Source organism: Paroedura picta, chromosome 5 (assembly GCF_049243985.1).
Source record: "Paroedura picta isolate Pp20150507F chromosome 5, Ppicta_v3.0, whole genome shotgun sequence".
In the NCBI taxonomy this organism is placed as follows: Eukaryota; Metazoa; Chordata; class Lepidosauria; order Squamata; family Gekkonidae; genus Paroedura; species Paroedura picta.
In genome coordinates this window covers 120,953,926-121,096,739 of record NC_135373.1, presented here as the reverse complement: position 1 = coordinate 121,096,739, position 142,814 = coordinate 120,953,926, and the positions used below count along the sequence as shown (strand labels likewise).

At 49.2% G+C, this 142,814-nt stretch overlaps 3 protein-coding genes across 4 annotated transcripts in view; 2 read left to right on the top strand and 1 right to left on the bottom strand.

Annotated features, from left to right (window-relative positions):
• The window catches only part of USP6NL (USP6 N-terminal like), a 116,176-nt gene extending 106,492 nt beyond the window's left edge, over positions 1-9,684 (bottom strand). Inside the window, 1 exon segment of the mRNA XM_077340799.1 lies at positions 8,970-9,684. Within this exon segment, the coding sequence (XP_077196914.1) occupies positions 8,970-9,042 (73 nt within the window). The 5' untranslated portion in view covers positions 9,043-9,684.
• A 35,559-nt stretch (positions 9,685-45,243) lies between these two features.
• Positions 45,244-51,870, top strand: ECHDC3 (enoyl-CoA hydratase domain containing 3). Its single transcript, XM_077340254.1, has 5 exons — positions 45,244-45,433; positions 48,052-48,173; positions 48,477-48,574; positions 49,406-49,606; positions 50,879-51,870. The coding sequence occupies exons 1-5, from the start codon at positions 45,285-45,287 to the stop codon at positions 51,215-51,217; spliced, it is 909 nt and encodes a 302-aa protein (XP_077196369.1). The 5' UTR covers positions 45,244-45,284; the 3' UTR covers positions 51,218-51,870.
• A 14,232-nt stretch (positions 51,871-66,102) lies between these two features.
• On the top strand, positions 66,103-119,142 carry PROSER2 (proline and serine rich 2). 2 transcript variants are annotated; one of them, XM_077340253.1, is made up of 4 exons: positions 66,103-66,324; positions 104,538-104,770; positions 111,662-111,902; positions 113,827-119,142. In XM_077340253.1, the coding sequence occupies exons 2-4, from the start codon at positions 104,633-104,635 to the stop codon at positions 114,843-114,845; spliced, it is 1,398 nt and encodes a 465-aa protein (XP_077196368.1). In that variant the 5' UTR covers positions 66,103-66,324; positions 104,538-104,632; the 3' UTR covers positions 114,846-119,142. The 2 variants fall into 2 exon arrangements, with proteins under 2 accessions (XP_077196368.1, XP_077196367.1); XM_077340252.1 differs by lacking the exon at positions 66,103-66,324 and adding an exon at positions 77,680-77,749.
• Positions 119,143-142,814: the final 23,672 nt, after the last annotated feature.

Sequence of the window (142,814 nt, the reverse complement as noted above, 5' to 3'; positions counted from 1 at the left end):
AATTCCCATGAGCCCCTGCCAGCATTTGCTGGCAGGGGCTCATGGGAATTGTAGTCCATGGACCTCTGGAGGACCACAGGTTGACTACCCCTGTTCTAGATCACGGCAGCCATATTTATGGATGGACTATATATGCAGTGCGTATATATGCACCGGAGCCCACCATCCAGCTTGTGCCCATGTGGCTGTTTTGCCTATTGAATTCCAGCTCAAGTTCAAGGTTTTGGTTCTGACCTTTAAGGCCACTTGCGGCCTGCGACCAGTGTATCTATGTGACTCTCTTACTCCCCATGGCCCTCTCAGGACACTCCGCTCTGCACAGACTAACAGATTGGCGATCCCCAGCCCATGTGAGGTTTTACCTGGCCTTGACCGGAAGCAGGGCCTTTTCGGCCCTGGCCCCAGTCTGGTGGAAAGAGCTCCCAGAAGAGCTATGGGCCCTCCTGGAGCTAATGCAGTTCCGCAGGGCCTGCAAGACGAGGTCTTCGGGCAGTTGTTTGGTTGAGGCCAGACTAACGGGACCTCTTGGGAACACTCCAGTGTTCGCCACCTGGGTTGCATCTTCTTCTACTGGTTTGTGGACAGCCAGGGGGACAGCATGGCTGAGGATGGGAGGATTTTTATGTAGTTTTAACGTTTTATGCCTTTGGTACTAGTTTTAATAATGTATTTTGGATTTGGTGTTAACCGCTGCGAATTGGCTGACCAGGAGCAGCAGCCTACAAACACGATGAAATAAATAAATTATATTCCACCTCCCGGAGTGATGCTCGGAGGGGCCAATAATGGGGTGCAGCACCAGCTGCTTAAAGAATAAATAGCTTCATTGAGACCTGAAACAACTTTGTAAAGGAAGAGATGAGAGAGAGAGAGAGAGAGAGAGAGAGAGAGAGAGAGAGAGAGAGATTATTATTATATCTGTTATTATTCATAACAGATCTTACATATTCCAACACCAATCTGCCTAGCCCCTTGATTTGTGCCACAACACAAACTCTTCTTGACCCTTTTTTAATCTTGCGTTAAGTCGATGGGTTCATTTATTTATTTGTACGGTCACAAGCCAGGATGTAAAACTTAGGCATAGCAAAACATTAAGATTTTAAGACATGTCGAAAGGTGTAGAGCAGGGGTAGTCAACCTGTGGTCCTCCAGATGTTCATGGACTACAATTCCCATGTGCCCCTGCCAGCAAACGCTGGCAGGGGCTCATGGGAATTGCAGTCCATGAACACCTGGAGGACCACAGGTTGACTACCCCTGGTGTAGAGAACAAAATTGGTCCTCATTAAGAAGTTCGAGGTGTAGTCAATGGGTTCTTGTCATCCCCACCACAAGTCCAAAAAGACGACCACGCAAACTAGCAGCTGAGGACAGCCACAGCAATAATTCTTCCTTAAAAGGATGTTGGAGGAGCTAGTTAGAGGAGCTATTACTCGGGCATCCAAAATGGATCCCACGAGCTCAGAAAACCAGGTGAACTCCGTTTGTCCGCTTCCAAAAAGCTTAAAGATAACTTTACTGCCTTCGCAAAGGCACAGAACACAAAATGCTTATCGGCAAACCGCCCTCGTTGTGCCGATATGTGTCAAGGAAAGGGGAATGAAGAGGTCAATAAAGCAGCTGAAGCCTAATTGGATTCGGACGTTCACCCTTGCCGACGGAAACCCATTCACGGGGATTGCTTAGCCTTGGAGAGAACGCGGAACATTCCCAGTCATCCAACCAGGAGAAGACAAATATCAAGATACCGTCTTGTGCGCAAACGTTATGTATTTTAAGCGAATACACCAGAGCTACAGGACACGGGTGACCCATTATCCCTGGCTGAAAGCAATACGATATCATTCGAGCAGGTTTAATGGTAGCACGCTGAGTGATGCCGAAGCAATTCAGGAAAACGCTGCAGTGTTCCTACCCATGTGCTTCTTTGGAGAAATGGGGAAGAGTCCCGCAAAAGTTCTCCAAAGGGCTAGGGCACCGGGATCAAATCAGATGCAGTATGACAGGGGTAGTCAACCTGTGGTCCTCCAGATGTCCATGGACTACAATTCCCATGAGCCCCTGCCAGCAAACGTTGGCAGGGGCTCGTGGGAATTGTAGTCCATGGACATCTGGAGGACCACAGGTTGACTACCCCTGCAGCGGGAGATATGTGGGTGGGGTCAGATTCATAGCGGCCAGGGATGCTGGAGGCCCCAGTTCGATTACTGCCTTCACAGCAGAAACCAAACTTACAGAACCAAGCAGACTGTGAATGTAGAAAAAACAGGGCCTGGAAGTTGTGTGGAGCCACGCTGAAGACCAGAGAGAACAAAACGTGCATGCCTCAGCCGGTTTACCTGCAATTTACCTGGAAAATTTTACCATACAGAAGACAAAAGTAATGTCAGGGGGTCAACACCAATCAGCACAACTAGGACAATCGCTTGAAGATAAAATCAAGAAATAGTATTAAATTGTTTTCTGGGAACAGCTACTGCTCCGGAGGTTGTTGTTGTTAGGTGCGAAGTCGTGTCCGACCCATCGCGACCCCATGGGCAGTGATCCTCCAGGCCTTCCTGTCCTCTACCATTCCCCGGAGTCCATTTAAAGTTTGCACCCATTGCTTCAGTGACTCCATCCAGCCACCTCGTTCTCTGTCATCCTCTTCTTCTTTTGCCCTCGATCGCTTCCAGCATTAGGCTCCAGAGGTACGCCCCGGCAAAAAAGGACTTCCGTTATACCCCTCCAGACATTTTGGAAAGAAAGATCTCACATGCAAACTGACAAACGTAGGAGCGCAGACAACATGAAGCTGCTGTACTTATTTTATCAGTGCAGTGACGAGGCCAAGGTAGCTGCATGTGGAGGAGCTGGCTGCATGTGGAGGAGGAGCGGGGAATCAAACCCACCTTAGAAGTCCATGCTCCTAACCACTACACCAAACTGGCTGGCCATGACCGTGTCTGGAGTCCTGTGACCAGCTTGGGGAAACATAGAAACCTGACTCCTTCCCAACCTTCTGTGAACGTTCACACTCCCTCCCTCCTGTTCCGGGGCGGAGTCGGACTCCAGAAGTGACAAGACGTCAATGGCTCAATACCTCCGTATTAGCTCCGTATTAGCTAGCCACAGTGTCCCACCTGACGAGCCCAGAGTCCAGGACAAGATCTGCACTTTGCAGGTAGGGAAACACATCTTGAGTATCAGAGACCTGCCTGAGGCCGCCTGATTTGTCCACGTTCCCAACAGAGTTCTAAACTCAGCTCTCCTTAGCCAGAATGTCACTTATCGTTTGGCTCATGACAGTGGCTCCCAGGCGTTATCCTGACTTGGCCTCCCAACAGAACCACGCTGTCAAAACGGATGCAGTGACTTAGCCAGCACGTAAACGCAAGGGTATGAATAAATGAAATCAAAGCCATCAATTCCCAATAATCAGCAAGGTCACATTCCTCCAGCAGAAGATGCCAGTGACAGATCCTTCCACATGCAAACCATGCGCCCTGCCATAGACTTATGGCCCCTTCTCACTTAGGAGCCGAGGGCATGAAACACAGTATATCTTTTCAAAGATTCACACACACACACACACACACACAACTTGGAACTCTAATAAGCAGCAATAAAAAGGAAGCTTCCAAGTAGTCCACTTCTTTTAAAAATGGGATAATTTATTAACTGGCTTGGGAACACCAGATAATTTATCGCCCTTTCAAAAAAAAAAAAATAGACCACTTAGCAAGATGGCAGTTTAAGTTCCTTGCAAGAGAATCTTTATTGGCAGTCAAAAGTTCCTTAAACTTGCCCCTGGTTAACATTTGGAACACAAATGGATTCTCCAGCTTTGGAAATTTTTAAACAGAGGCTGGATCACCATCTGATGGAGAGGCGGATTCTGTCAAGGCTCAAGGGGATTGCAGGTAACCTGATGAGCGATAGGGTTGTGAGTGTCCTGCATAGTGCGGGGGGTTGGACTGGATGACCCAGGAGGTCCCTTCCAACTCCATGATTCTATGATTCTAATTAAGAGACAGCTACCTACAATGCACTAAGGCAATTCATGGGAGAACCACAGAATCTCAAACAATGATTGTTCAGTGAGTCAGAATCAAGCCCTGCTGCACCCTTACAATAAACCAAGAGGGGTACATCTACGCCACCAACCAAGTCCATTCAGGAGACCAAAGTCTATTTGCTTTTGCAATTGAGGAAGAAAATGAGCTCGGGCAAAATAAACATGTTGCAATGGCCCGGGATGTCATTCTAATTAAGTTAGCATTGCTAAGGAAACAGGACATAGGAGAAATCTCATGTCCAGATCTCTGCACTTGCACAGTGCATAACACTCAGCACATCATTTCAGAGGGAAGGACAAGCCCCGTTCACAGATCCACAGGTAGGGCTTCAACGCATAAGAAAATATTCAAATGCTGACATTTTCGTACTGTCTTTCTGTCAAAAAGGTATCCATCAGGAGGCTCGCAAATAAAAAGAGGACAATGAAATCGTCATAAAATAATCACAGCAGGTAAACAGAGATAAGAAAACCAAGAAGCAAGCAGAGCATTCCAAGGCTCGACGGAAAAAAAGGTCTTAACCTGTTGCTGAAAACTTTGGGAAGACAACATTTGAACCCCCCCCCCCCACAAAGCCTTTAGAGCAGGGGTAGTCAAACTGCGGCCCTCCAGATGTCCATGGACTACAATTCCCAGGAGCCCCCTGCCAGCATTCGCTGGCAGGGGGCTCCTGGGAATTGTAGTCCATGGACATCTGGAGGGCCGCAGTTTGACTACCCCTGCTTTAGAGAAAAGCTTTGCCTTTTTCTAAGGACTTGCTGCACCTAAGAGAGTAATAAAGACAGCAAAGGGCTTCCAAAGGTAACTCAGACCAGGACAGCGGTCGATGTGAAGCCTTGGCGTCAGACTTTATGTAGCCCTACAGTGGCCAATATCCAAGAATGGCTCATGGGACATCAGCAAGGAGGTTTCGAAGGCGCTCAAGATGTTGCATCACACACCCCTTCTTCCAGCCTGCAAGGTAGGCTGCAGGTAACATGCCCCACATCACCAAAAAAGCTTCCACGACCGAGTGGAGATTCAAACGTGGGTCTGCAAGCTCGTAGTCTCACTCCAACATCTACTCTACGCTGGCTCCCACTATTCCTCACAAACCACTTTAGGAACTTATTAATCCCGGAAAACGTTGGGGAGGGGCCGTGGCGGAGAATTCACTGGTCATGTGGGCAGTCCAGGGTCCAATCCCCGATTAAAAGAAGAAGAGGAGCTGGCTTTTTGTACGCCGCTTTTTACTACCCCGGTCTCAAAGTGGCTTTCCGTCACCTTCCCTTCCTCGCCCCATCATAGACTCCCTGTGAGGTAGGTAACGCTGAGAGAGCTCTGAGAGAACTGTGACTGGCCCCAGGTCACCCAGCAGGCTGCATGTGGAAGAGTGGGGAATCAAACCGACCGAACTCAAAAGCCTCTACGTAAGACTCTGCTGATGAGAGTAGAAAATACTGACATTTAAGGACCAATTATCTGACGGAGGATATGGAAGCTTCATGACATTTGCCGTGGGGTAGGAGGCTGCCTGCCACCTGAGAAATCTCTTCTCCCCCCCCCCCACAAAAAAAGCTCAACCGTACCACACAGAAAACCCATATATTTCTTTGGATTCCAAACCCCTTATTGAAAGCATGTCATCACCAGCCATCCACTGGGTATTTAGGGGGGCCAGCAAATCAGGACATTGGGGACATCTCTGAAACTGGCCATTTTCAAGGTGGAGACAAGGATTATGATCACCCTTAAAATTCCATCTCCTAGAGCAGGGGTGGCCCAACGGTGGACCTCTAGAGGTCCATGGAGTACAATTCCCTTGCCAATGCAGGGGCTTCATGGGAATTGTAGTCAATGGACATCTAGAGGGCCACCGTTGGGCCACCTTTGCCTGCTGACAACTTTCCTGGCTCCCACCGACATAGCATGAGGCCCTTTGATGTGGGAATGTAGGCAGGCTGCGGTGGCCGTTGGTCCCGCCTCCTGTGGCAGCCATTTTGTGGCTTCGCCCACCCCGCGGTGTCGGAATTCCAAAAGCTCCTGCAGGCTCAAAAGGGTTGGGGACGTCACGAACTTTCACAAGCAAGACTGGCAAAATTAGGAAAATGCAAGGGAGTCCAGATTTTTGCACTCTCCGCTGCTTTTTTTGGGCCTCTTGTGGCGCAGAGTGGTAAGGCAGCCGCCTGAAAGCTTTGCCCATGAGGCTGGGAGTTCAATCCCAGCAGCCGGCTCAAGGTCAACTCAGCCTTCCATCCTTCCGAGGTCGGTAAAATGAGCACCCAGCTTGCTTGCTGGGGGGTAAACGGTAATGACTGGGGAAGGCACTGGCAAACCACCCCATATTGAGTCTGCCATGAAAACACTAGAGGGCATCATCCCAAGGGTCAGACATGACTCGGTGCTTGCACAGGGGATACCTTTACCTTTACCTTTTGCTGCTTTTACAGCCACACCTTCCTGCTTCACGTAGCCTCATCCGAGGCTCATTAAATTCCCCTCCCCCTTCTAATGCACGGGGGATTCCTGATATCTCACCGGTGACCATCTCTTTTCTTTGTTTACCGAAAAGCTGCTAACAAGACTGACTCATTCCTCCCAACGCAGTCTTGACAGACTCCATTCGCCCGGGGTCACGTTCAATTATAGCTCAGAAAGAAATATGGAATCGCTAAACAGCTTTTTCAAGCCGGGCTTACAAGAACTTCTGCTCCGTTGAAGGTGGAATTCCTGCGGAAATCTTATGCAACACTTTCCCGATTTGTTCAACAGTCAAGGTGTATTTCCGGGACGGACGTCCCTGCCTGTGGCCCAACCCGGGCAAAGGGAGGTCCCCTTTTGACGCCCATTCATTTCAAACCGGGGAGAGCCAACTTGTCTCGATGAAAAGAACGGGACTTTGAAGGGTTCCACTCTGGCTGGATCGGGTCCTTATTATAGATTCATGAAAGCATGAAAATATAGTCCTCATACATCTCTAGACCCAATGATTGGCTGAACGCTGGCTAATTAAAACAGGAGAGTTTTTTTTAAAAGACAGAGAAATAAAATGCGGTTTAATGAAATCTTTATTTCTCCTAATTAAGGGAGAAGGAAAAGAAAGGTCAATCTAGTTTGATTTATTGTACGGGAGGAAAAGAGGTAGCTGTTTTACATTTGTTTTAGATGGGGACCCATGTTCGTCTGTCGGTAGCTGTCAAAAAGAGCAAGAGTCCGGCAGTAACTTAAAGACTTAAAGTAGCACCTTGAAGACTGGCAAAATTTGGGGCAGGGAGTGAGCTTTCGTGAGTCATTGCCCGCTTCTTCAGGTATCGGAAGAAGTGGCCAGTGATTCATGAAAGCTGACCCCCCCTGCCACAAATTTTGTTAATATTGAAGGTGCTAGTGGTCTCATGTTACATATATGTCAACATTTCTTTTGACGTCCCGTTACTGGAGATGAGCAATCGTGCACAAACCACTCCATCCTACATATGAGAAAGTGAGAGAGAGAAAGAGAGATGCATACATACAAACTCACAACAAATTATAGAATCATAGAGCTGGAAGGGACCTCCTGGGTCATCTAGTCCAACCCCCTGCACAGTGCAGGATGCTCAAAACCCTATCGCTCATCCACTGTCACCTGCCACCCCTTGAACCTTCATAGAATCAGCCTCTCTGTCAGATGGCTCTCCAGCCTCTGTTTAAAAATCTCCAAAGATGGAGAACCCACCACCTCCCGAGGAAGCCTGTTCCACTGAAGAATCGCTCTAACTGTCAGGAACTGCTTCCGGACGTTGAGACGGAATTTCTTTCGAATTAAGCGTATAATGTAAGTTTAAGGAGCTAAGCAGATGGTTTCACAAGAACCACTGCATATTTGACCGTGATTACAGCCACGCAAGCAATCTGCAAATGCACACAAACGATCCTGCAGCTTAAAAACACCTTTTTATGCAGGCCAACTCATTTGCTTGGAAGCAAGTTTCATCGAAAACCAAGGGAGCGTTCAGAATTATGGCACGGCAAGGGAAATGGATGGCAGACCTCCGCCGAACCTACACGCTGATCATCAAATGAGAGCGGTCAACAGACGAAACAAAAGCCAGCCAAACAAAACGTTAGAGACTTTTCCTATAGAGGGGTCAAAGGTTTACAACTCTCTGCCTGCTCCTGCGACACAAGAGTTTGCCCATCTGTAAAACAGCATCCTACGGAGGCAGATTTCAAGAAGGCAAAAGTAGCAAAAGCTACTGTGTTAACTCTCCAGGGATGGGATGGAATACCAGGAAACATTTCAGAGTTTTAGGAACAGACCTAAAACATTCCAGCACACCACGTAAAATAGCAGGTGCCATTCTACCGAAAGAACTGTAGAGCCAGGATGAGCCGTGGTATACTTTCCTATAACGTTTCTTTCAAGTTGAATATGCTAAACAGGACACGCTTTGCAAAAGAACGGACAAGATCACGCCACCAACTGTTCCCAAGAAGTGCCGATATCTACGTTCTCCATTATAGTACTCCAGCTCTAAAATCATCTGCGAGGAATTCCAGGGCTAGCTTAAACCGTGCTCCATTGCAGGGACTGGAAATCCTTTTTCGATCGGGGAGGGAGGGCCGGGGGAGAGGGGGGGAGGAAGAGAGAGCGTGCCGCCAAAGTATCTCCGTACAATCAAATATCACCCGCGGTTATTGAAGGTGATTAAGGATTCTCTTTAGGAGAGCCGTGGCTGATTACGCCGGCTTTATCGCCGCTGCCGGGAGAGATTCGGAGTGTCAGCGAGCAACACGCAGCCTTGAAATAAAGATGGAACGGGCGTTCGGCAGTCACTCAATTGCCAATTTGCAAGATAACGCTTCGTGGGGAAAAAGGAGGAGGGGAAAAAAAATCCCCCCACGAATTACTCGAACGCTAAGGGCGAATGTTTCCGGGCTGGCTCCTACCTTTCTTGGCCGCGTCTGCTCGCCGCCGCGCCGGGGAGACCAGCTCCTTCACAATCTGCAGGACTTGAATCATTGCTAGTTAGCAAGAGCGTAGACACCAGCTGCTCCCCTGGAATTCCAACAGGTTTCATCCCTCCAGATCGTTACGCGTCCCGCCTTCGGAGGAGCGGAGCGGAGCGCGACGCGGCGGCGGTGCTCCGGCTGCCTTCTTGGGGAGACGCTTTTCGGCGCCCTGACAACTGGGTCGGCAGAGGTGATTTGATTTAAAGGGGCTCCGGTACAGGGACGGGAAAGGCAGTGACAGATGGGCGTCAGGGCCGCTCGTCGGAAAGCGCTTGGGACCTCGAGCCCCGAAAGAATATAGGGAACCTCAAGCCCCAAATTGGCATCCTCTAGACTAGGGACGGAGACAGGGGGACTGACGTCCTGCTCGTTTCCGAGGAACACTAAGAGCGTTAAGGGAGCAAAACCACAGAGCGCCTTGAACTTTGAGCCTCTAGCCATGCTGCAGTTAATCAAGAGCGTTTCAAAGTGCAGCCATAACAGTCCTCCGGTGCCTGCTTCTTGCCTGCGTCTCGTGCGCGCCTGGCTCCGACATCCCACCGCACACAAGCAGAATTCTCTGGCACATTATGCCGCACGCAGAAAAGCCTATGCGTATTCCAGACGTTCCTTGTTCTCGCCACCAGAGGCAAAGGCCTCGCTTTCCACCGGAGCCTCCGGATTGCCTCTGTCAAGTCGTTTTAGCCCCCGGGAATTTCAGGAATGCACGTGCCGCGTCACTCCATGAAATGTGCGCGGATCGTTCGTGGCACTTCCTGACCCGTGGCACCTGCTTCACAAGGTAACCCACAAAAGGTAGCTCGCGTGAAAGGAATGATCTTTTTTTCCACCTGCGAAATGAAAGCCCGCTTAAAAAAAGAAGAAGAAGAAGGTGGAAAATATATATTTTTTAAATTCCTACAAAGGCTTATGCGGTCGCACATTTGGAGAAGGAGAAAAAAGCCAACTGTGTTGCGGGGAAAAGTAAAACGTCCAGACAAATCACAGGTCATAACTAAAGCAGGTTAATGCTCTGGTGCCTTTTGACCTCCTTTTGTCTGAAAAACATGCTGACAGATTGGGGGGGGGGGGGTGGACACCAAGCTCATTCTGACTATGTCACATTTCATTGAGAAATGAAAATTTCTATTTCTATCCTGGCCCAACTTGAAGAGAGGGGTGTTGAGGAGTTGACAATTCTCCTCCCTTTTGGTCAGCACAGATTAGCAAGGTCTTGATGCACAAAACTCAGAAGTACAAGCATCAAAACTATATTGAGAACAATACCTGGACAATCCTACTCCCCAAACACCATGGGGTCCTAAAATGGGTGAATTAGCCCAGCAACAAGCCTGAGCATAGCTGCGTTAGTATATATGACAAACTGACACTTCAGGCCCCTTATAATCATGGTTGGCTGAATCACACAACTGCCGGATGGAAGTTATCCATGTGTTGAAAGTGGAGAGCACCATGCATAATGCTCTAGACCAGGGGTGGGCGAACTGTGGCCCTCCAGATGTCCATGGACTACAATTCCCATGAGCCCCTGTCAGCATTTGCTGGGCACTCAGAACCCTGTCGCTCACCCCGCTGTAACCTGCCACCCCCTTGAGCCTTCACAGAATCAGCCTCTCCATCAGATGGCTCTCCAGCCTCTGCTTAAAAATCTCCAAGGATGGAGGACCCACCACCTCCCGAGGAAGCCTGTTCCACTGAGGAACCGCTCCAACTGTCAGGAACTTCTTCCGGACATTGAGACGGAATTTAGAATCACAGAATCATAGAGTTTGAAGGGACCTCCTGGGTCATCTAGTCCAACCCCCTGCACTAAGCAGGACACTCACAACCCTATGGCTCATCCACTGTTACCTGCCACCCCCTTGAGCCTTCACAGAATCAGCCTCTCTGTCAGATGGCTACCCAGCCTCTGTTTAAACATTTCCAAAGATGGAGAACCTACCACCTCCCAAGGAAGCCTGTTCCACTGAGAAACCGCTCTAACTGCCAGGGGTTTAGACGTAATTTAGAATCACAGAATCATGGAAGGGACCTCCTGGGTCATCTAGTCCAACCCGCTGCACTGTGCAGGACACTCCCAACCCTCTCGCTCACCCACTGTCACCTGCCACCCCCCTTGAACCGTCACAGAATCAGCCTCTCCGTCAGATGGCTCTCCAGCCTCTGTTCTGGGTAGAAGGGAAAAACTCTGAGATTAAGAGCAAACTAAGAACAAACTACAAAAACGTCAACGATGCCAGTGAAGAGCACCGTGACTCCTTTGGCAAGCATCGCCGTGTTCAATCTCTGCAGCGTCAGAACGAGTGACCTCGATTCTGATTACTCAGCTGTCGTCAGTGAAGGCCAAAAACATCTCCATTAACTCCATTAGAATTAGCTATTCGTTGAAAAGCAGCTTTAAAAAAATATATACAAACTCTGTTGCCAGAAAGCAACACATTCACAGCATTAAGGGCAGCCCAAAAAGCCATTCTGCAAACCCTACTGTCTCACGCTTGCAGGATCAGCTTTATAAATGGGGGGGGGAGGTATCCTCCCCAACAAATCCTCTTTCCTCTTTGCATTCCCAAGGTCTAGTACAGGGGTAGTCAAACTGCAGCCCTCCAGATGTCCATGGACTACAATTCCCAGGAGCCCCTGCCAGCATTCGAGTCAGATTAAGCCCCGGGAGACCCAGGTTTGAATCCCCACTCTGGAAACTTATCGCATGGCCCTGGGACAGTCACACCCTGTCCTCCTTACCTGCCTCACAGGCTTGTTGTGAGGCTAAAATGAAGGAGAGGAAAATCACGTAAGCCACTGGGGGGTTCTCACCGGAGAGAAAGGCGAGGCATAAATAAACGAAGCAATAAGCAATTCCCTAAAAATCCTCTATGACCATTTTTGGACACAGGTGTCACAGGCCGATAGCAAATAACATGGCAAAATGCAGGTACGATCATGCCTCTGCCTAAAATCCGAGACTGAGGAAGTTAACCAATTAGAGCCGCTGGAAAGCCGACTTAAGTGGCACGAAGCCAAGCTGGAAGCAGGGGGGAAATATTATAGCCTAACGGGAAGCCTAAGTATCCCGCCGTCAATTTAGCAGGAACAAGACTAACCTTCAGGTCCATCACGACCAACTCCAGCAGAGAGCCATGGACATACAAGGCATTAGAATAGGGGTAGTCAAACTGCGGCCCTCCAGATGTCCATGGACTACAATTCCCCTGAGCCCCTGCCAGCGTTCGCTGGCAGGGGCTCATGGGAATTGTAGTCCATGGACATCTGGAGGGCCGCAGTTTGACGACTCCTGCATTACAAGCAAGTTAAGGTTTCTCTCCTCCCCCAATGATATTTACTCTCCCCAGGAAGAAGCCACCTGTGGGAACGGGGGTGGACAATTTCAGCTGATGACGTCTAGATGTTTAGAAACAGAGGAGCTAGGAAAGCCGGCGCTCTGAATTCTCGTCCAACCCACGCGGGGCCACCCTATTACGAACGGGGAAGTTAGAGGCGCGAGCCATCTGTTCCTACCCTCGCTGGTTTCCACGATTTAAGCCTCATCAATTTAAGTTTCCGACTTCACGCCTTACAAAACGCTCAGCAGCTCCATCTCCCATTTCCCTGCATGGTTTTTTTTTTTTTTTTTTAAGATTTACACTTTACGAAAAAGAAAAAAAAAAGATTCCTTAATAGGCCTACACAGATTCCCACGCTGTGCGACTCTCTACGCCAAACATCTTCTGGAGCTATGTTGTGACAAACAGCAAATGCGCACCTTTGCACCTTTTTCTGAGTTTCGGACTCAAAATATGGAGGGTGGGGGAACGTACCTCTGACGCCACCCGGTGATTTGGAGGCAATCTGGATCTTTCTGAACTTGAGGGTGGTACCGGATACAAGACTCTGATTTCCGGGGACATAGAACATTAGAGGAGCCCTACTGGATCAGTCCAGAAGTCAATCTAGTCCAGTATCCTAAGAACATCAAAAGAGCCCAGCTGGGTCAGAACAGGGTCCATGTAGTTCAGCATCCTAAGAACATCAGAAGAGTCCTGCTGGATTGGACCAATGGTCCATCTAGTCCAGCATTCTAAGATCAGAAGAGCCCTGCTGGGTCAGACCAATGATCCATCTATTCCAACATCTGAAGAACATCAGAAGAGTCCTGCTGGATTGGACCAATGGCCCATCTAGTCCAGCATTCTAAGATCAGAAGAGCCCTGCTGGGTCAGACCAATGATCCATCTATTCCAACATCCGAAGAACATCAGAAGAGTCCTGCTGGACTGGACCAATGGCCCATCTAGTCCAGCATTCTAAGATCAGAAGAGCCCTGCTGGGTCAGACCAATGGTCCATCTATTCCAACATCTGAAGAACATCAGAAGAGCCTTGCTGGATCTAGTCCAGCATTCTGTCTCACAGAGTGGTCAACGAGTTCCTCTAGACAAAATATATAAATATAATAATAAATGAATAAACAGGGCATAGAAGCCAAGGCCTTCCCCTGGCTCCAGGATTCAGAGAATTAGCGCCTCCCAATATGGAGGTTCCCCTCAGTCATTATGACTCCTAGTTGTTGTTAGACTTACCCTACATGAATCTATCTAATCCTTTTATATCCTTTTAGAAGGACATAAGAAACTAACAACTTGGGATTCCTAGGAAACTAAACCAGCCTCTTAAAGCTCAAAAGTTAGGGGAGCTCAGAATGCCTCCTTAGTGAAGTTCTTCCATAACCATGAGGTTGCAACTCAAAATGTCCTCACGTACCCACCAAACAAGCTTTTTTTGAGTGACAGGACAGCCTCTTCCTGCAATATCAATTCTCCGGCAAGACTGTATGGGAGAAAACTGTCCATCATTTATCCCATTCTGCTCAACTGCTCAACTTGGGCTACAAGCAGGGGTGGCCAAATGGCGGTTCTCCAGGTGTCCCTGGATTACAATTCCCATGAGTCTCTGGGAATTGTAATCCAGGGCCATCTGGAAAGTCATGGTTTGGCCACCCTTGGGCGCATGGATTGGCAGCCACTGTAGACATTATGGTATTAGGTTCACATGCTCCCAGAAGCCGGCCCTGACCAGCTGTCTAGCTGCAGCATTCAGCACTAGCTGTGACCGCTGACCAATCTTCAAAGGTAACCCCAAGCAGAGTGCACTGCAGTAGCCCAGCCTAGTTGTAACTAAGGAATGGGTCGCTGTGGCTAGAAGAAGAAGAAGAGTTGGTTCTTATATGCCACTTTTCTCTATCTGAAGGAGTCTCAAAGTGGCTTACATTCACCTTCCCTTTCCGCTCCCCACAACAGACACCCTGTGAGGTGGGTGAGGATGAGAGAGCCCTGATATCACTGCTCGGTCAGAACAGTTTTATCAGCGCAGTGGCGAGCTCAAGGTCATCCAGCTGGCTGCATGTGGGGGAGCGCAGATTCAAACCCGGCTTGCTAGATTAGAAGTCCACATTCCTAACCACTACACCAAGCTGGCTAGATCTGACTGACCCAGGAATGCACGCAGTTGGTGCCCCAGCCAAAGCTGGACGAAAGAACTCCAAACCATGGTGCCCACCTGGTTTCCAAAGGTGGCCAAGCGTGTCGAGTAGCACTCCCCAGCAGCTAACTTTTCAAGGAGAGCGTAACCCCCTCCAGGACAGGAGGGCTCTTCTTTACCAGGATTCCCTTTCTACTCTCCCAGAAAACGAAGATTCAGCTTGTTAACCCTCATCCCACCAAAGCACCAGCTCAGAACATTGTCATTATTATCATTATCATTTTTATTATTATTAAAATTATTCCCCGCCATTCCCGGAGACGACTCATGGCGGGTTACAGACGTCCGGGAAAAAAAAACATTAAAACCTTCATTAAAAGGACACAAAACCCAAGACATAAAACCACAATAGAACAGAGAAGATGGCAGAATATCACCCCACCCATCCCTGCGTCTAGAGTGGAGGTGGTGAACTCCCCCTCACTGGCAGTCTTCAAGCAAAGGTTGGATACACACTTTTCTTGGATGCTTTAGGATGCTTTGGGCTGATCCTGCGTTGAGCAGGGGGTTGGACTAGATGGCCTGTACGGCCCCTTCCAACTCTATGATTCTATGAGATTACTCAAGTTGTTGCTCAATACCAGAGCCTTCCTTGGACATTAAGTGGGAAAGAACGGTCCAGCCCAACAACTCCAGGCTTGTGATCTGGTGCCAGCTTGGCGTGGTGCTTAGGAGAATCAGGTTCGATTGACCGCTCTCCACCATAGGCAACCAGCTGGGTGACCTTGCTAGCCATTCCCCGTTTTCTCAGAACTCACTCAGCCCCACCTGCCCCGCAGCGTGCCTGCTGTGGGGAGAAGGATGGGAAGGTGATCGTGAGCCACTTTGAGACTCCTCTGGGTAGTGTAAAAAAGGTAAAGGTATCCCCTGTGCAAGCACCGAGTCATGTCTGACCCTTGGGGTGACGCCCTCCAGCGTTCTCATGGCAGACTCAATACGGGGTGGTTTGCCAGTGCCTTCCCCAGTCATTACCGTTTACCCCCCCAGCAAGCTGGGTACTTATTTTAGCGACCTCGGGAGGATGGAAGGCTGAGTCAACCTTGCGCCGGCTGCTGGGATCAAACTCCCAGCCTCATGGGCAGAGCTTCAGACAGCATGTCGGCTGCTTTACCGCCCTGCGCCACAAAAGGCTCTGGGTAGTGAAAAGCAGGGTGCAACCCCGCCCCCCCCAGCTCTTCTTCTTCTAAACCACACAGAGCCAAGAGAGAGGTGATTTCTGAACAACATATCTAGGACTGAACAGCACAACGCAAACAAAAACTGCGGGCAGAACGGGGGAAGAAAAAGATCTGTAACGGTAATCGGCACGGTAGTTTTCAAGGACAGCAAGGCGGGTGTGTAACCTTCCCCCGCTAAGGTTGAAAAGCAGAGCAGCTCTGCCAGAAGTAAATGAATCACTGGAAATACGGGATTCTTTTCACCCCGATCCAATTCAAAGAGACAGCCGGAGAAAAGGGGCCCACCGCTGCCCTCCTTCATCAGCGTCCTACAGTTTTCATCAGGGTTGGGGAGGGGATAGAGGACGCGAATGAGACAATTACCCACCTTCCCGTCTCCCGGGGACGTGAAGGGAACCGCACAATTCCATCTGTCACAGTCCGTTAGCAAGATCAAAACCTCCGCCACATGCAGCGGGTTGGCGGCGATACTTAATCGGCGATAGACCAGGGAAGAGCCACAACGTGGAGGACGCCGGCTTTCACTTATCCGCCGGAAAGAAGGCGGATTCATTAGAAACTCGCCACAACTGGACAGCCGCAATAAATTCCGGCTAGTTAAAACGCTGCCTTTTGCTTTATCCTCATAAAAACTCTCGACGCGTTAAGAGACGTTTTGTCAGAGAGCCTTGGGTTTAAATACTCTTTACGTCAAGCTCTTAGCGGGCGAGGGAAGTTCTCCTCTTCCGATGGTTCGTTTGGAGAAAGACGACTGGGGTAAAGGGGCGAAGAGCTACGTTTTTAAACTAAACAAGGCCATGACGGACATTCAGTTGAAAGAACAATGAGGGAGCGATGGTTGGACTTGTGCTTGAGCACCAAGGTGTGATGGCCACGAGGGGTGTTCGTAAATGCGGTCAACTTGCAGACAACATATGGCGACTCCATGGGGCATGTTCCTTTCTGCTGGTGACGACCTTGACATCCCAACCTTCCCCCAAGGAGGGGAACCTGAGGTCACCCCACATCGCCTGTTTCTTTAGATCTTTGGTGGAAAGAACCATCAAGTCATAAGCCAGCTTTGGGAGACTCCATCAGGTTTTTTGGGGGAAAAGACATTCAAGGTGGTTGGCTTCTCCTTCCTTGGAAGTTTTAAAGCAGAGGCTAAATAGTTATCAGACAGAAATGCTGATTGTGTGAATTTAGGCAGACTGTGAGTGGGTGGGTCAAAAGGATTGTGTGGGTGCTTGGCTCTTGTGACCCTTTCTTGCATGCCCAGGGAAATGTCGATTGCCGTTTTGGGGTCGGGAGGCAAATTTCTTCCAGGCCAAACTGGCGAGGGATTGTGTCGTGGGGGGGGGGGGGGGGGGGGTGGAATTGGGGTCACTGTGGGTGGGCAGGTAGTTGTGAGTCTCCTGCATTCTGCAGGGGGTTGATCTAGATGGCCCTGGAGGGCCCTTCCAACTCCATGATTCTATAGGGGAATGAAGGAGGCCACTTTGGCTTCCCATTGGGGAAAAAGGTAGGGTATACATGAAACAGGTATGTTAAGGAAATAATCTCTTGGCAGAAGTTCAGCCAGTGACCGCCAGGACTGTGCGATGATTTGAAGCCAGGCACCTCGTCTCCCCAGCACAGAACACGGTAGCCTGAAATGTGGGGGCATGGGGGGGTCACAGATAAAAACCTCATGACCATGAAAAAATATATACACCTTTTAAAACACAGCATTTCTAAGGGTTTGCGACTACTACACAGATACACCACTAATGAGAGGCTGTGTAACACAGTACGGTTTGCAAATTGTTATTTGCAAAAAAGCAGACATACAGCGGGCAGGAGTTGGGATGGTGTTGGCAGAGAACACAAGAAAAACACTTCACCCAGCCAGCAACGCACTCCGCCTGGAGCTGCTTGTGAATGTGGAACTTGTTTCCCTCCTTAATTTCCATCGGCTCTCCGGATCAAAGTGGTTGTGTCCAATTAGAAAGGACACCGACTTAAGAAACACCAAGAAGCTCCACAAAAGATTTCTTTTTGGGGAAAAAAAAGAAAAAGAAAGCCTAACGGATCAATGCCTGCGTGGCCAAAAATAGCTCCGAGACGTCTCATGTGTCCTTCTAAAACAAACACAAGAGATAAGTATTTGAAGACCAGAAATAACTGCATGACCATGAATAATTCAGCAGAGGAGAGGAAAAAGTTCGGGACTGGATCAAGCACAGCTCCTTCCCTGCCTCTCCCACCACACACACACACACACACACACACACACACAATTATCTCCTGTCCTTCTACAGAGATTAAGTCTTGATGTCACCATCAGAGCATGTTCCCAAGGGCCAAACAAACCAAAGTATTGTTCAAACAGGTCTAGTAGTGTGTCTGTTAGGCATGGTGACTGAAGCGAACCTCCACATTTAGAGGTACTACATCTTTGAATCCCAACGCCAGGAAGCAACATGAAGAGGTCTTCATCACTATGCCCTGTTGTTGGCCCTCCAGAGGAACTGGTTGGCCACTGGGTGAGACAGGATACTAGATTAGATGGCTTGATCCAGCAGGTTTCCTATGTTCTTCGGATGCGGGACTAAAATGACCGGTACGATCCAACAGGACACTTCTGGTGTTCTTAGGATGCTGGACTAGATGGACCACTTGTCTGACCCGGCAGGACTCATGTTCTCAGGATGCTGGACTAGATGGACCACTGGTCTGATCCACCAGGGCTCTTCTTGTGTTCTTAGGATGCTGGTCTAGATAGACCCCTGGTCTGATCCAGCATGGCTCTCCTGATGTTCTTAGGATGCTGGACTAGATGGACCCCTGGTCTGATCCAGCAGGGCTCTTCTGGTGTTCTTAGGATGCTGGTCTAGATAGACCCCTGGTCTGACCCAGCAGGGCTCTTCTGGTGTTCTTAGGATGCTGGTCTAGATAGACCCCTGGTCTGACCCAGCAGGGCTCTTCTGATGTTCTTAGGATGCTGGACTAGATGGACCCCTGGTCTGATCCAGCAGGGCTCTTCTGGTGTTCTTAGGATGCTGGACTAGATAGACCCCTGGTCTGATCCAGCAGGGCTCTTCTGATGTTCTTAGGATGCTGGTCTAGATAGACCCCTGGTCTGATCCAGCAGGGCTCTTCTTATGTTCTTAGGATGCTGGACTAGATAGACCCCTGGTCTGATCCAGCAAGGCATTAGCTTCAACCTACATAGCAAGACATGATCCGGCTTGATAGAACACCACGGCCAAGCCTTTCTGTACTCAAAGACAATAAAGTTGCTTTCTGCAGTGCTTATTCCCCTTTATTCTTTCACCGCTATCTTTGAAAAGGGAACGACAACCAAGGCCGAGGCTGGCTACGTCTCTGCAGCTGCGTTATCCATCTTTCTCCTGAATGTTTGCCATTAACGCTTGCACTAGCAGTACAACTTATTAAATTTTCCAAGTGCTCTATAATTACTGCACAAAGAAAACTGCCGGGCGACCGGTTGGAGGCTGTGCGTCTGTCTCTGCAAAACCTGGGATGACCTTAAGCCGCTGACCTTTCTGCTAAGGAGCTACACTTATCGGTTCCTTGCGCAATCCCAAGGCATTGTTTAAACAGAAAGGTCACAGAGCATGTCATGTTCGGGAAACGGGGGTTTCATTCCACCGCAGAAAGCAAACCTCCTGTGGGGTATTTTCTCCGTCTTCTTGGCCAGCGTCCCAAACAAGTAGTGCCTAAACTGTTCATAGAGTTGTCAACCTGTAGAAGATTGGTTGGTTTTTATACCCTGCTTTTCACTGCCAGGAGGCGTCTCAAAGTGGCTTGCAATCGCCTTCCCTTCCTCTCCCCACCACAGACACCCTGTGAGGGAGGGGAGGCTGAGAGAGCCCTGAGATTACTGAAGAAGAAGAAGAAGAGTTGGTTCTTATATGCCACTTTTCTCTACCCGAAGGCGTCTCAAAGCGGCTTGCAATCGCCTTCCCTTTCCTCTCCCCACAACAGCCACCCTGTGAGGGAGGTAGTGCCGAGGCAGATCTGATGGGACCGTTCTGTAAGACCAGCACTATCAGGCCTGTGAGTAGCTTGAGGTCACACAATCGGCAGCATGTGGAGGAATGGGGGAATCAAACCCAGCTCTCCAGATTAGAAATAGCTGCATTTAACCATCACATGAAGCTGGTAGTGGGTAGAGATTGCCCAGGATTACAAGAGATCTGCAGGTGATGGAGATAAATTCACCTGGGGAAAAAAGCTGTTTGGGAAGGTGGGCTCACTCTGTGGCTTTATATCCCTTCCCAAGCCCCATCCTCCTCAAGCTCCATGCCCAAATCCTCCAGCTCAGGAGTGGGCAAGCTGTGGCCCTCCAGATGTCCATGGACTACAATTCCCATGAGCCCCTGCCAGCGAATTCTGGCAGGGGCTCATGGGAATTGTAGTCCATGGACATCTGGAGGGCCACAGCTTCCCCACCCCTGCTCCAGGTATTTCCCAACCCGCAGCTGAAAATCCCACCTATTCCCCCATTTCCTGAAACTCTTTTCCGTGGTTTACACCAACGGAGAGAATCTGGTTTTGCAGCTTTGTCTTTCTCATGAGTGTGTCAAACCAGGAAATGGGCTCCGATGGCTTTAAATGCCAGGTGGATGTCAAAGTTCAATGCTTTCCCACAGGGATCCTAAAGCAAGCAAGTCAGAAGCAGAGGTCCCACGCTGACGTTGGTCACTCCGGCTCTGCCCCCTTTCAAACTGGGTCCCGCATCCTCCCTACAAGAGGACCACCCGCCTTCCAGTATTCGCGCACGGAGATGAGAGAACAGAGTCAGGGATGCGCAGAGAAAGGGATGGGGAAATGTGGTAAAGAAGAGTTGGTTCTTATATGCTGCTTTTCTCTACCTGAAGGAGTCTCAAAGCGGCTTACAATCTCCTTCCCTTTCCTCTCCCCACAACAGGCACCCTGCGAGGGAGGTGAGGCTGAGAGAGCCCTGAGATTACTGAAGAAGAAGAATTAGTACTTATATGCCTCTTTTCTCTACCCGAAGGAGTCTCAAAGCGGCTTCCCATCACCTTCCCTTTCCTCTCCCCACAACAGACCCCCTGTGAGGGAGGGGAGGCTGAGAGTGCTGCGGACAGGACTGCTCTGTGAGAACAGCTCTAACAGGTCTGTAGCGAGCCCAAGGTCCCCCAGCTGGCTGCATGTGGAGGAGCGGGGAACCCAACCTGGCTTGCCAGATTAGAAAGCTGGCGCTCTTAACCACTATACCAAGCTGTTTTTTGCCCATCTGGGACAACAGAGAGAACGGAACGGCTGCCCTTTGGAATCCAAGTGCACCCAAGGAAAGGTTACCAAGAGATAACAAGGAATGACAACGAGGAAGAGGAAGAAAAAGAGTTGGTTTTCATACCCCACTTGTCACAACTCGAAGGCGTCTCAAAGCAGCTTACAATCTCCTTCCCTTCCTCTCCCCACAACAGACACTCTGTGAGGCAGGTGTGGCCGAGACAGAATCATAGGATAATAGAGTTGGAAGGGACCTCCAGGGTCATCCAGCCCAACCCCCCTGATGTGACCGCTCTGTGAGAACAGCCCTATCAGGACTGCGACTAGCCCAAGGTCATGCAGCTGGCAGGAAGTGGAGAAGCAGGGAATCAAACCCGACTCACCAGATTAGAATCTGCCCCTCTAAACCACAACACCGTACACAGTCCGCTTCATACCGGTGAAGTTGAGTTTACACAAAACTTACAATGAGCATTAGCCTCCTTTGCTGATGGTCCCTTAGTCAGCACAGGAAGCCCGATCCCCACAAGAACTGTTTCTTCCCAGGCCAGCCCCTTCCCTCCTTGCATGTCACGCCAGTGACAAATGGACTGGCAGCATAGCCGCCTCCCACACGTGACGCCAGGCTCCCAACTTTCCCAAGGGCAAAGCAAACATCTGAACAGCGGTGCCATATTCCCTGCACGAGAGAGATGCACCAACAAGGCAGAGATACGTCAAGGACAGCGACAGAGACCCAAGCACAAGGATGATCCTTGTAAGGGGCCGGACAAACAGGTACTCTACAAAAATTCCCACCTTGCGAACAGTGAGGCTCCGTAATGCACAAAAGATGCCTTTGAAACATCTCCAGAACAGGAGGAAACATTTTGTTCAGACCTGTGCAAGTCTTCTGACCCAGAGGTGAGAAAAATCACTCTTTAGAACGCTGGTAACACCATACTTTCATTTACCTCTGCAGACCTGAGAACGGGATCGTTACACTGCCTCAAACAGCTCCCACTCAGTTCTGCAGGGGAATTTCCAGGGGGAGCAAATTAATATTTGAACAAGCGAAGGGGATGGGGCAGCCGGTGAGGGAGAAGAGGGGAGGGACCGACGGGAGACTCTCTGCTTCATTCAGAGTCAGCTGAAACAGTGGAAAGGTCTCCAAAGCTTCCAGAGAGGTCTGCTTTTAACAACTGGTAACCGAAGATGCTGCTTTTGTATCAAACTCCAGGCCGCGGGTATCCGCTACAGAAAATGTACTCACTCATGGCTGGTATCTTCTGTTCTTATAGTCCCAGGCAGGCTTCAAGCTAAGGTATCTTGTCCAAGATTTCTCAGGGGTATACATGTCCTAGCCGAAGGGAGAAAGAAAACACACACACGGACAAAACAGAAAGGCAATATTAGTTTCTGAATATACCCGTGCAATTAAAAGCGGCGCATTAAACGACAAATCTAATGCTCACGGCAGACACACGCCACCAGCACAAAGACCAGCTAGGGAGAAGAAAGCCAGTTCTCAAGCAGTAATGCTTCCCAGGGGGGTGGGGGTAAAATGCATTCTGATATGCTGTATACGACATTATTTTTTCCCCTCCCCAGCATTAAAGGGGGTGGAGGGGGTGACACATCCACAGGAAACACAAATCTAAGTATCTAAGTACAAATATGTTGCGTGCGTCTGACGGACCGCCCCGAGTCTGCTATAGCGGAGAGAGCAGTTCATAAATTTATCTATTATATTTATAGGCCGCCGCTCTTGAGCCAGCCAGCACGTGGCAGCTAGCCACCTTTGGAAATACATAATTAAAATTATAAAACCTAGACACTGTATACTAAAACATAAACATAAATGCCCCCCCCCCCAATAGAATCATAGAGCTGGAAGGGAACTCTTTGGTCATCTAGTCCAACCCCCTGCACTATGCAGGACACTCAAATCCCAATCGCTCATCCACTGTCACCTGCCACCCCCCTGAGCCTTCACAGAATCAGCCTCTCCGTAAGATGGCTCTCCAGCCTCTGCTTAAAAACCTCCAAAGATGGAGAACCCACCACCTCCCGAGGAAGCCTGTTCCACTGAGGAACCGCTCTAACTGTCAGGAACTTCTTCTGGAGGATTAGATGGAATTTCTTTTGAATTAATTTCATCCCATGGGTTCTGGTCCGTTCCTCCGGGGCAAGAGAGAACAACTCTGCTCCATCCTCTATACGGCAGCCATTTAAATACTTGAAGACGGTTATCAGATCCCCTCTCAGTCGTCTCCTCTCCAGGTGAAACAGACCAAGCTCCCCCAACCTCTCTTCATACGTCTTGGTCTCCAAACCCCTCACCATCTTTGTTGCCCTCCTCTGGACACGCTCCAGTTTCTCTACATCCCTCTTCAACTGGGGTGCCCAAAACTGAACACAATACTCCAAGTGAGGCCGAACCAGAGCACAGTAAAGCGGTCCCATCACCTCCCGTCATCTGGACACGATACTCTGTTTGATACACACAGTCCCCCATACAGCCCCCCCCCCCTCGACTGCCATGCCCAGGTAGACGTAGAGGTTACCTAACTGGAGGATGTTAGAGGAGGGGCCCAAGATACCTCCTCAACCTGGCCGCAACCAAAAGCCTGGTGGAAAAGCTCTGTCTTACAGACGCTGAGAAACTGCATCAAATCCCGCAGCTCTTCTGAGAGTTAATTTCACCAGGCAAGAGCCAGGGCTGGGTAAACTGCACGAGAGCTGGGGATTGCCAACCGATTAGTATTCGCAGAGCGGAGGAAATCTAAACAAATAAATAAAACAGTGGTGACCCTATAAATCAGGCTTTCGCAACCAGGGTTTCTTGATGGCCCTGGAAGGATTTCCTGAATGGGCGGGAGTGGATTAATTTTTATATTTTTAAAAATTTGATAAACATTTATCAGGTGATAGGACCATATACGGTCACGTCGACCTGCCCCCCCTCCCAAAACGGCCAGAGATGGCCCTGAAGGGGGCGGGAAGGGGAGGGGCCCTGGGTGGGCGTGTCCACAGCTCTGCTTCTCAACCACAATCTGCATGATGGCGTCACTTCTAGGGTTTTCTGGAAGCTTGAAGAATGTTTCAGGGGTTCCTCGGTGCTTAAAAAGGTAAGAAAGGGGGCTATAAATCAGGGGTCGTCAAACTGCGGCCCTCCAGATGTCCATGGACTACAATTCCCATGAGCCCCTGCCAGCGTTTGCTGGCAGGGGCTCATGGAAATTGTAGTCCATTGACATCTGGAGGGCCGCAGTTTGACGACCCCTGCTATAAATGAACTTTCCCTCAAATGACCTATCCTTAACAGCCTTACTCCGGTCTTGCAATCTGAGGGCCGGGTGGTTTCCTTGACTGCCGTAAACCCATCTTGAGTAATGTCTTTCTGTAGTTTCCCCCCATTGCTCCAAGGAGAGCTTCAAGGGGAAACCGACCTTCCCCTCTTCTGGGGATGTTCCAGATCCCCTTTCCCCTGATTTGAGGGCGTCATGTTTCCTTTTCGGGCAGTAAAGCCTTTTGTCCTCAAGCAGAGAAAGATGACGTGCAGGCAAGGTTCTCCACAAACCGCTGAGTGAGAAGAAAGGTAAACCTTAAGCCAGCGCCCAACTAATTTATTCACAAGGAAGAAAATTGCTTAAAGCATTTCAATTTTTTTCCCCCACGCGCGCACACACACACACACACACAAAGCCCTCTTCAGGAACATCAGCTCTTAAAATCCTCAAGGCAACTAAGCAACCCCACCAAGATTCTCTCTCCAGGGACTAATCCCTGCTCAGATCTCTCCTCTCTCTAGCAAAAATTTGGAGCTCCCCCCCTCCTGCTTCCCGACATCCCAGGCCGTGAAGAACAAGCACCATTGGGAACGCAATAATAAAAACAACATTATTGACAACAACAACAAAATTATTTGCATCCCGCCCCTCCACAAGGCTCAGGGGGGGTAGCAGCACTAGAACAACACACAGAGGTTAAAATATTAAACATTTGCAATAGCTAGCACGCCAGGCAGGGGTTCGGTAGGAGCCGGTCTTCCTCTTCCTCCTCCTCCTCCCCATGGGAGGCCAGCCTATCGGGGTGGGTGTGGATTTTTAGCCACAACCATAAACCCAACGGAATAGCTCCATCTTACCGAGCCTGCGGAATTAGAATCAGAGTCGGAAGGGACCCCCTGCACTATGATTCAAGCGCCTTGAATCACAACCGAACCATAGGGTTTTCAAGGCGAGGGGTGGCCAGAGGTCGTTTTGTCCTTGCCTGCCGCTCCATAGTGACCCTGGACAGCCTGGGTGGTCTCCCATCCAAGTACTAACCCGGACCGACCCTGCTTAGCTCTGCGATCGGACGATTCACGTCAGGTGGGACAGGAAAGAATCGTGCATGGACGGAAGCTATGGGTTGCAGCCAACGCCGACAAGTCGAAGCCAAATTATGGTCAATCCCGGCCCAGGGAAGTATACCTGGCTGCGATCAGGGCCAGGACCTTTTCGGTCCTGGTGGAATGAGCTCCTGGAGGAGCTGCGGGCCCTGCGGGAACTTTTTGTGTTCCGCATGGCCTGCAAAACGGAGCTCTTGGGATTGTTAGATCTGGGATGAGTTTTTTGCCGCAGTATCTTATCATCATGGTTTTTGAATTGTATTAGTATTTTATGTCTGTTTTAAGGGGGTTTATCCAGACGTTGTAACCTGCCTCGAGCCTTCAGGGAGAGGCAGGCAATCAATTAAAAAAATAATAAATATAAGGTGACCCTCCCTTGGGTTTGCGGTCTCAACATCACCCTGACCTCTGCAAGCTGCAAGCCTGCCTCTGTTCTGCATGACAACTTCTTCCCTCGCTACATATCCTAACCTCATTCAGCTCTTCTCTCTGCATTCCTCACGGTTCCCTCTTCATTTTATTTCATCTGGGGCAGTGGGACTGTAACGTGATGTAATGAAGGATGCAATGTAATTTAGAATCTAGCTCTCTGGTTTTAGGACAGGAGACGGAACTCAGCATGGCTTGTCGCTTGTGGGGATGCTTCCATGCTCAGGTGGAGGCGGAGGGGGCTAGCCAGGGGTCTCTTTTAATTACTTCTGCTAAGCACTGGGAAGGCGTCTGCCGTTAATCACTGATCTTAATGTTTTTATTCCCCTTACGCTTTTGGGGAATGGCAACTGGACCCCAAGGACTGGTGAACTCAGTCCGTTATTTTAACAAGGCATTATTGAGTCTTCATTATGATGCAGATCTACTGGAAATCTTTGTGGTAGGGTTTACTAATTTACTGCTAATCTACTCCCTCCTCATCCCTGTATTCTGACGACTCCTGTTTCATTGTCCGAGGAGGCATGAATGCACCTGAGAGTTCACACCTTGAATAAAACTTTGTTGGTTTTAAAGGTGCCGTGGAACTCAAATTTTGTTCAGCTTCTTCCCTTGTGTGCAGAAGTGAAGTCCAGTCGCTTCTGACTTATGGCCAGCTTCTGAAATAATGTCCACCAAAAGGTCCTGCTGTTATCAGCCTCGCTCAGAAGAAGAAGAATTAGGTTTTCTGACCCGCTTTTCACTGCCCAAAGGAGTCTCAAAGCAGCTTACAATCACCTTCCCGTTCCTCTCCCCACAACAAACACCCTGTGAGGGAGGGGAGGCTGAGAGAGCCCTGATATTACTGAAGAGGAAGAAGAGTTGGTTCTTATAGGCCGCTTTTCTCTACCCGAAGGAGTCTCAAAGCAGCTTCAAATCACCTTCCCTTTCCTCTCCCCACAACAGACACCCTGTGAGAGAGGTGAGGCTGAGAGAGCCCTGAGGTTACTGCTTGGTCAGAACAGCTCTAACAGGACTGTGACTAGCCCAAGGTCACCCAGCTGGCCGCAGGTGAAAGAGCGGGGAATCAAACCTGGCTCGCCAGATTAGAGGCCACTGCTCTTAACCAATGCACGCTGGCTCCCTTGAAAACAGAAGGTCACGGCGTCCGTGATGGAATCAATTAATCTCATATTCTGAACAATCGCACCACTTCCAAGGTCTCTCAAAGCCTGAAGAACGTTTCAGGAGTTTCCCTGAGGGTAAAAAGATTGAGAAAAGCTGATGGTTAACTGTCGGAGGAGATTAAAGAGGGTGGCAGGATAGGACAGGTTTCTAACTTATCCTTTAACTGTGTTTTTATAGAATCATAGAATCAAAGTCGGAAGGGACCTCCAGGGTCATCTAGTCTAACCCCCTGCACAATGCAAGAATTCACAACTACCTGCCTACACATAGTGATCCCAATTTCATGCCCAAATGAGCCCCCCCACACACACACCAAAACTCTCCAAAATCCAGCCTGGCCTGGAGGGAATTCACCTCCCATCCCACAGTGGTCATCAGCAATTCCCTGGGTGTGCAAGGAAGGGCCACTAGAGACAAACACTGGCACATCCCACTCACTCACAATCACAATATTTTTGCTTATTGTGGGAGGTGCAGTATAAAAATCAAATAATCAGTCATGTCACCAACAGACCATGTTCTCAGTTTAGTCATTTCGCTTCTTGGGGAGAATTCATTCTCGATTTGATCTAGAACAGGGGTAGTCAAACTGTGGCCCTCCAGATGTCCATGGACTACAATTCCCAGGAGCCCCTGCCAGCGAATGCTGGCAGGGGCTCCTGGGAATTGTAGTCCATGGACATCTGGAGGGCCGCAGTTTGACTACCCCTGATCTAGAACTTGTCATCCCTTGGGAATTACTAACGTAGGCACAAGAAACGACTGATTAAAAAACAACAACACAAGAGCAGGGCGATAGAACCAAATATATCCTCTGGAAATCCACCAACTCTGCTAACCTAACGAGCTAATGCCATGGGCCAGCTTCTTCAACACCGTGGAGCTTAAGATAAAAGAGAAAGTAATTATCCCACACGCTTCATATGCGTCTGAGCATAACATTTGCAGCTTCAAACCAAATCCTAGAGAGAGAAAAGCAGGAAAGCTACCAGATTTGACGCTGAAGCTGGTTCATCAGCTACAAAACCTAACAAACAGGCCAGCTGCCAAATCTGAAATGGAAGCAATTCAAAGGGGAGGAAGAAAGAAGGCAACTTCTTTATATATACCGTTTTTCACTACCTGGAGAAGTCCCTAAGCAGCTTACGTACCCCTTTCCCTTCCTCTCCCCACAACAGATACCCTGTGAGGCAGGTGGGGTTGACAGAGCTCTGAGAGAACTGCTCTGTGAAAACAGAGAGCTCTAAGAGAACTGTGACGAGACCAAGAGGAACTAAAGAGCCTGTTGATGAGGGTGAAGGAGGAGAGTGCAAAAGTTGGCTTGAAACTCAACATCAAGAAAACAAAGATCATGGCATCCGGCCCTCTCAATTCCTGGCAAATAGATGGGGAAGAAATGGAGATAGTGACAGATTTTATTTTCCTGAGCTCCAAGATCACTGCAGATGGGGACTGTAGCAAAGAAATTAAAAGACGCTTGCTCCTGGGGAGGAAAGCTATGGCAAATCTAGACAGCATCCTAAAAAGCAGAGACATCACCCTGCCAACAAAAGTGCGTTTAGTCAAGGCTATGGTCTTCCCAGTTGCAATGTATGGCTGTGAAAGTTGGACCATAAGGAAGGCCGAGCGTCAAAGAATTGAGGCTTTTGAACTCTGGTGCTGGAGAAGACTCTTGCGAGTCCCTTGGACTGCAAGGCGAACAAACCGGTCAGTCCTAGAGGAGATCAACCCTGACTGCTCTTTAGAAGGCCAGATCCTGAAGATGAAACTCAAATACTTTGGCCACCTCATGAGAAGGAAGGACTCCCTGGAGAAGAGCCTAATGCTGGGAGTGATCGAGGGCAAAAGAAGAAGGGGACGACAGAGAATGAGGTGGATGGATGGAGTCACTGAAGCAGTAGGTGCAAACTTAAATGGACTCCAGGGAACGGTAGAGGACAGGAAGGCCTGGAGGATCATTGTCCATGGGGTCGCGATGGGTCAACACGACTTCGCACATAACAACAACAATGGGTTTTAGTATTGGGGACTGTGAGTTATTTTATTGGGGTTTAATTCTGTCTTTTGTGTAACAAGAGAGTGGCGGGATAACAATTCAAAACTTACTAAATAAATATCAATAAATACACAGAGACCCCCTAAAGACGATCTCCTATTCAAGAGTAACCACATAGGCTTACCTTTGAGGGACCATTTACTGGTTTAATAAGGAAAAACTGTTATCCGCAAAATCCTTCGGCCAGTCTTCCTCTCCTCTCTCTCTCTTACAGAATTAACGTCCGACCTCTCTTTGAACAAGCGGGGAAAGTTATAGAATAGAATGCCATCTTTTTATTGTAAGAATGGGGTATTTATGGAGTTTTATGTGATTTTACTGTGATTTTATATTTTATTGTGAACCGCCGTGAGACCTTTTGGCGAACGGCGGTCTATAAATCCAATTATAAATAAATAAATAAATTGCCAGAAGGTGGCTCTGGGAGCCCCCAGTTCGAATCACACCTGAGCTATTGGTCTACTGCAGGGGTAGTCAAACTGCGGCCCTCCAGATGTCCATGGACTACAATTCCCAGGAATGCTGGCAGGGGCTCCTGGGAATTGTAGTCCATGGACATCTGGAGGGCCGCAGTTTGACTACCCCTGGTCTACTGCAACAGCACGGCTTAGAAAAAATGGCAGATCATGCATGTTGTGATAACAAAAGAGGGGGGGGGGAAAGAAACGACATTAGGCAAAGAGCTACACGTGACATTACCCTCTGCAGATGTCCACGTCCACTGAAGGATGTTTAGTCTATAGGGAGACCACCTACAGCTTGAGTAAATCCAGTTGGGTGCACTTCCCTCTTTATCATATTTTTCCGTGCTGGTGTTTAAACCAGGCTGACACTGTTGATAGAGACCGTCAATATCTCTTATATCTTAAGAAGACTGGTGCGTTTATTCACAGCTCAGAGGGCTGGCATGCAAGCTACAAAGGGGACAAGGTAGGGGGCATTTGGGGCTGGATACTTCCCCCTGCCCGTACTACGCAGCTTCTGTCTCCCCGGATAAATCCGTAAGAGGCAAGTCCCTACAAAGAGAACAGAGATGCAGTATTTGTGACTCTGCTGAATTTAAAGAACAGATGCTTTTCGGTACCCTGCATTTTACTACTCGGAGGAGTCTCAATACAGCTTGCAATCGCATACCCTTCCTCTCCCCGTCAACAGACACCCTGTGAGGCTGAGAGAGGTGAAGCGAGGGTGAGAGAGCTCAGAGAGAACTGTGCCTGGCCCAAGGTCGCCCGGCCAGCTGCATGCGGAGGAGTGGGGGATTTGTTAAACATTTACCAGGTGATATGACCATATATGATCATGTCATTCCTTGTCGTTCTCCCCCTCCCTCCCAAAATGGCCAATGATGGGCCTTGAGGGGGTGGGAAGGGGAGGGGTCCCGGGTGGGCGTGTCCACAGTTCTGCTTCCCAGCCATATTCTGCACGATGGTGCTACTTCTGGGGGTTTTCGAGGCCTGAAGAATGTTCCGGGGGTGTCTCAACGGTACAAAGGTTGAGAAAGGCGGATGTAGAGCAAAGGAAGCTATAATGCCACTCCATTCTGAATTTTTAATACCGTGTTCAGTTCTGGTTACCGCAATTCAAGAAGGATATTGACATGCTGGAACGTATTCAGAGGAGGGTGACTAGGATGACCGAGGGGTTAGGATCCAGGCCTTACGAGAAGGAGATGTGTCACTTGAAGGAGAGCGAGGGGTCATAGGACAGCTGGGTTTAACTACGTCTAAGGCAGGGGTAGTCAACCTGTGGTCCTCCAGATGTCCATGGACTACAACTCCCATGAGCCCCTGCCAGCGAATGCTGGCAGGGGCTCACGGGAATTGTAGTCCATGAACATCTGGAGGACCACAGGTTGACTACCCCTGGTCTAAGGGAGACATGTTGAAGAGCTGGACAACCTGTCTACTGCAACTTCAGAGACAAGAACCGGGAGCAGTGGGTTCAAATTACGGGAAAGGAGGTTCCACTTCAATGTTAGAAAGCATTTTCTGGCGGTGAGGGCTGTTCGTAGACAGAACATGCTGCCTCGGAGAGTGGTGGAGTCTCCTTTGTTGGAAGTTTTTTTAGGAGGAAATTAGATGAGCACCTGTCAGGAGGGTGTGTTTTTTAAAATCCCCCGAGGTCAGGGGCTGGACTGGATGGCCTCTGGTGGTCTCTTCCAGCTCTGTGCCATTCTGAAAAGGGATGTCGCCAGCATCCCCGTCAAAAGAGGCCGAAGCCAGGAAAAGCCTTTACTAAACATCCGAACAGTTCTTCTTGCATGCAAACTCCGTCACCCTTGCAGAAAAGCCAGGCTACAGCAGATTTACACCCAATGGAAGACCCACTCCTACCCCGAAAGCAAGCCCCATTTCTGCACAACCGATTCCGGTAATCAAAGTATTTGCAGCTGCGTCACACATCCCCTGAGCTCTGCATCAGCACTTCCACCCGAGCGCCTCTCCCAAACTGTAATTCTAACACAGACACGATGCAGCTAAATTACACGATGCCAAAACTGTGTTTCTTCGCCAGGCTGGGCTACAAGGGTTACCGCTTATTAGAAATTCCAATCTAATTACGGCTCCGCCCAGAAGTTAAACAGGTGCTATTTTCGCTGGGGCAAAGCCTCTCTGCCAGAATAGCTTCGAGGACAGCAACCCGGTCGCTCTGATCGCGGAGAAGAAAAAGTGCAAACTTCCACCGTCATGGACCCGCTGCTCAATCCGTGTGCAAGATGAAATCACGGGATCCTGACCGGCCATCGCATGAAAGGCTGCCGGCACCAAGAAAAACCCGCAATTCTGACATTTGTGGAGACCATGCCAGCTAAGCAAATATCTTTTACATTGTGTACTCCTTTGCACAATGCGTTCCTCTTCCTTCAAGCTTTTGAAAACCTCCTTCGGCCAATTCCCTCCAGCTTCCTCAGGGCCCTGGCGACAGACTTTCTCCGAGCAGAAGGGGTAACAATTTGCTGTCATGGTCAAGCAAGTGTGAAGGGCCCCGGGTGGGAATGTCCACAGCTCTGCGTCCCAACCATATTCTGCATGATGGCGCCATTTCTGGGGTTTCTCAAAGCCTGAAGGACGTTTCAGGGGTTTCTCAATGGTAAAAAAGTTTAGACACACCGGCGTAAGCTCTCGAGAGTCAAAACTTCCTTTGAAGAAGAAGAAGAAGAGTTGGTTCTTATATGCCGCTTTTCCCTACCCGAAGGAGGCTCAAAGCGGCTTACAGTCGCCTTCCCATTCCTCTCCCCACAACAGACACCCTGTTGTGGGGACACCTTTGAGTCTCTCGGACGTCTGTGCCCAAATTCTAGTTGGCCTCAAACGCGTTCCTCGGCTTGAATCTACCGGATCCTAGAGGAGCTGACTCCTGGGTACAAGCACGTATGTTCCTAGAAAACTTAACACTACATTATGCGGACCTTCAGCATTTCTGGGTCTGCTATCCCGATCCTTAGCCAAACAAAATACAAGAAGGGAGAATCCTCCCAAAATGAAAGACGGTAGGAAACAGGGCTGCCCTTTCCTCAACCGGCATAAACCAAGAAACCTTCTTCTCATGACTCTGCTCACTTACAAAATGTCCCGCCTCTTTTCGGGGCAATTCATTATTGTCGTGACTTTCGGCTCAACAATTTCCCCCAAGCCAGCTGCAGGCAAACCCCAAATTTCTCCGAATCTGCAGGCAAACCCAACACTGATCCAGAGATAATTCTGCCTAGGAAAAACCCTTCCTGCTGCTGTGCATGTAGATTTGAGGTAGGGTGTGGATTAAAACAATAACTTCAGGGCAAGAGTACACCCTCTCCCCAAGGTAAAACATTGGTTTTAACCTCTAAGGCTTTACGCGGCTTAGGGCCTGACATATCTATGGGACCGCCTACTTCCTTATACCGCCCCCAGGGCACTTTGCTCTGTGGGTATGATTTTGCTGATGGTTCCAGGCCCCCAGGAGATACACCTGGCTTCAACCAGGGACAGGGCCTTTTCAGTCCTGGCCCCTACCTGGTGGAACAAGCTCCCAGACTACTCCAGACCCTGTCGCAACTCTCTGAGTTCTGCAGGGCCTGCAAAACGGAGCTCTTCCACCAGGCTTTTGGTTGTGGCCAGAAGGAGGATCCTAGGGTATAAGATCGGGACCTCCCCCCCCCTGGCCCCCACACTCTAATGCACAGTACTAGAAAGTACCACAAACCATTGGAGGATGGTCCCCTGTTATTATATAACTTAATTTTATTTTAATAGCTGTATTGTCCTTTTGACCGATTCCAACGGTTCATTTGCGGAGGGAGGAGTATTTATGTACGGCCATTTAATTTGTTGTTTGGGGGGGGGGGAGATTGCTAACCTTCATTAATCGGGCTGTATAATTTTTATATTGTATATTGTTTTTATGTTACTGTTGGAAACCGCCGTGAGCCAGTTCGTTGGGAGTGGCAGCATAAACGTCCCACAAATAAAATAAAAATAGATGAGAGATCCATTCCGCAAATGAACTGCTCGACTTTTTTGGCCAGAAAGCCCAAGGGATGCCTAAGCAGGGGGTTGGACTAGATGGCCTGCATGGCCCCTTCCAACTCTGTGATTCTACAGCAGACAGAAAAGCAAAGGGGTCTGAACCAGAGAGCTTTGAGTCTTAAAAGCTTCTACCCGGAAACTCTTGCTGGTTTCAGAGGTGTTCCTGGATTCAAATTTAGCAATAAAAGGGAAAGCGTCACTTCCTACTACAGGAGTAAACCTTTCCTGAATCATCAGCTGAGCAAAGGTACAGAATAGAAGCACAGCGCAAATATTTACAAGGACACACCCTCTTGCATGTTCACAGTTTCAGTCTATTTACACATCAAAGAATCACTGGGCAAACTGCTTCTAGTAACATGCAGATTGGATCAATCCCACAACCGAGGGAAAGAATGAAGGGGGCGGGGGCGTGATCACAGAAGGTGTTGAGTTAATGGTTAGATGTACTATTTTTTGAAAGGTGGCAATCCTGGGCCATACTGGTAGAGCTAAGGAGGACAGGTGCATGAGCACACAGGTAGAACGGCCCAGCTAAGGAGCAAGTTTGGCAGAACTCAGCAAGCATTCCTTCCAAGAAAGCCACCGATAATGAAGCTCCAGGGGTAGTCAAACTGCGGCTCTCCAGATGTCCATGGACTACAATTCCCAGAAGCCCCTGCCAGCAAATGCTGGCAGGGGCTTCTGGGAATTGTAGTCCATGAACATCTGGAGGGCCGCAGTTTGACTACCCCTGCTCCAGACAATGCGCATATCAGGACTTAATCTACATCAAGGTTTCTTGTCTCATTACCAAGGCTGATTTCCTCTGGTCTGCTAACCCTCTGCATATCATGCCTTATGCAACCACGCCTCCTACTATCATTCACCTGCTATTATCATTCAGCGTCTGGAATCTCTCCCGCACTCCAAGATAGAAGGACAGATGGGCTTGCATTCCAGCTGAATCTGAAGAAGTGAGAAGCGTCTCAAGAAAGCTCCTCACCTGCCACGAATTTTGTTAGCCTTCCAGGTGCCCCTGGGCTCTTGCTCTTTTCTGCTTCAGATATTCTGAAGAAATGCGCAGAGATTCACAAAAGCTCCTCCCCTGCCATAAATGTGGCTGCCCTTTAAGGTCCTGTGGGACGCTTGCTCTTTTCTACGGCTTCGGCAAAAGCAGATGCAGAGCCAGAATGCCCACAAGCCCCAAGGACTGGAGTCTTTTACACATCCGAGTCTGAAAGATGCCTTTGTTCACCCTACGGAAGACCTTTCAAATCCACCTCGATGGTGATTACAAACAACAGCAGGCCAGTAAAGCCAGGTTTCAGGATGCTTAGTTCCCAAATGTTTAGCAACAACAAAAAAGAAAGTCATCGGATACCGACAAAGGTTCAGGTCACTCTCTGAACCGGACAATGATACCAAGTTCAGCGGTTTCGGCCCAGTTCCCAGAGGACTGATAACCCCCTAGAGTTGGGAAAATGAGAGCTCAACAGACAGGCGGTTTTGCAGAAATTACAGAGTGTGCTGTACCAGCCCTGAGTACCGCTCTCCCTCCCCCAACGGATATCAGACTGATCCCTTTCCAAATTAGGGGGGAGGAGAGTACCACAAACAGTCTTTTGCAGCAGAAGTCCTTTCATTTTCCCAGGGCTTCCTATTGGCGCATGAACAAGCTGTCCACAGAGACCTTGGCAGAGGCCAACCCCCCCCCCCCCCCGATCTCTACCAACCCCATATCCACGCACCGGCAAGGTTGGATCGCCCAGATTTCTACGGATCCCAAATTACACTTGAGGACCACCCTCCAACCCCCCCCCCTCCCATGCTCAGCCTTTTGATCCTACCTGCATCCACCTGGGGGTAAGCAGGTGCTTGACCGGAGCGGGTCTACCTCTGAGTAAGCGTGCCCCAAATCTAATTCAGCAGCAACAGAATCGGGCAGGGATCTGCTCTGAGATTCCCAAGGGGAGCCTTGCAGCAACTTTGGGCAGTTTCGAAAGTTGCTTGAAGTTTTTGCAAACTAGAGCACATTTATTCAGATGCTCCAGAGCAGGCTCAGCTTCACGTCCTCCCCCCCTCCGTTGCAACAGCTTAACACAGCTAGGATTCTTCACCCCAAAACCCTTCTGGATCTCTTGCAGCCAGCTGCTCAGGGACCACCCCCACCCCCCTCTTGCTTCCACCTCTCACCCCAATGCACACCCGGAGGGGCTCCCTCTGCAAAACTTTCTTTAAGACTTTCAATCACCCCCCCCTTGCCAAACAGATCCTTCCAATGACCTCCAGACCCCCTCCCCATATCCCCCTCCCATTCATAGAGCCGGAAGGTGCCACTCAGTCCAGAGATGGGGGAGGAAGTCCACTGATTGACCCCCTCCCCGGAAGCCTCCCCTTCCCTGCATGCCAGAAGCTCACCCACCATGAAAAGAGAAAAGAGGGGCGCCTCCTGCTTCACCCCCCCCATAAAGGCAAAGGCGGGAGGGTCCAACAGCACAACCCCCCCCTTAGCTTCCTCCCCCCCCATTCCAAGAATGGAAGCTCCCACGCTCCCAGGTTCACAGGCTTACCTCTCTCCCCAGACCACAATTATTATTAATTGGAGTTTTAAATGTTAATTATTACTAACAATATTGGTTCGTTTAGTGCATTTTTGAACAGCCTCTCCCCCATAAGGCGCTTCCTTCCCCCCCCCCCAGCCAGCCAGGAATGGACTGAACCAGTGGGTGCCCCCCGCTTGGGGGAATGGAACAGTCCACTCCAGCCCGCTCCATTCTCCCCCACCCCCTCCCTCCCCGGGAGGCCCCAGGTCTCCCCCCCCCCCAGCCCCCGAATGGAGCAGCCCGGTTCCCCGGATGGCGCGGCCGGCTCCAGGCTCACCTCAGCGCCTCGGCCTCCTGCTCGTCCCGGGCCCTGGCCGCACCTCCTCCTCCTCCGCCTCCCCGCGGCGCTTCCCCCAGCTCGGTGCCCGGGACATTGGCCTCCAACCAGGAAGTGGCCCGGTGTGACACCTACTCCCGGCTGCCATGGCAACGCTCGGCACACGCCCACCGCCCGCTGCGAGGCATACGGCGCGCCCAGCGCCGGCGCCATTTTGAGCTCGGAACGAGGCTACGGCGGCCGCGGGGGGACAAGGAGGAGGGCGTCGCGCCCGTGGCGCTTCGAGGCTGCCTAGGCGGGATAGGGCGCTTGCAGGGCGGACGCCATTTTGAGGCAGGAAAGAGGCTGGGCGGGCTGGCGTCGGGAGAGGGGTTATTTTCGGCCCCGGCGTGCAAGAGCCGAGTCAGGGGCGGTTATTTTTCTCTTTTGCTTACGTAGCGGGTTTCCTCGTCTGCACGGCGCGCGGGAGGCATTCGATCGCTGCAGCCCTAGCCGACGAGTAAGCCCATTGGGTGCAATGGGGTGTAAAGCTCTTAGCGGGCGTGCCTCGGATCAGGGCGCTATTGGAGATCTGAGCGCGTTGCAACGCACCTGCACGTCTGGAAACATTCACCCTGATGAGTCCTGCGTCGCTCAGAAGCTTGCAGAGTTTTTTGGTCAGGAATCAGAGAACCATAGAGTTGGAAGGGACCTCCGGGGGTCATCTAGTCCAACCCCCTGCAGAATGCAGGAAATTCACAATTACCTGCCCACCACAGTGACCCCGATTCTAAAAAAAAAACAGAATCCATGGCCAGTCTCCAACGTTGATATATTAATTTCCAGCACTGTATCCCTCCCCCACCCCTGGAATTAAACCCAAACAATTGAGAGCCATATAAACAAAACTTATTCCAGTGTAGTCCTTGCATCTGTTAAACACTTAATTGTGCTAATTTGCTGCTATACGGAGTAGACTAGTAACCATTTCATTGTATACAAGACAGGGTGTGTGCACACTTTTTTATCACACTAGAGGTCCATGCTCAAGATCAGAGAAGGGATCTTAGCAAGCACGGAATTGACGAATGTGCAAGGAGATCCCATCTGCCAGATCCAGTCAGTTTAAAATGAAACTGACCAATGGTACATGCTGGCAGGAAGATCCTTTTGTATGTAAGGTGGGGGGGGCAGGGGGTAGGATTGTTTTGCCCCCCACCCCCACCCCGTTCTGGATGTACCACACTGGGGTCACAATAAAGAGCTCAGATCACTTCCGGTCTCCGTATCCCCCTCTGAACCCACAGATTTAACAGTGGCTACAAGGATGGGATCGGAATGCTATGTACAGACCCCTGGTAAGTGATTGCCTGCTGAATCTCTGGTGCAAGGCCCCACCATCCAAGGAGGGATAATCCGCCAGCTGGACTCGCTCTTCCGTTCAGTGTCTGGCCTCCAGAGAAGGGACCAAATGCTCTGTTGATGTGCTAGCCGGAGAGCAGGCTCAGAATGCACACATGGAAGTCATGGCCACCATGAACAAATCAAGCCTTTGGACCTGAGCACTGAAGCGTGATGGGCAGCCTAGGAGTGGCGCATCTGCCACTACCTCATAGCGAACATCATGGCAAGAAGAAGAGAGTTGTATTCCTCAGCGCCTGTGGACCAGCCACCTGTGACCTCACCCGAGACATCTGTGCTCTAGATCAGGGGTGGTCAACCTGTGGTCCTCCAGATGTTCATGGACTACAATTCCCATGCATTTGCTGGCCGGGGCTCATGGAAATTGCAGTCCATGGACACCTGGAGGACCACAGGTTGACTACCGCTGCTCTAGATGACATTGACGATGACACCCAGGATGAGATCCTCCAGCACCTGAAGGAAGACTACAACCCCCAGCTGGGAGAGATCGCCAGCAGTGACTCCTAATATGGGGAGCTGGGTTTGATTCCCCGCTCCTGCACGTGCAGCCAACTAGGCGACCTTGGGCCAGCCACAGCCCTGATAGTGCTGTTCTCACAGAGAGCTTTCTCAACCCCACCTCCCTCACAGGGGGCCTGTTGTGGGGAGTGCAAGGGAAGGCAATTGGAAACCGCTTAGAGACTCCTTCGGGCAGGAGAGGTTGGAGGATTCATGGAGCCCGCAGCCCGGCAGCCAGTTTAAGGATTTGTGGGGCCCTAGCTGAGTACAGTTGCAGCGGGAACAGCCAGACTGGGGGTGGAGGGACCCCCGACAGCAGAAGGAGGTGACATTCTGGGTGTCCTCAAAGAGGGAAAAGGGGGGAGGAGAGAAGCTACGGCCCTGATTCACGAGGGGAAAGGCACTGCATGGGGCTCCTGGAACTGCAGGGCCCGTAGCATGTGCCACATGCGCTATATGGATAAACCAGCCCTGAACGCAGGGTATAAAAAACTAGTATTCGTCTCCCTCCTCCGCTTTTGTGTGCAGTCTTTAAAAGTCTGGTCAGGCCACTGTCCTTGTTAGATCCCATCTTGCAGCTCCGATTTTGAATGCACGGTCAGTCAGGTAGCCTTTTCCCAACACGGACGGATAAAAGGAACTATTTCTGTCAATCGGCATGTTCTCCGTCTCCTGTCCTACTTTCCTATTATCTCTCTGTTTTTTTTTCTTCTTGCCACAATCTCTCCGTTAACTCCCTCCTGCCTGCTGTTCCTCGGCTTTCCCTTCTCCCGCTCCCCCACAGGATCTTTTGTTTCTTTGTCCTCCCCGGTTCCCTGTTTACTTGACATTCGACAAGGCCGGTGAAAGTCAAAGCAGAAACGGTGTCCGAGCAGAAGTGGGGCAGGCACGGAAGCAGCAAGGAGAGAAAGGTTGGGGTTTCATGACAGAACAGGGAGATGCGGCAATAGGATTGCCAGCTCGGGATCGGGAAATCCCAGGAGACTTTGGGGGTGGAGTCAGGAGTGGGCAGGATTTGGGGCAGGGAGGGACCTCAGTTAAGTATAATGCTACGGAGTTCACCCTCCAAAATAGCCACTTTCTCCAGGGAGACTGATCTCTGTCACCTTCCTTATCATCAATACTCAAAGCCATTGGGAGAGTTTAAATATGCAAAGGTGGAAAGCTCCAGGATGCAAAAAGAAGAGAAGCAAACTTTGTAAGTAAGAGAGGAGATAGTCTTAACAGTCTAACTGACTAATATTTTGTTCTGGAGAGAAAGCAGAAGAAAGTGTGCTCAAAGGAGCAAGGAATCTCCAATGGAGCCAATCAGGGCATAGAGGGAGATCATTTGAAAACCACACCAGCAAGTTTCTAATCGAAATATCCTAAGCATGCCTCCTCCAATGCCCCCTGTAGGAAATTCTTCCTTTGCTGTTGAATCATGCACACGACAGATCTTGCACAGTCCAACAAAAGCGAGAGAACAGAAACTTCCTCGGGGATGCGTGGATCTGCCTCCAATTGCGCGGAGGAGTAGAACCAGTATTACAGACAGCCAACCACAGGCCTGAGGGCAAACCCAGTGAGTGCACTCCAGTGGGGAAAGTGAGGAAAGTCTCTTAAGTCATGTAAACATTTCTTAAAAACTCTTCAAGGAACCAGTTTGGGCTGATTGTGTTGAGACGTGGTTGCATTTGTTGCAACCCCAATGATGACCTTTCTAGACTGCGATGCCTCTGGCCACAGGCAGGGTCTCACAGAATGGTCCCCTATAGCTGCCAGTCTCAACTTTTTTGTGGCTCTGGCCCTTTTAGGAACTACCAGTTCCCGGGGCCCCCTGCAGTAGGCTAGCAATTTGCTCAATGAGCTAGGCTAAAAAAGGCCTAAGCTAAGGGCAAACTAGCTATACTTGATGGAGGCTAGCTAGTTGCCCAATTAGCTAGACTAAAAAAGGCTTACACTAAGTGTGAATTAGTTATACTTGGTGGAGGCTGGTCACTTGCACAATGAGCTAGACTAAAAAAGTGGCCAGAGGTGGGGCTGGCAGCCCTATATCGAGGAGGCCTCAAAGAAGCCAAGTAGCATTTTCCAGAAATTTCCATGCCAGCCAATAAATGCCAACAGGCCGAACCGGCAGTCACTAAGAACCGCCAAGCATTGTGAGAAATCATGGAATCCTAGAGCTGGAAGGGACCTCCAGGGTCATCCAATCCAACCCCCTGCAGAATGCAGGATATTCACTACCTGCCCACCCACAGTGACCGAGGATGCTCCTTCCCAAACCAGCATCCCTGGCCAGTCTGGATCCTGCCACCCTTTTACATCAAGATATTACGGAAAGAACAATTGGAAAGGTTTCAGAAGAGGTTGGCAGCAGAAGACTTCCTCCCCCTGCCCCTCCCCGCCCCATCTTTGCACATAAACGTTCTCAGTGGACAGATTAATTTCCATTGCCTATTAACGCTTCCTTTGAGTGAAAACAGGAACAGCCAGGCCACCAGACAGGAAGCCTCTCTCCGGCTTCCCACAGCTGCTCTGGACCTGTCCGTCCGCCTTTCCTGAGACGGGTGCTAGCAGCCCGAGCAAGAGCAGAGAGCGGCAGACAAAGCTGTTTTCAAAATCACTTGCCCGGTGTGTCTGTGTGCGGGAGGGGGCGGAATTGTAGCCTCAAGGAGCCGGGTAAGATTCTCTGGTTTCTCATTACAAAAGGGTGTGGGGGTCTTTGAGGGTTGTCCTGCACCCTCCTCCTCTCCAGGGGGCGCCTAGAGATCTGCTATTACAAATGAGCTCCGGACCATAGAGATCAGTTCCGCAGGAGAGAGTGGCTCCTTTGGAGGATGGGGTCTATAGCAGGCGTGGTCAACCTGTGGTCCTCCAGATGTCCATGGACTACAATTCCCATGAGCCCCTGCCAGCATATGCTGGCAGGGGCTCATGGGAATTGTAGTCCATGGACATCTGGAGGACCACAGGTTGACTACCCCTGGTCTATAGCATTGTAACATGCTGAGGTCCCTCCCCAAGCCCCCCCTCCACAGGCTCCACCCCCAAAATCTCCAGGTATTTCTCAACCCAGAGCTGTCAACCTGACCCTCATCCCTTAGGAGGCCTCCGGTACCATTGCTGTGTTCCTTGCTACATCTGAATCACAAACTGGCTGGTTTTCTATCCTCTAAATCAGGATTCCAAAACAGGACTAAACCCCAGCTCAGATCTAACTGAAAATCTCTGCCGGTGGGAGGCTGTCCGTCCGCCAAGCATGACTTCTCTGCCTCTTTTCTGGCTTCTCTGCCTCCTCCTTTCGGCTCCAGCAAGGACACCAGGTGACCCACCCAACCAGTGAGGAACAGCATGAAAGGAGAAAATAAGATGAGCCCTGCTGGATCAGACCAGTGGGGAACTTCTGAATCCCAGAGCCAGAAGGAAACATCAGGGGAAGCTCTCAGCCCCTATGCTCTGCTTGTTGGACAGCCTCCAGAGGAACTTCTTGGCCACTGTGTCAGTCAGGATGCTGGACTGGATGGACCACTGGTCTGATCCAGCAGGGCTCTTCTTAGGCTCTTGCAAAGGCCTTGGCCCCTCTGCCCAGTTGCTGGCCCTCCAGAGGAACTGTCTGGCCCCAGTGAGAGACAGGATGCTGGAGTAGAGGGACCCCTGGTGTGACTCAGCAGGGTTCTTCTTATGTTCGCAGGATGCTGGACTAGATGGACTTCTGGTCTGACCCAGCAGGGTTCTTATTATGTTCTTTACATGCTGGACTAGATGGACCCCTGGTTTGACCCAGCAGGCCTCTTCTCTTCTTAGGATGCTGGACTAGATGGACCCCTGGTCTGATCCAGCAGGGCCCTTCTGATGTTCTTGGGATGCTGGACTAGATGGACCACTGGTCTGACCCAGCAGGCCTCTTCTCTTCTTAGGATGCTGGACTAGATGGACCCCTGGTCTGATCCAGCAGGGCCCTTCTGATGTTCTTGGGATGCTGGACTAGATGGACCACTGGTCTGACCCAGCAGGCCTCTTCTCTTCTTAGGATGCTGGACTAGATGGACCTCTGGTCTGATCCAGCAGGGCCCTTCTGATGTTCTTGGGATGCTAGACTAGAGGGACACCTGGTCTGATCCAGCAGGGCTCTTCTGATGTTCTTGGGATGCTGGACTAGATGGACCACTGGTCTGACCCAGCAGGCCTCTTCTCTTCTTAGGATGCTGGACTAGATGGACCCCTGGTCTGATCCAGCAGGGCTCTTCTGATGTTCTTGGGATGCTGGACTAGATGGACCCCTGGTCTGATCCAGCAGGGCTCTTCTGGTGTTCTTAGGATGCTGGATGAGAGGGACCCCTGGTCTGATCCAGCAGGGCTCTTCTAATGTTCTTGTGAGTGAAATCAGGTCATCTGGAATGGAGCAGCAGAAATAGGGGTGTGGGGCGGAAGATGCCACAGATATGGCTCCACAGGTGCCTTGGAAACCAAAGTAGGAAATTAGCCATGTTCTTCCTCTCATTACCTTGGGAGGTGCTGCCCCACAGTGGCATCTTGTGGCATAGACCAGGCAGCTGAGAAGAGAGGAGGCTCATCCCAAGGCAGGACTTCAAAGGCAAACACATTTATCGGGCCATAAGTTTTGTGGCCTAGCACCAACATCACCCGGGGCGCAAAACCATGTATTCTCACCAGATGTGTATAGATTTTATTTGGGATTTTAGTGTGAGGGGGGTAAAATGAACAGCTGCTGAGGGGTTATTTTGGGCAGCTGTTACTAACTCATCCGTGTCCTTTTCATTTCCATCCTCAGCACTGTTAATCAGACTAAACCCATCCATTTCAATTAACTGCAAAAACATTTTCCTGGAAGGCCCATTGAATACAATCGGACTTGCTTCTGAGTAGGCCCATTTAGGATTGCTCTGTTTAGCCAGTAAAAAGTCCCCCAGAGCTCTTGGATTCCAGTCAAACAGGATCGTAGAATCCAACAAGATTTACAGGTATAAGCTGTGTAGCGTCAAACTTCCCTTCATTGGATATTAATAGAAATTGAGATCTCTGAGACTTTATAGCCCAGTCGGGTGGACAGGATGTCATGAAGGATCTCAGGATGCAAAGATACTATGTGCATGGGCATCGGCTTCTTTAGAGCAAAGGTCAAATACTTGGGGGCAGAAAATTAGCACCAGCAGTGGGATAGGAACCCGATATCGCTCTTTGGCCCAGCAGGTTGGGGTGTGCACCTTTCGGAACTTGTGAATGAAAACAGTCTCCAGAACTGGATGCTAAGTACTGTAATTTCACACACATTAAAAATGTAATTTCAATCCATTTTCACCACGCTTTGTGACTGGATTTTATTTTTTGAAAAGACATCCCCTTGCAAATGGATTCACTGACGTGAATCTGCATAATTTAGCATGTGTGAGTCCACAGGGGAATAAAATAAAATGAGGTTTCTTCAAGAATGAGGCCAAAACCAGTCTGTCCTTGGTCAAGCTATACAGCTGGAGCACCCCAATCTGCACACGTTGTGTGGTGGTATCTGAACCATTGAATTCCAGACTAGAATGTAGGCCTCCACCTGGTCCGTGCTGGCCCTCGGAAACTGGAGTGCAGATTCCTGATCACAAGACAGATCTATTGGTGGGATTTGTACCCTTCAGCCCTTTGGATTCTGCCCCTACTCCGCTTGAGAGCCAGCACTGGGTTAAGAGCAGCAGGCTCTAATCTGAAGAGCTCTTCCTCCACATGCAGCCAGCAGAGTGACCTTGGGCCAGTCACAGTTCTCTCAGAGCTCTCTCAACCTCACCTACCTCACAGGGTGTCTGTTGTGGGGTGAGGAAGGGAACGTGATTGTAAGCTGCTTTGAGACACATGAGACCTGCTGGGTGTCCTTGGGCCAGTCACAATGTAGTGGTTAAGAGCAGCAGACTCCTCTGCATGCAGCCAGCTCGGTGACCTTAGCTCAGTCACAGTTCTCTCAGAGCTCCTTCAGGCTCACCAATCCCACAGGGTGTCTGTTGTAGGGAAAGGTGTTTGTAACTCCTTTGGACAGTGAAACACAGGGTATAAGAAACCAGCTCTTCTTTTTCTTCTTCATTGGACTGCTGGAATCACCTCTGTGCATCTTCAGGAAATTATTATTATTAGCAGCAATAATAATAACAACCACGACTAATAATAGATTCAGTGCTGGTCTGAAGAAGCAGGAGTCCAGCGGCACCTTGCAGACCAACAAACTTGTATTCAAGGCATGAGTGTTTGAACACCTACACAACTTGTGTTTCCAGGTCGTTCTGGCCATGAGCGGGGGGAGGGGGGTTGCCAAGTCCAGGATGGGCAACTCCTGGAGATCTGGGGGTGGAGCCTGGGGGGGGGGTGCAGGGACCTCCATGGAGCACAATGTCATAGACTGGATCCACTCTGCCAAGCATCCATTTCCCCTAGGGTAGCTGATGTCTGCTTTCTGGAGATGAGATGCAATTATTCCCAGGGGATCCCCAGGCCCCACCTGGGGGCTGGCATCCCCAACCCCCCTCTCCTTCATAGCGCAGTTCAACTCACGACTCAGCAGCCACGCCTAAAGTTCTCCAGGGCAGGGGTAGTCCACCTGTGGTCCTCCAGATGTTCATGGACTACAATTCCCAGGAGCCCCTGCCAGCATTTGCTGGCAGGGGCTCCTGGGAATTGTAGTCCATGAACATCTGGAGGACCACAGGTGGACTACCCCTGCTCCAGGGGACCTCAGTGGGCAGGATTTGGGGCAGAGAGGGACTGACCTCTGTAGCCTGGAGATCTCAGGTTGCCACCTCTGGGTCAGGAAACACCTGGAGACGCCTTTTGGCGTGGAAGTGTCCAGGATCTGGTGCGGTAATCCAATGCTCCGGGGTCCACCCTGCAAAGCAGCCCCTTCCTCCGGCGGGACTGATCTCCGTGGCCTGGAGCTGAGTCCCCCGGTCCCACCGGGAGGCTGGCATCGCTCCGGGCCAGCGGCAGAGGGCAGAAGCGAGCGGCGGCCGTCCCCTTCGGAGCCATGGCGGCGGCGGCGGCTGTGCGGCTGGGCCTGCGGGGGAAGCTGCGTGGCCGCCCGGGCGCGCTCGCCTTCAGCAGCCGGAGCCCCGCCGACGCCGCCCCCGGAGGGGCGCCGAGGCTCACCCGCGCCTGGCAAGCCCACGGCATCCGGTGAGGCTGCGCGGAAGGCGCACGACCGGGTGGGAGGGTGGGATTCCGGGGAAAGGGGGGCATCCACACGTGCATTGTAGAAGACACGTGTACGGGCAAAGCACGCGCGCACGCCTGCCGGGAGTCCCGCCTGCGCACGGGTTTTTAAAAACTCCCGTTTGCAAAGGTGCACGCTGAGCTCCGGAGACGGGCCTGGAAGTCTGCGGGGGGGAGGGGCGGGGATAGGGTTGCCACCTTTGGGGTGGGGAGGCAGCTGGAGACTTTGGGGGTGTGGAGCGTGTTTGGGGCGGGGAGGATGGTGTCATGCTGTGGCTCCCGAGCAGCCATTTTCTCCAGGGGAACTGAGCTCTGTCTTCTGGAGATCTAGGGTTGCCAGCTCCCGGTTGGGACGTGGCTGGAGTAGATTTGGGGCGGGAGGGATAACAGTATAGTATAATGCTATGGAATCTACTCTCCCAAGTAGTCGTTTCCTCCGGGGGATCTGGTCTTGCTCTCCTGGAGATGAGCTGCAAGAGCAGGGGATCCCCAGGTCCCACCAGGAGGTTGGCATCCCTGTCCTGATGATTTGGGGGTGGAAGGGGCTCAGCAGGAATGTGAGGCCATAGAGACCATCCTCTGATACTGTCCACCCCCTCCCCCCTCTGTCCTCAGTGGATCAGTTATAATTCCTGGAGAGGTCCCTATGGAGGTCAACCTCCAGGTGGAACCTGGGGATCCCCTGGCGTGACAGCTCATGTCCACCCCACGGAGATCAGTTCCCCTGGAGAAAATGGCTGCTTTTGACTCTGAGGCATTGTACTTCACAGAGGTTTGCCACCCAAAAATCTTCAGGAGTTCCCCAACCTGGATCAGGTAACCCAAATCCCCCTCGAGTGGCCCTGGGGAACCTGGCAACCCTATCCAGGACTCACCTGGAAGTTGGCAAGCCTAGTGTGGTGGGAGCTGGATCGAGGGTTGCCAGTCTCCAGGCAGGACCCAAAGATCTCCCAGAATTACGACTCATCGTCAGACCACAGAGATCAGTTCCCCTGGAGGGAACGGCAGCTTGGAGGGTGGCATTACACCCCACTGAGGTCTCTCCCTTCCCCAGAATTTAGCCTCCCCAGTCTCCACCCCCAAATTCTCCAGGAATCTCCCGACTCAGAATTGGCAACCCCAGCCGGTGCGGGGCCCAAGAGGCGGCAGTATTGAGGGCCATTCCACACACTTCTATTGAGTTCAAACAAGTTGTCCAGAAATGCTGTATCTGTTTAAAAATAATAAAAAATTGACCTGAATGTGACATCAGGAAGGATTCCTCCCCAAGGGCAAGGGCTCATGGTAATTGTAGTCCCTGGACTTCTGGAGGGCCACCATTTGGCCCATCCAGATCCATGTAAAATGTATTGAAATGCGAGCCAGAATCAAATAAATAAAATAATAATAAGAAGAATTCCTGTAGGTGTGTATTGAAATGAGTCCCTTCGGGTAGTAAAAAGTGGGGTATAAAACTGAACTCTTCTTGTCCACAACAAACCCTGCCTCCCCCAGGCTCTACCTCTCAGATTTCAAGGTATTTCCCCACTGCTGCTAGCCACCCTAGAGCAGGGGTAGTCAAACTGCGGCCAGTTGCGAATGCTGGCAGGGGCTCATGGGGATTGTAGTCCATGGACATCTGGAGGGCCGCAGTTTGACAACCCCTGCCCTAGAGGCTTGGTAGTTCTTTAGCATCAGAGTTAGAACTCAAGCTGCTAGGAATTCCAACAGCCTTGGGATGACAGATGGGAAAGGCTTGTGTTGTATCCCCATCTGGTGACATGAGAATACTGCATTTTACCCCATTCACATATTTGCCAAGGTGAGTTCCCCCCGTCCCCTAATATTTTACCAGAATGAGCCACCGTTCTTTTCAGCTAAAAGATAAATACAATAGCGGTCTGACTCCTGCTACGTGATCCTAAAGCAGTATGTAAGCTTCAAATTCTCCATCTGACTGTTTCCGTTGAGCAGGGGTAGTCAAACTGCGGCCCTCCAGATGTCCATGGACTACAATTCCCAGGAGCCCCTGCCAGCATTCGCTGGCAGGGGCTCCTGGGAATTGTAGTCCATGGACATCTGGAGGGCCGCAGTTTGACTACCCCTGCCGTTGAGGATTAGAATGCTGTCTGCTACTAGAAGTAGAATAAATTTCAACCTACTGTAGCCGTGATGTCAAACATATGAAGAGGTCAAAGCTACCGAGGGAGTGTCAAAGTTATTGTCGTTGTAATGTTGTTCTAGTCATTCTAGTTGGTATGTTATTGTTATTGTTATTGTTATATATTGATATCGATATTGTTCTATGTAAACGTTCTAAAATGTTTTACGTAAACCGCCCAGAGCCGTAGGGAAGCGCGGTATAAAAATCTAAATAAACAAACAAATAAAATACGGCCCAGAGGCCAGAACTGGCCCGTCCAGGGCTCTTTCCTGGCCTACAAGCAAGTGGTGTGAGGAAGTGAAGGCAGGAGACTGCAGATTTCATAGAATCATAGAGTTGGAAGGGACCTCCTGGGTCATCTAGTCCAACCCCCTGCACTACGCAGGACACTCACGACCCTATTTCAAAGATGTCTTTTGTAAAAAGTCCCGTTTTGCAGGAATGTCGTCATGAGCAACCCCCGGCGAAGAAACGCCCTCTCCCTCGCCATGCTGAAATCTCTCCGTGAAGACCTGCTGCGTGACAGCGACAGCCCCGATCTGAGAGTCATTATCATTTCAGGTGCATTTAAAATCCCTTGCTATGTTTAGGACACAGTGGAGTCCTTTGCCTTCCCTCCCTCTCCCCACCACAGACACCCTGTGAGGGAGGTGGGGTTGAGAGAGCCCTGATAGTGCGAGAACAGCACTATCAGGACTGTGACTAGCCCAGGATCACCCATCTGGCTGCATGTGGAGGAGCGGGGAATCTGACCCAGCTCACCAGATTAGAAATCTCCACTCTTAACCACTACACCAAAATTGCTCTGGACTCTCTGTAAAGTACAAATCTGTGACGTGCATTTCTCTCCTGTTTTCTTTCAAGGCGAAGGGCCCGTTTTCTCCTCAGGGCACGACTTAAAGGAATTTTCTCACAAGGCGGGCGAGAAATATCACCTCGAAGTCCTTGAGACCTGCGCTGAAGTGAGTCGCCGTACCAGGGAAGTCCTTCGCCTAACCGTTTGTCATGAATTAATTGCAAACCCATTGATATTTCTTTTTTCCTGGACCTCAATTTTAATTAGCTTGATTTTGAGAGCTGGAACAGTTTGGAGAATTCAGCCAGAACCAGGGAAACCAGGGGCACTCTCTTCGCTTTAGCCCACTCTCAACTCAGTCTACCTACCAGGGTTGTTGTGAGGTTAACTGAGTAGGATTGGCATGGCTCTTTCTCCTGAGCTCCTTTGGAAGATTGGTGGGACAATGATGGGTGGAGATAGAATCACAGAACCATAGAGTTGGAAGGGGCCATACAGGCCATCTAGTCCAACCCCCTGCTCAACGCAGGATCAGCCCTTGGATGCTTTAGGATGCTTAGGACTAATCCTGCGCTGAGCAGGGGGTTGGACTAGATGGCCTGTATGGCCCCTTCCAACTCTATGATTCTATGATTCTATGAAATCCTAAGTTCCTTTGGGGGGGGGGCGGAGCTCCCTCTGGTGGTCGTTTCAACATTACACTGGTTTTTGACCAGCATATTTGCCTACAGATTTGAACTGAAGGTTCTGTGCCAGACAGAAAGCAACATAATATGAAATTGACCACTAGAGGGTATAAAGCACCTGCAGGATACACACACACCACGCCCACTGAAGAAACGGGAACTTACAGGCTAGGAAAACGAGAATTCAGAAAATCCATGGCATATCACCACCAGAGCATCAGTTCCCAAAGAACAGCCTTGCCAACAAGAGTCACTGGTCGTTCTTCGTGCTCTCTCCTTAAGGGTGACAGCTGTCTTCTTAACCCCTTCAGCTCATGATCCTGCTTTCAAAACTTCCCGTGCCTGTAATCGCCAAGGTCAATGGTCTTGCTACTGCCGCCGGCTGTCAGCTGGTAGCCAGCTGTGATATCGCCGTGGCCAGCGAAGAATCCACCTTTGCCACCCCTGGAATAAACGTCGGACTGTTCTGCTCGACTCCGGCTGTGCCCGTGGGGAGATCTCTCCCTAAGAAGGTAGGCATTGTTGAGAAGAGGAGAAGTTGTCGGACCTCGTTCGGTGGCCTTCCTAGTTCCTGTGCCACGCTTTTGATATTAGAAGACCCACGTTTTATTTATGTATTTATTTATTTATTCAGAAAGCTTTTATATTGCCTGTCCTGAAGACAGCATACGAAATAAGGAAACCAAAGCGTTGAAAGGTGTTAATTAAAATCCAGCATTGAAAAGAGGGTATAACCATGCAGCTTCAGAGTTTTTGGCTCTAGGCACGCAGCCAGCATTTGATGATGGTTAACGTATCAGTTTCTTTGTTTTGAACTTTGGATCCTTGCTCCTCCCAGCCATTTAAAGAGGCTAATGATAAATTGACAAGAAAATTACGAGAAGGCACCTTAGGCCTACAAGCCACCTACAGCGCCACCACCCTGAAAAAATTGGGAGAATTGCCTCCCGATGCCTTTCAATCAAGCGTCCTTCAATATAGATACAAATAACCTTGGCAGCCACAAAAATCAATAACTCATTTTCAGCCAAGCGCCCTTCAGAGCAGGAGGCTCTTGTGCATTTGGCAGGAAGCTCGCAGGGAGGGGAGGGTCCCGAGATCTTCTGGGAGGCTGTTCCAGAGGGAGGGACTGTGAGTGTGAGAATCTTCGATTTCCAAGTAAGGAACCTCATAGAAGGAAAGTTTATTCAAGAACAATGGAAGCATCTACAACGAAGGCATAGTCAGGACTGAGGGCCAAAGCATAGAGCAAGCAATATAGGGATTCGGTTCCCCCTCCCCTGGGAACTCGAACCGGGCACAGTTCAAAGGGGTCAAAACATAGAGATAACCCTTTGGCCATTGGGAACACCAGGTCTGGGAACCGCAGGGGACTAAAAGAAGAGAGGGGAAGGAATGTGGAAGGAGGGTGAGGAGGCATAAACTATAGTGGCAGGAAATCGACCGTGGGGTGTCAAACGACAACATCTGTGTTACATCAGGGCAAAACAGGCCACTCTAACAAGCAATAGAACCAGACAGTATAAAATCATGGCAGAAGACCTGGGGATTCTGACAGGGTGGAAGGAAAACGATCCCAGGGAAGAGGGAAATAACATTTATTGACAAACAGGAATCAGGGAGAGCTGGCCCTGCATCAGTGGGGCCAGAACTCCAGAAACCCTCCCACTGTTGTGCCCCTCCAGGCGCCAAGAATACAGAGCATCACTGCCCCAAACAGAGCATTTCATCTCTACCTTCTGGCTAAGAGCCACTGATGGACCTCGATATGTTTATCCCTCTAGGTGGCGCTGGAGATGCTGTTCACTGGAGAGCCCATAACAGCCCAGGAGGCCCTTCTTCACGGGCTCGTCAGCCGGGTGGTGCCAGCCGAGAAGCTGGAAGACGAGACACTGAGAATCGCCCGAAAAATATGCCAGAGCAGCCGGTCCGTTTTGGCCCTGGGGAAAGCCACTTTTTACAAGCAGATGGCTCAAGATCTTGAGACGGCCTACCGCACAACGACGGGGGTGATGGTGGACAATCTTGCTCTGGAGGACGGGCGAGAAGGGATCGAGGCCTTCCTTGGTAAACGTAAGCCCATCTGGTCTAGGTCAGGATGCGTAGGGTCAAATCCCACTTGAAAGTCATATATCCATCAATAATATAGGATTGGGGTATTTCCACTACGAGTGCCTTCTTTGTTTCCACGTTCAAACCAGAGAACCTGCTCAGCAAGGTGTGTTGTTGGGCTGCTGTTTTGTCACTTAATGCAGGGGTAGTCAAGCTGTGGTCCTCCAGATGTTCATGGACTACAATTCCCATGAGCCCCTGCCAGCGAATGCTGGCAGGGGCTCATGGGAAACTGTAGTCCATGAACATCTGGAGGCCCACAGCTTGACTACCCCTGACTTAATACACCTTAATTGGATTATGAGTCAGAGTATTCCGTCCTTTCGTTTCATTCGGACAGGTTTTCCTGTCGCGAAAATTCCATCCAGTCCCCGAAACTTTTGCAGAACGAATTTTGAACAAGCAGGAGGGGTTGGATTAGATTTCAGCCCTGTGTTGCTGCCGACACTTTCTCGTGAGGAGCCCACCAATACCCTGAGCAATCTTGCCTATATGAGCTAGAATTGCCCAGATAATTATGCATCCGAACTGTATCTAGCCCTTCCTGGGAATGAAACCAACCCTCCCTCTATGTTTGGCTGAGGAAATTCTGTTTTGTTGTATCTGAGGAAGTGTGGTTGCAGACGAAAGCGTATATCTTGAATAAAATTTTGTTGGACTACAACGTGCCCCCACGGCGACCCACCTGAATCTGCCTGAGCTAGCCTGTTCCTCAATCGGCCATGGGGTGGCAGCAGAGTGCAGGCCAAAGAAGAAACCAACCTGAGGGACAAGGAAGTCTTCCAGGGGAAAAACACCAGAGAGTTGCAGCTGACTTAAGGTGCAGGGTTTGCAGGGCAAAAGGCAAATGGAAGTGGTTTGCCATTGTCTCCCTCTGCATAGCAGCCTTCCTCGGTGGTCCCATTAACCAGAGCTAACTCTGCTTAGCTTCTGAGATCTAATACGTTCGGTCTGTCCTGGGCCATCCAGGTTATGGGTCTCCAGTAATACGCTGTCAATTTGCAGTCCACTTACAGTGACCCTGTAGAGCAGAAGTGACCAAACTGGACATCTGGAGAGCTACAGTTTGTCCACCCTTCCTATAGAGCAGGGTTTCTCAACCCCGGTACCGCGATATTGTACTGTACCACGAAGTCCCCTCAATGTTATCGCAACACGGTGTGTTTTTTCCCCAAAATGGCAGCTGGGGAGAGCCCGCTATTTCCGGCTCCAAGTAAATAGGAAAGACTTCTGCCCTTATTTGGGCAGGTTGACCTGCCCCCTCGCAAACGGGCCAATGATGGGCCTCGGGGGGGCGGGAAGGGGAGGGGCCCCAGCCATTTAAACCTTTGTTGGCTAAGGTTCCCTTCACTTCCAGGGAGCATAGCAAGGAGGTGTGGTCAGCTGACATCACTTCCTGTTACCTCGAAGCCTGAAAAATATTTCAGCGGTCCCTCCAGGCTCAACAGACTGGAAAAGGCTGCAGTAGAGCTTTCGAAGAAAGAGAGGAGGAGAGGTGGTGGGCCACCCTTTGCAGGGTAAAGTCTGCCTAGCAACCGGCATTTCAGGAACCACCTCCTTTCCTGAAAGGGAGGGAGAAGGTGAATCGCCAACCTGCCCTTGAATGTAATAGTTAGTATTTTGTAACAGCATTTTTATTTAGAACCCACCGTATCCCATTGGGGACGAGCAGAGGACATGATTACAAGCAATTGGGCTTGTAAACATCTCAAACTACCACAGAGGTTCTCAACCTGGGGGGTAGGAATCCCTTTGGGGGTCGAATGACCCTTTCACAGGGGTCACGGCAGGGGAGGGCTGGGGAGGGACATCCACACAACAGCCTTGCGGGGTAGATCGAGATAGAGCGTTCGTCTGTCTGGAGCAGCGGAAGAGAGCGAGATCGGCATGGTGGGACAAGAGGCAGAACTGAACTGAGAAACCCGGGGGGAAAAACAATTCATATACAATCGTGAACAATGGATCTTCACACCATTGGTCAGTTTGGGTTTAATTTAACTTGCATAATTTTATGGTTGGGGGTCACCACAACATGAGGAACTGTATTAAACTGCATTGAGAACCCTGAAACGCAGGGATCCAAGAGAGTTTCCACTTCCGTCCCTGCAGGGAGGCCAACGAGCCCCAACTGAGTCAACAGTCATGCCCAAACAGACAGGCGGTCTGAGTTTCCTCAACAGGAAGGGATATCTGTGAGCAAAGTCCACCATTATTTCATCATTTATTGACATTATTTCCCACCAGCCTTTCTCCCTTGGCCTCCAGGCAGATCACACAGAGCAAGTCAATACAATGGAGGGGCGGGAGAGACAATAAACAGTGTGACGGGATTGAGGCTGTAGAGCAGACCAGAAGTCTGAAAACAGAACGGAAGCCACCAGCAGAGGGAGATATGCCTTCATCTTTAGCCGTGCAGTGCAGGGAAGTTCGCTTGAAGTTTATTGAGAGCGAGGGAACAACTTGGTTTGAGGCCAGGAGCAGCGCCAGGAGCGGCCACAGAGTGTCTCTGTCACAGTGGCCAAAAGAGGAACCCTGTTGGATCAGGTCAGTGGTCCAATGCTCTGTGCCTCACAGTGGCCAAACCCCCGGGGTCCCTCAGAGGTCCACCAGCAGGGCCAGAACTCCAGAAGCCCCTCCCACTGTTGCCCCCCAAGCACCAGGAAGACAGAGCATCACTGGCCCAGATAAGAGTGTCCCATCTGTGAGAACATAAGAAAAGCCATGTTGGATCAGGCCAATGGTCCATCCATTCCAACCCTCTGTGCCTCACGGTGGCCAAGCTCCATATGCCACCAGGAGGTCCACCAGCAGGACCAGAACTCCAGAAGCCCTCCTACTGTTGCCCCCCCCCCCAAGATTGGCACCCCAAAGTCCCCCTTTGCTTCATGGCTGCCCCCGTTGTAATGAAATTGCATAACCAGGAAAGGTAAGTCCATCCCAAATGCCATAAATCAGGCAGAGTCAAACATTTTGTCCCCAAAACCTCCTACTCTTCAGTGTTTGTCGAAGTAGACCTGAAACAAATTTGCCACCACAAGGTCCACCAGCAGGACCAGAACTCCAGAAGCCCTCCTACTGTTGCCCCCCCCCCAAGATTGGCACCCCAAATTCCCCCTTTGCTTCATGGCTGCCCCCGTTGTAAAGAAATTGCATAACCAGGAAAGGTAAGTCCATCCCAAATGCCATAAATCAGGCAAACATTTTATCCCCAAAACCTCCTACTCTTCAGTGTTTGCCGAAGTAGACCATCGTGACTATTAACGGCTAGCGATCTGTTTGGATTGGCAGCATTTCCGCACATGCACGGTTTTGGAATTAACCTCCGAAAAGCCGTTTGGCAGGAATCTTGAGTCGTTTTGTAAAGAGCCAGGCGATTGGATGACAGCTGAACACAGTAAATTTGACCATCAAACACATTCATGGTGGAATTTGTGGCATATTTTGCATAGGGACATCATACCACATCTGTAGGGGATCCTCATGCCCCACAGGGGTGGCCAGTCTGCGGCTCTCCAGATGCCCATGGACTACAATTCCCATGAGCCCCTGTCCCGGGACTACATGGATATTGTAGTCCATGGACATGGGAGAGCCGCCATTATGATCTATGCCCTATGATCTATGCCAGGGTTTCCCCGTGTGCTCCCTGCAGTCTGGAGATCAGTAGCAACTCCAGGAGAACTCCAGCCCCTCCTCCCCAAAGTTGGCGCCAATGGAATCTAGATCCCCCCCCCCCAAGCGCAGAGGGAGTGAAGGTAAACTGAACTGATCCTGCCTTCCTTCCCATTAGATTTGCAGGAGGGGGGGAGAGGACAATGCTTTGATTGTAATTCATTTTCTGCAGACTCATCCTGACCCCTTCAGGCAGGTAAAAAAATGCGTCCTGGCCTCTCGACCACAGTCATGCTGCCGCAACAAATATCAAAGTATATCAACCTCGGAGTTTTTTTTTTTTTAATAATCCTTTTTTTTAAATAATCCAGCTGCGATGCATTTCCTTCCGGCTCCCTTAAACAAATAACAGCACAGCCTCGGTTCCTCGTAATATTACAGCGATTTCTCCTAGAATTTTCCCCCCTGGGCTGTGGAAGGTTAGGAGCCATGGCAGAGAAAACTGCAAGCTGCATTGTTGGTCCTTGTAGCAAAGGAAATGAACTCTGGAGAAAAGAATCCAGACATTTGTACAATTACGGAATTTCGGGGGCTTGCAGAGGGATCCTTGTGGTCTGAGCCAGGGACGTGGCTTAGCTGAAGCTTGGCACGGTTCAACCTCTTCAGACCCTGCCGATCCCGAAGGCTTATACGGCCTCCCAATTTTAACGCTGGATGTTGCTCATTGGCTACGTGCAACACCCAGCCTTGTAATTGGCAGGCAGTACAAAGCTTCGGGATTGGCCAAACCTGAAAGATTCCCTTGCTGCGGTCGCCGTAAGCCTTGGACGAGAGACCACCAAGGAAGGCTCTGCAGAGGAAGGCCATGGCAGACCACCTCTGCTTCTCACTTCTTTTGGGCTAGGTATCCGGAGCTCTTTGAGGTGGTATAGCAGGAGATGGTACAACGGTAGTCCTTACACCCTTGCAAGGTGGGCTGTTTCCAGTGCCCCCGTTTGACAGATTGGGAGGTGATCACGGTTTTCCGGTGTGTTTTTATGACTGCGATCTAAACAAGGAACTTCAAAACTTGTATTTTTCCTGCGACGTGGTTAAATAGCCAAGCCTTTGGGAAACAAAGGTGTGTTCCGCCATGCTTGGAAAAGCCCTTGCAATCGCGATGCATTGTTTGAAAGGGAGCAAGAAACCGATAACTGGACTGGAGGGGAAAATCCAGTTTCCTTTGAAACATGTCCTCAATAGATGAGCTGGTGAAGGATGGAGTTTTCCATCAGGAGGTTTCTTGTCTTCGGGGGGGGGGGGGGGGATGATCCACGCAGGTTGATTGTTTCGAAACTTCTGGCCATATTTTCAGGTTCATGGCATATCTTTAGCCTCCAGCTTACGGTGACTCCAGCAAGGAGGTTTCAAGGCAAGGGAGAAGCTGAGGTGGTTTGCCATGGCCTTCCTCTGCAGAGCCTTCCTTGGTGGTCTCTCAACCATGCCTAATAGTGACACCAGCAAGAGACTCACGAAAGCCCCGCCCCTTCCCCCAGTTTGGTTAGTCTTTAAGATGTTCCTGGACTCTTGTTCTTTTCTGAAGAAGTGAGCAGGGACTCACAAAAGCGCCTCTCCGGCCCCAATTTTGTTAGTCCCGAAGGAGCTGCTGGACTCTTTTCTACTGCTACAGACAGACTAACACGGCTACACAGCTTGATCCGGTTCTCCTGGAAGTTGGGCTCCATAGCATTGTAGCCTGAAGAGGACCCTCCTTCAAACCTCAGGCTCCACCCCCAAAATCAACAGGTGTTTCCCAGCGTGGACCTGGCAGCCCTCATGTCTACACGTGCTCTAATTGTCGGCATCTGCAAGATCTGCAGTATGCATAACTGAGCAAAATTCAAAGGATGTCCTGCAGGGGGCACTGGAAGAGACGTATATTTAGCATAGATAGGATAGGGACTCCCAGATGATTTTCAAATGATCTCGTCCAGTGTTTGGATTGACTCGACAGGAGACTTCCCGCTTTTTGAGCGAACTTCCTCCCTGCTTGCCTTCCAGAAGAGCAGTTGAACAGAAGAATGACTGCAGAGAACAGTTAGTGAGTCTCTCTCTCTCTCTCTCTCTCTTTTTCTGCATATTGTTTCTCTTCCAAATAAAATCATGTTATTGTTTCAAGCACCCTGGTGCTGGGCCAGAATTAATCACACCCATACTGTGTATGGATCAACCTCAGCAGGCCCCTCTGGGCATTTCAATTAGGGTGAAAGGCAGCATGCTAATTATGAGGAGCACCTCTCACTATCCTTAGAAGAATCCCAGTAGCTGACAGTCTGTTCCAGGGCCAAATTTACAGTGTAGGTTATTTTGCTGAAAAACATCTTTGCCCTACACCCTGGCCAATTGCTCAAAGCATTTTGCATAATAGAGCCCAGGGTTTTTATCCAGGAAAATATTAATTGGATTTTATTTAATCAGATTCATCTTCCTTGGACTCTGGAGAAAAGCCCAAGGTTGTGAGCTCCAAGACACAAGCTTCCTGCAAAAACAACAATTGTACCAGTTGTCCACCTTTTCATCAAGCGATATTTGGGCAAAGCTACAATAGCAACTTATTTAAAGCCAACATGGTGCACTGGTTAAGTACGGGGGCCTCAGATCTGGAGAACTGTGTTTGATTCCCCTCTCTCCACATGCAGCCAGCCGGGTGACCTTGGGCTAGTCCCAGTTCTCTCCGGGTCCAGTTCTTTCCAGGACATTGGCCTAGTCACAATGCTCTCCAGGAGTGGAAGCAGAGGGACTGTCTTTCACCGGGAGAGCACCTGCCTTGCCTGCCAAAAACCCCAGAAAACCTCACAGACGTTTCCAGATAGTCTCAAGGTGTGGATGCAGAAATTGGCAGCTAGGCAGGGGACGTTCCAAAGTGGTTTCATAGAATCATAGAATCATAGAGTTGGAAGGGGGCACACAGGCCATCTAGTCCAACCCCCTGCTCAACACAGGATCAGCCCTAAGCATCCTAAAGCATCCAAGAAAAGTGTGCATCCAACCTTTGCTTGAAGACTGCCAGTGAGGGGGAGCTCACCACCTCCTTAGGCAGCCTATTCCACTGCTTGAACTACTCTGACTGTGAACATTTTTTTCCTGATATCTAGCCTATATTGTTGTAGTTTAAACCCATTACTGCGTGTCCTCTCCTCTGCAGTTAACGGAAACAGCATCCTGCCCTCCTCCAAGTGACAACCTTTCAAATACTTAAAGAGGGCTATCATGTCCCCTCTCAACCTCCTTTTCTCCAGGCTGAACATTCCCAAGTCCCTCAACCTATCTTCATAGGGCTTGGTCCCTTGGCCCCAGATCATCCTCGTCGCTCTCCTCTGTACCCTTTCAATTTTATCTACGTCCTTCTTGAAGTGAGGCCTCCAGAACTGCACACAATACTCCAGGTGTGGTCTGACCAATGCCGTATACAATGGGACTATGACATCTTGTGATTTTGATGTGATGCCCCTGTTGATACAGCCCAAAATGGCATTCGCCTTTTTTACCGCTGCATCACACTGCCTGCTCATGTTTAGTTTACAATCCACAAGTACCCCAAGGTCTCGTTCACACACAGTGTTACCTAAAAGCGTATCCCCCATCCAGTAGGCATGCTTTTCATTTTTCTGACTCAGATGCAGAACTTTACACTTATCTTTATTAAATTGCATCTTGTTCTCATTTGCCCATTTTTCCATTGTGTTCAGATCTCGTTGAACTCTGTCTCTATCTTCCGGATTATTTGCCAGTCCTCCCAATTTGGTGTCATCTTCTTCTTCTTCTTCTCTGTTGTTTGGTGATGAGCTGTCATTCCAGGGGATCCCCAGGTCCCACCTGGAGGCTGGCAACCCTGCATGCCAAACCGCAGGATCGTTGTTCTGAAATTGCATTTTAGCGCTTCGGACGGCGTTATTAAATTACATGCCGATGTTTTGTCCCTGGGTGTCACTTTCTTTTTCCTTGCCCCCAACTTTTCATTGACCTCGTTTGTGCTGGGGAAGACCTTTTTCCACCTAAGATCCCGCAGAGCACCTGGCCTCCGCCAGAGTAGGAAGCGGCTCCTTGACATGCCCCAGAAACCTAGTTTAGAGTGACCTTTTAGTCGGAATAATTCGCCGCAACAGGTTCTGGGCCTCGGGGGCCGTATCTGGTGGGGAAAGGTGATGTCTCTTAATGACGGGAGGCCTCTCTGCTCAGAGAAGTCGCAGGAAGGGACGATCCACGGCCATAAATACCACCCTGCAAATCAGGTCATTAAAAACACGTCATTAAAACGAGATAGTGAAGGATAAAGAAACCAAAGCCCCTTCCAGTTTCCCCACAAGCATTCTAGTGGCGTTCTAGGTGACAATCCGGCCGGAAGCACCCCAGGGGAGGTGCCTGTAATTTATTCATTTATTTATTCATTTAGATTTTCATATCGCCCTTCCCTACGGCTCTGGGTGGTTTACAGAGAACATTTCGGAACATTGACATGGAACAGTATCGATATAACAAGATATAATAATATATATTAGGGATACCATCCTCCACGTAGGACCTGGGGGATCCCCCGGAATGACAGCTCATCTCCAGACTGCAGAGATCAGTTCTCCTGGAGAAAATGGCTGCTTGGGAGGGTGGACTCCATAGCAATGTACCCCACTGAGGTCCCTGCCCTCCCCAGGCCCCCTCCCCCAATCTCCAGGCGTCCCCAAACTGGATCTGGCAACCCTATCCTGCCATCCTGTACATGGACAACCCTAGTGTTATTTTTTATTTTATTTTATTTAGATTTTCATTTCCCGCCACTCCCGAGACTGGCTCGGGGCAGATTACAATCGTCTACGCTTAAAACCCCAGTAAAAAACCATCAAAATTAAAAGGGACATAAAAATTACAACCTATAGATAAAAGAACAATTGGGGAAGACCTGCGTGCCCTGCGGGAGCTTTCAGCCTTCCGCAGGGCCTGCAAAACGGAGCTCTTCCGCCAGGTCTATGGTTGAGGCTGGGCAGCAAGGAAAATCATGGCCCCCCATAGGAGTAAATTCTACCTGCACCCTCTGTGCACACTTGCCCTCTAGAAGTTAGTACTGGGAGGTTTTTAGGACCGGAAGGAGATTTTTCTCCTCAGCATCTTTGTATTGTATTGTTGATTTTATGTTGGTTTTAAGGGGGTTTGTATTGGGTTTTTTAAATCCGGATGTTGTAACCTGCCTCGAACCTTCAGGGAGAGGTGGGCAATAAATTGAAATAATAAATCAATAATAAAGTATAAATCCACTACCTCCCCCCCCCCCCCCAATAACATCCTGATTCAACATGGCTTCTCTTACATTCTCTTGTTTTTGGCCCTCTCGCAACAAGTAGGAGAGTTGGTTCTTCTGTGCCGCTTTTCTCTACCCGAAGGGGTCTCAAAGTGGCTTACATTCACCTTCCCTTTCCTCTCCCCACAACAGACACCCTGTGAGGTGGGTGAGGCTGAGAGAGCCCTGATATTCCTGAAGAAGGAGAAGAGTTGGTTCTTATATGCTGCTTTTCTCTACCCAAAGGAGTCTCAGAGTGGCTTACATTCACCTTCCCTTTCCTCTCCCCACAACAGACACCCTGTGAGGGAGGGGAGGCTGAGAGAGCCCTGAGATTACTGTAGAAGAAGAAGAGTTGGTTCTTATATGCCACTTTTCTCTACCCGAAGGAGTCTCAAAGCGGCTTACATTCGCCTTCCCTTTCCTCTCCCCACAACAGACACCCTGTGAGGAAGTGAGGCTGAGAGAGCCCTGAAATTACTGTAGAAGAAGAAGAGTTGGTTCTTATATGCCGCTTTTCTCTACCCGAAGGAGTCTCAAAGCGGCTTACATTCGCCTTCCCTTTCCTCTCCCCACAACAGACACCCTGTGAGGGAGGGGAGGCTGAGAGAGCCCTGAGATTTCTGCTCAGTCAGAGCAGCTGTGACTGGCCCAAGGTGGCCCAGCTGGCTGCATGTTGGGAAGTGCAGAATCAAACCCGGCTCACCAGATTAGAAGTCCGCGCTCCTAACCACTAGGCTGCAAGGATGTGAGAGGCCCAAGCCGACACAATGAGTTTTCTCGATAGTGTGGGGATTCGAACTGGGCCCTCTTAGGAGCTAGTCTGACATTAATCTCTACGCCGTCTCTCCATGTCATCAAGCAATTGCAAGGCTGCCTGAGTAGGAGGTGGCGATTGACATTATTGAAATATTAGGGGGGGGGGGCAAGCATATGCAACACCTCGGTGAGAAATACCTTAGCAGCTTTGACTGAAAATCTTGTAACAGCCCTTGAAATTCCTGACATTTCTTTCAGTAGCAACTTCTCAAACTTTTGAAGTACTGTAGCAATTTGGGTAGAACCGTTCCCAGCATTGAAAAGCTGAATTCTTTTAGCTCCCTTCAAAATTCCTCTTATTATTTTATCTGACCCAAAGCCTTGCCTTGTACAGTAATGTTGCTCTGGGTTTCATAAATCCAATTAAAAGAATAGGGACCGGAAGTCTAACTCTCCAAAGACATGAATACCTCCTCAGCAGCCACCACCCCTCCTGCACACCAAGCACATACCTGCTAGGGTTCTTAACCAACCAAAGAAGGTGCAAAGCTAGCCCCCCGCTCTTTCCCAAAGGTCTTTGTTTTCCATTTTAAATAAGCAAAGCAGTACATTTAATGTGGCGAGGCAATGTGTTACACTGCATTCCTGGATCCAACCCCAACCTGGTTCTGCCTTTGACTTCAGCCCTAGATCAGGAGAGCATCTGCCCCAATCCTAGAATTTCTGCTCCCAAGATCTGGCAATATAGACTTTGCAGGTTTTGGGTTGTTTTGTTCTGCTACCGAGTCAAAGCTGACTTTCTTTGACCCAGAAGGTTTTTCAAATCCAGAGAAAATCAGAGGTGGTTTGCCATTGCCATGACCCACCCCGTGCCATGACCCACCCTCAGATTCCTTGGTCATCTCCCTTCCAAAGGCGAGCCAGGGCCAACTCTGCTTAGCTTCTGAGACCTGCCGAGATCAGGTTCCCCCGGGCTCCACAAAACACACTTTCATTGGTCTTTCTGAAGAATCTTGCATCTCGAATGTACACATTTCACCCGTTTCAAAACTTGGTGCATATGAATCATGTTACAAGACTCCTCCGGAGGAGACTGCACCCGTGCCTTTAAAAATAAGCACAGGGGTCAAGAACATTCCGAGACGGAAGATCGGAAGATCACATTCCAGGGAGGGTCATTCAAGAGTTCTCCCGCCCGCTGCCAAATCTTCATCTCCCGTCTCCGAAGCATCTGCGTTCTTCCGGCGATCGTAAATCTCAGGCATCTCATAGGAACCTACTGGGTTATGTACGTTAGGGAAATGCAAATGCGTCTGTGCCTCCAGACTGGTCTTCTGGCTAATCCAATTTCGTCTGTGTCACCCTGATGAAAACGCTGATATCGATTAACAGAGATGGCCCATCCGATTAGAATGCCCTTCAGTTCCTCCAGGGAAACTGGCCCCATTGCATTTGAATCTGTATTCAGGGCATTTTCCTTCCTCTGGGGGACAGGTGCAAAGCTAGAACTTACTGTGTTTTGGCGGGTTGGGCACTGTTCTCCTCTTCTCTGGAGATACCACGGCTGTGTCTGTCAGTGCCTGTAGTGCTGGAGCCAGTTTCAGGATTGGTGGGGCCCTAGCAGTGTACTATTGCAGTGGGAGCAGCCAGACTAGGTGCAGGGGCTCTCCCCACAGTGGGAAGGGGAGTCACTCTGAGTGTCCTTAAAGAGGGGAAAGGGGGGAGCTGAGAGGCTATGCCCTGATCCATGGGGGGTGAGCTCCGCATGTGGCCCCTGTTGGCATGGGGAGTTTGGCTCGTTTGGCATGTGCTATGTAGATAAACCGTCCCTGCATGTCTGAGCTTAGACACCTGCAAATAGGTGTGAGCAGCCAAAGACCCTGGGGTAGGCTTTCTCAACCAGGGTTTCGTGAAGCCCTAGGGATTATTGAGGGTCTCGGAAGAGACCCAGCTTGGTGTAATGGTTAGGAGTGTGGACTTCTAATCTGGCAAGCCGGGTTTGATTCCCCGTTCCTCCACATGTAGCCAGCTGGGTGACCTTGGGATCGCCACAGTACTGAGAAAGCTGTTCTATCAGGGCTCTCTCAGCCTCACCCACCTCACAGGGTGTCTGTTGTGGGGAGAGGAAAGGGAAGGCAAATGGAAGCCGCTTTGAGACTCCTTCGGGTAGAGAAAAGCGGCATAGAAGAACCAACTCTTTTTCTTCAGTAATCTCAGGGCTCTCTCAGCCTCACCTCCCTCACAGGGTGTCTGTTGTGGGGAGAGGAAAGGGAAGGCGATTGGAAGACTCCTTCGCGTAGAGAAAAGCGGCATAAAAGAACCAACTCTTCTTCTTCTTCAGTAATCTCAGGGCTCTCTCAGCCTCCCCTCCCTCACAGAGTGTCTGTTGTGGGGAGAGGAAAGGGGAAGCGAATGGGAGCCGCTTTGAGACTCCTTCGGGCAGAGAAAAGCGGCATATTAGAACCAACTCTTCTTTTTTCAAATGGGTGAGAATTAATTAATTTTTATATTATAAAAAATGTGTTAAACATTTATCAGGTGATATGAATATATATGGTTGTGTAGGCCCATCCCTCTCCTCCTAAAATGGCCAATGATGGGCCCGGAGGGGGTGGGAAGGGGAGGGTCCCAGGGTGGGCGTGTCCACAGCTCTGCTTCCCAACCATATTCTGCACGATGGCGCCACTTCTGGGGTTTCTCAAAGCCTCGAGAATGTTTCAGGGGTTTCTCAATGGTAAAAAAGTTGAGAAAGGCTGCCCTTAGGGAAGATTTCTAGCAAAGTCTGATAGAACTCTTCTTTTAAGCTCATCAGCTGCTCATACCTATTTGCATATCTGAGCTCCGACTTGGAACATTTCTGCAAAATAATGCAGGGGTAGTTCTTAGGTTTAGGGGGGACACTGAAAGGCAGACTGGAAAATACTATAGGTTAGATGTTGGTCCTGGACTATATTTACCCTACAGTCATAGGATTATTTTTTCATTTGAAGAAGAGGGAAAGATAACTATTTCCTGAGCTCTACTTGAATTTTCCAGTTGCATGTAATTATTACACAACTGAGGAAGTCCAACAACGAAACTAGCTATTCCCTAGGATGCTAGTCTTGATTGTTTTTGATGAAGATGATTAAAGATTCTGAAGACAACACTCAATCTTTAGCTTCACCTGGAGACTGGAAATCTTAGCAGTAATTCCAGGAGATTTCCAGGCAGCTCTTGGTAGTGGGCAGCCCTAGAAGGTCATTGAGAGGAGGCTGTAGGGGTATGTTCTTTGGAGAAGAGAGACTGCATGGGGGGTCCCTGTTTTTTAGAAACAGCGCTCAGCTACGACAAGGGAAGCACCATTCCACTGTGAGGACACAAAGCCTTGCAGCTGTATAAAGTAACCTACGGAGTCCTTGTGGAACCTCCATGTATAGAGGCAGTATGCACTTCTAAACACATTTTTAAAAATTTGATAGTTTTTATGCTGTGGTTTTTAACTGGATCAGAGCTCAGGTGAGATGGCATAGATGTTACTGTTGTTGTTGTTGTTGTTGTTAGGTGCGAAGTTGTGTCCGACCCATCGCGACCCCGTGGACAATGATCCTCCAGGCCTTCCTGTCCTCTACCATTCCCCGGAGTCCATTTAAGTTTGCACCTACTGCTTCAGTGACTCCATCCAGCCACCTCATTCTCTGTCGTCCCCTTCTTCTTTTGCCCTCGATCGCTCCCAGTATTAGGCTCTTCTCCAGGGAGTCCTTCCTTCTCATGAGGTGGCCAAAGTATTTGAGTTTCATCTTCAGGATCTGGCCTTCTAAGGAGCAGTCGGGGCTGATCTCCTCTAGGACTGACCGGTTTGTTCGCCTTGCAGTCCAAGGGACTCGCAAGAGTCTTCTCCAGCACCAGAGTTCAAAAGCCTCAATTCTTTGACGCTTGGCCTTCCTTATGGTCCAACTTTCACAGCCATACATTGCAACTGGGAAGACCATAGCCTTGACTAAACGCACTTTTGTTGGCAGGGTAATGTCTCTGCTTTTTAGGATGCTGTCTAGATTTGCCATAGCTTTCCGCCCCAGGAGCAAGCGTCTTTTAATTTCTTTGTTGCAGTCCCCATCTGCAGTGATATAGGAGCCCAGGAAAATAAAATCTGTCACTACCTCCATTTCTTCCCCATCTATCTGCCAGGAATTGAGAGGGTATAGATATATTCTAAAGTAATTCAGGCTACTATGGAGCAGCCCCCAAACAAGGCTTTGGCCTCCCTATCTATTGTGCCCAATTTACACTTACAACTCCATGAGGTAACCTAGGCAGAGGGGGGGGGGTGAGAATGATTGGCTCATGGTCAGCCAGGAAGCTTTATGGCAGCGTGTGGATTTGAACCTGGGTCTTCCAGCTCCTAAACTGATACTCTCACCACTGTCTCCTGAAAGGGCTCTTCTGATGTTCTTAGGAAGCTGGACTAGATGGACCACTGGTCTGATCCAGCAGGGCTCTTTTGATGTTCTTAGGATGCTGGACTAGATGGACCACTGGTCTGAACCAGCAGGGATCTTCTGATGTTCTTAGGATGCTGGACTAGATGGACCCCTGGCCTGACCCAGCAGGGCTCTTCTGATGTCCTTAGGATGCTGGACTAGAAGGACCCCTGGTCTGACCCAGCAGGGCTCTTCTGATGTTCTTAGGATGCTGGACTAGATGGACCCCTGGTCTGACCCATCAGGACCCTTTTTTATGTTCTGGTGCTGGTCTGATCTGGCAGGGCCCTTCTTACGTCCTGGGAATGAAATCCTTGGTGCAACTTGCTGTACATTGCGAAAGGAGATCCTTATAAAATTACACTGTTCGTAAGGAGGAAAAACTCAATATTCGAACCATTACTCTTCCCCCCATCCTCTCATTCAGTCTCCCAGCCACGGGCCTCTTGAGCAAGGGCTTATAATATAAGGCTTTATAATCTGATGATGCAGCATCTTCCTTTCCCCTGATTCTTTGACACCGTTTTGACGTCCCAATTATTATTTCCAGAAGTGGGAGGGGGGCGTAGGGGGCCTTCTTCAGGGTGTCCCTTGCCTCGAAGGGCTTACTGCACCCGGATCAACTCCGCGCTCACACGCCTTTGTGCGGAATAAAAAGAAGGCACAAACCTTCCCCCTCACGTAGCTCTCCGAGAGACCGGTTCGGCCGGTTTGCGCAAGCATCTGAACTATGCGCCTCTTTCCTGTCCGATGCACTGCCAAGAGGCATGTGGGATACTGGTTGGTTGTTACTTAACCACTCATTATGGGATTTGGCATGCCATTACGAGCAGCTGGATCCTTTCCAGAAAGAAGTAAGAAAGAAGGCCGGGCGATCAATTATCTCGAGGCGGCCCCCTCGACCGACCGCAGGAGCAGCCCAAGAAGACAGACGCCGAGCAGATAAACTCCGGGGAGACGTCCTTTTCTGGCTCTGGCGGTAAGGCAGCTCTGCTTCCGAGCTGGTTACGTCACAGAGGTCGGGGAAAGGGGGCACTGAGGTTTCCGCCGGTCTGGAGAGAAGGCGCATTTCTGTCCCTTGTATGATGCTAGTGCTGGGCGGGTGCCTCCCCACAGAGCCAATTGGCGGCAGGTCAGGACTGGGGGGAAAATGGAGCCAGGCTGGATTTATACGCAAACAAAGGACACTCCAGTTTGGGACCTTCAATTATGACAGGCCTTTCAATACAAGGGGGGGGGGAGTGTTGTTTTACTATATTTCATTGTTAGATGTAATTTTTGGCTAATGTTCTATGGATGCTCTTAAATTTAGTTTGGGATAAGGTTGGCAGCCTCCACGGAGGGAATTGCAACGGGCTGTAGAGATCAGCTCCTCTGGGGGAAAAGGCTGCATTGGAAGGTGGATTCGTGGTTTCATACTCCCTTCCCACCCCACACCCTTCCCTCCCCAGGCTCCACCCCCCAAATCTCCAGGGATTTTCAATCCTGAGTTGGCCAAGGGATGCTGAGTTGGCCAAGTTTGGTGTAGTGGTTAGGAGTGCGGACTTCTAATCTGGCATGCCGGGTTTGATTCTGCACTCCCCCACATGCAGCTAGCTGGATGACCTTGAACTTGCCACTGCGCTGATACAACTGTTCTGACTGAGCAGTGATATCAGGGCTCTCTCAGCCTCCCTTCCCTCACAGGGTGTCTGTTGTGGGGAGAGGAAGGGAAGGCGACTGTAAGCCGCTTTGATCCTCCTTTGGGTAAAGTGGCATATAAGAACCAACTTTTCTCCTCCTCCTCCTCCTCCTCCTCCTCCTCCTCCTTCTTCTTCTTCAGGTGGGACCTGGGGATCCCCTTGAATTACAGCTCTTCTCCTAGCTAACCGTCATGAGACGGCTGGTCCAGGAGCAGCGGTCTATAAATTCAATAAATAAATAATAAATAAAATAAATAAAAGGTCATTCCCTAAACTGGAATTTTGTGATTGCAGGATTTGTGCAGATCTCAATGCTGGAAAGTTGGGATAAGTGGCCCGTGTTGACCATGTATTTGTGGATAGGCAGCTCTCTGTTTTCAATGAACGGCGATTGGATTTTTCCTTTGATTTTTCAATGATAGTTTTGTCTCTGTGGCGCCCTGAATCCGATCATTTCTATAACCAGAGTGAAGCTGTTAAGAATAGGATATTTTGGAGGACATTAATTCAAAGGGTCATCATGAGGGCTTATGCATGACCACTTAGGCTGCAATCATTGCTTGTTTGCATGCAGCTCTGTCCTGCTTTTGCATGGAATCCAGCCTGGTCTGAGGTGGTCCGAGGCCTGGGATGACTCACTTGATCCACAGCAAGGAAAAACGGAGAAACCCGCATTCCCTTTTTTGCCGCGGGATCCATTAGTGTGTATGTCGGGGCTGAGTTGTATGTAAAGGGGAAAACTCAGGCTGTCTCCAGGCAAGCATGGTCCCCCCCCCCGGTATCACTTCTATCACCTACCCTTGCAACCTTAAAAAAAACCCAAACATGTCCGATCGCGTTACAACGCAGTTCCAAAGTAATGAAATAACAACCCCTCCCCCGCCACCACGTTGGGTCTGCACCTTGCCTCCTTTCTATTTTTTCTTGGTTTTAGTGAGATCAGAGACAGTCTGTGTAGGTGTGTGCACACGCGCATGTTAGGGGGAACGGTGCAATAAAACAGCCACTGTTTTTTAATCCCCTTGTTTCTGTTGCGTTACAACGCAATCGTGGTAATTTTTAAAAAATTATTTCTGACTTGGAGGGGGGGCGCTGAAATGGAAGGCGATTGGGGAGTTTTCGGCACGTGACAGTGATTGACGACTGAAACAAATGGCAGGAAGTTTTGATTTCCTGTCCCTCGACTATCCCGAGAGTACACAAATCCTGGGGGCAGACGGGGGAGAGTGGGCCAAAGGCTCCGCATGTGGTCATTCAGAAAAGATCGGGCATAACGCCTGCGTGAGTCTTCCGTGCGGTAAATATCCATGAGTCAGAAGTGACTTGACAACACTTTAAACACACATGCAGTATATTGCAGGGAGGAAATTTTCTGTTCTTGAGACCCTGGACCAGGGTTTCCCAACCCACACTCTGGGGAACCCTGGAGTCCCACAAAAGCTCCCTGGACTTATGCAGCCTTTCTCAGTTGTTTGGATGGCTTCTGACATCACTAGATGTCACTGGAGCCCACTTCCCCCGTTGCTCTACAGGTCTAGTTTCTTTCTCCATGATGGAAAAACAGTGATTGATTGATTGATTGATTGAATGATTGATTGAATGATTGATTGGATTGATTGATTGATTGATTGATTGGCTGGCTCCCGCAACTTACTGCCGCCCGCACTTCTCATAAGAGTTCCTTGAAGCCTGGAAAATGTTCCAGGGGTTTCTCCATGCCCAAAAGGTTGAAAAGGGCTACCCTGGAGAGTTGCCACATGTTGAAATAGAGATTTGAAAGTAAAAATAAATAAGAATAGCCAAGTGGGGTTACCAGCCACCCCTTAACCGAAGCTTAAAGAATAGACATGAATATTGGAAGTTTCTCATGGCATAGAGGGAAATGACATCACCTAATAAAGAATGACTGATTAATTCTCTCTTAAAGGGACAGGGCGATTTCCCTCCAGGCTGCTGGCAACTCTATAAAAGAATTGAGCTAAACAGTCCAGCAGGCTGACTCAGTGTAAGGCAGCTTCTTGTATACTTACTACGGGTATTGTACTTATTTATAATACTTACTACGGGTATTGTACTTATTTATAATACTACGGGTATTGTAGGAACCAGACCGCGTTGGTCGCCGTGTTGGTCTGAAACAGCAGGGCAGAGTTGGAGTCTGGTGGCACCTTTAAGAGCAATAAAGTTTTATTTAAACTCATAGTATCGGAGGAAGTGTGTTTACACACAAAAGCTTATAATTTGAATAAAACTTTATTGGTCTTAAAGGTGCTGCCGGACTCAAACTTGGTTCAGAGCATCCCTGGATGACTTGGCTGCGTATTCTCCTCTTGGAGCAGATAAATATTTTTTATATGTTGTTAAAATTCAGGTGTAGCTCCCATAACATTGTTTTAAACATGGGGTGGGCAGGCTTGAACTGTTTGCAAGTCATCCCAGAGTCAGGTGCGCCTCTCTGTCGGAACATTCCAGAAATGTCAAACGTTGCTCAAGTTTGTCCGGATGAACCTAGCCTTAAGTATGGACAGGAGAACTTGTAATTGATCCTAGTCCATAAAGTACCGAACTCACTTGGAACCTGGTGCTATTCCGCACGCAAGGGATAATGCACTTTCAATGCACTTTAGACGCAGATTTTCCTGTTCTGCACTGGAAAATCTAGCTACAGAAGTACATTAAAATGCATTATCCAATGCGTGCAGATTGTTAGCTGGTCAACCAGCATCTGAGTGTTGGCGGGTGGCAAACCAGACCTCTTTTAAAACCTTGATAAGATATTAGCTTGCTACACTTTGAGAGATTTGCAGTCCGGAGATGGAGCATGTGCTTGGAATTATGGTCCTTCTCCCAGCTGCAACCCACCAAAATAATAATCTCTCCCCATGTGAACCCATGTGCCAAGATAGATCTGCCATCCTGGCCCTTGGGTTGCCAGTCTCCAGTTGGTGGCTGGATATCTGCCTGGGGCTCATGGGAATTGTAGTCCATGGACATCTGGAGAGACACAGTTTGGCCACCCCCGCAGTCCTTGGTTTGAAATTATTTAATGAGTTCTTGAAAAGGAAAATGATATTCTTCCCCCTCCAAAGTTACTTGACAAATCTATAATTTCCGGAAAGGCAACAAAACCCAACGAAAAATGGAATATTTGCTTTTGAGCGGTTAATGATTTATCAAATCAGATCTCATTTCCCTTTTCAAGAACTTGTCAAACTATTTCCAGCATCTTTTCCTTCTGCTTTGCCTGAAATGGTTTTTCCGTCGTTCCAGCCATTAATCGGGGCCAGAAGATCTCCAAGAATGACAACTGTCCTCTAGACTACAGAATTTAGTTCCTGTGGGAAAATATGGTAGCTTAGGAGGCCGGACCCCCGGGCATTATACCCTGCCGAGGAACCCTCCTCTCCCCAAATCCTTTCCCCCCCAGACTCCACTCTCCAAATCTCCAGGTATCCCTCAACCCAGAGCGAGCAACCCCCACCTGGCCTTCCTGAAGCTGCCCTCTCCTTTGCAGGTAGAGAGTGAGGTCCCTTCCATGGGGCCAAGGGTAAGCAGGTCTACTTGGAAGTAACCCCCCCTGTTATTCAGTGGGGTTTAGTCCCAGGAAAGTGCCCTTAGAATGGCATCAGCCTGTCATTTAAGACGGTCCTGGCCCAGCAGAAGAAAACATTTGTTAGCAGAGCGGTTATAAGCGTAGACACATAATCTTCTATTAAAATGTATATCCACTAAAGTCAATATGTGTCACTGAATCAACACCATACGCAGCTAGACTCTGGCCCTGGTAAAGAAATGGGTGACTCTATCGGAGGTTTCAGGTTCAAGGTCTGTAAGAAGAAAGGAGATATACCGTTCCTCAGAGGATTTGGGGGAGGATGAGATTTGGAATAACTGTTTGGCTTCTAGTTTCGGCCCAGGGGCTCACTGTTCTATAGGGATGCCAACCTCCAGGCGGCCCCTCTTGCTATTAAAATCGCTCTCCGGAGAACCACGATCAATTCCCCTGGAGAAAACGGCTGCTTCGGAGGGTGGGTTATCTGGCATTTATACCCAAACCTTGCCGTCCCTACGCTCCATCCACAGAATTTCCAGGTATTTCCTACCCCAGAGCTGGCAAAATTTGCTTCAGGTCCCCAGCCCCAAGGAGATCAGACTGGCCTCAAACAGAACCGGGGCCTTTTTGGGCCTGGCCCCAGCCTGGTGGAGATCAGAGCCCTGCGGGGCCTGGAACAGATCCACAGGGCTTGTAAAACAAAGCTGATCCACCAGGCCTGATTGGTTGGAGCCCAAAACATCACAGAGGAGAGCTGTCCTCTCCATCAAAGTCCCAACTGCACCTCATTTCAGGCTCCTCTGCCCCCCTTCCCTTCTTTGCCCCTGAAATCTGGAACAGGCAATTATGCAAGGAGCTGTCATTAGATGTGATTCAAGTGGGCAGCCGTGTTGGTCTGAAGCAGCACAACAAACCAAAATCAGAGTCCAGTGGCACCTTTAAGACCAACAAAGATTTATTCAAGGTGTGAGCTTTTGAGTGCAAGCACTCAAAAGCTCACGCCTTGAATAAATGTTTGTTGGTCTTAAAGGTGCCACTGGACTTTGATTTTGGTTTGTTGTGTTATTAGATGTTTTAGACTTTTAATTATTTGTTGTGTGCCTTTATTTATCTTTACCAAGAAATCTTTATTTCTGATAGCCTGCCCTTCCCACACGCTCAGGGCAGGTGACAACAGGTATTAACAGTGAATTAAAAAAAAAATCCAATAAAATGTTCTTTACCAGTAAGTCCCAACGGCTTTAAGTAGTTGGTTAAATATAATAAAATATGTATTAATTAGACCGTTTCTGCACCGGGAATCATCAGCCCCGCCTTACTGTTCCTCCAGGGGCGGGGCAAATTCCCGGTTCTGCTTGATGTCAATGCTGGGCTGGGGCCATCCCAGGTGCGGCCTGATTTAGGCCCTCAGTTGTCCTGCAGCAAGGGAACATGGATATATCCCCCTTCCCTTTTGTGCCCTGGGCAGCAACAGGACTTTGGTCGTAGCAGGGGAAATGATAAACTGGAAGGGGTAGGACCCAGTGAAGGATCAAAAACAGAGTAAGTATTGAGGCACTAGGATACCAATATGGCAAATAAAATATCCACTTTTATGGAGTCTTCAATCTTCTATTATTCTTTATTCTTTTATATTCAAAGATCCCAACGCGTTTCACCCTCTAGTTTTGTCAAGGGACGTTTAATTTTATTGTTTTCAGATCAACTTCAGTTTTGCAAATATATCTCTTAAACGGAGTGTGAGGTCTGGAACGCCATAAGCTACTAGTAGCTCTTTTTAAAACGACCTTAGCGTTTGGGCACGAGGCTGGCTGCATGCCTTGGGGATGGCCCACAACCGCCTTTGCTAGTCACAGCCGGATTGGCCCGTGTGGGCAGAAGGGCAGGACAGACACCGGAGGTGTGCCCACACCATGCTCCACCCCCAGGGGCTTTTCCAAATTATTAGAGGGGAACAATGGTATGGTAAGGATAATGTGATTTATTAGCTGACGCTCTCGGGGAACCAGCTCACAGCGGTTTAGAGAAGTAAAAGTACAAAAACAGCAACAGTAAAATCCCCGATTAGAACAATTTAATAACAAAGTAAAAACCAGTCAATGGCACAAACTGCCAGAACCGAGTCTTGCTTTGGCAGGATACCAGACCCCGCACTGCAGGTGGATAAGGGGATGCAAGAGTCTAAGGTGGAAACATTACTTAAAAACAAAAGGGAGGAGGGAGGACACCCCAAGATCACCCAACCCTAACCCTGACCAAAAGTCTGATGGAAGAGCTAGTGTGACTCCCGCTGAAGAGAGCTATGACTCATGAAATTTCCTCCCCTGCCACAAAAGTTGTTAGACTTTAAAGTGCTCCTGGGCTCTGGGTCTTTTCTCCTGCCACGGACGGAGGAACACGGTGAACTACCCCACTTGACCATGAAGCACACAGTGTAACATCCGCTTTCTGGTAAGCCACAGAAAGCTTTATGGCTCTCGAGCACCTCACCTCCAGCCACCTCGAAGGCATCAGAGACATCATCTGAGAGCCACCCTGGAACCACATCCCCGTGATGAAAACATAGGGCAGCACGTGATGCTGACACCTGCCCTGAAACGCCACCGGAATGAGTCACATCTGCAGAGTGCCAGCTTCAAACAGAGGCAGAATAAATACTTCTCTGGTTTTCTTTGACATTCAGCAATTGGTACATCATCGAGTTCTGGCATTCTTTGCTCCTGAGTGGCTAAGATCCTTGACCCTTGCCAAAAGCTCTCAGGCTCTCATGTGTTCATGCGCGCTCACCCACATGGACTATGCCAAATATTCCGTGGCTACCTTTTCGACTCAGAATCAAATGAGTGCACCGAGGATTAAATCAAACATAGGGCTTCCCTTCCTGATCCTGGTAAGAAACATGTTGGGAGAGGGATTGCTAGACCCTGATCCTAAATAAGATTGCAGCAAAAGAACTGGCTTAGAATCACAGAGGTGGAAGGGACCCCCAGGGTCATCTAGTTCAGCCCCCTGCAGAATGCAGCCAGCTCACAGCTCCCTGCTTACAGGTAAACAATAGTGTGTGCGTTTTAGGAGCCCTAGCTGTTAGTAGGCAAGGGTAATTTATAGTGAGCAGCGCCAACATAAGCTTGTTCATTTATTTATTTATTGGACTTTTTAGTTGCCACTCGCCCAAAGGGTTTGGCAACACCTCACAACATTAACACCATATCCATAAGGTTAAAAGAAAATAAAAACAGATTACAAATATCAAATATTAAAATTAGAACATGAAACCATTAATTGACAGGGCTGGCCTCATCCTGCTAAAAGGAAAAAAAAACAACAACCCCCCAAAGTATGTGCATTGCCCTCCAAGGCCTTGACCCTGACGACAGCTGTCAGAAGCATGCTGGGGCTCCAGAGCATGACTCAAAAGGAGTGTGGGAATAGTGGGAGGTTATAATGAGAGGTGGTCCTATAGTTTTTAGGGTCTCCAACCATTAAGGCTTTAAATGTTAACACCAATACCTTGACTTGAATACCGAGACTAATTGGTAGCCAGTGCCGCTGCTGCAGAAATAAGAACATAGGAGCCTAAGAGAAGCCACGTTGGATAAGACCAATGGCCCATCCAGGGCCATCCAGCCCATCATTCTGTGTCACGCAGTGGCCCAAACCCAGGTGCCATCAGGAGGCCCAGCAGCAGGGACATAAGAACAGAAGAGAAGCCATGTTGGACCAGGCCAATGGCCCATCCAGTCCAACATCTTGTGTCACACAGTGGCCAAAACCCAGGTGCCACCAGGAGCTCCACCAGCAGGGCTGTAAGAACATAAGAGAAGCCATGTGGGATCAGGCCAATGGCCCCTCTAGTACAACACTCTGCATCACACAATGGCCAAAATCCAGGTGCCATCAGGACGTCCACCAGAAGGACCATAAGAACAGGAGAGAAGCCATTTTGGGTCAGGCCAGTGGCCCATCCAGTCCTACACTCTGTGTGACACAGTGGCCGAAACCCAGGTGCTCTCAGGAGGTCCACTGGCAGGGCCAGAATTCCATCCACCCCAGTTGACAAAAGCTTCTTCTCATCCTCAGGGCCATTTCGCACGGCTTCAAAATAGCACAATGGTTGCTAATTGAAAACGCTACTAATTTGCCTTAACGCACGACGTCGCAGACAATCTGCAACACTCCTGAAACCAATCAGCAAAAAGCGCTTCGTTGTAGCGCTTTCAGGGGAATCCAGAAAAGTGGATTCACCCTCCGGATAGCGATACACTCCTGCAACCAATCTGCAACACTAGCGCTAAAGACCTGTGCGTTACCATTGTTGCAGGTTCTTCAAAGTCCCTCCTCCTGAGCCTGTCCTCCAAACTTCTGGCGAAGCGATCGCCATTTTTTTTTCTCCGAGCGAGCGGGGATAAACGCACCAGCGAGCCTCTTTCTGTTTAGAGGCTTCCCTGGCTTCAGTCCTTCACCTTTAGTCACTAAGCACAAACCACATAAAAGCCCGTTTGCTGAAATAAAGTCCCTTTATTTTTTACACATTAATTCAGCCGAAAATCGGGCCCGTGAGAGGGGGGGGGATTTTTTTTTATCACTCGAGGCAGCGTGCCAACGATCATACAATCAAACGACAGCTCACATTAGGCAGCTGGATGGGTCTCTCCGTTGCAACGAATCTACCTAGATTCGTTGCTATGGGTCTGTTTTTTTTTTTTTTTAACCTTTCTTAAAGGGAAAGGGGCTGTTTGGGAGCATGCTAACGGCTGCCCATTGGCTGCTTGACGGCCAGGGGCGGGACGAGCTTGGCAATAGCGCTTCCTTTCTAGCGATTTCTGCCGAGACCGGAAGCCTGTGGGAAACGCTAAAAAACGCAACTGATTCCACTACAAAGGCAGGTATGCATAACGACGAATTCCACTATTTTAAATGGCGATTTTTCATTCCACAAACAATTTGCAACAAAGATCCCCGTGCGAAAAGGCCCTCAGTTTGTTCCTGGGATATGTCTCAAGCTGTTGCCATCCATTCCTAAAGCTCAAAACAACATGGGAACCACTCCCCTCTAACCTGCCCACCTGGTAGATCTTTATCAGGAGCCCTTATCTAGGCAATTCCACCTTCCAAAGTTAGGGCAACAGGAGCAGTGACCAGCGACTCGCCCTTTTTGGTGGTGGCACCCAGCCGCGGAACTCTCTCCAGTCAAATCTCCCTGGCAACAACTGAGCTCTCTTTTTGAGGCCAACCAGAGCCCGTCCGCTCATATGATGCTTTGAATTCCACACAGACTGCAGGCCAGTGGGGTGTCATGGTTAAATAGAGAAGAAGAAGAAGAAGAAGAAGAAGAAGAAGAAGAAGAAGAAGAAGAAGAAGAAGAAGAAGAAGAAGAGTTGGTTCTTATATGCTGCTTTTCCCTACCCGAAGGAGGCTCAAAGCGGCTTCCAATCGCCTTCCCATTCCTCTCCCCACAACAGACACCCTGTGAGGGAGGGGAGGCTGAGAGAGCCCTGAGATTACTGAAGAAGAAGAAGAGTTGGTTCTTATATGCCGCTTTTCCCTACCCGAAGGAGGCTCAAAGCGGCTTACAGTCGCCTTCCCATTCTTCTCCCCACAACAGACACCCTGTGAGGGAGGGGAGGCTGAGAGAGCCCTGAGATTACTGAAGAAGAAGAAGAGTTGGTTCTTATATGCCGCTTTTCCCTACCCGAAGGAGGCTCAAAGCGGCTTACAGTCGCCTTCCCTTTCCTCTCAGTGGATGTCGTGATGGCCACGGGAAGGACCAGCTTTCAAAGGAGAATCCTTTGGAAATCCATGGAGAATAAGTCTGTCGACAGCTGCTAGCCACAGCGGCTGCGAGGAACCTCCATGTTCAGAGGCACTAATAACTCTCAATCGCAGAGCCAGGAGGCAACCTCAGGGGAAGGCCTTGGCTTCTATGCCCTGCTGTTGGCCCTCCAGAGGATGCTAGATTAGATGGTCTGATCCAGCAGGGCTTATGTTTCTTAAACTTATTCGGTGAGCCTGCTCCAGCCAATAATCTCAGCCTAACCTACACCCCAGGGTTGTTGTGAGAATAGAACAGAAGAAAGGAGAATAACCCATATTGTAGTGGGTGCCTATTGTAGCAAAGGATGGGATATGAATGAATGAATGAATGAATGGCCACTGCATACCATGTAAGGTAGAGTTTTGCTTGGCATAGGAGGTCTCTAACATCACCTGCGCTTGAATAACCCCCCCCCCATTCAGCCTCTGATACAGTGGGGGGAATATCCTGCCCCATTCACAGGGGCAGCATGGGGTTTATCGGCAGTCCTAACCAATGTCTTTATGATCTGATGGTGATGTATATATATTTAACTCTGTTTATTATTAATATATAAGAATAATATCCTCTATTCTCCCTCTTTCCCCTTCTAATGGGCTATAACTGCCCTCAGAAATCAGGACTGCTGCAAGTGTTCAAGGGTCCTTTTTATACAACTTTTAATCCGGTTTTATTGATGGATCTTTGTTTAATTGGGTTCTACCCTAGGAGGTAAACCGCCCTGAGACGGATAACTGAGAGGGGCGTTATATAAACTGCTACATACATACAAAAAAACATAAAACAATCACTTGTTGTGAAGCGCCCCAAGTTGGTGAACCTGAAAGGGGCGGCATACAAATCCAAAACAGAAATAGTCACAGAAATAATAAAACAAGACGTTTTGACTTCTCTCCCGCCTTTCCTTCGCCAGTCGGCTCAGCCCCTTCGTCGCTTTCACGGGTGGCGAGGGAGCGTCCTGGTTTGACAGCAAGGATGCCAGCCTCCCGCCGGGACCGGGAGATCCCCCGCTTGTGCCGCTCCTCGCCCGGCGTCAAAGATCCGTTCCCCTGGGGGCAATGGCTGCGTCGGAGGAGGGACGGGTCTGGATGGCATTGCGCCGCACGGAGGTCCCTCCCCGCCCCTCCAGAGTCATCTAGTGCCCGGGCGGCCCGTCCTCCCGGCCTGTTGGCAAGCGGCCGAGTCCCCGGGGCCTGTCCCTTTAAGCGCGGGCGGTGACTCAGCCGCCTGCCTACCCGGCCGGCCCCGCCTGTTGGGCGCACCTGTCCCGCCCTGCCTGCCGCCGCGGCCACTAGGGCCGCCCGCCCTCCAGCCGCCGCGCCACTGCGCTCCGCCGCCGCCGCCGCCGCGAGAGGTGAGTCCCGTCCGGTCCCGTCGGCCAAGTTGGGGATCGCTCTGCGCGCTCGCGCAGCCCCTGCTAGGGAGGGGAGCTGGACTTCCCCTTTCCGTCCCCCCTGCGTGCGATCCCTAAACCAAGTGCGCCTAAGCCGAGACGCGGGCTCCGGTGGCGTTGGGTTCGCGGGTGGCCCTCGGCGTCCCGCGACGCGCGTGGTTAGGACGGGCAGTCTGGAGTCCGGCTGGGCATCTAACGGTGTCGAGGGTCAGGCATCGGCTTAAGGGGTTGGGGGAGTCGGCCTGGCGGCGGGTTCGAACTTTGTGAGAAGGGAAAAGAAGAGAGAGACACTGGGATATGCGAGGCAATTTGATTGGGACAGGCACCGGTTTAAGCGGTTCGGGGGATTTGGGCTATGGGCCAACCAGTTTGACCAGAGGCTCAAACGGGTCTCGCCTCTCGGCCTCTCCCCTCCTGGGGCGGTCCCCTTCCCTGTCGATCCCGAGCTGGCGAAGGCTGAAATCTTAGTTTAATCCCTTTTGGGAGAGGAAGCTGCTCCAGTCCTTGGACTTTTATGTAATTTTTTCTGCTTCTGGATGGCCGTCCTTGGGTTTCGTTTCAGCACTGGTCAAACGGGATGGGGAGGGGGAGTTTGAATGCTGGCAATCCTCATTCGGGGCATGTTTACTCAGAAGGAAGCCTGCGTTCAGTGGGAGTAGAAAGTGCTTTTGCTGGGCTCTCATCCTTTGCATGTTGGGGGTTGTGTTTTTTGGGGGGGAGTGGGTTGCCCCCATGGCAAGGAACTGTGGCTCAGTGGTAGAGCATATGCATGGCATGCAGAAGGTCCCAGGTTCAATCTCCAGTTAAAAAAAACAGGCGGGAGAGGATGGGAAGGCAGCTTCCCTAGACCCTGGAGAGCAGCTGCCGGTCAGAGTAGGCGATACGGACTGAAGTAGGCGATACCGAAGGGCATAAGGGAAACCATGCTGGATCTGGCCAATGGCCCACCCAGTCCAACGCTCTGTGTCCCACAGTGGCCCAAACTCAGGTGTGATCGGAGGAGGTCCACCAGTGGGGCCAGAACTCCAGAAGCCCTCCCCCACCTATGGTATAAGGTTGCTACATATGAGAGTTCAAGTCCGGCATAAGGCAGTTTCAGGTGTGTAATCCAGGAATGGCTCCCAAAGGGTTTAGGCTGGGAGGGGTTTTTTTGTGCAAAATATTTCAGGACCCCTGTGACTTAAGCCGGAAAAATAGACTGAAAAAGGTTAGCAAGGGTAACTTCCCAAGCCTTGGGAGGGGGGAGTGACCCGAAATGCAGCTTCTAGCCGGGGTTTGAAGTTCTGTCCGGCTGGTTTCGTCTTTTCCGAGGGTGTTTTAGTCCGGTGCAAAAAAGACTGGAAGAGCTGGAAAAACACTTTGTTATGGTCACGTTATGGGTGTGTGTGTTTTCGGCTAGGAGAGGTTTGCTCGGAAACAAAAGGAATCCTACTTTGGGCAAGTGCCTAACGAAGGCTGCGATTCTCTGACCGGTTTCCTGGAAGTAAGCCCCATTGGATGACAAGGGTCTTACTTCTGAGTAAGCCTGTTTGGAACCCTGTGCCTTTAAGGGCAGCCGGCCAGCTGGGATCCCCAGGAATTACAACTCATCTCCAGACTGCAGTTCCCCCCCCCCAGAAGATGGCTGTTTTGGAGGGGGGGACTCTGTGGCCTTTGGACCCCACTGAGGCCCCTGTCCCCTCCCAGGCTCCATCCCTAAATCTCCACCAGTTCCCCAGCCTGGATCTAGCTGACCAATTCTGGGCTTTGTAGCCATTGTGGGAAGAATGCCGTTTTATATGGGTTTATTGTAAACCAAACCTCTAAATTGGAAGCATTTTAAAATATATAAAAACAGTGCTATCCACTCTACTGATAACAAGCTATCAGAGGTTTCCAAATATCTCAAAATCTGTTGGTATGCATTTGTTTTCTACACGCCCTGTGCTCGAACTTTGATAAGGTTAACAGGCAGCCCCATGAAGTAGGGGCTACTGCAAGCATAGACAGCTTTAAGAGGGGACAGGATGAACATAAGGGGCAGCGAGGTCCTTCAGTGGCTGTTAGTTAGAATGCCAGGGGCAGTGATTCTTGGGGCTGGGGGAGGAGCGGTGGGGGGGGGGCTTCTGGAGTTCTAGTGGTGGACCTCCTGATGGCACCTGGGTTTTGGTCACTGTGTGACAGAGTTTTGGGCTGGATGGGCTATTAGCATGATCTAACAGGGTTTCTCTAATGTTCTCTTGGCCTCACTGGTGGATCTCCTGATGGCATCTGAGTTTTGGCCATTGTGTGACAAGGAGTCTTGGGCTGGATGGGCCATTGGCCTCCTCCAACATGGCTTCTCTTTTGTTCTTATGGTCCCGCTGGTGGACCTCCTGATGGCCCCTGGGTTTCGACCACTGTGTGACACGAAGTTTTGGACTGGATGGGCCATTGGCCTCATCCTTCCCGGCTTCTCTTATATTCTTAAGGTTGAAAAGTCCTCAGATCCGTTGGGTTACTAGATGTGGGCATTGATCTAACCGGTGTTGTAATAGAAGTCTTTTAGCAGCCTGAGGAAGGCGGCCAACAGGCAGTCTCTGTAAGAGTCAAATAGTTTAGATGCATCTATTCGTTCTCAATGATCAATGGATATTGCAATAAAACTGGTTGTGAGTAATTCCTTCCTCCCCAAAAGATGGAATAAGCCAGCAGACCCCAAGCGTATGCTTAAGAAAGGCACCGTGTGAATAACAGCGCTAGCAATTAGACACCTTGACCTTCACTCAAAAGCTGTTATGATGTCCAATATATCCTCAAGGTCAGGGGGAGTCAACCTGTGGTCCTCCAGATGTCCATGGACTACAATTCCCATGAGCCCCTGCCAGCATTTGCTGGCAGGGGCTCATGGGAATTGTAGTCCATGGACATCTGGAGGACCACGGGTTGACTACCCCTGCTCAAGTTCATTTTCATTTTGAATAAATTGCAGCTTACGGTGGATGGGAACAGGTATCAAATTTAGGGTGGTATCCTATTGCTTTGGCAAAACGGGGTCATCTGGCTCTCAACGCCCTTCTGCAACTTGGCGAACCTGCAATTTAAAAAAGTTATTCCATTGTTATCTCTGGTTTCCCCGAGGAGGTCAGGGTAGGGGGAGGGTGTAGTCCTCCCTTCCTGTGTTGTTCTCCTTTTTTTTTACCTTCACAACACCCTTGTGAAGTAGGTGAGGCTAAGGAGGCCCGACTGGCTGAAGGTCGCCGTCCTACCAAGCCTGGCGGCTGAGTTGCAATTCGAACCTGGCTCCCCAGGTCACAGAAGGCTTTAATTGCTGCACCAAGCTGATCATTTTGCCCCGGTTGCTGCAGGGGGATGCTTTAGCAGCCCGTGAAGCTAGATTTTCATACTTGGTGCTCTGCTTTTAAAACAATTATGCCTTTGTGCCCGATCGATTTCACTTCTGGCTGGGGCCCCGGCGTTGAAACCACGCACGGTAAAACTTCTTTGCCGGGTGGAGGAGGGGGTGGGATGGGAAGGGGTAGCTGCCGATGGATGACCTGAATATACCCTCTAGCCTTAAATTTCTGCATTGTCCTTTGGCCTGGTGGAACCTCTTGCAGGGCCTGGAAAGGTGTTTACCTTCCGTGGCCAGGCTAGAGGCTCTTTGAAGGAGCTTTAATGAAATTCCAGCATAAACGGCTATAATTGTGTCGTCCTCTCTTTTTTCTCCCTATCGTTGGATCTCGCATTGCTGGGTGTTCAAAGCACTTCCTGTATGGCCTTGGTGACCATAACAGCCAACCTGGAAGGTCTGCCAAAGACTTAATATCCACCTGCAATTACTTTTTACAATGGCCCATCAAGGGGACGGGAGAGAGCCTGCCAGCTTTCAAGTTCCCCGGGACTCTTCGTCCGGTTGGGGGTTAAGGAAGAGAGCTCCGTGGTCAATAGGGAGGCCAACTGCTTTTTTAAATAGCCCAAAAGTGGATGGACACCCCCCCAAAAAAAGGACATGTCTTCCGAAAAGAGGACATCTGGGGCATTTCCGCACCTGTTAGATGTAGTGAAATGCTTTCCTTATGTAGGTGTTATATTCCGTCTCCTCCATATGACCTCTCTAACATCCAGTGTCTACGCAGTAACCGGCTGGCTACATTCTCTATTTTAAAATGCTAGTTGGGGAATCGCATAAAGTGGATTCCCCAACCTATTTAGCATGAGCTACAGGAGAGCAACCAGCAGGCAACCAGCAGAGGGAAGGTTTAGGATGCTTAGGGCTGATCCTGCGTAGAGCAGGGGGTTAGACTAGATGGCCTGTATGGCCCCTTCCAACTATGATTCTATGAAGGTATGGAGGTCAAATGCACTAAAGGCACCTGCCTCGTCCTGCCCTCGCACCCGCCTCCCTCTCCCTTGTTCCCGGGGATGGGAATGTCTTTTTTAAAAGGTCTAACATCCTGGAGAAACTGTTAGGCGGATAAGCATGAAGGCGATGCCAGAAATCATTTTCCCCAAAAAAGTTGTAACACAAAGCATGTCTCTAAAGTCCCCCCCCCCACATAAAATCAGGAATGAGATTAATTTTTAAAAGTAGTAAGACTCGTGATTCCATAAGGGGTGGCATTCAAAAGCATTGTGTATCTATGTTTAGATGTACAACTGTTTAAACGGAGAACTGTGAATTGAAAAATTTTTCAGTGGGCAACGCAGGCCCTTTAAAACACAGAGAAAGGGGATTGGCTGCCTGGATTGATTGACGGGCGGAAGAGAGTCACGTGTGAAGCGCATTGCTCTCTTCCGCCATTTCCAGCAGCACTTGTGGGGGGTGAGAAAGGCGGCAGACAAAGTGAGACAGCAGAAAGGTGAGGAGGGGCTTGGAGGCGCAATGTTTAGCGTTACGCCATTCAGCTGGCGTAATGCAATTTTGCCAATGTGCGGAATGCCCATAGATACCCCAGATGCCAATTTCCAAGTGGGAGCAATCAACTTCTGTCACGTTCACCGTGATTTTTTAAAATAAACTAATGACATAATACGATCCAGCTAAAGTATCTCTGCAATGCAGCATGAACACAAAGATGTTTTTTTCACTTTGCATGTTTTGCCCGTTGTATTTCCTTTGGCTGTATCCGCCTCCAAGTGGGACCTGGGGGATCCCCTGGAATTGCTTTAGAAGTGGGCCAGCTTTTGAATTAACTACAGAACTCACATTGCTGGTTGCCCTTGGCCATCGAGTGGAAGAAGAAGAGGTATGGCTGCCAGATCTAGGTTGGGAAAGGCCTTGAGATTTGGAGATGGAATCTGGGAAGGAAAGGGACCTCAGTTTTCCCCCCAGGGGACCTGATCTCTACAGTCTAGAGATGAGCTGTGATTCTGGGGGATCCCCAAGTCCCTTCTTGGAGGCTGGTATTCCAATAACTAAAGCTACCAGATGTCCTCTTTTTCAAAGTAACATCCTTTTTTGGGGGGGGGGTCTTCTTTTGGGCTCTTTGTAACCCCCCCCACACACACACAAAAAACAGCTGATGGCAGTGTCCTCTTTAGGGAATCTGGAAGGTTAGTATTCCTCGTTAATAACCATGATCACAGTTTAATTAGTTGGGGTAATTAAAAGGAGATTGGTTGGAGTGATCACTTTAGAAAAGTCAGTTGGGAAATGCATCCTCTCTGCTTTACAAAATGTGGTAACCCTGCTAGAACTATTCACGCAGCACGGAAATAGTACAGGGGTATGTGCCTTTTGGGGCACCCGTCAGTCAAAAATGCAGTTTTGCATTCCTACCACTTTTTTTTTTTCCTGGATGGGGGCAACTGCCGTGAACGGCAGGGAAAGCGGCTTGGCATAGCCCGATCTGTTCAGATCTTGGAAGGAAAACATGGTCAGGACTTGGAAGGGAGACCACCAAGGAAGGCTCTGCAGAGGAAGAGCCCAGCAAACCACCTTTGCTTCTCACTTGCCTTGCTGGGGTCTCCAGAAGTCCTGTATGACCCGATGGTACTTTCCACGCACAGCTGTTATGAATAGAGGTTTGCAATTCTGGGTGTAAGCCAGTGTTTCTCAACCGGGTGATCGGGACCCTTTTGGGGGTTGAACGACCCTTTCACAGGGGTCGTTGGTCGGAGGGGGTCACCATCCACACAACAGCCTTGCGGGGTAGACCGAGAGAGCGTTTGTCTGTCTGGAGCAGCAGAAAAGAGAGAGATTGGCGTGGTGGGACAAGAGGCAGAACTGAACTGAGAAACCCCGGAAAAAGAAACAATTTATAGACAGTCATGAACAATGGCTCTTCACGCCATTGGTCAGTTTTGGTTTAATTTCTATGAAAGAACCCTTGCGTCATTTTATGGTTGGGGGTCACCACCACATGAGGAACTGGATTAAAGGGCCGCGGCATTAGGAAGGTTGAGAACCACTAGTAAGCTCTCCTGAGTGCACACGAAAGCGCATACCATGAATTAAAATTTGTCGGATTTCAAGTTGCCACCGGACTCAGTTGAACAATTATGAATGCTGTTCATGTTTGCTTAATTCTGTTCCTTCGCTCTTCCTGTGTTGCATACAGAAGGCATAATCTCCCCGATGAAGCGGTGATTACAAACCTCCATTGAGAGCACAGTCCCTGCTACAACTTAAAAACAAGGCGGTGTTTTTCTCGCTACGGCCAAAGAGCCTTAAATTCTGGGAGATATTTGCGTTGGAACTTCTTAGGTGGAAGACTGTACACAAAGTGGGCTTTGGGGGAGTTCAGCTTCCAGCAATCCCCTTAGCCTGGGCATGTTCTCTTTACCAACCTTATTCAAGCCTCTGGTTTCCAGCCTCTGGTTTCCTGGGTTTTTCATGACAGCTCTTCTGGGCCGATACAGCCCTTAGCCCTCTTGACCCACGGCCCATCCCCTGCCTTGGAATTTCACAGACCGCTGCTTTGGAAAGCTTAACCCTCTGTGTCCTGGAAAAGTTATCTTGCAGAACGGCGTTACAAGTGCCAGGTGCCAAATGGAATCAGGTTTGACCGCTGCAAACACCGGTGTCCAAATTCATAGTTGCTAAGCTACTGCAGAATTGGGGCAGGAAAGATTTCTAGGGGAGGATTAATGTGTGAGGGATCATGCTGAGGGATCATAGAATCGTATGAGTTTGAAGGGATCTCCAGGGTCATCTAGTCCAACCCCCTGCAGAATGTAGGAAATTCACAACTACCTGCCCAACCACAGTGGCCCCAATTCCATGCCCAGATTATGCCCATCCACCCCTCACCTCCACCCCCCAAAAAACCCCCAGAATCCCTGGCCAGTCTAGCCTGGAAGAAACTTGCTTCCTAACCCCAAAGTGGCAGTCAGCATTTCCCTGGGCATGCAAGAAAGGGCCACAAGAGCCAAGCTTGGACACAATCCCTTCTGCCCACCCGCTCCCAATCTGCCTAACTTCACGGAATCAGCAATCTACAAATCCTACATGTTTTCTGTCTCTCTTTTCTCTCTCTCTCTCTCACACACACACACACACCTCTTTAGATCCTACTGTTTGTTTTTTTTGCCCTGATCTAAAAATAACCAGGGGGAGAAGCTGCCAGGTGGGAGGGAAAGGATTAAGTAACTCTCTTCCTGATCATTGATTTTTCCACTGATTTTCAAGCAGACGTGGCACCTTTCCATGTCATCCTGATGTGCCACAAAGTTTAATTATTTTTTTTAGATTTAGATTTCAGTTTAATTCTGGCTATAAGCTTTTGTGTGCATGCACCCGTCACATGCCCCCAAAGCTTAGAATGAGAATGATGTTTGGTGGGTCTTCCAGGTGCCCCGGGATTCAAGCTTTGTCCTGTTGTTCGTAACCAATGCTGCAACTCACCTTTGTAATGTGCAGTTCTGCTGTATGGTGTAGTGATTAGAACTGTGGCCTAACCCCTGGCAGTCCTGGGTTCAAATCATCCCTGGCCCAGTTTATTTAGGCATTTCTATTTCGCTTTTCTCCCCCAAGGGTCTTAGAGACATCTGCAAAACAAACCAGATTAAACCATATCATTTAAACAAGCCAGAACAAAGCAAACACTTCCTGGGCTGGCTGTTGTAGGACTCGGGCTGTGAGCCAGAGGGCCAAGAGTCTGTGTCTTTGGCTACACCCAGACTTTTAGGCTGGCAGAAAGGAAGGAAACAGTATCTCAGGCAGGTGTTCTGCCACTCACGTTTCCCCAAACTTTCTCCCTCTGGTCCAGGAAGCCCATTAGGAAACCTTGAGACAGGCATTTATTGAGTTGCTTCATTTAAAACCCCAGCTTTCTCCCCACCCTCGGGACCTAAAGTGACTTATATCCTTCCTTGCTCTTCCATTTTATCCTCACAACCACCCTGTGAGGCTGGTTAGGCTGAGTGTTTGTGACCGGCCCGAAGTTGCCCAGTGAAGTACCATGGTAGAGCAGGGATTCAAACTTGCATCCCCCGGTGATTAATGCAACACTCTAACCACTTCACTACCCCTGGCTGTCTCTGTCTGCATCGTCTACCTTGCAGGGTTGTTGGGAGGGTGGACTGAAAAAGGAAGAACCAAGCTTTTTGGAGGAAAGGTGAAATTAAAAGCATGCTGGATAAATTTGGAAGCATTATGGCCTGCAGCCAAGGAGAGCATCTTGGGCTGATCTGAATTGTTCTTTGTCTAAATACTGAGGACTAGCAGCTGGTAGGAAGGTAGCACAGGGCAAAATAGTCACCCTTTCTCTCTTTTTCTGGGCTTCTCATTAAGGTAATAAGTTACAGAAGTAGAGCATGCAGAGAATCTGCCATCTGTATGCAACCTGTCATTGACCTAGTGTTTCCTTTTCCCTGCGTTCTCCTTACACTGCCTCTGGCCTCTGCTGTACAGCATGGCTCACTTCTGCGAGACAGCTGTTGTTGTTTTTTTTGTTTGGCAGAAATTGGTTCCTTTCCTGGCAGCTGCTTGTGCCCCAGTTACCCCCCCCCCCATTTCTCTTAGATACGAACACACCCACATGAAACTGCCTTGTACTGATTCAATCCATTGTTCCATCAAGGTCAGTACTGCTTATTCAAGCTGGCAGCCGCTGTCCAGAGTCCCTGGCTGGGATCTTTCAGCCCACCTACCGTCTGGTCCTTTTACCTGGAGTTGCCAGGGATCGAACTTGGGACCTTCTACATGCAAAGCAGAGGCTCTTTAACTGAGCCACAACCTGTCTTCTCCTCTTTCCCCCTTCTCTCCTTTACATACACACAAACACATTTGGGCTTTTTGGTTGCTTTGCGGCCATTCTGAATTTGATGCTTGCATTTCAAGTCTTGCCTTTATGGTGGGTTTTTCATGGACAAATGGGATGGAGGTGCAATTTGCCACCTGGAATTTGCCACCTGGAAGTCTGCTCAGGAGAACTCGAGAAATCTCCAGGGTGCCAGGCATCTTTGTGGCCTTAGAATCATAGAATCAAAGAGTTGGAAGGGGCCACACAGGCCATCTAGTCCAACCCCCTGCTCAACGCAGGATCAGCCCTAAGCATCCTAAAGCATCCAGGAAAAGTGTGTATCCAACCTTTGCTTGAAGACTGCCAGTGAGGGGGAGCTCACCACCTCCTTAGGCAGCCTATTCCACTGCTGAACTACTCTGACTGTGAAAACCTTTTCCTGATATCTAGCCTATATCGTTGTACTTGAAGTTTAAACCCATAACTCCGTGTCCTCTCCTCTGCAGCCAGCAGAAACAGCATCCTGCCCTCCTCCAAGTGACACCCTTTCAAATACTTAAAGAGGGCTAATGTCCCCTCTCAACCTCCCTCAACCTATCTTCATAGGGCTTGGTCCCTTGGCCCCAGATCATCTTCGTCGCTCTCCTCTGTACCCTTTCAATTTTATCTACATCCTCCTTGAAGTGAGGCCTCCAGAACTGCACACAGTACGCCAAGTGTGGTCTGACCAGTGCCGTATACAATGGGACTATGACATCTTGTGATTTTGATGTGATGCCCCTGTTGATACAGCCCAAAATGGCATTTGCCTTTTTTACCGCTGCATCACACTGCCTGCTCATGTTCAGTTTACAATCCACAAGTACCCCAAGGTCTCGTTCACACACAGTGTTACCTAGAAGCGTATCCCCCATCCAGTAGGCATGCTTTTCATTTTTCTGACCCAGATGCAGAACTTTACATTTATCTTTATTAAATTGCATCTTGTTCTCATTTGCCCATTTTTCCATTGTGTTCAGATCTCGTTGAACTCTGTCTCTATCTTCCGGAGTATTTGCTAGTCCTCCCAATTTGGTGTCATCTGCAAACTTGATGAGTAGTCCCTCCACCCCCTCATCTAGATCATTAATAAATATGTTAAAAAGTACCGGGCCGAGCACCGAGCCCTGAGGTACCCCGCTACTCGAATGAGTAGCGTTCGAATAGAGTTCGAATGACTTTTCCTGGCCTGTCCCCAGGCTGTCAGCTGACCTGACAAACTAGTCCTTGCTTTGTATTGGTGGGAAGGGCTGTTGGGCCACAGCTGACTGCACCGACCCCATAAGGTTTCAAGGCCACCAATGAGCAGAGATGGGTTTGCCATGGCCTGCCTCCACACTGCGGATGTCCTTGGAGGTCTCCCAGCCGCATATGAATCGGGTTCGATCCTGCATAGCAGCCACGGCCTGCTAAGATAGGCCCAGCTTGTCCAGACATGGCTGATCCAGACATTGCTCCTTTAATTGGATGATGTTTTAAACGTATCCCCAAGCTAGGCCTATCTTGAAAATTAAGCAGGGTCAACCCTGTTTCATACTTAGATGGGAGACCAACAAGGGAGTACAGGGATTGCACTGTGGAGTCAGGCAATGGCAAAGCCACCTCTGTCGTTTTCTTGCCCCCCCCAAACTCTATGGCAGGGGTAGTCAAACTGCGGCCCTCCAGATGTCCATGGACTACAATTCCCAGAAGCCCCTGCCAGCATTCGCTGGCAGGGGCTCCTGGGAATTGTAGTCCATGGACATCTGGAGGGCCGCAGTTTGACTACCCCTGCTCTATGGGGTCCCCTAAGGGTGAACTGTAAAAGGCTCTAATGAGCCTCTTGTGGCACAGAGTGGTAAGGCAGCCGTCTGAAAGCTCTGACCACGAGGCTGGGAGTTCGATCCCAGCAGCCAGCTCAAGGTTGACTCAGCCTTCCATCCTTCCGAGGTCGGTAAAATGAGTACCCAGCTTGCTGGGGGGTAAATGGTAATGACTGGGGAAGGCACTGGCAAACCACCCCGTATTGAGTCTGCCATGAAAACGCTGGAGGGCGTCACCCCAAGGGTCAGACATGACTCGGTGCTTGCAGAGGGGATACCTTTACTTTTACCTTTAAGGGTGAACTGAGGTATTTGTACCATTGACCTAATTGAAGTGACAGTGCACATCACCTGGCATGGGAGCATGTTCACACAGGGCTCAATTCAGGGTGGGGTTGCTGAAATGCAACCGAGAAATACCCTCTGTGGAACTTGCAAAATGTTCGTCTGACTTGTGTGTTGACTCGGTTGCACATTCTCTTCCAGGTCACACCTGCCTCCCCAACATATATTTATTTCCCTATTTCTCCTGGTCTTCCTTCAGCAGGCCTCAGGGTGGCTTACCTCCCCCCTTCTTCCATTTTATTCTCTTCACTAATGTACCAGTTTGATTAGGACAAGAGTGACAGGCTTTCGATCAGCCATTGCTGAAGTGGATCGGGATTTGAACACAGGTCTTGAGGGTCTGATTCCTAGCCAAACGCTGTTAACCACCTTCTCAAGATATGTCAAGAAGCATGACCAGTCCCTGACATGCATGTGCCCCAAGGTTCCAGAGTCCCTATCCCTCCCACAGGACTTAGAATCATGGAGTTGGAAGGTACCTCCAGGGTCATCTAGTGCAGCCCCGTGCACAATATAGGAAACTACCTGCCCACCCACAGCAACCCCAATTACATGTCCAGATGATGCCCCCCCCCCAAAAAATGCCAAATCCCTGGTCAGTCCAGTCTGGAAGAAACTTGCCAAGGTGACAATCAGAATTTCCCTAGTCAAATATAGCTCTAACTTGGGCTGAATCTGCATGGAGCTTTTATTCCAATCCCAGGTCGATTCAGTCCCTGCTGAATTCAGTCTACACTGAATGCGATTTCCACTTTGATTTTGGCCAATTTACCCTCTGCAACAAGCATGATTGATCCAGAATGACCCCACCTTTCCCCCACGATATCCTGGAGTGGATATGATCCTTGATATTTGAAAAATCTGCATGAATAAAGGTTCAGCGCTCTGCTTTTCCTGAACTAACTTGCTACCTCGAACCGACTCTTTTTCTTCTTCAGTAATCTCAGGGCTCTCTCAGCCCCACATGCCTCACAGGGTGTCTGTTGTAAGGAGAGGAAAGGAAGGTGTTTGGAAGCTGCTTTGAGACTCCTTCGGGTAGAGAAAAGCGGCATCTAAGAACCAACTCTTCTTCTTCTTCAGTGATATCAGGGCTTCTTCTTCATCATCAGGCAACTGGCCCCTCCAGTCCATTGTTCTGTGTCACACAGTGGCCAACACCCAGGTCCAGTGGGTCAAGCTCTAGAAACCCTTCCACAGTTGCCCCCCCCCATACTCCAAGAACACAGAATATTGCTACCTCAGGCGCTGTGCAGTTGAACTCTTGGTGTTCAAGGAAGTGTTGGATTCCAGTAGAGCCTGCGGAATAACCCTACGAAATGCAGGACTTTCCTTTGCCCTCTTGCCAGTTTGGGTAAAGTGGGGGAAATGGCTCCCACAGATCAACAGTGGCTCCTTGAAGTGGTATGAAAGCCAATGTGGGATGGGGTGGTGTCAAACTAATTTACTGCTTGACCGCCGTGACTGCCACTGCCATACCTGTACTCTCTGAATTCGCGTCCAGCAGTACCGTAGAGACTAAGGAGGTTTTTGAGGTATAAGTTTTCAAGAGCTAATGCTCTCTTTGTCAGATACAAGTAGATGCAGGAATCTCCGTTCCAGCTTGTATCTGACGAAGGAAGAGAGTTTTGACTCTCAAAAGCTTCTTCCCCTAAACTCTCAGTCGTCTTTAAAGGGCTGTAGGAGTATTAAGCTAGAAGAATAAGAGTTTTGTTTGTTTGTTTGTTTGTTTGTTTGTTTGTTTGTTTATATACTGCCCTTCTCGGAGGCTCAGTTGCTTTTTCTACCCCACTTATTTTACCCTACTTTTCACTGCCCGAAGGAGCCTCGAAGCAGCTTACATCCACCTTCCCTTTCCTCTCCCCACAACAGATGCCCTGTGAGGGAGGTGGGGCTGAGAGAGCTCAGACAGGACTGCTCTCTGAGAACAGCACCATCAGGGCTGTGACTAGCTACTGTAGATGGAAGCGGCTACCGTCTTGTGCTCCTTCCGTTTAGCATGCTTTTGATAAAGGGAGGTGAAAGATCCCAGCGAGGCTGAAATATTTGTCAAATGGGTGTCAAGAGGAATCGAGGTGGGGCAGTTTGCTGGAGGCCAGATCACTTTCAGCGCGTCCCTTGGTCCTGTTCAGGAGCCTGAAAACCAAGGATTTCCTCGAAGGGTCGAATCCAGATCCGGGGAGAAATTACCGTTCCTCCCTTCCCCGTCTGGAGAAGTCAGTTGCTAATGTGACCAGTTCACTGAGTTTAGAAAGGATGTGAGATGTTGGGTTCAGCCTGTTTTCCATTTTACTTTCACATATTTTGATAATTGTTAAGGGGACAGAGCCTCTTGTGGCGCAGAGTGACAAGCGACAGAAATGCTGTCTGAAAACTCTGCCCATGAGGCTGGGAGTTCGATCCCAGCAGCCGGCTCAAGGTCGACTCAGCCTGGACCCAGCTTGCTGGGGGGTAAACGGTCATGACTGGGGAAGGCACTGGCAAACCACCCTGTATTGAGTCTGCCATGAAAACGCTAGACGGCGTCACCCCAAGGGTCAGACATGACCTGGTGCTTGCACAGGGGATACCTTTACCTTAAGGGGACAGAATAGGATGATCAGGTCTCCCTGGGGGTAAGGTTGCCAGCTCCAGGTTGTGAAAGTCCTGGAGATTTGGAGATGGGGCCCGGGAAGGGGAGGGAACTCAGTGGGGTGTAATACCACAGAGAAGCCTTTCTCAACTTTTTTACTGTTGAGAAACCGCTGAAAGATGCTTCAGGCTTCGAAAACCCCCAGAAGTGGTGCAATCATGCAGAATATGAAGCATAGCTTCATATTCACATGTCCACCCATGGCCCATCGCCTTCCCATCCCCTCCAGGCCTATCATTGGCTATTGGAGGGGGGGGTGCAGGTCAACATGACCATATATGGTCCTATCACCTGATAAATGTTCAACAAATTAAAAGAAATATGAAAAATTAATTAACTCCCATCCAAGCCAGCTTGGTGTAGTGGTTAGGAGTGTGGACTTCAAATCTGGCAAGCCAGGTTTGATTCCCCGTTCCTCCACATGTAGCCAGCTGGGTGACCTTGAGCTCATCACAGCACTGATAAAACTGTTCGAGCAGTAATGTCAGGGCGCTCTCAGCCTCATCCACCTCGCAGGGTGTCTGTTGTGGGGAGAGGAAAGGGAAGGCGACTGTAAGCCGCTTTGAGCCTCCTTCGGGTAAAGAAAAGCGGCATATAAGACCCAACTCTTCTTCTTCAGTAATCTCAGGGCTCTCTCAGCTTCGCCTCCCTCACAGGGTGTCTGTTGTGGGGAGAGGAAAGAGGACTGTAAGCAGCTTTGAGGTTCCTTCAGGTAGAAAAAAGCAGCATAAAAGAACCAAGTCTTCTTCATTCAGGAAACCCCAAGATTTCATGAAGCCCTGGTTGGGAAAGCCTAGGCTAGAGCAATATCCATGCATTATCGTTTTTGAAGACCAACCAAAATAAGCTAGGCGTTCTCTCTGAGGCTGTGATGTGGAGGGGCAGACCTGCTTCCCTTCAGGTGTGCCTCAGTACCTCTACCTGTGCATTTGGAAAGAATGCCCTCTCCTTGGCACTCATCCTTGGAAGTTTTCACTGCTTGGAGAAATGGGGCAGTCGTAACAATATGTCATTTCCTCCTTTAATTGAAAGAGGTAGGTGGACTTCCTGGCTTCACAAAGAGAGTGGAGAATTACTTTGGGGGGAAAAGGAGGCACCAGAGCTCATGCAGGAAGCCCCAGGTTCAATCCCTGGCATTTCTAGGTTAGAATCCTAGAGTTGGAAGGGTCCATACAGGCCATCTAGTCCAGCCCCCTGCTCAACGCAGGATCAGCCCAAAGCATCCTAAAGCATCCAAGAAAAGTGTGTATCCAACCTTGGCTTGAAGACTGCCAGTGAGGGGGAGCTCACCACCTCCTTAGGCAGCCTATTCCACTGCTGAACTACTCTGACTGTGAAATTCTTTCTCCTTATATCTAGCCTATATCGTTGTACTTGTAGTTCAAACCCATTACTGCGTGTCCTCTCCTCTGCAGCCACCGGGAACAGCATCCTGCCCTCCTCCAAGTGACAACCTTTCAAATACTTAAAGAGGGCTATCATGTCCCCTCTCAACCTCCTTTTCTCCAGGCTGAACATTCCCAAGTCCCTCAACCTATCTTCAGAGTGCTTCATAGGTAAAAGGACCAGGCTTTCATGGCCAGAATCAACTGGCTGTTGTAGGTTTTCCAGGCAAGAAAGGAATCTCTCCATGCCAAAGTGTGGAGTGTGTGAACGGTTGCTGGGTATTTTATTTATTACTTGTGTGTGTGTATGTGTGTGTGTGTGTGAATGCATCATATTCCTGTCTTATCTGGGAATCTCCCAGGGGGTTGCAGTGGGATGGACCTGGAAAGTCTTTTTCCTGTGTCTGGGTGGCTCGTTGTGTTTGGGTAGAGTTCATTAGCAAGTCCATTCTGGGGGGAAAACCACTTCCCAGAGGACTTGCTAATGAACTCCACTCAGACAACCCACCACCAGCAGCAGGCTCATTTTGTTTGTGTGCCGTTTTATACCATGATCTAGAAACACTGCTAGAATCGTTCAACAATGGCATTTCCTAGCTCTCCTGCCATAAACATTCTCTTCTGAGGGACTCAACATATAGTGTGGTTGGTTGGCACCTGGGGCTATGTTGGTGCCCTCCTGTGGAGGTTGTGGGCATGGAATGAACTTTTTGTGCATGCTGTTGGGGTGAGCAGTCTGGCTTGAGGGCCCCAGGGCGATTCCTGGTGACAATTTGACTCTTGAAATAGTGGGTAGTCAGTATGGAGAAAGCTGGGGAAAGTACAGAGGAGGGCAACCAGGACGACAAGGTTGGATCACCTTCCCCAGGAGGAAAGGCTGAAGATTCTGGGGCTTTCCATTTTAGGAAAGAGACAACCAAGGGGGGACTTGAGTGAGGTCTGTAAAATAATACACGGGGTGGAGAGAGGTGACCAAGAGAATGTCTTCTCCCTCTCCACAGAGCTCGAGGGCATCCAATGAGGCTTGCACGCAGTAGGCTGAGGACATGCAAAAAGAAATACCTCTGATTCGGGTGTGGAATTTGCTGCCAGAGGATGCAGCAATGGCCACAGGAAGAAGAAGCTTTCAAAGGGGATTAGAGAGATTCTTAGAGGATAAAGCTACCAGTGGCTGCTAGCTATGGTGACGAAGGGGAACTTTTATATTCAGTAGCACTAAATCTGTGTATCTCATAACCAGGAGGAAACATCAGGGGGAGGCCTCAGCCTCTATGCCCTGTTGTTGGCCATCTGGAGGAACTGGTTGACCACTGGGTGAGGCAAGATGCTGGACTAGATGGACCAGTGGTCTGACCCAGCAGGGCTCTTCGGATGTTCTTAGGACACTGGAATAGATGGACCATTGGTCTGATCCAGCAGGGCTCTTTGGATGTTCTTAGGATGCTGGAGCAGATGGACCACTGGCCTGATCCAGCAGGGCTCTTCGGATGTTCTTAGGATGCTGGAGCAGATGGACCCCTCGTCTGATCCAGCAAGATACTTCTTGCATTCTTAAGATGCTGGACTAGATTGACCACTGGCCTGACCCAGAAGGGCTCTTATATTCTTCTGTCTCTTGAAATATCTCTTGTAACAATAATCAGTAATTGAGGAATTACAAGCAGATTCTCTGCAAACCATGCTGTGTAGGTGGAATTTGTGGGATTAATTTTCGGGGCGAGGGTGGTTGTCTGTCCTTGTTCCATCCCATGATTTCCTTATCATCCACTTTCCAAATCAGGACTGTGTGGATGACTTCTTGCCAAGCTGCAAGAGTTAGAACAACAACAGTATTAATTAGGACCTTGAGGCCAGGAACAGTCAACTTGACCAAGCTGGGTCCACCCTGTCAGAAAGGCGCTCGTATAATTGAATTTAAAATAATAATAATAACAACATCCTGCAATTTACAGCCCGTATCAGAGAGTTCAAGGTGCTTCACATACCTTCTTTTCTAAAAAGCTGTGTAATAGAATTCCTCTGATTTCTTTTGTTAAAAAACATCGGCCAAGATATCCCTTTGATTTTGTAAGGAAGTTCCTTGGAATATTTTGAGACTTAATTACCTACATTTTCTACCTGTCCTCTCTGGCCCCTCCCACTAGGGTTGGCTGGTATTGAATTAAACCAGGGGTAGTCAAACTGCAGCCCTCGCTGGCTGGGGCTCATGGGAATTGTATTCCATGGACAATCCAGTATTTCCCCTTTCTGTCTAGTAAATCTGAAAACAATACCAGATGTGTAAATGCGCAGATCAAGTAGGCCTAGAGTCACCATGGCCCAACTGCATAAATATACTCTTTCCTTCATACGTAGCTTTATAAAATGGCACCAACCCCCCCCCCCCTCAGCGTAGCCTACTTCTCAGGGTTCTTGTCAGGATAAAACATAGGACTGGAGCACCTTATCTGTGCTGCTCTTCTCAGCTTGGAAATTCCTCCTGGTGTGGGCCTACCTGCGATCCTCCAGTCTTAACTTTTAGGTAATGGGACAAAGTGGCCCTTTTCATCCCAGTTTTTCAGTAGATGAGGGTTTTCTCAGGGCGGAATTGAGTACTTCGGGCTTTTCGAAGGGGCTGTGGCTGAGTGGCAGAGCAACTGCTTGGCATGCAGAAGGTCCCAGGTTCAATCCCTGGCATTTCCCATTCAAAGGGCCAGGCGGTTGGTGATGGGAAAGACTCTGTCTTGGTCCCTGGAGAGCTGCTACCCTTCTGAATAGACAATACTGACTTTGATGGAATTCAGAGGCCTGATTCGGTTTAAGGCAGCTTCATGAGCGCATGCTCGTTCATAAAGGTCTGGGGCAAATATGTCTCACGTTTCTAGTTTCTAGTTTCTAGTTTTTTGTTTTTGTTTTTAAGTTCAGGTTGTAGGCGATGTGAAAAGCCCTGACATTGGTGACCAAGCAAGATCGCTCATTATAAGGGAACTGTGTGGGGTCATGGCTCTGTGAAAGAGCATCTGGTGAGCATGCAGAAGGTCCCAGGCTCAATCTTCCACCTCATTAGAAGGCAGCAAGTGATGTGAAAGATCGTGAACCAAGTTCTGGGCACCCCAGTTGAAGAGGGGTGTAGACAAACTGGAGTGTGTCCAGAGGAGGGCAACAAAGATGGTGAGAGGCTTGGAGACCAAGTCGTATGAGGAAAGGTTGAGGAAACTTGGTCTGTTTAGCCTGGAGAGGAGACGACTGAGAGGGGATTGGATAACCATCAAGTATTTAAAAGGCTGCCATATAGAGGATGGAGCAGAGTTGTTCTCTCTTGCCCCGGAGGGACAGACCAGAACCAATGGGATGAAATTAATTCGAAAGAAATTCTGTCTAAACAGTTAGTGTGGTTTCTCAGTGGAACAGGCTTCTTCGGGAGGTGGTGGGTTCTCCATCTTTGGAGGTTTTTAAACAGAGGCTGGAGAGCCATCTGACGGAGAGGCTGATTCTGTGAAGGTCCAAGGGGGTGGCAGGTTACCGTGGATGAGCAATAGTGTCGTGAGTCTCTTGCATAGTGCAGGGGGTTGGACTAGATGACCCAGGAGGTCCCTTCCAACTCTAACATTCTATGATTCTAAGTTAACGATTCTTGTTTTTCTGCCGTCGGCTGGCAACATAACCCCAGATGCGTCGGAAGTACAGCTTCTGAAACTCTTAAGTGAGATAATGTGCATTGAGCCGTGTTTGGAACACTAGGAGTACTGTGTGTATACGTAAAGTGTTCTCGTCTGCCAATCTGGCAACAATAGAATAGCTGGCTAGGCATTAAGAAAGGGACGTGAATCGTTTCATTGTTGAGGCAATGGTAAGGTGAAAACAGAGCAACGGGAAATCGGTTCTCAGATTTGCTTCTCTCTTACTCCCCTGTCCTTCCCCCCAAGGTCATCTGTGGCCTCTTTTAGGATTATTTATTGGTTATCTTCATGATGGTATGAGGTGGAACAGGCAACCAGATGGCAATTGTATTTTGGGCACTGTTGTTGTAAAATATGTGTTTGTAGGAAGAATGCCAGGCTACTGGCCCAACGAACAACTCTTTATTGGTGATTTCAGCTACCTGTTGTAGCAAGAGACAGCAAGACTGAGAAACCCTTCAGAACACCCCAATTTATATACACAAAGCAGACTATAGGTCTTTCTACCCGGGCATGCCATTGGCCAGATTAGCATCGATGGGTTTAAATTGATTGGCTAGATCAGCATGGATTGATTTAAACTGATTGGTCAGTTGCATGCCTGCTTGGATCCTGCCTCGGACCTTAAGATCAGTCCTCAGCAAATCCACATCCACAATAGGTGTTACGCGCTTCTTGAACTCAGGTCTCTGCAGCCTACATCTAGCACGCAGTCCGTTGTGGCTCCGTTAGTTATTTGTCACTGAAACAGGATTTTCTCCGTATTTTACTTTGGCGGGAGATGATGATACTTCACATCTGAGCAGAACTGTCGGCTTTTTCTCTCTTGGAGGGACCCAAAATGGCTCACGCCCTTTTCCTCACCTCCATTTTAGCCTCGCAACAACCTTCTGAGGTAGGTTAGGCTCGCAACTTCCCTGACTGAATGGGGATTTCCCCAATTCTCGCTTGACAGGATGGACTCCTAGAGCATGGCTCCAGCACCACGATGTCACTTCCAGGTTTGCCCAGGAAGTGATGTCACAGCTTTGGAGCCTTGTCCATTGACACCATACCAGCTTTCTCTTTTGCTTGTTGTTGAAGAAATAAATATCGGAACAGTTGTCAGTTCCCATTCTTGGAAATCTCCAGTACCTACCTGGAGGTTGGCAGCCCTAGTATGAAGGAAATTGGGCCATGTGGGCTTCCGTTTGCACCCTAGCATTGCTCCCTATTGCTCAGCTATCTCTTCTTGCTTCCTATTAAGTATCGTATCTCATCCCTCCCAACACCCAGTCTGGCACATAGAGCTGTCCAAAGTTCTCCCCGCAAGAAGAATAGCTAGTATCAAAGCGGCTAATAATCGCCTACCCGTCCTCTCCCTACAGCAGGCACCCTGTGAGGTAGGTATGGCTGAGAGCTCTGAGAGAATTGTGACTGGCCCCAGGTCACCCAGCAGGCCTCACGTGTCCCAAAGCAGGTTATGATCACCTTCCCTCCCTCTCCCCACAACAGGCTCTCTGTGAGGTTGGTGAGGCTGAGAGAGTTCTGAGAGAACTGAGACAGGCCCAAGGTCACCCCGCTGACTACATGTGGAGTGGGAGCGGGGAATTAACCCCGGCTCTCCAGATTGGGGGCTGCTGCTCTTCCCCACAGAATAGAGCTGGCTCTTTGATGCAGCCTTCACCGTGGGTGAGCCGAGATGAGGCAGAGTTGTGTCATGAGACGGATTGCTCAGCTGGTACATCAGTTCATGTGAGAGCGTGGCTGGTGTGGCTGGCCTTGCCATCCAGTGTGGTGCGATGGTTAGGGTGTTGGTCTGAGATCAGGGAGGGCCAGGCTCAAGTCCCTGTTAGTCAGTGAAGCTTGGTCATAGAATCATAGAGGCCATGCAGGCCATCTTGTCCGACCCCCTGCTCAGTGCAGGACCAGCATCCATGAGGTGTGTCCAGCCACTGCTTAAAGACCACCAGTGGTCCAGAAAACTCAGGGAAGGGCCCAGATATTAGTTACCCTGGCCCTGCCCAGAGACCTGGCGGGAGAGCTCCGTTTTACGGGCCCTGAAGAAGTGGGAGAGTTCTGTCAGGGCCATCAGCTCTACTGGGAGATTTCTGTCAGGGCCATCAGCTCTACTGGGAGCTCATTCCACCAGATTGGGGTCAGGACCAAATGGGCCGAGGCCAGGCGTATCTCCCTTGGACCAGGGACCTCCAACACATTAGCCCCCACCAAGCAAAAGGCCTGGCGAGAGGCATAAAGAGATAGGCGTTTCCACAGGTATGTGGAGCCCAGATCAGGGATGGCCTTCAAGGTGAATACCAGAACCTTGATCTTGATCCAGGCTTCAAGAGGCAACCAACGCACCTGCCTCGGCACCAGCTGGATATGCCCCCCCCCCCCCAAGTGTTCCAGTGAGGACCCTGCAGCCACATTTTGCACCAGCTGCAATTTCAGGTTAGGGGCAAGGACAGGCCCGCAGAGAGCGAGTTACAGAAATCCAGTCTGGAGGTGATTGTCGCATGGATGGCTGGGGCCAAGCAGTCCAAGGGCAGGTAGAGGGCAAGTAGCCTCACTTGGCGCAGATGGAAGAATGCCTTGCGGGCTACTCCTGTGGCCTGGGCCTCCGTTGAAAGCGAGGCCCTCAAGATCACACCCAGGTTCCTGGTCGAGGGTTAAAAGCGGCAGAACAGTCTGGAGAGCTGGGTTTAATTCTCCCCTGCTCCACATGGAACCAACTGGGTGACCTTGGGCCAGCTAAAGTTCTGTCAGAGCTCTTTCAGCCCCACCTGCCCCTGTTGTGGGGAGAGGAAGGGAAGGTGACTGTAAGCCCCTTTGAGACACTTGAGATCTGCTGGGTCACCCTCACAGCCCTTCATGTGATTTTTGTTGTTGTTATTCTGCAATAAAATCAGGAAGACAAGAATGTGACCTAGAGGCATCTAGGCCAGTGGTTCTTAACCTTCCTAATGCCATGACCCTTTTATACAGTTCCATGACCCTTTAATACATTACATATTGTACAAACTCTTAGTTGTGTTGTTACTACACAGTGGTTTTTTTTCTTCCTTTGTGTACAGCTGCAAGTGATTTGGTATTTTGGGCTCTGGCCACCTGGAAGTTGGCAACCACAACTGCCTCTCCCACAGGGCCAGATACCTGGTGGTCAGGTGGATGCCCTTGGAGCACCTGCGAGGCCTGGGTGCAGGATACTTGTTGCAAGCCCGGGCACTGCTGGTGCACATGCAGAGTGGGGTTACCTCCTTTCATGCCTCCCATGCGCACACTCCCAGAAAAGAGTTTTGATACTCCAGTGTAAGGAAAGCGGAAGCAAGCAGGTACCAGATGGATGGTGCCCCAGCAGAGCTCAAGAACACCTTCCAAAAACACTTTAATCCAGCCCTGGAGCACCCCAGACAAGCGCCCGAGGGCATGGCATGCTGAGGCATGGCCCAGAGATCGAGGAGAGGCCATTGAATACTTCTGACAGCTGTCACACGAAGCAAAAAAAAATAGTTCCTCCAACGCCTGCTCCTCCTAGAAAGAATAGCTCCCAGAGGACAATTAAGGGTTCACTTCCCTTGAAAATAAAAAGAGATGGAGGAGGTGGAGGTGACTCTGAGTTTACCCCACATTAAAATCCCAGCTGGGGTCGTCCTGAGTTTTGTTTATATCTTCCCACCAAAGTGGGTGTCGCTGTGATATTCTCCTGCATCAAAAAAAGGGGGCGGGAAGGGAGTAGAGAGCCAGTTTGGTGTGGTGGTTAGGAGTGCGGACTTCTAATATGACAAGCCAGGGTTCGATTCTGCGCTCCCCCACATGCAGCCAGCTGGGTGACCTTGGGCTCATCACAACACTGATAAAGCTGTTCTGACCGAGCAGGAATATCAGGGCTCTCCCAGCCTCACCCACCCCACAGCGTGTTTGTTGTGGGGAGAGGAAAGGGAAGGCGAATGTAAGCCACTTTGAGCCTCCTTTGGGTAGAAAAAAGTGGCATATAAGAACCAACTCTTCTTCTTCTTCTTCTTCTTCTTCTTCTTCTTCTTCTTCTTCTTCTTCTATTATGGCCCTTGAAAGATTAAATGTTTCCCTTGTCAGTATCCTGCCTTTCTCACCACTGGGGACCCACCATCCTCCTCCAGTCCACCACTAAATCCTGCGAAGTTAATTAGGCAGTAAGTCTATAGAATCACACAGTTGGAAGGGTCTCTAGAGGCCATCTAGTCCAACCACACTCCCAATGTGCCTCTGAGTGGGGAGGTTGCTCTCAGACGCCATGATCTGTCCCCACTGATAGAATTCTCCTCCACAAAAAGTTCCACGTTGCCTGTAGGTTGCAACTGGATGGCGTTTTCCACCTGCCTGCCCCTGTTTCCTCATTCTTCTCTAGAAATACTGGTGCAGAATGCTTATTTCATTTTGTCTTAACAATCAGAAACATGGGAAACCCTGGGGAGGGGGGGAGGCACATTGAACCAAATGCCTTAACGTAGAGCTGCGATTATTTTTTAGAATCATGTTTCTCCAGATATCTACTTGGGAGTAAGCCCCATGGGATGTACCTTTCGTGACACTTAAATGGGGTTTGGGCTTCAAGAAATAACTCAGTTTCCATAAAGAAAGCAGGTGGCTTGTTTGCTATGAGGCGGGGGAGAGCTCTAAGGTTACATTCATAGGGCAGAGCACAATTGACTTAATAGTTACTCGTTCTTCCTTGGGAAATGTGGTTTAGCGAGAGCTGACGGAGATCTTTTTACAGAATTCTTGGCGCTGTTGCCGTACTACAATTCCCAGTCTCCTTTGGGAAAGGGGGTCTACTGTTGAACCAGCAATCTGAGAGGGAAACCGGTCATTTGCAAGGATAAAGTGGTCATAACTCCCCTCTCCCTCCCCCTGTCCGTAGTATACCTTGCTTTGTTCTGTTGGTAAAGTACTGGGATTACTATGGTTTACGGAGTCCACATCTACATAATTCTGATATTCTTCCCATGTACCACTCCCAAGTTTTTAAGTGCCGTGACCTCTGACATTGGGGAAACTCTTCTATCACGCATTCATAGAATCATAGAGTTGGAAGGGAACTCCAAAGGTCCAAATCTAATCCAAACCCCTGCAGAGAGCCAGGTTGGTGTAGTGGTTACCTTTGTGGATGTTATTAGTTACCTTTTGGATGAGGCACAGCTCCAGACTGACAGTGCTTCAAGGTTCAAGAGAGTAAACTTTACTAAGAAAGATTATACATAAATATATTTCCCCATGTGGTCAATCAGAAGGCCATTTTTTTTTCTCAGAGTGCTGTCTCATCTCCCTTCTGTTTTCAAAATACAATGATTTTGAATAGCCTCCGGAGTTAAACTTCACAATGGAGAGCTGGTCATAACTTGTTTCTGCCTTTCGATTTTTGCGGTGCAAAATAAAAACATAAGTAGAATCCTGCTGGGTCAGACCAGGGGTCCATCTGGTCCAGCCTCCTGTGTCACACATGGGCCAACCAGTTCCTCTGGAGGGCCAACAACAGGGCAGAGAGGCCAAGGCCTTCATAAGAACCCAAAAAGAGCCCTGCTAGATCAGACCAATAGTCTATATCAGGGGTAGTCAAACTGCGGCCCTCCAGATGTCCATGGACTCCAATTCCCAGGAGCCCCTGCCAGCATTCGCTGGCAGGGGCTCCTGGGAATTGGAGTCCATGGACATCTGGAGGGCCGCAGTTTGACTACCCCTGGTCTATATAGTCTAGAATCCTATCTCACATAGTGGCTAGCCAGTTCCTCTGGAGGGCCAACAACAGGGCAGAGAGGCCAAGGCCTTTCCCTGATGTTGTCTCCTGGCACTGGGATTTAGAGGTTGACTGCCTTTGAACATGGAGGTTCCCTTCAGTCACCAAGGCCAGTAGCCAATGATAGCCCTCTTCTCCGTGAATCTATTATTGTGGCCATCACAACATCTTCTGGCAGCGGATTTCACATTTTAATCCCTCTCCGTGTAAAGAAGTAGTTCCCATGTGCTTCTGAGAACCAACACACAGGGAGAATGTCCTCCCATCACACTGGTTTCTTGTAGACTATGTTTGCAGAAACCTCCATTTGCCTTCTGGCCTCCTTGGGCTCACACCCTGCTGTGAGAAAGCTTAATTTTTAATGCGATGGAAGGTCGAGGGGAGAGTTTCTGCTGGCCTGCTGTTCGGTCTCCGAAGGGATGCCCTGAAATGCCAACCAGGGCTGGTTATCAAGACGACCTTGTTGGCACCTTGCCTGGGAAACACATCATTAAAGGGCTATTTTCGCATTGCTGGATTTCCTCCCAATTTCAGAAATGCGAATGATGGTTGTAAAGTAGGGAATGGCAGGGAGCATGACGTAGAGAAGGCACTCTCTCAATGAGTAGTGTGGAAGGGAGGTGTGAAAACCTTTGCACTGCTGAAGGTCACCTGAGAGGCGAAACCTTGAGAGGCTTGTGCTGTGCAGGTTGCCCCAGAGCTCTCTGGGAGTTATGACTTGCAAAGAGATATCTGCCTTGCAGAACTGCTCTTTGGCCGAACGACAATTCCTGGGTTCCTGGCTCTCAGCTTGTGCTGGAACGTCTCTTGCCAAGAAGGCCAGGCCTCAGTTCACCACACCATAGAAGACTTTCACAACTCTTCAAATGGCTGACTGAGGCAGGAGACCCACCTTGGAGCGTTTGTTGAGAGTGAGATTTGGAACTCTGCATTGGGCCTCTGAGGTTCTTGGGAGAACGCTGGAAGGAAAAATGGGACAGACTGTTCTGTCTGCGAACAGGGATGCCGCTTAACCAGTTCCAGCAGGAGGGTTACCGCTGATACTCCCCCACTGTTGCTGGAATGAGCGATGGTTGCAATGGGGAGGGGGAAATGGCATCATGAGATGCCATGACATCATTTCCTGCAGAAAAACAGAAGGTGTGTACAAGGAAATGCCCGTCTATACTCGGGTATAAACCAACCCAAATATAACCCGAGGCACCTAATTTTGCCACAAAAAACTGGGAAAACTTACTGGCTCGAGTATAAGCCTAGGGCGGGAAATGCAGCAGCTACTGGTAAATTTCAAAAACAAAAATAGATACCAATAACATTATATTAATTGAGGCTTAAGTAGGTTAAATGTTTTTGAATATGTACTTCAAAGAAAAACAGTAAACTAACTCTGTAAGCGGAAAAGAGGGTCAATTTTTACTCACTCGAGTATAAGCCGAGCGGGAATTTCTCAGCATTAAAAATGTGCTGAAAAAGTTAGCTTATACTCGAGTATATATGGTACTTTAAAATAGCACAGTAACACATTGCTCCGACACTCTAGGAATCCTCTCAGTCTCTGTGGATTGACCATGAGGATCCTGGGGATTCCTGGAATGTTACTGCAATGCAGTGAAGTCACTTCCATTTTTGTGCCGGAAATGATGTCACAAGAGCTTCTGTCTTAATTATTGAAGAGTTAATCTATGCATGGCCTCACTCCCATGTTTGCGGTCGTTTCTGATTCTGGTAGCAGCTATTTTGTGCTTGGCTCCGCCTCCTGTGGCCGCCATTTTGTGCTTGGCTCCACCTCTTTCAGCAGCCATTTTGTAGTGGTTCCCACTGCCTCATCTCAGAATGTCTAAGATGTCCTCCGGCTTTAAAAGGTTGGGGGCCCTGTGAATGAGAGGGAGAGGTGGAAAGGATTCGGACTGGTACAAATCTCTAGGTTCTAACTGACTTTGAGCAGGTCCCAAGGAAGCTTTGTCCTGAAATCGCTCCTTAATTTCATTTCAGAGTGGGTGAGATGCCCAAGGGCTGTGTGTGAGTAATTGGAGCCACTTTGCACAACGCGAGATTCCCTGCGGAAGGAGCCCCGTCTCCTGGGTGGGATGCCGAGGAACATGATGTCGGATTTCTCTGGAACGGTGTGCGAACTTCCTCCGAAGTGTCAATTTGGGAACTTTGGGAAGAGCGGCAGCCAGCTGGAGAACGGAAAGGGCCGACCGAGGCGCAGAAGTTCTGCTTTGGTAAGAGCTGGACTTTACTGATGTCAACGCGATCTTCCCTGCTTTGCTTTTTGTTCCCAGCGTCGCAGGTTGAATTACTGGCTGAATAAAGAAGCCATTGTGAGCGACTAGCTTTATCTGTGAAGGGCAACAGCTACCCTCCCGAGCAGCTTGCTGCTAGGGTTACTAACCCTGGTTGTTAAACTCTTGGAGGGCAAGCTTTGGGCAGGGGAGTTACCTCTCAGGGGCATGCCTAGTCTACTTGGCGCCCAGGGGGCAAACAGGTGGGCGGGGCTTGGGGATGCAGGGATGCAGGCCAAGTGCAGGCAGGCGGTCCTCCTACCCTATATGAAGAAGAGAAGAAGAGTTGGTTCTTATATGCCGCTTTTCCCTACCCGAAGGAGGCTCAAAGCAGCTTACAGTCGCCTTCCCATTCCTCTCCCCACAACAGACACCCTGTGAGGGAGGTGAGGCTGAGAGAGCCCTGATATTACTGCTCAGTCAGAACAGTTTTATCAGTGCCGTGGTGAGCCCAAGGTCACCCAGCTGGCTGCATGTGGGGGAGTGCAGAATCGAACCTGGCATGCCAGATTAGAAGTCCGTACTCCTAACCACTACACCAAACTGGCTCTCCCACATATCCTATATGTCTCCGCCACTGGCCTGCCTGGATCCTCTGCCGGCCCGCCCTACATGTCTTCTTCACCAGCCCAACCACCCCATGCATCTCTACTATCCACCCCACACGTCTCTACCTGTGCATCTTACACTGGCATGTCAGTCCTGCCATTGTAAGCCGCTTTGAGGCTCCTTTCGGTAGGGAAAAGCAGGGTACAAAACAACAGCTCATCTTCTTCCTCATGGTATCGACGGGCTGCTCCCTTCTGCTTGCGTCTGCTTCCAGTTGGGAAATGTAAATCGTCCGTGAATCTTTTGCTCTTTGGCCCCACTAAAATCATTTAAAACTCAAGTGCTTTCAGGATAGTCCTGAACTAGTTAAACGGAAAAAGAGCTGCCATTTGAGAGCGGCCTGTATTTATGGTGTGGATTGCAGGCCTCTTTCCAGATGCAACAGAACAATAAGACGGTGATTACAATAAACTCTTTAATCAGCTTTTCGGCTGTTATAAAGAGCTGCTTAAAAAAAAAAAAAGGGCTCTCTACAAGAGAAATCTCGCCTTTCTTCCCTAGTGCTAAAAAAGGCTGGCTTGTTTGAATGTTTGGATGAACACAAACAATGACAGCCGGACAGGTGTGAAAACACCACTTAAGCACAAATCTAAAGGGGTTTGTGAGGCAGAATTCTTGGGTTGGATTCACCTCACTGATACATATTTAGGGTTGAGTGTCCTGGGCTGAATTTACCTCACTGATGTGTGTTGAGGGTCAAACGCCTCTTTCCAAATCATAAATAAAAAGTGATTTGTGAGGCAGAATTCCTGGGTTGAATTTACCTCACCAATACGTACTGAGGATTGAATACCCTGGGTTGAATTTACCTCAGCGATATGCATTGAGGGTCAAACGCCTCTTTCCAAAACATAAATCAAAAGGGATTTGTGAGGCAGAATTCCTGGGTTGAATTTACCTCACCAATACATGATGATGATTGAATGCCCTGGGCTGAATTTACCTCAGCGATATGCATTGAGGGTCAAACGCCTTTTTCCAAAACATAAATAAAAAGGGATTTGTGAGGCAGAATTCCTGGGTTGAATTTACCTCACCAATACATGATGATGATTGAATGCCCTGGGTTGTATTTACCTCAGCGATATGCATTGAGGGTCAAAGGCCTTTTTCCAAAACATAAATCAAATGTGATTTGTGAGGCAGAATTCCTGGGTTGAATTTACCTCACCAATACATACTGAGGATTGAATGCCCTGGGTTGAATTTACCTCAGCGAAATGCATTGAGGGTCAAGCGCCTCTTTCCAAAACATAAATCAAAAGAGATTTGGGAAGCAGAATTTCTGGGTTGAATTTACCTCACCAATACATGATGAGGATTGAATGCCCTGGGTTGAATTTACCTCAGCGATATGCATTGAGGGTCAAACGCCTCTTTCCAAAACCTAAATCAAAAAGGATTCATGAGACAGAATTTCCTGGGCTGAATTCATTTCACCGATATGTGTTGAGGGTCCAATGTCCTGGGCTGAATCTACCTCACTCGTATGTGTTGACTGTAAAATTTCCTTAGTTGAATTTACGTCACCGATATGTGTTGAGGCTAAAATGTCCTCCCACTCTTCTGGCAGTTTTGCCCTCTATAAAACAGCTTTAACAACATGCAATTAAAGTCTCAGTGAGATGCTGGAAACCACAATGGAGCTGTCCCAGAGACACTCGAGCACTTTTGAGTTTTTTGGGCTCCAGGCAGCTGCTGATGAAACGCTGTCGGCGGCTGAGGTGAAGAAGGCTGTTCTTCCAGTTCCCTAATCCTGTAATCATGCTGCCGTTCCAGTTGTGGTTCCTGTAAGCTCTGAGAAGCTTTGCATGAAACAGGGTTGAAGTGAGGGGGAATGACATAACTTGCGCACTTAATGTTGCAACCATGGAATGTGGTGGTGTAAAGTCTGGGTCGAATTGGGAGACACTTCCGGAGCTAAGTTGCCTCGTCTGGAATTGTGCCTGAAAGCGTGTGAAAAGTGACCTTCGCTAGAAAGACTGGCACATTTGTCTGTCGAGTGGCCATTCTGACTGTGCTGTTAGGAGCTTTTTCAAAATCTGCAACTGATGCATCACTGTAATGATTTATGTGCTAGTTCTCCTGAATTTCCAGCTTAAAAAAAATATATCTCCAGGGAACCCTGGGGTCACACAAAAGCTCCCCATTGGTTATGCGGTCGTTCCCTGAATTTATAGCTTTAAAAAAACAAAGCGTCTAGCCCCTTTCATTGTGGAGGTGTAAAGGGAAATGTGTATCTGCAACAAAGGAGGGCTAGAATTTAAAAAAAAAAAAAACACCTGAGAATACCTAGATTAAAATTCATGTCTATTAGCATCTGGAAGAACAACAAAACCATCTTGGGCAAGTTCCCCATGAGTCAGACACCCATGGTATGAAGCAAAGATATTGGTATCTGACAGAGCAAGTTTTGACGCATGGGGGTTGGTTCCCGAGAGAGTTTTGTTGGTCTTCAGGGCACTACAGGACTTGAATTTTGTTCTGCCTCTACGGCAGCCCACCAGAAACTAGTAAATACATTGTTATAAGGCTGTGGCAACATGCCAACTAAAGAAAACATAACTAAAATAGGGTGGTGGGGGTTATGGCCACCATGGGGAACTGGTTCTAATATTCCAAACCAGTTGTGCCTTCTGTGATGATATTTCGATTCCTGTATCCCTGCATGTGAGGAATTGGACACTGACCAAGTCCAGGCTGTACAGAAGGGGAAGGGTGTCCACAAGGGATGCCCATGGACCTGTCTGGTCGGTGCTGAGTTGCAGCTTGCCAGGATGTCAGAGCAGAACTGTAAACATCTCGCTTTCCCATTGACTCTCCAGAGGTTTTGCAGACACAGCTGTGGCTGTTCAAAAGGGCCCATCTCTGTTTGAGTGTTTTGTTTTGTTTTTTGTACTCTGAGCTGAGGTTTTGACCCGAAGGCTCAATTTGGTAGGGCATCATTTGACAGAGCCCCAGAGCTAACTGGGGTGCAGCTAGAAGGGGTGGGGGTGCCTTTGTCTTGCAACCCCCAGGAGACTATGGGAAGGCCCCGTGCTCTTTGTAAAGATTAATGACAGTGGAAATGGTTTTAGAATGTCAGGCGTCTCTTACTGTTGCCCACCCAGCTTATAAACTTCTTCCCATTTATGAAATCACCTGCAGGGTCATTTCCGATGCGAAGATATTCTTTTTCCTGCCCAGTTTTCTTTTTAAAAAGTCATTCTTACCTCAGTGGTGCAAGCCTAACATTATGAAGATGGATGGCATTCACCAGAGATACAAAGCTTCTCCGACTCAGTTTTCAACCCCATTTACTCCGCGGAAGCTCTCTATGTGACCTTGGACAACTCACCGTTCTCCCAGAGCTCTCTCAGCCTCACCCGACCTCACAGGGTTGTTGTACTGAACGGATGAAGGCAAAGAGAAGGTGGAAGGCGTTTGGGTCCCCACGGGGGGGATAGAAATAAAGTAAATCAATAAACTCAGAATATTCAGATTCAGATTACCCTTGTTGGCGTAACAACTCAGAATATTATTAAAGAATATTAATCTATTAAAGAATATTATTAAATAAAGGGAATTGGATATATATGTTTTTTGCAAATGTGAATGTTCTTAGCTGAATTCAAATTAGAAAGACACTAGGTGCCTCTTTCCCCAGGAATCTGTACCAGGCGCATTGTTGAATCCTAAACATGCTAGCATCACCCAGACATAATGACAAATGGCTGCTTGTCGCTCAACAAATGTGCCACACAGACCCCAGGGCTTAGTGCTCTCCTCCCTTTGTGCCCGTCGAGTTAATGAAAGATGCCTGCATTTGTGGTTCATTTTAATTTGCTGCTTCCTCTGCCTGGGTGCGTTCCCTGCAAACTGGGATTCCAAAACTGGGTTTAATTCTAGGGAAGAGCACGGCGCACAGTTTGGAAGCAACTAATTGGCCACTTCCTGGAGCCAAGTGAACAATTATTTGGGGGGGGGGGGAGGAGAAGCAGTCACAGGGGTGCCACCACCCCTGGTTGAGGAGGGCCTGCACATCTCCTGGAATGACCGCCTGGCCCGGGGTGAGAATTCTGTCTTACAAGCTCTGCAGAACTCGGCAAGCTCCTGCGGGGCTTTGATCTCTCTTTGGGAGCCTCATTCCATCAGGAGGATGGCCCTGGATCTGCTTGAGGCCACGTAGATTTCTTTTGGGCCAGGGATCCTTCGGTGTTGCTAGATCTGAGAGCTCTCTGGGGAGCATGTTCAGAAAGGTGGCCCCTCGGATATGCAGGGCCCAGACCCCGAAGGCCCTGAATTGAACCAGATCCAGAATTCCACTGGAATCCCTGGCATCTCTCATTAAAGGGATCTGGTGGACGTGGATGTGATAAACTTTTACATAAAAGTCAGGGCTCTGGAGAGCCATCTTTGGTGGACAGGACTGACCTAGATGGCCCGAGGGCCTTGATGTCCACTTCGTCTATGTGAGATTCACGGTCAGTCTAGACTGGAATTGAGTGGAATGGACCCCTAGGGGTGGAATGGGCCTTATGGGATGTCTAGACCAGGGGTGGCCAAACTGTGTCTCTCCAAATGTCCCTGCTGGCAGAGGCTCATGGGAATTGTAGTCCATGGACATCTGGAGAGCCGAAATTCTGCCACCCCTGGTCTAGACATCCCATAAGGCCCCTTCTATCTTTAGACCTCAATTCCGCGCTTTCAAAGTTGTTTTTTTTCCTGTACGGAATAGGAAAATCTGCTTCCAAAGTGCATTATCCCTTCTGTGCGGAATCGGGATTCTGACGGAGCGCGTCCTGGTATCATCACCGTGACATGGACCCTGATTTTTGAAATCCAAAGATGCTATGGCAGGACCAGGTGGTGAAATTCTCTGAAAAAGGGGATGAAGACTCCTGGCAGTGGGGCCCACAGGTTGGGGGGAAGTTCGAGGGACTAGGAGCCTAGCTCACAAAAACACATTCCTTCCTTAACGTTTACAGGTTTTTGAAACAGGCTAGGAGGGCTCAGTTATCAGGAGGCACAAGCTGTCTAGCGATCCACCTGCGTGTTTTGGTGCCTTATATTACCCCTGTGTACACACTGAAAGTTGGTTTACCTTTCCAGTTCTTAGGACGATTCCCCGTGCTCCAGAGGCATTTTTAAAAACCTTCCATTATGTCCCCAGAACAATGTTTACCAAGTCAGTTTTAACTCTTCTCTCTGGAAAGGCAGCGGTCCGAAACCTGTCGCCTGGCACCAGAAACAATTTGGGGGGGGGGGGGGCTTGTGGAACAGGCTCCAATCTTGTTTTCCATCCGTAAATATGATGAGATTGGGCTAGCATGGGCTATCCAGGGCTGAATCTGCACAGAGCTTTTATTCCCATCCCAGGTCGATTCAATCCCTGCCGTCTACACTGAATGCAATTTCCATTTTGATTTTGGGCAATTTAAATTTTTCATCTGCAACAAACATGATTGATCCAGAATGACCCTATCTTTCCCCCACAATATCGTGAAGTGGATATAACCCTCTATATTTGAAAAATCGGCATGAGTAAGCATGTAGCTGTCTGCTTTCACCAAAATAACTTCTTGCTGCCTCATGGCTCCAACCATAACAAGGCAGTCTGTCCCTGATTGGCTGGGTGCCAGTTCAAAGAATTCCTAGTTCCTGGTTGCAAGATTTATTTTTTTATAGGTTTAAGGTGACTGTGCTTCAGAATCCACACTTCTCACAGCAGAGATTTGCCTCATTCTGTGAGAGGCAGCTGCTGTCTCGTCTCGGCTAATCTTGGTCTCCCCCCTGTCCACTTGCAGCCTCGTGCAGATGGGTTTCTGTTTCAAGTGGGGGGGAAGCACAAAGACTTGGGAACAAATTGATCTGAATTCAGCAGGATCGAAAGCAGGAAAAAAAAAGGTATCCCTTTGCATCTTGTTCTTCAGTTTCAGCCCAAGCCTTAGTTTCCTACTGAAAGGGGAAGGAGGGATGCTCTGCCGTGGGTTTGTTTCCGATCTTCCCAATTCCCACCTTCTCGTTTGCCTTTAGACCAGCCCAGGGCTTGTTTGTGAGACAGGATCCAGGACAAGATGGACCAGCAGTCTGATCTGGTGGGCTTTTCTTATCTACACCTTCATTCCCACCAGTGGTGCCGGGTGGGTTTCTCCGAGGGCTGTCTGCGAACATGGGACGGGGAGGGACATCTCAACCTCTTCTATATGCAAATGACCTCTCTGTTTGTTGTTGAAATCTTAGGAGGACGACGATACCCTGAGATACCTAAGTCACGAAGAAAAAGACGTCCTCCTCTTCTTTGAAGAAACGATCGATGCTCTGGAAGATGACTTGGAGGAACAGGTCCCTCGCCGTCACTCTCCAAGGTCAATGCAAGAAATCACATCTGGCCACGCGGAGCCAGAAGATATCATAGACTTGGTCCGGCCGGTGACCGAGAATGGCAGTCGAGATTTTGTTGTGAGCCGACACACAAAAGCAGGCAAGTTTTGTGGGTTTGGGTTTCTGTATTGCTCCCACAGTGATACTGTCTTGGAGGCGGGTTACACATAAAATCTAATACAAGATGCAATCAATTATAATACCAAAACAATTCAAAACAGTTTAGAAGAAGAAGAAGAAGAAGAGTTGGTTCTTATATGCTGCTTTTCCCTGCCCGAAGGAGGCTCAAAGCGGCTTACAGTCGCCTTCCCATTCCTCTCCCCACAACCGACACCCTGTGGGGTGGGTGAGGCTGAGAGAGCCCTGATATTCCTGCTCAGTCAGAACAGTTTTATCAGTGCTGTGGGGAGCCCAAGGTCACCCAGCTGGCTGCATGTGGGAGAGTGCAGAATCGAACCTGGCATGCCAGATTAGAAGTCCGCACTCCTAACCACTACACCAAACTGGCTCTCTAAAACTGCAATTATTAATGTTGCATCAGTAACAACGCGTGGCCAATTTGATATTAGATATTAGATTGGAGGAACCTGAAGGAAAAGGGAAGAAGAGGGTGGGATTTAGATGTAAGTAATTTATTGTCTGGTGCCCTCAGCCATAGGCCTGGCGGAAGAGCTCCGTCTCACAGGCCCTGTGGAACTCAGAGAGTTCCAGCAGGGCCCTGACCTCTCCTGGGAGCTCATTCCACCAGGGAGGGGCCAGGGACAAGAAAACTCTGCCCCTGTTTGAGTCCAGGGATCCTTAGCTGGTTCACAGTGCTCCACTGAAGACCTCTCTGGGGAATATATTCAGAGAGGCAGTCTCTCAGATACGCAGTGCATAGACCTAGACCTGTAAGGCATTAAAGGTTAAAACAAAAAAGAATTGGATTCTGAATTCAACCATTATCCAGTGAAGCTGCCACAGTACTGGTCTTATTGGCACAGTCTAGTAGCTAAGAGGGAGAAGATCAATTTGGTGGCTGCTGACCAGTTGGTCTTTCTCTCTCATCTTCAGTTCTCCACCTGCAAATTAGAGAGGACAATTCGTGAAGAACGACAGGGAGAAAAATCCAGAGGGGCAGTGGGGCTCGTCTACAGCAGCAAAATAAACCAGGAGCTCTGTGGGATCTTCAAGACGAGAATCATAGAATCATAGAGTTGGAAGGGACCTCCTGGGTCATCTAGTCCAACCCCCTGCACTATGCAGGACACTCACAGCCCTATCGCTCCTCCACTGTGACCTGCCACCCCCTTGAGCCTTCACAGAATCAGACTAATGTTTTAGAATGTTAACCTTTCTATCTGTGTATATGTTGCTACCTGTCCTGAGCCTTGGAAGGACGGGATATAAATAAAATTGTTGTAGTAGAAGTAGTAATATTAAAAATACATAAAGCCTAAATTTTAAAATAATAATCTAGGACTGCTTTAATCACATACAGCCTTAAATGTAACTGACTTCAGCTGCCTCCTAAAGATTGAAAGGGGGGGGGGGAAGGCACACCTCCCTGGGGAGGTTGTCCCATAATTCTGGGGCTGCCACTAAAAAGGCCTCCTACATCTTTGATTGCTGGGGGGAGTCAGGAGGACCTTTTCCTGGGTAGGAACAAACGCACAAAGACAGTCCTTCAGCTATCCCGATCTCAAACCACTTACGAATTTCAAGGTCGATACCAACACCTTGAACTGGGTACCTTGAATGGTTGACATGTTTAGAATTGCTCGCAAAATACAGGTTAATGGGAAGCAGACCACGGGACAGAGAAAGGACGGATCCTGTGTCGGTGATCGACTCGTTTTTGATGTTCCACTTGGTCATTCTTGCATTGCCAGTGACCTTAAGCTTCCTTGGAAGTTTCTAGCGGGGTGGAAATGCAAACAGAGATTAGCAGCAACCCCCAAACTGACAGTCACTAAACAACATTGGGCGGTTGGACAAGACAGCTGTGTGATTTTCACCCTTTTGTGTCTCTTCCCCACTCGCAGGCTTGGAGGAAGTTTGGAAACTGGATACGCATCGGCTGGAGCGCAACAGTGCCCCTGACGGGAGCTTTCACGCTGACACCATTATCCTTCCTTCGGCACCTCCGTTGCCCATCTACGAGGGGTATCCTGCTGCGGTCCCCGTGCAGCACCCTAAACTGCTTCGCTCTGTCCCCACCCCGCTGGTGATTGCTCAGAAAATCTCCAAAAACCAGGGGGACGGCAGCGCTTTCTCACCGGCTTCCCCAAAGGAGAAGAAGTCCGCAGAGAGGAGAAGCCCTACTTCTTCGCCGAAGCGCAACGGAGGGCGTTGCCCGGCCTTCAAGCCGTCCGTCCCGCCTCCGACAGCCCCCAAGCCCCAGCGGTTTCCGAGCAACATCAGCATCACCAACCCGAGCCAAAGAGAGTTCTGCAAAACTATCTCGAGAGCCGCGGTCAACGTCCAGGAGCGCAAAGCCCAGGTGCTGGCGAACGTCAACGGTTCGGCCTTTCTGATCGTCGAATTGGAAGAGAGACTTCAGAAGCACGAATTCTCCAGTCCCGCTCGGAGTTCCTCCGTCAGGGACTTGTCTTCGGAGCAAGCGAGGTACGAAGCGTTGAGCAAGCTAGGCCTGGTGGAGGAAACCTTGGTTCAGGCGGCGTCTGAACCGGAGAAACCGCCAAGCATCCCCGCGCCAAAGGATGAACGATCCGGAGAAGCACCAGCCCTGTCGAACGGCTATCGGAACCTCCCCGACCTCTTGAAGCGAGAGACCAGCCCGTTCCCCAGCGGGACCAAAACCGTGATCTTCAAGTCGGATCCTGCTCTTCCAGAGAGTAAGCTGGCTCGGCAGAACGCCGCCAAGAGCTTTTATGAACATAGGCAGCCGGATTTCGCCCTGGAGATACGGAAACGGTCCGGCTCGCTCCCCAGACCCTCCGGACTGAGACCCCAAGGCGTAACCGTACAGTTCTCTGGTCGCGGCTCCACAGAAGAAGCCAGGAGGGAGGCGCTGCGAAAACTCGGGCTTCTGAAGGAGTAGCTGAAGGATGCCGACAGAAGGGAGGTGAACTTTATGCCCCGACAGACTGCTTGCAGGGAGAGGCATGGGCAATTCTCTTTCCAGCACGGGAAATATTCAATGCGGGAATGGATCGGCCCTTCGACATGACTGGGAAGATTCCCCATAAGCCGCTGCCATGCGAGGAGGCCGGTCGTGCCAGCGTAACCTCCAGAGCCGTTTGGGTTGGGCCCGGCTAGTGATGACAACATACATAACCGTGTTTTAGCTAGCCACTGGCTCGGCCCGAACTGAACAGCTCTCCTAATGCTGCCAGCTCGAAGAGGTCCATTCAGGCCCCTTTGGGGCCAATCCAGCCTCCTGATGCACCCCCCGTTAGCTAGCATTGTGCCGCAAGTCCTTGTATTTGGATGTTGTCCTGGCTTTCCTTCCGACGAGCGACCGGATCGTTTACTGAATCCTCCCATGGGATGTCGAAAGGACCTTTTTTCCCCCACTCGGAGGCAAGAAGGTGCCCCCTGTTAATGAAGTTTAACATTGCAGTATTTGCTTGGAGGTTACCCGGTTGGCAAATGCAGTCAGGTGCAAATGGATTCCCTTACGGGGACGCCGACGATCGTGACGCCAAGAATGAACTGTGGGCATAAACGTTCACCGAAGAGAGGTCAACCTAGACAGGAAAGCTGCTATCTCCGATTGGCGCACGCTTCTCCAAAAAACTATCGGACACCTTCCTGCGCCCCCCCCCATGTCTTCCCTTTTGCTGTAGACCAGGTGGCTGCCTTTCTCGTGACATGCAATAAGTTGTTTAGAATCAGTGCCAATCAAAACGGCAGCTGGAGGTCTGTCCGGAAGGGGTCGTTCCGTGTCACAGCCTTACAGCCCTTCCAAGCGGTTCTTTTGCCCATGTGGCAAGGATGTCAAAGTAGCAAGATCAACCACTTAAAAGCTCTGCAGGGTTTCGCCTCCGACTGCAAGAGCAGTCCTTCCCACACCACCACCACCCCAGAGACGAGGGCACAGAGTAACCTCTCGTTCCCGCTCTGTGCTGCTTCAGTGCCAAGCATGGTGCCATGGGTTGTGCTCAGGGCATTCGCTTCCTAGCCCTCCCCTTCAAGCGTTTGAAGGCCTGTTCCTACCGCTGGCTCTTGGACAGAAGCATGGCAGGGGTTGGGTTGGCACATGTGTGCAGTGAGCAATGGCTGGTGCATCAGAGAAACTCAGTGCTCTAGGAATGCAGGGTCCCCAGCAGGGTGGCAAAGGGCATGAAAAGAAAGCTGGACACTTTGCTCCCCAGGAGGGAAAACTTAAAGCTCCTTTTGTTGTGTTTTTTTAAAAGGAATGTCCCGGGGTACAATGCCGGTTCCCTTACTAGAATCTTAGTACAGGGGAATAATTCTTAAGAGACTCTTTTTAACTTTTAAGAATTACTCCCCTGTGTTAACACAATAAAATCAGAGTCCAATAGCACCTTTAAGACCAACAAAGATGTATTCAAGGTGTGAGCTTTCGAGTGCAAGCACTCAAAAGTTCACACCTTGAATAAATCTTTGTTGGTCTTAACGGCGCTACTGGATTCTGATTTTATTATGCTACTTCAGACCAACACGGCTACTCATTTGAATCCCCTGTATTAAGATTCCAATAAGGGAACAGGCATTGTACCCTGGGGCAGCCCTTTTCCAACCTTTTGAGGACCCCAGGAAGTGACGTCAGCCGGTCACATCTCCCTGCCACACCCCCGGAAGTGACATAATCACCTGTACCCGTCACTCTCCTTTCACTCCCTCCCCTCCCCTTTATTACTACTACAGTGGCTCGGCCTAATGTAGGCCGGAAAGAAGGGGGAGAGCTAAGAAGGCAGCCCAGCTCCTTCCTTACCATGCTACAACCAAATCCCCCCCCTTTGAATTTTTATACCCACAGCTTATTCCCCTCCCCTGCAATTGAATCACGGCATTATTGTTTGTCTGAATCAGGAGGAACCGATCCTCAACATCCCCTACAGCTGTAAAGGCCATTTCCACCCCTCATTGAATCATGATATTATTTAAATCACGAGGAACTGATTTTCAACGTTCCCCCGTTACAAACGTCCATTTCCACATGCGCATGTCCAGTCGAATCACGGCATGATTTAAGTTTGTCCGTAGAACTGCTTCTCAACATTCTCTGCGTACAACTACAATGTTTGTTTCCACCACGCCCAAAATTCAGAACATTCTTGCTTTCTACTCCTGCAAAACACCTGCTGGGTGATGTATGGGCCACTTCAGGAAGCGTGAAAAATACTCCTCTCTAGATCAGTGTTCTCTATCCTGTCTTGCATGGCTGTTGTACAACAGCATGGTCTCTTCACAGCCCCTGCTCCAAGAAATCCTGCCCTTGGAGATGCCAGGGATTGAACCCAGGACCTTCCACATGCCAAGCAGGGGCTCTGCAGCTGAGCTACGCCCGTGGGCAGGGTGAAAGCACAGGGCAAAAACCTCAATATGCACGTGAAAAATTCTTTCAGTGAGATTTGTGCCGGTCTCCATGCTGTGCAAAGCACTTTGATATCAATCAGCTCTTGTTTTTATTGACATCCTGGTAGATTCTCTGAATTGACTGTGGGTCAGTTTTCCCCCCCTGGCTAGCCACCCTCCAAGCACCCAATGTGGTCCCTATGGACTCCAAACTAAAACATCTGTTACCGGACATACTTTTCTTCCCCTCGTTTATACCCACCTTTTTCCTGTTACAGGCTCCCATTTTAGTCTGTAAGCTCTTTGGGGCAGAGATGTGTTGTTTTACGTTCAACACAGTACTATGGGTATTCGTGACAAGCTGTCAATACTGTTTCTACATGCCAGTTGGAAAGCCAACTGTGTATAGATTCCCATGCTGTTTGAGAAACTGTAGATTGCACGGCATGTATCAACCAAGGTTTCTTTCACAAAATGTAATCCACTTTGAGCTGGGGCAAAAAAAAAAAAGAAGTGAGATTCAAGCCCCATAGCGCTGTAGAGGACTTATACCAAGTCCAAACTCCCTTTATCAGATCAGAGCTGCTACTGGATTTGAAGCTAGTTGAAACTAGCAAGGAAGCGGACTATAAATAAATAAAATTAACAGAACCTTCCCTTCCTCCGTTAAATAAATCCATATGCAATTCTTAACCAAAAAGAGAAGTAATCTCAGTCCCCAATATCGTCATTCTTCCATTGTCTTTAGTAGAATCGTAGCTACTGTTTTTACAATGGAAGTTGTAGTGGTTAAAAGTGGTGGCTTCTAATCTGGAGAGCCGGGTTTAATCCCCCACTCCGCCACATGCAGCCAGCTGGGTGACCTTGAGCTGTCCTGTTAGAGCTGTTCTCACAGAGCAGTTCTGTCAGGGCTCTCTCAGCCCCACTTAGCTCACAGGACGTGTGTTGTAGTGTGAGGAAGGGAAGGTGATTGTAAGCTACTTTGAGTCTCCTTTGAGTAGTCAAAAGTAGGGTATAAAACCCCAACTATTTTTCTATATTCCTACTACAAGATTAAGCCGGCTTGACAATCATTCCTTCTCCTTATCACGAAACCTAGCTTTCTGTCTATTTAGAGCAGGGGTGGTCAAACTGCGGCCCTCCAGATGTCCATGGACTACAAATCCCAGGAGCCCCTGCCAGCAACCGCTGGCGGGGGCTCCTGGGAATTGTAGTCCATGGACATCTGGAGGGCCGCAGTTTGACTACCCCTGATTTAGAGGGAAAGGGGAAAGTTATCTTGGACAGTTCTCAACCCATCACAAAACTACAGACTTCTAGGATGTTTTGAGGGAAGCCATGCCAGCGAAAGCCGTATGAAACCTCCACACTGAAAGTGCATTATCACACGTGAACGGAATCAGCATTTTTGTACTGTAGATAAAGCCAGCAATTCCCTTTTGGGCATCTTCAAGCAGAATTAATGTGCCGTTCGAAAAAATTTGAATGCAAAGTCATGGATGGGGGGAAAGGGAGGGGCTTAATGACGCCACACCTCCTGTCGTCTTAGCAAACCTCTGCCCACCACTGTGAACCTGCCTAGCTTTGCTGGAAACCGCTGTAGGTAGACCTCGTACGTGAAAACGTCGTGAAGGAACTTCGCATTTCATGTCTCGCTGCCTCTAACTTCACTGTCGTTCTATTATAAACTGAAAAGGATATTATTTAATCTGCTTACCTCGTTAAAAAAACAACAGAAGGGGCCTTTTGAGAGTGCTAAAAATAAATGTTTTGTCGTGTTTCTTTGGGTCATGTCCTGAGATGCTTGTCGCATCCCCCCAACTTAAATAAAAGTATGACCTGTCTCACCTTGATCTTGGGCTTTTGATCGATCTGTTCTTTCGGTGGACTCTGTGGATATAGGGATGGACCTGAGGCTTCTTCGGAATGACGGCTCATCTCCAGAAAACAGAGATCAGTTCCTCTGGAGAAAATGGATGCTTTGGGGGGTGAACTTGTTTGTATGTATGTTTGTTTGTTTATTATACTTGTGCTTGATATAAAATAGGTCCGTTTCCTACCATCTCCTTTCCCCAAGGGAAAACAAGGGAGGAATAAAAGATTTGTTCGGCCAAACAAAGGGAAGCCAGCAGCAATAAGTTGTTTTTAGGTTTCAACCTTAAGGCTGGCAGAACAGCTCTCTCTTGCAAGCCCAGCAGAACTGTTGAAGGTCCCACAGGACCCTGATCTCATTTAGCAGAGCGTTCCACCAGCCACCTGGTTGAAGACAATTTTACTTCCTTGGGGCTAGGGACCACAAGCAGATTTTGGTTGGCTAGAACGTTGTGTTCTTTGGGGGAGATAATGCGGGGAGGGGGGGCAGTTTCTAGTCCGTGTGGGTTGTGAACTTTAAGAGATTAGAAACCAAATATGCTGTGTAGTTCAAGGCCAAGAAGTGGGCAGCTTATTTCGGTGGCCCAGCTGGATTGGATGCTCTCGAGTTCTAGTCTTTTAGGAGACAAAGAAAAAGTTTGGCCAACTTTCTCCACCACAAGCATAATTTTACAAACGTCTTATCGTGTATCCCACCTCATCCCCTTGTCTAGAGGCTAAGTCTGTAGGTAGCAGAAGCTCAGAAATATCTCAGAAGCGGGGCCAGGTTATCCACGTGGCACACGAAGCATGTGCTACAGACCCCGTGCCCCCAGGGGACCCACACGGTGCCTCCCTCCCATGGATCATGGCCGTAGCCTCTCTTCTCCCCCCTTTCTCCTCTTTAAGGACACTCAGAGAGACACCCATTTCTGGGGGGGTGCTCTGACCCCAGTCTGGCTGTTCTCACTGCAATTGTACTCTGCTAGGGCCCCATGAATCCTTAAACCATTCCTGCTCAGAAGTATCTGCTGGACAGACATTCCTGGACTAGACGGATCTTTGACCTGCTCAGGCAGGACTTAGGACAAGAATGTGGCCACTCTGTGGAATTAAATGTATTTTAGTGTCCGTGGGTGTTTGGAGCCGATGAGTGCTAGGCATGGCTCTGCCTTATCCGGGGAACGGTCTGCAGCTCCATAACTTTGGAAGCAAAACTGCCTTCCTGTGCTCTCAGGTGAACTCCCTGAGCCTCGTATCTGGAGGCACCCAAGTAGAAACTGCAAAACACATTCCTTGGCTTGGCCTTCCCATTTATCATTGTCACTGGCAGGTGAAAGCAGTGAGCTGCTGCGGAAGGTGCTACCTTCTACTACTCGGTGAAGTAAATAAGAACAGTCATTTTTAAAGGCTTAATGTAAGGTTGCCAACCTCCAGGTAGGGCCTGGAGCTCCCCCATCATTATAACTGAAGTGCAGAGAGCAGTTCCCCTGGAGAAAATGGCTACGGGAGCGGATTTCAAGGCAGATTTTCCCACCAAAAAGCCCCCAAATCCCAGGCCAGTCTGGCCTGGAAGAAATTCGCCTCCCGACTGCAAAGTGGTGATCGGCATTTCCCAGGGCATGCAAGAAAGGGCCACAAGAGCCAAGCTCAGACACAGTCCCTTCTGCCCACCCACTCACAATCTGCCAAGTTCACGGAATCAGCAAAAATCTTCCTAAATTCACGGAATCTACACATCTGCCTAGGATCACAGAATCACAGAGTTGGAATGGACCTCCAGGGTCATCTAGTCCAACCCCTTGCAGAATGGAGGAAATTCTCAACTACCTAGCCTACAGTGACCCGAATTCCATGCCCAGCTGATCCCCCCCCCCCAAAAAAAACCCAGAATACTTAGCCAGTCTGGCCTGGAGGAAATTTTCCTTCCAACCATGAAGTGGCAGTCGGCATTTCCCTGGACGTGCAAGAAAGGGCCACAAGAGCTAAGCGCCAACACAGCCCCTTCTGCCCACCTACTCCCAATCTGCCTAGTTCACAGAATCAGCATTTCTGACTGGCCTGGAGAAAATTCACCTGACCCCGAAGAGGGAGACGGCAGTTCCCAGGCCTACAAAAGCCAACCACGGACACAATCCCTTCTGCCCACCCAGTCACAATCTGCCTAAGTTCACAGAATCATCCTCTCCATCAGATGACTATCTAGCCTCTGCTTTAAAACTTCCAAGGAAGGAGAACCCACCACCTCCCGAGGAAGCCTGTTCCACTGAGGAACCACTCTTACTGTTAGGAACTTCTTCCGGATGTTTAGCCAAAAAGATTTTTTTAATTAATTTCAAGTTCTAAGTTCTATGTAAACCGCCCTGAGCCTTCGGGGAGGATGGTATATAAATGTGAAAAATAAATAAACAAACAAACAAACAAACCAATTGGTTCTGGTCCGACCCATCTTACAGGCCCTGCGGAATTGTGCTAAACTCTGACGAAGTTCACGCCGGAATTTGTGCTCTCAGTGCTATATTTTTGTGGCCGTATTCTCTCTCCGGAGTGTTCCCTGTTCCCTACCTGGAAGTTGGCCACCCTTTTTAGACGGGTTTTTCGCTGCTTCGGCGTAAAACTGTCAGTTATTTTGGATGAGTGTTCCATGCCTGGGAATGGAAGGACATCTCCTCTTTGGCTGCCCAGATTCAGAGTCTATCCACTCTTCTGCTCTGCCTCTCCAAGCTCCCACGGCTTAGAAGGCTGCCGAAAATCTTTCCCTCCTTCCAAAGCTTCCTTCGCCCTGGGATGCTGAAAGCATGTCTTAGAAACAGACTGGCCTGTTTTTTTCCTCCCGGCTCAGGGCAACCCCTCCCAAATTCGGAAGTTCCTTCCCCCAGGCGGCTGCTGGTCCGTCTCCACCTAACACTTCATGAATCGTCTGCTGTGCTCCCATTTCCCTGCAGGGACCTGGCAAGAGGAAGGAATCGTTTGGGGGAGAAGGACCAAGCAAGGGTGACGGGCAGGAGCTCACATTTTCCATTGGGTTCGAAAATACCTTTCAAAGCCCCTTATGCTTCCCTGCTTTCTACCTGCAACAGCTGGAAAAGGGCATGGGGGCTGGAGACCGTGAGAGATAAGCTTGGTTGGCAACCAGCACAGAGAGACACTATGAGATTTGATGGTCACCTCTCAAAGAGGGATGCCAGTCCGCAGGTAGGACCTGGGGATCCCCTGGAATTGCAGCTCATCTCCAGACTAAAGACATCAGTTCACCTGGAGAAAATGGCTGCTTTGGAGGGGGGACTCCATAACATTATCCTCCACTGAGGTCCCCCCTCCCAGATCCATCCCACTCCCAGCTCCCCCCCCCCAACATCTCCAGGTATTTCCTAACCCACAGCTAGCAACTCTAGTCTTTTTCACTAGTGTTGCAGATTGTTTGCAAGAGTGTAGCGCTTTTCGGAGGGTGAATCCACTTTTCCCGATTTCCCTTGAAGCACTACAACGAATCGCTTTTCGCGGAACTGTTGCAGGAGTGTTGCAGATTGTGTGCGACATCTTGCGGAACTGCAAATTAGTAGCGTTTACAATTTGCAAGCCTTCTGCTACATTAAAGTTGTGCGGAATGGACCTAGATCTCCCCCGAAGGAAGTTGAGCACAGAAACAGAAGCAGGTAATGGTAAACCACCACTTTTTGTCTCGGGCTCTGTAAACCCAGTGAGGTCCCTGTAAGTCAGTTGTGCCTTGATGACAAAAAGGGAAAAAATGCCAGAGTTTGGGTAAGAGCTCTGCAATCTCCCAGGTATTCTATCGTTTCTCCTCCAGAGCTTGGCGAAATGAAGATGGTTTGCATGCCGCATAGAAATTTCTGCACCAGGCTGTCTGGCATTTTTTAGCTCTTCAGGCGGGCGTTTCCATTTCTCTCCACCCTCCATGCGCGGCATAAGATGTGTTTCCACTGGCACAGAGACCTTTCTGGGGAACGACTGTGGCCCGGTGATACAGTGAAAGTCTCCTGTATAGAAGCTGCCAAGTTCAATCCCTGACATCTGTAGTTTAATGAACAGCTGAGGAAAAGATGCTGAGGCCCCTAGAAATCAAAGGTAATTCTGAGATAAATAGGTCAATACATTGACGATACACAATAAGAAGAAAAACTGGGTTTTTTATACCCAGCTTTTCACTAACTTCACTCCCAGAAGGAATCTCAAGGGGGCTTCCAGTCACCTTCCCTTTCCTCTCCCCACAACAGACACCCTGTGAGGTGGGTGAGGCTGAGAGAGCCCTGATACTACTGAAGAAGAAGAAGAAGAAGAAGAAGAAGAAGAAGAAGAAGAAGAAGAAGAAGAAGAAGAATTGGCATACCATCGCCATCCCTTCCTCTTCTGACAACAGACACCCTGTGTGGTGGGTGGGACTGAGAGAGCCCTGAAATTTCTGAAGAAGAAGAGTTGGTTCTTCTATGCTGCTTTTCTCTACCTGAAGGAGTCTCAAAGTGGCTTCCACTCGCCTTCTCTTTCCTCTCCCCACAACAGACACCCTGTGGGGTGGGTGAGGCTGAGAGAGCCCTGATATTCCTGCTCGGTCAGAACAGCTTAATCAGTGCTGTGGTGAGCCCAAGGTCACCCAGCTGGCTGCATGTGGGGGAGCGCAGAATCAAACCCAGCTCGCCAGATTAGAAGTCTGCCCCCCTAACCACTACACCAAGCTGGCTTGGTCGCTGCTTGGACTGCACACAATTATTTGACTGTTTCTTTCCCTCCTGTCCTGCCTCCACTCTCGTCGTAAGGCCAGACCTGCCCCTGTAAATCTGCTCCTAAGTGCCACCAGATTGTGGACAAACTGAACATCACTGTTGGAGTTGGGCTTAACCTTTTTTGAGACCGGCCAACAAGGAAATAGCGGGGGTGACGGGGGCGAGGAGTTTCCGGCGTACATGCTAAGACTAGTGTCTCCAGAAGAGAAAATCAGTTGTCTGGGAGAAATCGTTACCTAAATTTATCTATAAAACAAAGCCTTGGATTGTTCTTCAGAGACGGTTTTCCAGTTAGCCGGAAGGAGATGGAATGGATGTATTAGTAAACAGCCGGCAATATGTTTCCATTACCAAGTGACTTCAGACCAGATAATTAGCCCATCAATATGAACTCACTTCCCCGGCTGTGAATTAAGGTCCATTAATTTGGGGGACATTTCCTGTCTTCTAAGTAGATTTCTTCTACTCAATGAGTTTTGATTTCCTGTTTGCCTCCGTTCTGTTCATCGCATGAGTCGGAGTCAGGGAAAGACCTGGGTTTTCGGATTCAGGTGGAGAGCCTGGTGGGTCTGAAGCAGTAGAATGAAATGAAGTTTTAGTCCAGTGGTACCTTTAAGACCGTCAAAGAATTGAGGCTTTTGAACTCTGGTGCTGGAGAAGACTCTTGCGAGTCCCTTGGACTGCAAGGCGAACAAACCAGTCAGTCCTAGAGGAGATCAGCCCTGACTGCTCTTTAGAAGGCCAGATCCTGAAGATGAAACTCAAATACTTTGGCCACCTCATGAGAAGGAAGGACTCCCTGGAGAAGAGCCTAATGCTGGGAGCGATTGAGGGCAAAAGAAGAAGGGGACGACAGAGAACGAGGTGGCTGGATGGAGTCACCGAAGCAGTAGGTGCAATCTTAAATGGACTCCGGGGAATGGTAGAGGACAGGAAGGCTTGGAGGATCATTGTCCATGGGGTCGCGATGGGTCGGACACGACTTCGCACCTAACAACAACAACAACAACAACAACCTTTAAGACCCATAAAGCTTAATTCTGGGCATAAACTTTCATGTGCATGTATCTGAAGAAGTGTGTGCGCATATGAAAGCTTATAGCAGCCTTTCTCAACTTTTTTGCCATTGAGAAACCCCTGAAACGTTCTTCAGATGGAGAACCCACCACCTCCCGAGGAAGCCTGTTCCACTGAGAAACCACTCTATCAGGAACTTCTTCCGGATGTTTAGACATAATTTTTTTCCCATTAATTTCATCCCATTGGTTCTGGTCCATCCCTCCAGGGCAAGGAGAACAATTCTGCTCCATCCTCTCCATGGCAGCCTTTTAAATACTTGAAGATGGTTATCAGATCCCCTCTCAGTCGTCTCCAGGCTAAACAGAGCAAGCTCCCCCAACCTTTCTTCATACATCTTGGTCTCCAAACCCGTCACCCTCTTTGTTGCCCTCCTCTGGACACGTTCCAGTTTGTCCACATCCCTCTTCAACTGGGGTGCCCAAAACTGAACACAGCACTCCAAGTGAGGCCGAACCAGGGTCCAAGGGGCAAAAAACTGAACTAAAACTGAACTAAGAGAAACCCATCAATACCCCCAACTTGTATACAAGTACAGAACAAAAGATCTTCCCACCATGGTTCTCACTTCAAAGTGACTGGATCTGGCAAACAGGATCCCATCATTTGCTGGCCAATCTCAGGATTATGATCCTGCCATCCTGTCTTGGACCTCAAGCTTGGTCCTCGGCAGGGCTACAGACGCCCCCCCCCCCAAGTCCTCGGGACACCTTAAGTTTGGCTGGGTCCTGCCTATGAAACAAATATCTTAGCTCCAATGGTGAATGGGTGTGGGCAGACCTCGCCTCCTTGAATTTTTCAAGGCCTCCTTGATGAGACATTCCAAGCAGCCTGGGAGATACACCCCAAGCAAGGTCAGCGCAGGTGCACGGCCGCAGAAACTCCACGTTTGCAAACTGCTTATGAAGCCATTTGGCGTCGCTGGACAAACAGTGCGCTCAGTCAGGGAAATAATTTAGTACCTTACACAGCTGCATCTTTTGTCCAAGGGACAAAGCCATTGTGTGATCTGGCTCGGCCGGATGGGAAGGCTGTGCTTTTGTACGACTCCATCAATCAGTGGCCATCCACTCCAAGAGACCAGAGAGGCCTTGGCAAGATAGCGGAGAACAGTCTCTTTGGTATGCTGTATAATAGCCCTTTTAGAGAGGAGATAAAGTTGCCGAAATGGATGGCCCATTCATCCCGGGCCCAGTAGCCATTCTTTGGAGGAAAGATGATTTTGTTAGTTCTGTTTATCCAGCTACATCACTCTGTATGTACAGGTATTATCTCTGAATGGGATGCTTCTCTTTGTCCTAACCTTGGACGTGTCCTCTGACTCCTTCTCTCTCTCTTTCTCTCTCTCTCTCTCTCTCTCTCTCTCTCCCTCCCTCCCTCCCTATCTATCTATCTATCTATCTATCTATCTATCTATCTATCTATCTATCTATCTATCTATCTATCTATCTATCTATCTATCTATCTATCTATCTATCTATCTCATTGTGCCCTTTGTCTTCTCACACACTTTGCATGGCCTTTCATGGAGATACATGGAAGACACAGAGAGACATGGAGGTCTCTCCTGACACCCCCCCCCCTCTCCTCTCTCTCTCTCTCCACTTTGTCCCTTTCATGGAGATGCATGGAAGACACAGAGAGAAACAGAAGTCTTCTGATCTCTCCTCTCTCTGCACTTTGTCCTCTTACACGCTTCACATGGCCTTTCATGGAGGTACAGGGGAGACACAGAGGTCTCGTCTGACCCCTCCTATCTCTGTGTCCTCTCAGAACCTTCCCATGGCCTTCCATAGAGACACATGTCTCTGCAGAGACAATATCCTCTTACTCCTATGCACATGATGCTGGACCAGCTGGCCATTTATTTATTGATTTGATTTACTAACTGCCACTCCCAGTCCAAGCCAGCTCGTGGCGGTTTACAATACAATGCCTCTGTCTACTCTCCCGTGTGACTCCTGAGGGCATGGCAGAGAGGTGCTGTCTGCTGACACATTTCCGGGGGTCTTGCAGAATGTTTCAGGGGTTTCTGAACAGTAAAAAGGCAGAGAAAGGCTGCTTTAGATATTGGGGACATTGCCCTTGTGTGTCCACCAAGGTTCAAGAAATGTTTGTGGCAAAGCGTAGGTGTCAGTCACTTCCAAATTTCCTGGGGTCCCCACGGTTACTTGTGCAGCACAAGTAACAGCGCCAGTTGTGCTCTGCTAGGGCCCCCAAAATCCTTAAGAGAGCCAGCTTGGTGAAGTGGTTAGAGTAGTGGCTTCTAATCTGACGATCTGAGTTGGATTCCCCGCTCCTCCACATGCAGCCAGCTGGGTGGCCTTGGGTTAGTCGCAGTCCTGAAAGTGCTGTTCTCAAAGAGCAGTTCCTCTCAGAGCTCTCTCAGCTTCACCTCCCTCACTAGGTGCCTGTTGCAAGGAAAGGAAGGGAAGATGATTCTAAGCCATTTTGAGATTCCTTAGGATAGTGAAAAGCGGGGTATAAAACCCAACACTTCTTGTTCTTCTTAAACTGGTTCTGGTGCTACGTGCCCCACAAATTCTTGAACCAAGCTCGGACCAATGCAATCCTTTTCTTCTTCTTCCTTTTTTTTTTTTGCCAGAGATAATGTTTCCATCTCACCACAGGAATTTTCATTGCTTCGCACAATATACACTAGAATGCAGTGTTCACTCAGTTTACCAGAAGGCCCCACGCCTAAATTACACAACTCAGAAATATGTGAGTTCTTTAAACGCGTGTGAAGAAGAAAGGAAGGAATGATCGAAATGAAGCGTCCCAATACCAACCCCTGACCTCTGTGTTTGGGGTGATGTTTGATTTGATTAAGGGAGGGGAGAACAAGGCATTTCGTGCCGCAAAATTGTTGCTGAACTGGAGAAGCTGAACGACCCAGGATTGCTGATGAGGCTTTGGTGCTTGAAATTATTAGGTGAAATGTAAAAACAAAATCAATTGCCTTGGAAGCCCCAAAGGTTTTCCGCAGCATCCCCGATCCTCCATGTCTCCTGGGTAAAGGGAAAATGCTGTTGCAACAAATTACAAGGATGGCCTGACTCCAGCGGTAACCAGAGAAAGAATTTTTACGTACAAAAAACGGAAGCATCTTTTACCAGACTTATTCATGTAGGGACATTTAACTTACTGGGAACAAATTAACTTTTTTCCAAAAAAGTTGAATTTGTTCCAGCTCTGAGCCCACATAAGAGATGAAAGAAGAGAGGCCCCATATAAGATGAAGCAGAAGGTGAGTAAGAGCCAAAGAGGCAAAACCTGTAAAAAAAGAAGAGTTGGTTTTTACATCCCATTTTTCACTGCCCAAAGTGGCTTACAACTGCCTTCCCTTTCCTCTCCCCACAACAGACACCCTGAGTGAGCTGAGTGAGTTCTCACAGAACTGCTCTGTGAGAACAGCTCAAAGAAGAAGAAGAAGTAGTAGTGTTGGTTCATATATGCCGCTTTTCTCTACCCGAAGGAGTCTCAAAAAGGCTTCCAATCGCATTCCCATTCCTCTCCCCACAATAGACACCCTGTGGGGTGGGTGAGGCTGAGAGAGCCCTGATATTACTGAAGAAGAAGAAGAGCTGGTTCTTATATGCCGCTTTTCTCTACTTGAAGGAGTCTCAAAGCCACCTTCCCTTTCCTCTCCCCACAACAGACACCCTGTGAGAGAGGAGAGGCTGAGAGAGCCCTGATATTACTGAAGAAGAAGAAGAAGAGTTGGTTCTTAGATGCCACATTTCTCTACCCGAAGGAGTCTCAAAGAGGCTTCCAATCGCCTTCTCTTTCCTCTCCCCACAACAGACACCCTGTGAGGGAGGTGAGGTTGAGAGAGCCCTGATATTACTGCTCAGTCAGAACAGCTTTATCAGTGCCGTGGCGAGCCCAAGGTCACCCAGCTGGCTGCATGTGGGGGAGTGCAGAATCGAACCTGGCTTGCCAGATTAGAAGTCCGCACTCCTAACCACTACACCACACTGGCTAACATACCAACATTTCCACATTAATTAAAACAACCCTACCTTGAACTCTCGGACTTTATACATCACAATATGAAATAACAAACCCATTTTGGGGGTTGTCCCTCTTCAAGCTGGAGGTGAGATCTCCCATGACATGGTTCTTTCCCTTAAAAAAAGAATCCCCTCGGTCTACATGGAGAAGTTGTGCGACGACACGGAGAACCTTCCCTAAAGCCTTTCTGACCCACTAAACCTCCATGCCCAGTGAAGGTTTTGCTTGGAGGAGCGTTACAAAAACACAGGAGCCGGCGGTGCAGTATGAAGCAATACAGCCAAGCATCAGCCCAGTCATGCAACTAAAATTAGAAATAAATGGAGTCGTTAAAGGCCACAGTTAGGAGGCCCCGCCAGGACATGTTCTGCTCCTGGTCGCAACTGTTTAGCAGTTTGTACATAATAAGCCCATGTAAAATGCAATCCCCATTTGTTAGTTGCGAAGTCGTGTCCGACTCATCGCGACCCCACGGACAATGATCCTCCAGGCCAGGGGTAGTCAAACTGTGGCCCTCCAGAAGTCCATGGACTACAATTCCCAGGAGCCCCTGCCAGCAAATGCTGGCAGGGGCTTATGGAAATTGTAGTCCATGGACATCTGGAGGGCCGCAGTTTGACTACCCCTGCTCCAGGCCTTCCTGTCCTCTACCCTTCCCTGGAGTCCATTTAAGTTCGCACCGACTGCTTCAGTGACTCCATCCAGCCGCCTCATTCTCTGTCATCCCCTTCTTCTTTTGCCCTCGATCGCTCCCAGCATCAGGCTCTTCTCCGGGGAGTCCTTCCTTCTCGTGAGGTGGCCAAAGTATTTGAGTTTCATCTTCAGGTTCTGGCCTTCTAAGGAGCAAGCAGGGCTGATCTCCTCTAGGACTGACCGGTTTGCCCACGTAAAATGCAATCCCCATTAAGACCCCATAAAACCCCATCATCCATACAGTTTACCATTAAAGGCAATAACAGACACCCTCTAATCTATGCGGCTACTCAGGGTGCCAGGGGGGTACTTAAGCCAACTACCACCGGCTGATGATCTAAAAACATGATGACTGACTGTAGCGGATGGTTATTCTCTTCTGTTCCCCATTAGTGCATTACAAAGAAAGGGGAAAGAGGCCCCATGTATCCCAACCCTGGCATCGGCTAGCACACCCTGTTGAATGGCACCCAATTATTACGGGACTGCATTTAACGCAGCGTCTAGACAGTTGCAGACAGATGGGGATGGGAGGGGGGATCTATCTATCTATCTATCTATCTATCTATCTATCTATCTATCTATCTATCTATCTATCTATCTATCTATCTATCTATCTATCTATCTATCTATCTATCTATCTACCATTGTCTCGCGATGCATGATGCTCTGTGCTCATTTTCTGTCTCGTCCTTGGCAAGTTTTGCTGTCACTCTGCATTGTACCCTGCTAATTAAGACCTTCATTGTTACCCGTTGGCAGTATATCCCCCCCTTCCCCCTTTGTGGCTGAAAATAATATTAGGAGGCCCAGTCATGAGAAAAGCACCCACTTGGCATAAGATGGTACGAGCAGAAGCCATTAAGGCTGGAACAAGAGGCCGAAGTAGCCCTATGAGAAGACAGGGCTACACGTTACACGTCTTTCAAAGGACTACTGTTCTTCTCAGACGCTAGGGAGGCTGCAGCCGAAAAGGGCCTCGGTTGTTCGTGGAATTGTAACTTGCTTCCATTACACTGTTTGTTATATACCGTATATTAGACTGGTTGTCATCTCTGGCCTTTACTTGGAGATCGGCAACTGTAAGAGACAATTCCCTTTCCTAATTCTCCCTCTCCCCCCCCCCCAGCAGCAAACTGGGGCTGGTTTGGGTTTATCGGGCATTTCTGAAGCAGCTTCAAGAAAAAATATCAAATAAGAGTCAAAATATGACCTCTTGTAAGTATTACTGAGACAAGGGTGGAACAAACTTTTGCCAAAATAGGACCATCCATATTCTTCAGAAAGGATTTCATCCAACAGATGGGTGCCAGTAAAGAAAAAAGGAAGCCCAAGTATTCACTCAGAGACACAAAGGGCCGCCTCTTTTCTTATTTGGCTTTCTGACAGAGATGCTGATTTTATGAATTTAGGCAGAGTGGGTGGGCAGGAAAGGATGTGCCAGTGTTTGTCTCTTGTGGCCCTTCCTTGCATGCCCAGGGAGTTGCTGATCATCATTGGGGTTTTTTAATTGGGGTTTTTATGGGGATTTTATTGTGTTTTAACTATTTATATTGTAAACCGCCCTGAGACCTATTGGGAGAAGGGCGGTCTAAAAATTAAATAATAATAATAATAATAATAATAATAATAATAATAATAATAATAATAATAATAATAATAATAATAATAATAATAATAATAATAATAATAATAATTGTGGGATGGGAGGTGAATTCCCTCCAGGTCTGGCTGGATTCTGGAAATTTTTTGGGGGTGTGTGAGGATCATTCAGGCATGAAATTGGGGTCAATGTGGGTAGGACGGTAGTTATGAGTTCCTGCATTGTGCAGGGGGTTGCACTAGATGACCCTGGAGGTCCCTTCCAGTTCTATGATTCTATGACTCCTACTGCCAGATTAGACCTGCCAACCTCAAAATGGGGGCCTGGAGACCTCTGGCTGTTACAAGTGACCTCCAGATGACAGAGAACAGTTTCCCTGGAGAAAATGGTTACTTTGGAGGACTTCAGGACGATCTTTCACCATGGTTCCCCTTTCACTGAACGGAGGGTCAGGGCCAAACGTGCAAAGCTATTTCATGGGGCCCTTTAAAAACAGGCCTTTTGCAAACAAGACGGAACTTACCGAGCCGAAAGTTTCAACTTCTCTACTGTTTGTCGACTCGTTAAAATGCAGCAGGGCCCACTGCCAAATATTTGCTTAGAACGAGCTCCAGGTGGGACTGTGAGGTCGGCCGATCGTAGGCCCACTCAAAACCATACCTGTGAGTTTTGCTGGCACAGAGCCCACCAGGAAATTACGGGGCTGGGGAAAAAACTTGTAAATACAAGGCTGCATTCTTGAACAAAGTCCCGAAGTAAACATGCCTTCAGGACCGTACCTAGCAAAACCCATTGTGCCTGAGACCAGGCGAGGAGGTATTCCAAACATTTTGCCCGCTCTCAAACAGAAACAAAAACTGAGCATCTTGTTCATCTCTTGCTACCTTTGGATGTCCTTAGTTGGGCCACAGTGACAACCAACTTCTTTTCAGCCACAGAATACGAGTCTTTATCTAGAAAGTGGCAGGGCAGATAGAGTTAGAAGCCAGTTTTACCAAAGAGGTTTTGCCCAAATACCAGAGTGCCGCCTGGAAGTCACTGGCATGATGACATCACTTCCTGTGGGACACCAGGTCTTGCTCCCAGTAAGTCCCCCCTCCCCCAATCTCCCAACAGATTCAAGGAGAGCCCATGGCAATCTTACTTGGGAATCCCATGTTAGCTACCCAGAATTCAGCGATATAAGAAAAGCGATAAACCCATCTAATATACTCTTATCTCACCCAACCTCCAGTGAGTTCAGCAAGCTTGATGAATAGAATAGAATAGAATAGAATAGAATAGAATAGAATAGAATAGAATAGAATAGAATAGAAGAATCATAGAGTTGGACGGGGTCATACTGGCCATCTAGTCCAATCTGCTTTTCACTGCCCAAAGGAGTCTCAAAGTGGCTTCCAATCGGCTTCCCTTTCCTCTCCCCACAACAGACACCCTGTGAGAGAGGTGGGGCTGAGAGAGCTCCGACAGGACTGCTCAGTCAGAACAGAACTATCAGTGCTGTGAGGACCCCAAGGTCACCTAGCTGGCTGCATGTAGAGGAGCGGGGAATCAAACCTGGCTCACCAGATTAGGAGCTGCCACTCTTAAGAAGAAGAAGAAGAAGAAGAAGAAGAAGAAGAAGAGTTGGTTCTTATATGCCGCTTTTCCCTACCCGAAGGAGGCTCAAAGCGGCTTACAGTCGCCTTCCTATTCCTCTCCCCACAACAGACACCCTGTGAGGCTGAGGGAGCCCTGATATTCCTGCTCGGTCAGAACAGTTTTATCAGTGCCGTGGCGAGCCCAAGGTCACCCAGCTGGCTGCATGTGGGGGAGCGCAGAATCGAACCTGGCATGCCAGATCAGAAGTCCGCACTCCTAACCACTACACCAAACTGGCTCTCTGCTAAACCACACTGGATTTACCCACAAATCGGAGTTTTTGCCACCAGACTGTCACCCTTGTCCTCCCCGACATGCCTATGTCATTTCTAGATGATACAGACACATTATTTCTGTCTTCTTCTCTCCCTGCTCCTGCTAAATCCACCTCCACACCCTCTGTCTTGTCTGACAGATCCCGCAACTGTAGATCACCCAGATCCAAGGCTGGGGCTTTGACCACTTTGCCGCAGTAGTGGTAAGAAAACATTCACTGGATCTTATAAAGCAATGCTGATTTCTCTCACGCATGACACCACGAAGACCCCCCCCTCCTTCATTTGCGCTGCTTATCTGCCACATTCTGAAAAACGCGAGGACAGAGTTTGAAGCCTGCTGGTGCCGCAGTGGGACTGGCAGGTGCTGAGGCGCATGGGTGGCCACAGGTCCCTGACCGAGCGGTGGTACATGAGTCAGTTTAATGGGGAGTGCTTCTGACAGCCCACCTGAGCACGGCCGGGCCTGGCTCAGTAACCTGGAGCAGATGGAACCAATGAAGGGGAAAACTGGAGTAAGCTGTTAACTAGATTGTTCTTGATCGCCTCTCCCGTCTGGTTCCTTAATCTCCCGTAATCACATTCGAGACACATGCCCAACATCTGCTCGGAAGGTCCACAGGAAGCTCTCAGGGAGATTAGGGGAAATGAAGAACTCAAGTTCGTCAAACTGTCAATGAAACAAGGCACCAAAATACATGAGACAGCGTGGTGGGAGGGGGGAGGTTGTAATTGGTTCTCTCATGGTTTTTAAAAAGTAAAAGGAGCCATGGGATGGATAGCAGCTTTGTATGTATGTGTGGGGGAGGAGATTTAGATCAGGAGAATATCTTGGGGGATGGAGTAAAGCACATGTCCTTCAGAGAGAAGAAGAAAAGAGCTGGTATTTTATACCCCGCTTTTCACTACCCAAAGGAGTCCCAAAGTGGCTTACAAAGGCCTTTCCCTTCCTCTACTCACCACAGACGCCCTGTGAAGCAGGTGGGGCTGAGAGAGCTCTAAGAGAACTGATCCTTGAGAACAGCTCTAAGAGTACTGTGACTAGCCCGAGGTCACTCTCAGAGTTTGTTCAGACTCACCTCCCTCACAGGGTATGTGTTGTAGGGAGAGGATTGTAAGCTGCTTTGAGACTCCTTCGGGTAGAGAAAAGTGGCATATAAGAACCAACTCTTCTTCTTCTTCAGTAATATCAGGGCTCTCTCAGCCTCACCTCCCTCTCAGGGTGTCTGTTGTAGGGAGAGGAAGGGAAGGAGATTGTAAGCTGCTTTGAGACTCCTTCGGGCAGTGAAAAGCAGGGTATAAAACTTGTCTTCTATTTTGGTCTGTCATCCTTAGCAACGCTCATTCCATGTTCACACCAAATAGAGAACCACACTACACATGATCAGGACTCACACTAGGTAAGAACTGAATGGGGGCTTTTGTTACAGCTTCCGCAAGACTGAATCACTTGGCCATGAAACTGGGGTCACCATGGGTGGGCAGGTAGTTGTTCCTGTATTCTGCAGGGGGTTGGACTAGATAACCATGGAGGTCCCTTCCAACTCTATGATTCTATGAATCTGGAATTTGCCTTCAGGGGCGATTAGCGAACTGGTCAGATTCAAACATGAATGTTCTCTCTTAAAGAGAGAGTTAATCAGTCAGCGTTTGGGCTCCAGAAAGCTCCAAATCATTTACTAACCCCAGGGCTGTCTAGCCTCTGTCTGAGGCTGAGGTGCAGATGCCAAGAAAAACATCCACAATGAGGTGCCTCACTTCAAAAAGGACGTGGACAAAGCAGAGAGGGGACAGAGGAGAGTGACGAGGAGGATCCGGGGCCTGGGGACCAAGCCCTTCGAGGAAAGGCTGAGGGACTGGGGAATGATCAGCCTGGAGAAGAGGAGGTGGAGAGGGGACAGGATGGCTCCCTTGAAAAGGTTGTCACTTGGAGGAAGGCAGGAAAGCCACTTTGAGACTCCTTTGGGTAGATATAAGAACCAACTCTTCTTCTTCTTCAGTAATATCAGGGCTCTCTCAGCCCCACCTCCCTCACAGGGTGTCTGTTGTGGGGAGAGGAAAGGGAAGGCAAATATAAGATGCTTTAAGACTCCTCCAGGTAGAGAAAAGTGGCACACAAGAACCAACTCTTCTTCTCGATAGAATTTGCATTCTCAGAGCGGGGTGGAGCTTCCTGGTGGAAGCTTCGAGGAGGAGACTGGATGAGCACCTGTCAGGAGGGTCTGACTTTTAAGTCCCCGAGAATGTAGATAGCTGGACTGGATGGCCCTTGATGGTCTTTCCCAGCTCTGTGTGATTCTGATTCTATGGTGGGACACCTGCTTGGCATGCAGAAGGTCCTCGGTTCATCCCTCAAGTTTCCCCAGTTAAAAAGGGACCTGGTAGGTGACAGAACTGACCTGGACAGCCCAGGCTAGTCAGATCTCATCAGATCTTTATTTATATTGATTGATAAAAAGGTAAAGGTGCAAGCACTGGGTCATGTCTGACCCTTGGGGTGACGCCCTCCAGCGTTTTCATGGCAGACTCAATACGGGGTGGTTTGCCAGTGCCTTCCCCAGTCATTACCGTTTACCCCCCAGCAAGCTGGGTGCTCATTTTACCGACCTCGGAAGGATGGAAGGCTGAGTCAACCTAGAGCCGGCTGCTGGGATCGAACTCCCAGCCTCATGGGCAGAGCTTTCAGACTGCATGACTGCTGCCTTACCACTCTGCGCCACAAGGGGCTCATATATTGATTGATAGGCCGCTCCTATTAAGCCAGTCATCCCAGGACAGCTAAGCAGCAGTTAAGTTAGCATATGGTTAGGGACCACCAAGGAAGTCACAGAAGCAGGTGATGCCAAGACACCTCTGAACTGATCCCACTAAAATGCAAGAGGCAGCAAAACGCCACGGATTCAGATCCTACTCCCTTGCAAAGATCTCCAGCTGACACTCTGCGGCCTGTTGTAATCTCAGTTGGCTTTGTTGGGGTCGTCCTGAGAATAAAACGGCAGACAAAAGCACCATGATGTCTTGCCCGGAGGTCCAAGAAGGAAGAGCGGAAGAAAACATATTAGACTGGTATTCTACAGTGCAAAATTCATTTATCTCCAGGCCTGCATTCAAAGACAGTCCCTCATTAATGAGGTAAACATAAAATATCCACCAGTCTTCAGTTAAACCTATGCTTATTTTGCTGGCTATCGGAAAACACATTCGTCTTGGCTCTTGTTTTAATCGCAGGAAATGGGAAGCAGGATTATTTACCGAACGACTGATAGCCGGTTACCTAAAGGGCTAAATACAGCAGTAATTAATAAATTAATATAAATGATGATTGTTTATTGGATTTATAAACTGCCCTTCCCTAGGTATACATTAAGTACAGAGGAGGGAATAGCAAGATGAAGGCAAAGTTTATAGAGGAAAGACCACTTCCTTGCTATCTTAGAGAAGTGTAATATTTGGATTGCCAACCTCCAGGTGGCATCTGGCAGGCTCCCATAGAATCATAGAGTTGGAAGGGACCTCCTGGTTCTTCTAGGCCAAACCCCTGCACTATGCAGGACACTCACAACCCTATGGCTCATCCACTGTAACCTGCCACCCCCTTGAGCCTTCACAGAATCAGCCTCTCTGTCAGGTTATAGTTCATTTCCAGATGGCCAAGATCAGTTTCTGCTGGAAAAAACAAAGATGGTGAGGGGTTTGGAGACCAAGACGTATGAGGAAAGGTTGGGGGAGCTTGGTCTGTTTAGCCTGGAGAGGAGATGACTGAGAAGTGATCTGATAACCATCTTCAAGTATTTGAGAGGGTGCAATATAGACGATGGAGCAGAGTTGTTCTCTCTTGCCCCGGAGGGACGGACCAGAACCAATGGAATGAAATTAATGCAAAATAAATTCCGTCTAAACATCTGGAAGAAGTTCCTGACGGTCAGAACGGTTTCTCAGTGGAACAGGCTTCCTAAGGAGAAGGTGGGTTCTCCGTCTTTGGAGATTTTCAGACAGAGGTTGGATAGCCATCTGACGGAGAGGCTGATTCTGTGAAGGTTCAAGGGGGTGGCAGGTTACAGTGGGTGAGCGATAGGGTTGTGAGTGTCCTGCATAGTGCAGGGGGTTGGACTAATTGACCCAAGAGGTCCCTTCCAACTCTATTTAAAAAAAGTACAACGGTTATGTAGACAGAGAATGGAGAAATTTCCACCCTGGAACTGGCAGGCTTAGATAATACAGAATGAGCAGAATGTTATCTGTGCTTTAATCCGATGTCTGAAGAAAGGAAGTGTTTGTGTTTTGAAGTCTCCTTTTCCCAAAGAGAAGTGAACTCTGAAAAAGCTATAAATAAATATAACAAATAGGAGAAGAAAGGCCTCTCTTCTCTAAACAGCCAGCTTGCCAGGGGAGTGGGAAGGAAGAAGAGAGAGTAGAGGTGAAAGTGACCAAGGAGGAAGGCAATAGGTTGTCTTGGTTAGATTGTTGTGTTGAGACAGAAGACTCGAAGTTGGTATCTGTAGGTGCTACCGTTGTCTGCTGAGACCTTTCCTGGAGACTGCCAAATAATTCTAGAAAGTGGGCATGGCTAGGTTGGGCATTGCCATACATACAGGACATAAGAAGAGCCCTGTTGGATCAGACCAGTGGTCCTTCTAGTCCAGCATCCAAAGAACATCAGAAGAGCCCTGCTGGATCAGACCAGTGGTCCATCTAGTCCAGCATCGTAAAAACATCAGAAGAGCCCTGCTGGATCAGACCAGGGGTCCATCTAGTCCAGCATCCTAAGAATATCAGAAGAGCCCTGCTGGGTCAGACCAGGGGTCCATCTAGTCCAGCATCCTAAGAATATCAGAAGAGCCCTGCTGGGTCAGACCAGGGGTCCATCTAGTCCAGCATCCTAAGAACACAAGAAGAGCCCTGCTGGATCAGACCAGCGGTCCATCTAATCCAGCATCGTAAAAACATCAGAAGAACCCTGCTGGATCAGACCAGGGGTCCGTCTAGCATCCTGAGAACATCAGAAGAGCCCTGTTGGGTCAGACCACTGGTCCTTCTCGTCCAGCATCCTAAGACCAGTAGAGCATTCGAACAAAACTGAAGTGAGGTTTTTATTTTAATTTTTGTCCTCCAGGAGCTAGGATTGCCAACCGGGGATAAACAGAGCCATGTTTCTCAAAATGTATCATATTAGCAGCAGGTACAGAACTTGGTTCCCTTTCCCTGGGTCGGGCCCATTTATTATAATTTCTTAAACTCCTCTTCTCTTCTGGATCTTTGTCGCTTCTTAATTGGGCTACCAAAGTCTGGCTCCTGCCCCCTGCCCCCTCCCCCAATAACGTGAGCTCACAGACAAAAGGCCCTTTCAAAGAGGGAAACGTTCTCTGAGGGGGGAAAAATGCATTTAAAGAAATCTTAGGATCACCAAAAAGAATTTTGCCAGGAAGCAAGGTTACACCCATGAGCAAACATTGAGGGAAAGAGTTTTTCGGACAACATCTGCTTTCTTTTTCAAACCGTACCAGGCAGGGATAAATCCTTCCTCCCCTGTTTCTAAAATCCAACATGTGACATGATTTCCCAAATAGTTGCCCCCTTCTGCCAATGCCCTGTCTTCATAACTCTCTTTTTGGCCATCCGTTTAAGTCGAGTGAGAAAATTCTTTTACAGCTCTGGAATCAAAAGCCTCGGCTTCAAGGGCACGTAAACATGTGAAGGACAAGATATTGTGCCCTTGATAGAGAACAAAAATGAGTTGCCCGAAATTCTCTCTTCACTGAAAACTACTCCCCACAAAAAAAGGTTCCATTCCAATGAGATAATGGATCCCGCATTGGAGCAGGCCTGGAAAGGTAGATGGATTTCCAACATCCAGGTAGCACCAGAAGATCTGGGAATACATCTGATCACGAAAGTTTGCAAAATCATCACTAGTGGCTTATTTCTGAGCCATGAGAACATAAAGAAAACTGAGCTGGATCAGACCAGTGATCCATCAAGACCAGCCTCCTGCCTCACACAGTGGCCAATCGGTTCCTCTGAAGGGCCAGCAACAGGACAGAGAGACCAAGGCCTTCCCTTGATAAGAACATGAGAAAAGCCCTGTTGGATCAGTCCAGCATCCTGTCTCATGCAGTGACCAACCAGTTCCTCTGGGTGGCCCCAACAAAGTATCGAGGCTGAGGCCTTCCCCTGATGTTACCTTCTGGCTCTGGGATTCAGAGGTTGACTGCCTCTGAATGTGGAGGTTCCCCTCCCCACCATGGCTGGTAGCTAGGCATCCTCCAGGAATCTATCTAATCCTCTTTTAAAGCCATCTCTGCCTGAGGTCATCACTGCCTGCTCTGGCAGGGAATTCCACATTTCAGTCCCTCCCTGTGTAAAGATGTATTTCCTTTAGTCCGCCATGAACCTACTGCCCATCAGCTTCGGTGGATGCCCTCGAATGCAAGTCTTTTGGGAGAGGAAGAAAAATTGATCTCTGTGAATTCTCTCCAAGCTGTTCATAATGTTATAAACCTCTATCATGTCTCCCTAGGTCGTCTCTCATCCCATTACCACTCTCCTTCCTAGTATCCGAGCCTGATCTGGAAGATTTTATAGGGGGCTGAGGGAATCTCCACCTTCCTTTATTTTGGACTGGATTCTGGAGATCAGTTGTCATTCCAGGGATCCTCAGGCCTTGCCTGGAGGCTGGCAACCCTTCTCAAGCCAGATGCGTTTGGCTTTAACATAATTGCCGTCTCCAACGCTTTGCACAAACCCTGGGATAAAAAGATTTGCGAGGCAGTTTTCTCCCAGGTTTGCGAGTTTCTTTTCCCGGCGGGGTCACATTTTGGGAGCCTCCTAACATCTGCAGGACCAGATTGAGACGCAGCTGGGAAAACAATCGAGGTGTTTCTTCCTCGGCGTGGAATCCATCCTCCGTGTCCCCAAACCCCCTGGCGTTTGGCCCGGCTGGCAAGACGGACAGAGCATCGGGCGAGGCAGCGGCTGAGTTCTGGGACTGAATGCCAAGCTGGGTGGAGCCCTCTTGGCAACGCCTGTTCAAACTCAGCCGGCTTCCAAAGCATAGCGTCACCGCATACCTGCCTCCCGAGAGGAAGCTGGTTCTTTTCAACTGGCATGAAGTCCCGCTGCTCTCATTTCTCAGCCCCTTTCACACCAGTGGCCAGCAGCCCAGTCATAGTATAGAATCACAGACCCATAGAGTGGGAAGGGGCCACGCAGGCCATCTAGTCCCACCCCCTGCTCCATGCAGGACCAACCTCAAGCATCCAGGAGAAGGATCTGTCCAGCAGCGGCCTGAAGACCGCCAGTGAGGGGGAGCTCCCCACCTCCTTAGGCAGCCCCTTCCACTGCTGAACGAGACTCCTAGAATCCTAGAGTGGGAAGGGGCATATAGGCCTTCTAGTCCAGCTCCCTGCTCAAAGCAGAATCAGCCTCAAGCATCCAGGAGAAGGATCTGTCCAGCTGCTGCTTGAAGACTGACAGTGAGGGGAGTTCACCATCTCCTTAGGCAGCCCATTCAACAGATGAAGTACCCCTGATATCCAGCCAGTACCATTCTACATGTGGTTTAAACCCATTACTGTGGGTCCTCTCCTCTGCAGCCAACAGAAACAGCATCCTGCCCTCCTCCAAGTGACAACCTTTCAAATACTTCAAGGGAGCCATCCTGTCCCCTCTCCACCTCCTCTCCTCCAGGCTGAGCATTCCCAAATCCCTCAGCCTTTCCTCACAGGGCTTGGTCCTCAGGCCCCGGATCCTCCTCATCGCTCTCCTCTGCCCCCTCTCCATTTTGTCCACATCCTTTTTTGAAACGAAGCCTCCAGAACTGCACCCAGGACTCCAGGTGCAGTATACCATTGCAGTATACAGCGGGACAACTCATATTGCAACATTGATGTGATGCCTCTGTGGATACAGCCTTGTTTGAGAGCCAGAGTGGTGTAAGTGGTTTAAGCAAGGCTCCCCAATCTTTTTCAGCTTGTGGGCACCTTTGCAACTGTGATACAAGGGCTTGGCTGGGATATTTGGTTAAAAGAAACCTGTTGGTAGACCTCCTTAAAACTGATGTGAGGTTCACCCAAACCATAACAAGGTACTTTTTGCAAAGAACGAGACCGTGGCCTAGACTTTGCCTATGGTACGCATTATCTGTGTGCTATATTTATTATTTCGTTCCCACCACATTGCCTGCTACTTACGTAATACCGTTTTCGGCACTGTTCACAGACAACGTCTAATCCTTTTTTATTTGTTTTGAACTCCTGAAATCCTCGTCGGAATGCACCCTGACCCGGATCACCCAAGCTCACCCGGTCTCGCACGAAAGCTCATACCCAGAATGATACCCAGAATTCGGAGCTTATACCCAGATTACACAGTGTGAATGCACACGAAAGCTCGTCCCTAGAATAAACTAAAACTTTGTCCAATAAGTTAGTGAGGGAGGGGGTGAGGGGGATTCAAACCCGGCTCTCCTTGATCCTAGATCATCCTACCCCTCTACATCAGGGGTAGTCAAACTGCAGCCCTCCAGATGTCCATGGACTACAATTCCCATGAGCCCCTGCTGGCAGGGGCTCATGGGAATTGTAGTCCATGGACATCTGGAGGGCCGCAGTTTGACTACCCCTGCTCTACATTATATCGGCTGCAGAGTTGGCCTACATTGCAACATACATATCTGAGGCCTAAAAGTGGGAACCCCCTTTGCATTCAGGCATATTGCAGGCAAGCTGGTCCACCCTGTGTTGAAAATGTTAGGATCTCCAAGATCTGTAGATGGCCTGATTCAACAGCATATGAAGAATCTCCTACAGGGGGCATCGGAGGAGATGTGTTATTAGCACAATTAGAACCGGAACCTCTAGGGATTTTTCACATACTCTCCTCCTTTGTCCTGATTGGCTCCGTTGGAGACTTCCTGCTCCTTTTGGCACACTTCCTCCCTGCTTGCCTCCTAAACAGATAAAAAGACCTCAGAACAGTTAGGCAGTTAGGGTTCTCTCCTCTCCTCTTTCACTACAAAATTTGTTTCTCTTCTATCTAGAACTATTTTATTCTCCGAAGCATTCTGGTACTTCAGGCGTCTTGGTGTATTTAACCTCCGCGAACATAAAGAACTTCTGTTGAGTAATATAATTTACTGCAAAAAAATATATAACCTTCCCAAACATTCTCGGCATGGTGAACCCACCCAACGGTTGGGGACCCTTCCCCAGTCTTTCCAGACAAGGCATTCATGCATCCTTTACATCTTATTGCTTAATCTATAGGCCTGGGGTGACTGTGGTTTCCGCGGGTTTTTGCGGTCGCCCGCCTTGGCCCCAGTGTGGGTCAAAAGAAAGTAATGGTTTTCAAAGCTACTCTGTAGCGCGAGCCAGGCTGGCATACAATAATGTGATTCATAATTCCCCCATGCTGCCTGTTTGCTTAGGAGCTACTTAATTTAAGGTATCCTGGAAAGTGGGAGCACCGCCTCTAGAAAGTTGCAGTTTGGTTTCTTTGCTGAGAAATTAATTCAATTCAGCTGCTGGGTAGGCTTGGCCATCAAGGCCGAATAACTGGTATACGCATTTCTGTTTAAATCTTGGTCTAACCAATTGCGCTCATTGGCGGGAAGATCCGTTGTCTGCTTTGTG

Coding starts and splice junctions, on each gene's coding strand:
- ECHDC3 (XM_077340254.1), top strand. CDS start 45,285: ATGGCGGCGGCGGCGGCTGTGCGGCTGGGCCTGCGGGGGAAGCTGCGT. Junction 45,434..48,051: donor TGGCAAGCCCACGGCATCCG/GTGAGGCTGCGC, acceptor CCCGTTTTGCAG/GAATGTCGTCATGAGCAACC. Junction 49,607..50,878: donor GGAGATCTCTCCCTAAGAAG/GTAGGCATTGTT, acceptor TTATCCCTCTAG/GTGGCGCTGGAGATGCTGTT.
- PROSER2 (XM_077340253.1), top strand. CDS start 104,633: ATGCCGAGGAACATGATGTCGGATTTCTCTGGAACGGTGTGCGAACTT. Junction 104,771..111,661: donor GGCGCAGAAGTTCTGCTTTG/GTAAGAGCTGGA, acceptor TTGAAATCTTAG/GAGGACGACGATACCCTGAG. Junction 111,903..113,826: donor GAGCCGACACACAAAAGCAG/GCAAGTTTTGTG, acceptor CCCCACTCGCAG/GCTTGGAGGAAGTTTGGAAA.